Genomic DNA, 133201 nt, shown 5'->3' with positions numbered 1-133201 from the left:
AGGTCACCTGTACAATAGTGACCACTTCTCAATTTTATTAAAAAACCCTCACTTATGGCGAAGGAATATCATAGTCACAATAACAAGGACATGAGATATAGCAAAAATCAAAACTCAAGTACCAACAAATCCCAAAAATAGAAAGCATCTATCATTGCCTAATGAATGGAATGCCAAGTTTATCCATGCGAATGAGCCTCCCAAATTCATTTCAACTCATTTTATCTAATCATTACAATTTTTTCAAATTCCAACACAAAATATATTAAACAATTCAACTTTTTCAAATCTCAAAATAACAATAATATTAAAAATAATATTATAACAATATTTTATTCAACTTTTTAACTTTCATCTTAACTAAACGTAACTTAACTCAGTTCAACATCTAAACGTAGTATTACTGAAATATTTTTGCACGGTGAGAATTTTTTTTCCCCTATCGGTAACCAATCATAGTCATCTGAGAGGTGGTGGTGCACCTAGATGTTGGGCCACATAGCAGCTTCACATGGACGGGTTCACCCCAGTCATTGAGCACCTTGGTGATGCATGTGCCAGAGGGCAGCGACGTCCACCTGAGGTACTGCGGCACCATGTGATGATGCCGCAAACCAAGAGGGGTTGTTACACCTAACTGCAACGGTGCGAGGAGCACCTAGTTGCGGCTAGATCTGCCACGTAAAATGGCGTTGTAGCAAATCGTGAAGAAACTGCCATTCAGGGTGGCTTATGGCTTTCTTATGGGTGCAACGATGACCACAGCACTGAGTGCACCGAATGGGTGCATCGCAACTCATGACATTGAGCACTGTTGCTCATAGAGGAGCACGACTCACCTTAATGGTGCAATGTGAACCACGGGTACAGTGCACCTGCACCGTGGTGACTTGCATTGAGGTGCAACTCACACCTACAACGCTGTGCTGGCGAGGAGGTTGTGTTGCCATGGCGCGGTGTCCACCCGTATGTGCACGATGGCGGAACAAAGATAATGAAGAGCTGCCATGGAAGGTCGCGGCCATCTGCATAGCATTGAGCACCCAATGCTGCCAAGTGGGCACTGCAGCTGCTCAGCGCAGTGCCTTGCCTGCCCAAAGCGATGCTGCGCGACAAGCAGCGCCTCGCAATCTGTTGCGCGACAATCAGTGCTACAAGCATGAAACACCACGATGCAGCATCATGTGGGTTCAACCCACCTGCACACATGCTGAAGACACGGTGCGTTGCACCGTGTTTAGCACAGGGTTGTGCCCACCATGGAGTGCAGCGCACTCTGCTGCAAGCAGAGTGGCACGCTCCTCCACGAAGGAGCTGTCCTTTGCTGTGCGCAGAGCAACGCACACCATGGTGGTGCTGCGAACTCTGCTGTGCACAGAGGAGCATGGCCATTCAATGCCCTTCAACACTCGGTGTAGCGGTGGCTGCCAAGAAGAGGCAGTCTTGACAAGTGACAGCACCACAAGCCTCTACTTGCACCAATGAGCGGCGGAGGAAGGTAGGAGCTCTCTGCAGTGAGGCTTGAAAGTGTGGCGGTGGTAGTTACATGCAAAATTTTTTTTTCTTCCGTTACATTCACAGTAACCGTAGTGAGGAAGAAGATGAAGCACTGTAGTTTATTTGGGTTAAAAGCATACGGGCTTGGGCTTGTTTTAAAATCATTGTTTGGGCTTATACTGATTTAAGCAGATTGTTTTGTAAACATTTTTTTTTTAAAACCTCCGACCCATTTCATTTTTTTTTTAAAAGAGTGCTAGCGAACTGGGTCGTGAGCTCAGTAGGCAGAGATCCACGTAGCAGTTGAGCGCCCAAAAGGGTGCAGCCTACTGGCTGTCCAAGATCAGTGGCACAAGATTTTTTGATAAAAATTTTTATTAGTGGTTTAAATACAAGACCTCACATACAAGAACTAGAAGTTTAATCATTGGACTAGAACTTATTATTAGTGTATTTGTTTATTTTCTTTACTAATTCAGCATTTAATTATGGCATAGAATATTTATTTTTCTGAAATATTTTTGCATATGGCTATTGAATATATGCATGCTATGAGATTATGAATTTTTTTTTATCGCATTTGTTAGACATTTTATTTTGTGTTATAAATTGTCTAGATTTTTTTTTTTTTTGGATATTAATAATAATTTGGATCAAATGTGATTAATTTTTTGTACACGTATTATGTTTACATGTCATATTGTGAGCTTATTTTATCACTTGTATTTCTTAGGCTAATTTTAGAAATTAGTCTATATATTTTCTTTTAGAGTGCAATAAAATGAAGGATTAAGTAGCCTGAGTTTTGATTAGTCCATGCTTATAATTGGCTACAATTAATTTATTCGATTTATGAAGAAATTATTTTTTTACATGTAACTGACTCGGTAGATTACTTATCCTAGTGGAAGTATAGTTGAGATTGATTTGGAATTAATCTCCTATACGATATATATTTGCGCAAAAATTAAGTTAGAAATTAATAATTAAGCATTAAGGTGCAAGAGATGATTAGAAAGCTTAGCAAATTTTTGATATTGCGACGTGTATTAATTATTTTTGTTCTGACTTAGATTAACACGACAAATTTCTTAGATGTGTGTGCAATTATATGAGCATGGTTTAGTAATTTTGAGATAACCATGAAGAAAGCCTAGAAATTATTTATACGACTTAATTGTCACATTAATCTCCTCCATGAGTAGAGTTGGAAACAAATAAAGATTATTATGAGTGTCAAATAATCTTAAACCATCATTACTATGAAATCTCTAAAAGGTCTAGAGTAAAATTGGAAGTGTGCGTAGGACGCATGCACTACAATTTTTATAGAAGTTGATGAGATCAATTGCCAAATAGATCTAAACCACTATTTTGCCTTTGAATTTTGTGAGTAATAACAAAAGTTGCGTGTTGTTTTGTAACACAAAAATTAGTTGCTCCTATATTTGAGGTTGGGCATTATAATCTTGAAGCAACTTAAATTAACTCACAGATAAGCACATACTCTCTAAAACATGATAATATGTCTAGCAAGTAAGTAAGTTAAAATCTGAATGTGCAAGAGTGACGATGATATTCTTGATTGACACATACATTTTAACGGTTTTATTAGTGTACCTCTATGTGGTATTAGTACTGGTAATCTTACTCAAGTTTTATTTCTATCTAACAAGAAAAAATAGGTTCTTGCAGATATATGAATTTTGGAGCACTCATTGAGAGTAATACCAAGCAACTTAGAGGTTTGCATGGTAACTGTAACAAAAAATCAAAATAATTAGGTACGACTTATCTAAGTCTAACCTAAAAATTTTGTTTGTGGTTGTATTAATGCAAGATAAGTTTTAGGTTAAGATCATTTCTGGCAAAGTTTTTTTCTATTCTCTCCTATAGTGGATTGGAGAATATGAAAAATATTGAGTATACAATAAATAAGAATATATCGCTAGTTAGCAGCTAAAACGTCACATACTGAATTTGTTGCACAAAACGATGTTTTTATTAGCGCTTTTAATGCGATATTAGTGAAGTTTATACCTAATTTGATTTAAGACTCATTGAAAATAGTAGTGTTAGTGAGAATTTCTAGAGGTTTTAAAGTTAGATGGTCACTCTTTGACTAAGTGATATTATTTCTCGAGTGAAGAGATGATATACTAAAATGTGCCATGAAGACATATGATGATGAGTGTAAAACTTGAGAAATTGAAGTTTTTATCGCTAGATCTCTCTTCTTGGTTCCTTGGTCATAAGAGTTAAAGAGAAAAAGACAATATGAGCATTTCTATGTGAAAGTTCCTATACATGTACACTAAGGACTTGAATAATAAAAATATTGTTTCATCATATAAATGTGATCCAAAATTTATTTTAGGAAAATATATTTTTCAGTTAAAATATTTTCAAAATCACAATCGTATGAGTTATATGATGAGAACAATTATCTCGCAGTTTATTGACTTGCTGAGTATGGTGTTATAAATAAATTATGGCGCAAAACAGTTGTTACATCACAATTGAGTTGATGTAATATGGGGTTGTTACATCATTACGTTTCACTCTACATTACCTTAATTTTAATATTTTTAAAATTTTTTATAAAAGATCACCAAAAATAGTAGGAGTAATTCAATAACTAGTGTGAGTATACTTTTGAGTGATAGTGTACCACTAGTAATAGTGAATCCAAAAATTCATAAAATATAAGGATCCTCGTAAATAACGTAGTAGTATTATATCAGTATTCTCTCGTCATTTAGAGACTGTAAGAGAATATTTGTAATATGGTTCCGCTAAACGTACTGAATTCACATACTTGGAATCCGAACATAAAATTTTAGATTCACTTCACTTATATGATCCAACATGGAGTTGTTGATCTGATTGACAAAGGAAAAGTGAAGTTAATAGGGGTATACATCCATCTCTTGGCACTAATTGAGTTGCATTTAGATAATCATTGATCGCACATTTATGGAACTTTTCTTGAATGAGTTAAATAACTGGTTCTCATAGGAGAATTAGATGGTTAGTTTTTGTGATGTTTAGGTATGAAGTACTTTGAGCGCATGATTTTTACTAGTACTATTTTGGTACAAAAAAACGAATGAATGCTGCTGGTATTGTTTACATGCGGCCTAAACAAACTATCTATTTAAAGATACCCAATGTACGCAATCCTTTTTTTTATTAACGACTTATTGAATAAAATGGGGTTATTTGACCGCTGTTGACAGGTTTAGAAAAGTGTCATCCTAAGAAATATTACGAACTGGTTGTCTTAGATAATTAATTGTCGTCTAATAAGAGATTTTCCATTTTACGAGGTGATGGACATGGGTTCGTGAAAAGTAGTTAAAACTTCACGTCTTGTGAGATTGTGTATTCGAAAAATAGTTTCTAGGAGCTCTTATTAAAAACCCATAGATAATTAATGAGATAGACAATACCAAATAATCTAGTTTTGCCTGTACTATTTGGTGACAATACCAAATAATCTAGTTTTGCCTGTACTATTTGGTGTTTCCATTATGGTTTACTCATGAGAGTTATAGGTTATGATTTTGTTAGAGGGTAAATATGGCTTACTAGATTAAGCGAGTTTGTGATGCGATTGTCGTTAAAAGTAATGACTAGACTCTTATGATTGACTATGGGGGCAAAGGTCCTAATCGCTTTACCTTTAATGAAAAATAAAGCATGGTTATCTCACATGCTTTTGTTAAATACAAGAAATTTATATGAAACCTTGAAGTCGCAAATTAAGTTTGCTGAATGACATTTGTGGTTATTTTGTAGATTCTTAAAAATCGCAATTGGACTTACTGACTAAAATCTAATGTTTATATTGTGAGTTTGACCTAAATGAGATTTGCGATGAGTCGTCGCTGACTTCATGGTTGTGCAAAAGACTTTTATATGTAAAAGCAGAGTCTCTTGGTATGAGTATGTTTTGAAAAGTTACTACATATTAGAATGCGCATGGAGAGAAATTGTTATTAAACACCACTTGAGAGTTGTGATTTAATAATTTGTAGTTGACCATGTGATTTCTCTGTACCTCATGGTATTACTGGTCGTGCGCATGATACTGATGTGTTCTATGATCATGTGGCGTGATTGGAAACATTTTTTGATAAGTACACACATTCACTATAAATTTAGGAGTTATAGTGAAAAAAACATATCGACTGGCTTAGATCGACTCACTCACACGAGCGATCGCCTTTGGCACTACAAAGGAGTAGAGAGCAAAGATGAGACAAGTGTCATTCAGTACTTATCCAGATAGGGATCAGTTGTAAGACACAAAAGATATGTGGTCTTAGTGAGAGCTAAGATAAGGTTCATCGTATTTAAAAGGACCGTGCATGGTTTCCCACAATCCACACAGTCTATAATTTAGCTAGATGCGAGAACCTCTTTGGCGCTTCAGATAACGAGTAAATCGAGGTACTTGGGTTAGGAGCTGAGATAGCAACTAGATTAAGATTTGTACGGTGAATTGATATTAGATATATGCTCTTTCTTTGGAAAGAGAACTCCACCGTAGCATGTATTTCATGCTACATGTACTTTTGCGACCAACAATAGATGTGAGTGAATGGTTCCCTGCTTTCTCACCGTGTGAGTCCTGTGAGTCATAATTGATAGCCTTAATTTATTTATGCCCTTAGGAGACATTTGACTATAAGGCAATGCTACTCTGCCGCCCAGCATTTACCGCTGGGCTTACCACCCAGTCTGTTTTTTTTTTTTTTTTTTTTTTGCTTTTTTCCTTTCACATTTTTTTAATATATTTTTATTTTTTAAAAAAATAAAAAAAATATACCAATACACTTAAAATCACTTCCTTAATCACTAAGTAAAAAATAATAATAATAAAAAAATAAAAAATGATCAACGGTCAAAACAAGTGGGCAAATCAAGTGGGCAAAGAAGCTTTTCCCTTGATTATATCACGAGGTTGATGTTTATGAATGATGTAGTCTAAAGAGGCATTGCTGGGAAAACGACTGAAATGAAACTAAATGACATGAGTGATAAGGGTAGACTATTTTGTAACACATCGATAATGATGTGTACTCATTGTCGGCAAGTTATGTTACTTATTGGAAGTTGCAATATAGTTATGAGTACATCATGTTTTATGGAGATTGAGCATTACTCTAAGTCATTTAGACTTGAGAGGGATTAGAGATGTTTAGTCTAATGTGACCAAATGAGTCGGGGCATAAAGAGACACTTTTAGGCATGTTGTTACTACTGGTCTACTCTCGAAGAGATTTGGTATAGTGCTACTATTTTTCTTTTACAATTGTGCTCAATGGTCGCACGACCTATTTGTTGGGATATATTTGGAGATTGGTTTTGGAGCTGAAAAAGTGTTTGTTGAAAGTTGGCTCGACGTCGCTTGACATACCGCTCGAGCGAAGCTCAAGTCCGAGAGTCTCACTCAAGTCCCGCTCGACACTTAGCTTGAGTGAGACAGAAACCTTAGTGTTTGCTCGACACTCCGTTCGAGCCAATGTTCATTTGGCTATTCGCTCGAGCGAAGTACGCAGTTTTTGCCAAATTAAGTTTCCAACGCCACTCACTATAAATATATCATATTAAATTTGTGCTGGACGACCTCAAGCATATTTTGAGAGAAAACAACTGTCTTATAAGTGCATATTGTGCCAGAGAGCAAAAACAAAATCCTAGAGAATGTGAGTTGAGATTGAATGATTGTAATCTCCTCTGGTTAATAAGATTTCTGCAGCTCTGTGGACGTAGACAATTTGCCGAACCATGTATATTATGTGTCGTGTTCTTGATTGTGTTGCTTTTACTTTATTTGCTATTGTTGGTGTGTGTGTTTTACATAACATTTCACAACAACTAGTATCAAAAGCCAAGATTAGATCTGAAGGAAAATGATGGCTGGAGATAAAGTGAACACACTGTGGATCGAGAAGTTTGACGGCACTGATTTTGGGTACTTGAAGATGCAAATTGTGGATTATCTCTATGGGAAGGGCTCCACCTTCCACTGTTGGAAAAGAAGCTGGAGAGCATGGTTGATGCTAAGTGGATCCGGTTAGATCGACAGGTTCTAGGTCTTATTCAGCTGACTTTGTCCAGAATAGTGGCACACAATGTCAGTAAAGAGAGAACCACGTGGATTTCATTGCGACTTTGTCAGGTATGTATGAAAAGCTATCAACGAACAATAAGGTGCACTTGATGAAGAAATTGTTCAATTTGAAGATGTTGGAAGGTATGTCTGTAACCTAACACTTGAATGAATTCAATACGATTACAAATTAATTGTCTTCTGTAGAGATTGAGTTTGATGATGAGATCAGAGCATTAATTCTGTTGGCAACATTGTCAAATAGTTGGGAGGCCATGAGGATGGCTGTGAGTAGTTCAGCCAGCAAGGCAAAACTGAATTACGATGACATATGTGACATGGTGCTTGCTGAAGAGGTACATATGAGAGACTTGGGTGAGTCCTCGGATTCTGGATTGGCCCTGATTGTTGACAATAGGGGCAGAGGATATGACATGTCAAACTCCAAGAGCAGAGGGAAGAACAAGATAAGATCTGGGCAGCAAATCACGTGTTAGAGTTGTGGCAAGTAGGGCCACATCAAGAGAAACTGCAAGAATCAAGAAAGTTCTGATGATGATACTGTGAATGTAGTGGCATATGAAATTCATGATGCCTTACTCCTTGCAGTGCACAGTCCGATTGATGATTGAGTGTTGGATTTAGGGTATTCGTTCCATAATACCTCACATAGAGAAATCATGCAGAATTATGTTGCTGGTGATTTTGGTAAGTAAGATGTATACGGCTGATGGAGAGACACTAGATATAGTGGGAGATGTGCACATCACACTTCCAAACAGGAGCGTGTGGACTTTACAACAAGTCAAATATGTTCCAAATATGAAAAAAAACCTGATCTCTATAAGAGAACTTGATGGCAATAGTTTTGCAATAGCATTCTCTGGAAAAACTTAGAAGATTACTAAGGGTGTGTTGGTCTTAGCGCATGGTAAGAGATCTAACTCTTTGTATTTAACATCAGGGTCCAGTGATGTGTAGGGAAATACAAAAGTGTAAAAAGGCTAGCTTGATCACGCGAAACATGTGAGGAAGCCAAATGGAGTCAGCTTTGCCTTTTCTCATGAAAGCCTGGGAAAGTTGGCTAAGGTTGCCATGATCGGTTAGAGACCGAATACTTCTGGTGTAGTGGGAGTTGTGAGTTGTCCTGTAAATGTGCTGACTAAGAGCGACGTATGTGGAAGACTAAAGTCGGGCTTGACTTCACTGCGTCTTCTAGCTTGAAGATGGGAGCTGTGAGCTGCAGAGATGATAAGGCTTGGCTGGAAACAGTGGCTGGCATATAGAGACCAGTCTCCAAGTAGGAGATTATTGAGGTATATGTGGAGACTGGTTTTGGAGCTGAAAAAGTATTTGCTGAAAGTTAGCTCGAGCCAAAATTCGCTCGACGTCGCTCAACATACCGCTCGAACGGGACTCTGCGAAGCTCAAGTCCGAGAGTCCCGCTCGATACTTAGCTCAACTGAGATAGAAACCCTAGTGTTCGCTCGACACTCTACTCGAGCCAATATTCATTTGGCTGTTCGCTCAAGGCATGTTCTACACTATGCTCAAGCATATTTTGAGAGAGAACAACTGTCTTGTAAGTGCATATTGTGTGAGTGAGCAAAAAAAACCTTAGAGAGTGTGAGTTAAGATTGAGTGATTGTAATCTTCTCTAGTTAATAAGATTTCTGAAACTCTGTGGACGTAGGCAATTTATCCAACCACATATATTGTGTGTCGTGTTCTTGATTATGTAGCTTTTACTTTATTTGTCATTATTGGTGTGTGTTTTGCATAACATTTCACAATACTATTTGTCAGTATGAACAAGATTGAGAACATATTGAAAGATGCAGACCTGAGGTCTTGCCCACTATGTGTGAGTGAAAGATGTAAGATAGGGACACCCATAGTGGACACCCTTTCACCTTCTCTTGGAGGTTATGAAATGTTTCTTAAACCACTTCATGAGACTTGATGGCTGGCCCTTAATGGCCAGCCGGAGGTCTCACTTAGAGAGGTTATTTATATAGCCCCTCCCTCTCTTGGATGAATTACTTGCATCAAGAACGATCTCTTTCTTAAATGGTTTTCTCTAGTCACGATATCTAAGTTGTGGAACATGTAAGTATTGCTCCGATATTACCACGTAACACACTCCACCATCGATACGGAAGATCATGGACGAACAACGACGCTAGAGAATCCATGAAACAACAGCACTAGATCTACGATTTACCGACGAGATAATATCGCTTCTTTTACATATTCTGATCTATTATTTCTAACACTTTTGAAAATCCTTAGCATACTAAAGATACTCTGCGTCCTTCAAGCTAGAGACGGTCTGGTTTGTTTTTATAACCATTTCATCTCTTGCACCCCGTTTGGATAGTGAAAGTGTTTTATCTCATCTCATCATTACAACATTTTCAAATTCATACACAATATAATAAACAGTTCAATTTTTTCAAATTCTAAAATATTAATAATATTAAAAAATAATATTATAATAATATATTATTCAACTTTCATTTTAACTCACTATCCAAAAGACACCTTAGGTAGGGTCTGGATAGTGAGATGAGATAAGATGAGATGATTTTAGATGAAAGTTAAAAATTGAATAAAATATTTTTAGAATATATTTTTTTTAAGTTTTGGGATTTGAAAAAGTTGAATTGTTTATTATATTTTATGTGGAAGTTTATGAAAATTGTAAAGATGAAATGAGATAAGATAGATTAAGATGATTTTGGTATCCAAACTGAGCCATCATTACAACTTTTCTAAATTCCTAAACAAAATATAAAAAAAAAAAAAAAAATTCAACTTTTTCAAATTTCAGAATAAAAATAATATTAAAAATTATATTCTAGCAATATTTTATTCAACTTTCATCTCATCTCATATGTATAACCAAACGAGGCCAGCCATTTATTTAAAACGCCAAATTTCTTATTTAAGTGCTAGTCCAAGCATAATTTGTCTCATACCTACCTAATAATAGGGAGTTAAATTATGCTAGTTTATAAATTTTAATTTGATAAAATATAAAATGAATGATAGTTACAGTCGTGAGTGTGCAAGCACCATGCAATTATTTTAAAAAAAATAAATAAATACAAGACCTATATATAAAAAAAATAAATTTAATAATAAACCCTACACTTTTTTAAAATAATTACACAATATTTATATATTCCACATCTCGTGCATGTTGCATTACTCAAAATATATTTGTAGAGAACGAATTAACTTGGATTCTGCAACGTAACTTGCACTAGTTCCTAAGAAATGATCTTCATTCTTCCAGAAAGAAAACGACACGTTGGCCGTTTCTGATGTAACCCACGTGTCAAAATGTTTCTGAGGTGGGTGCATTATCATCATCAACATAAGCACCGTCTCAATGGTGGCTGCTTTGTTCCATGTTTTGCGCGCATTAGGAGTCTTAGGAAGTCATAGTTACAGGCAAAAACGTAATCATGCAGGCTTAATGTCTAAGCCAAGTATGTCTCATTGTCTTCAATCACAAATAATAATAAAAATATATATGACATTCTGCAGTGAAAGAAACAAACCTTGTAATATACGCAGGGCTTGAGAATTAATGGAGCTCCCACTCACCAAAGAAACTCTACTCAACCAATCATATTACAAGTTTGTTTTTATATATGTGAGAGGCCCTGCGGTATCATGGATTCCACTAATTAATACGTGATCTTAGGCTTAATCATCTTCATAAGACATTATCATCCCTAGCATGTCTCATTTTTTTTTTTTTTTATCATCATTTTTTTTATAACAAAAAAAATATATATATCAAAATTTTTAACCCTTTACAGATCCAGGCCGACATGTGGTCATGACAGGTAATTTAACCCTAAATACATATCTTGATTGAATAATATACAAACTACTACTAAACTACATAAAAAGAGGTATATATTATTTAATGCATATATAGTTTTGGGTTATATTAATTTTTTTTTGTCAAAAATGGTAAATTAATAGCTACATTCTTTGTCCAACATAATCTAGTTTTTGTAATTTTGATTGACCTATATATATAGACATATATATATATATATATATGGGATAATTGATATTGTTGCATAGAACCTAAAATTGATGAATTTTACAGTTGCACGTGTTCGAGACCTCGTAATTTGCATTCAAAATTTACTTCAACTTATCTCATCTCATCATTACAATTTTTTCAAATTTTCACACAAAATATAATAAACAATTCAATTTTTTCAAATCTCAAAATAACTTTCACAAATTTCCATACAAAATATAATAAATAATTCAACTTTTATTTTACTATTCACAAACCATCTCAACCTACCTCAACTCATCTCTAAATCCAAACTACTAAGTTTAGGCTTTGTTTGGAAACTTAACCCATCTCAACTCATTATTACAACTTTTTCAAATTCTAATATAAAATATAATAAACAATTCAACTTTTTCAAATTATAAAATAATAATAATATTAAAAAATAATATTCCAACAATATTTTATCATCTCAACTCAACTCAACTCAACTCAACTCAACATCTAAACGCACCCTAAGGTTAAGAAATACTGAGATAACATCCTATTTCCTATATTATGGATAGGTAAAATGTTCTTTATTTTGTCAAACTTCAAATTCATACCATATTACCATGCGAAATAATGTTTGTATTATTTATATTTTTCTCGAATAAAGCCATTCTCTTTAGTTAATTTAAAGAAAACATTTTTATTAGGCCGAACCGAAACTTGCTTATAACAGTAAACATATGTTACGATATATAGTGAATACTTATTATTCTTTTTAATTTAATTTAATTTTTAAAAAATGATGATTTCACGACGTATATAATAAAATTTAGAATATAATACTATTTTTCGTATCAAAATGATTTTTCCGCAATGTTTAAGATCAACAAGCAAGGACAATAGTCTCAACTACCGCAACCAACGACGTTCTACAAAACTATCACCATCTCCTAAAAGCTCAAACAAAAAGCGTTTGGTGGGACATTTTGAGTTCAAAGCATTTGCAACTTTATGATTGTCCTCACTGTTAATGCCACAAACTTCGAATCCTGAAAGATACTTAAGATCTTGTATGACATTTAGCCTGATTTATTTTTAAGACTAAAATTTAAAATTTTAAAAATTTTTTATCTCATTATTATAATTTTTTTAAATTTTTATATAAATTAAAATAAATAATTTAACTTTTTCAATTCTTAAAATAAAAATAATATTAAAAAATATATTCTAATAATATTTTATTCAACTTTTTAACTTTAATTTTAACTCATCTCATCTCTAAAAACAAACGAAAACTTACAATTACATCAAATTTACTTCAATGTTCTTCCTTATTTTTTGGTGTCAAATTTACTTAGTAATTTAGACTAAAACCATATATTTTCATGGCCAAAAAGGTAAATTACTTTGAAATGGTTGAAATTGCTCAGACACCTACTTCCATTGGAACAATAAACCATAAAATGTCAAGCTTTTAGTTGTATTCAATTAATCAACACAATGATCATTGGTTCCTCACTATAAAATACCCATCTTGCTCTGACTTGTCATAACTAATACCATATATATACTCTGTTGGTTGTTCATGATTGTCACATCATTAATACCAAATGAAAGAAGATTAGAATCTCAGTACTCATTTGTCGTTGCCTTGCCCCAAGTGCAAAGAAAACCATCATGTTGAGATATAGAGAAAGGATTTCAACATATAGCTATTTTTTTGTCATTGTTATGCGACACTAAGAAAATGATAATAGAGCAAATGATTCTCGAGTAATGTTTTGTATAAGGTCTAAGTATACAAGTCTCGTACATTTCATTTATAAAAAAAAATAGATTTCACTATATAAAAATGTAAATAAAAAAAAAAAATTTTTTCTTAATAAGGTTTGCATTTTTACAAAAGTTCTACAAGCGATTTGCATGCCAAGTACACAACTCAACTAAAATTCCAATAATTCATTTGACATTTTAGAGCATTGATATTGGTATTTGCATATGTCAATGTAAAGAAATTTGCATAATATGACCCTTAATTTGACTGCTTTGGATCATGCATCTCTACAATCTTATGTAGTTATGAACAGTATTTTAACATCTTTGGAGATGCACTATTCACTCATCAAATGTTATTTTATTAATTTTTTTCTCTCCTCCCGCTCTCTCTTACAACACTTTCCTCTTCTCCCTCTTTCAACAACACAAGAGAACGTTCACCTTCACTTGCATCTTCATTTCATTATTATAATATATTATATTTTCTTTTATCATTTTTTTATATTTTAATATAATATATAAAAAATTATATTTTATTATTATTATATTTTTATTATTAATGCAAAATGTACATAGTGGGTATTAATTGCAAAATATCTATAAAAAATAATTTTAGGAAAAAAAATAATATTTTCTTATTATTTGGCTCATGGATGCATAACTTAATATGAAAGTTTTTCTTGATATGTAAAATCAATATATTCAAAAGATGTGATTTTATATATGCATAGAGAAAAACCAATACTCTTAGGTTCAACAACTTCAATCTTGCAAAGGTTTAACAAAAAAATAGGTAAGTAAATAAATAAAAGATTATCAAAATTCAAAGCAAGTACCATCCTAGCGTGGGTGTTACAATACTCATACATCGTGCCTACTTGTCAGCCTTACAGTAAGTTACATATAGAAAATGGAAATGATACAGCTAAAGATAAATAATAAAATGAAAAGAAAATGAAAATAAGTCAAGCCAGATGGGCCATGCCTATGACCTGTCTCAAAAGAGTAGTGCTAACATGTGGTCGTCTTCAAACTTAGCTTAATCGGCACAAAATTAATTTAGGAAAATGTTCATCTCATCATTTCACTTAACAAATAAAACAAGAAAACCAAAACAACTTTTACAAAAATACAAATAATTCATACAAATATTTTTTCCAAAAATATATTCGAATTAAAAAGAATTTTCATACCAAAATATATTCGTACCACTTTATTAAAATATATAAAAATGTTTTTTTATTTTATTTCCAGAAGTTTTCTTTTTTTAAATATTCTTTCCACACAGAACCGAAAATCCAGCTCTTATTTTCTTGAATTTTGCTATTCATAAGTCTTATACACCATATATTATAATTTTTTTTTAATTTTTTTTATAAATAATTAATTTCATCTCCTCATTATTTATATACTACAAATTTAATAAAAGAAAAAAATTAAAAAAAATAATAAAAAAAATGGTGTAGGATGTGTGAATAGAATTTTTCTTTTCGATTTTCTTACGATTCTTTTTCGGGGGTCTGCTGGCGCACTTAAACCAACGACAACCACTCTCTCGCTCCCACGCACACTCTCAGCTTCAGTGTGAAAGCCCGTGTAATAAAAAGGCACGGGGAGGGAGGGAGGGAGGGGAGAGAGAGAGAGGAGAAGAGAGAGACTCAGATCTGAGCTCCATGCCCTCGATCAAATCATTCGCAGCCTGCTACGCTTTTCGATCTCAAGCTTTGAATTGTACGCTACTCTTTCCCTTTTTGCTCTCTCTACTTCCATCACTGTTTCAGCTCCGTTCCATTGCTGAGAATTAACGTTGCGGGAAAGTAAATGAGAATCTTAACATGTTGACTTCCTGAATTTTTCGTTAATTGGGATCCGGGCAACCGAAATGCTGCTGCTGTGCTAACCGTTTCGCCTGGCTAAGTTCCAGTTTGTCATCCTTCGAAAAGCAAGAGAAAGTAAGTTCAACGCTCGGAAACTTTCATTTTCTTTACTTTTCTCGCACTGTCTCAGCAACCACATGAAGCATTGGTTACCATTCACCACCAGGATATCTTGAAAGTGACTCGTAATTGTTCATGTTTGTGGCTTGGGCTGGCAAATGATATAGAATTTCTTGTTTTGGACATAAAGGCTTTTCGTTGCAGTAAATAGCTCGTAATTTAGCTATCATTCGATTAATTGATGCGAAAGTGGGAGGAATTGGAAAGAAAGTGAAAATTAGTGAGTGTCTGAGTGGTATTCTGCTCCCTGTTTTAAACTTTCATCCTCAACTGAACTGCGCCAAAACTGTTGTCCTCAGCTTATGCCAGTGGAGATTTAAATCTATTGCGTATGGAGTTACGTAACATGCTTTCAACACTCAAACTTGAAGTTCTCGTTTCCTGATTTTTCTTAGCTGCCGACCAAACATGAAATACTTGTGCAAACATTTTTTGATAAGTGAAAGCCTTGTGCAATTATAATTAAACTTCTTTGCAAAAATACTGGATTTTGTGGGTTAAAAACTAATAACCAAAAGTAAAGCTGGACTAATTGTGCAGAAATTTCCCGTATTTTTGTTATGTACAAAAACTGGGAAAAGGAAGATAACTTGGATTTTTGTTGAGCTGTACGTTTTTAGTATTCTCTGACTCTTTGCTATTCCCTTGGCAACTGGATTGTGTGTTTTGTGCTTTGTTTTCTAAAAATTTTGCACGATGGACATGTGAAACAAGAGAAATCTTCTAAAGAATTGTTAATCAACTTTGCAATCGTAATTGGTTTGCAGAAATTCTGAAGTGTAGGTTTGTTAATCAATGGCAAAATCGCGTCAACACTTTTCAAGTCAAGATTCCTCAGTGTCGTCTCCTGTTGGAAGATCGAGGGAGTTGGATGGCCCATCAAGATGGACTGAGTACTTGGGTCCGCAAATGACACCTCCAACAGCCTCTAGGAGCTCCAGGAATGCTGGTCCTGATGGACTGGTCCAAAGTTCAGGAGGGTCTCAAAAGGGTTTGAACATTAAGTGGGTAGTCCAACTTACAGAAGTTGCTGAAGGTCTTTTGGCTAAAATGTATAGGTTGAATCAAATCTTGGACTACCCGGACCCAGTTGGCCATGTATTTACTGAAGCATTTTGGAAAGCTGGTGTGTTCCCTAACTATCCAAAAATTTGCATTTTGCTCTCAAAGAAATTTCCAGAGCATTTTAGCAAATTACAACTTGAGCGTGTAAGAGTTGATTTCCTTTCCCTTTAAATGTTGGGTGTTTCTTATTATTTACGAGTGTGATCCTAGTAATTGTTTCATTTCTTATGTTGCTGCAGGTAGATAAAGTTGCTTTGGATGCTTTGCATGATAGTGCAGAACTTCACTTGCAAAGCTTGGAACCATGGGTTCAGGTATACAGTTGGTACTTATGTCTACTAAATGTTTGTTTATTTTTGCTCCTCCATTATGTGCATGCTCGAGAAGCTTGTGGGACACTATTAGCCCGGCTGGCTTTTCCTCCCAAGTCTCAATATACTTTGTCTGGTGCATGAGATGCCAAGGTAGTCTCTTTGGATTGGGAAATGTGACTGAAATTTTTCTACTTTTTCTTGGATGCATATATTTTTTTTCTTTCAACATTTTCAAAATTAAGCTTGTAGGTGAGTATTCACATGCATGGCTTCACCCCCAAGTCTCAAAACCATTTTTTCCCAGTGTTTAAAAAGACAGTATTTTTTCCCAGTGTTGGTTCACGTTTAAAACTTTCATGGTCAAAACTAGTTTCTATTTGTGGTCAAATTCATATCCAAGAATGTGCCTCCCAAGTGTTCAGTTACTAGCTTGTTGTCAAGATTAGGATTTGCATAGAAAAGAGGGGTAAATATACTTTTTCCTCCCTCTTAATGTTGTTTTATACAGATTACAGAAAACAATACAATTGACCTAGCATTTTTTTACGATAATCCTTTCCTGAAGCTAATATTCTTTCCTTAGCGCTCATCCCCATGCTTTTTTTTTTTTTTTGGATAGGTAAGGAAAGTTTTATTGAGGATAAGTAAAAAGGCATAGCCCAAGTACACATGAAATATACAAACTCCCCCTCATGCTAGAGCATACAATGCATATTATTATGTAAATCCATCTTAATATAAATAAACTCTAACCACCTGTGGGTAGCCCAAGTGGTAAGGGCAATCTTGTGTGCATGAGCCCCCATGTCGCAAGTTCGATTCTCCCTAGGATCAAACTGCGATTTAAGTGGGAGGCCATGGCGGTTGGTTGTTGTGCTCATCCCAAGGTTTTAGGTTCCATGGGTGTAAGGCTGAACTCTATACAAATACTAAATATGTAAACCTATTCTATACGAATTTATCAATGATCAACTATAATCACTACATTGTAAATTACTAAATATGTAAACCTATTCAAAGTGAAATTTCACCACATTGGGAGAAATCTGAGAAAAGAAAACGGAAGAATCAAGAGTCAAGACTGTACCTTAGATAGGGGCTGCGATGTTTTCGGAAAGGGGAGGGGATGCGAGTCGCGACGGAGGGGCTGGGGTCTGCTTTGCCTTTTGCTAGGGTTCTAAGTGAGAACTGAGAGGGAATGTGAGAGAATGGGAGGGAATCGGGAATGGATTTTTTTTTTTTTTTGGGGGTTGAAACGGCGCCGTTTGGATTGAAAAATAACCCTAAATGGCGCCGTTTCAACAGACGGGTTATTCAAACAAAAAAACTGAGACTCCGTTTCATGCAACTCAGTTTTAATTTTGCTTCCCACCGCACCCTAAACGATGCCGTTTAGGTCTAATTTTACACTAAACGGCGCCGTTTTCTTTAAGAGTAAGAGCCATTTTTTTACTTTTTTTTTTTTATAATCTTTTTGGCACATAAATTAATAAAAAAAATTAGTAAAATTAAAGTTAAATAAACTATTTAATGTGGAATGTGGATCATTTAATTAACTCATTAAAAAAAAATTAATTATACTTATATTTATGTTGTTAATTGCTAATGTGTTACTAACTTAGAGTATGTCACATTGTCAATGTATTATGAATCTATGATAGTTAATGCAAAATGAGCTATATTAAACTTTTTACATTTTGTATATGATTAATAAATAATTTTCATTGACCATAGTTCCATTCATGCTTTATATTTACTTATATAACTTTAATTAGATCATACATGTAGATGTTAGTAATTAGTTAATGGTGAATTGGTGAAAGGTTAGTTAATTGATATCACTTATAAAAAAAAAAGGTTAGTTAATTGATATTATACATTAGTTAATTACAATAATATTTATAATTGCTTTATACTCACTTGCAACTTAGGTATTTTACAAAAAAATTATCTAATAACTTTAATTAGATCATAGATGTAGATGTTAGTAATTAGTTAATGGTGAATTGGTGATAGGTTAATTGATATCATACATTAGTTGATTGAAAGGATATTATTTTGTGATTACATATTTAAAATTTTATATTGTTAATTTGTTAATGGTGATAGGTTAGATAAAATTACATAATTAATTATACAATTATTATATAAATAATATATATAAAATATATTTAAAATTTTGTATTCTTCTATTCGGTCGGTCTGGTCTGGTCTGGGGTGGGAAAACCCCACCCCGGGATCAGACTGAAAATCGATATTTTGTAATTCCATGGACCGAGACTGACCGGTCTCAGCCTCGGTCCGGTCGGTTTCTCCAGTCCAGACCAACCACCTTACAGCCCTACATGGGTGAGTCCTAAGTCTACTGTGGGGTGGTTCCCCCATCAAAAAAAAAAAAAAAAAAAAAAAAAAAGAAACTCTAACCAGTTGCAGCCTAGGGATTTTATAAACATATCTACAAAAATGGTGTAGAAATATCTCTACCCAGTATCTTCTCCATAATGAAGTGATGGCAACCTCAATATACTTAGTTCTCTCATTAAACACTGATGGAGACAATCTGAAGGGTAGCTTGATTATGATAAAATAGTGGTATTGGAGTTTAAAGTTGGAAAAGTAATCTACTAGAGAAAATGTTTGTAACCACGTTAACTCACTGGTTGCTCTATAGTCTGCCTATACACTAGTTTGAACTATGACTATCTTTTTCTACTCTTCCATGTAACCACTTTAGCTCCAAAAAACATATAATACCCAACGATGGACCTCTTATTTGATAGAAAGTCTACTCGGTCAGCATTAGTGAAACCTTCCATCCTAAGATGCCCATTCTGTTAATACAGTAGTCCTAGACCTAGAGCTTTCTTAAGATGGTGTATGATTAAAGAGAGCATCTCGATGTGAAACACTTGGAGCTTGCACAAATAACTGTTGCTCACCCTTTTGGGAGTTTGTGGCTCAAGCCAGAGGTATGTTGCTTTATGAAAGTAGGACATATCGGTGATGATTTGGATCCATAAGAATACCAATGATTTGAGCACCTTGCAAACCTGTTTCTTCCAACAATTCAAGTACTAGCTTTCTTCAAATTCATTATGTATTATCTTTTCTTGTGAATACTATTTGAAGCGTCTTTTTTGTGCAACCAACTATGACGCTAAGAGTGGTAGCTCAAGTCGAGGGTGGTAGTCTTTTGCATAGAGGGTATTCGGGTGGAGGTTGGGCTACGAAAACATTGGGTTGGGGAGGTGTGTTTTTTTCTAACTCGGGCTTGATGTATTTTGGGTAGTTTTTCGCGGGCTTTTTGGGGTAGTAAGAGCTCCCTAGTATGGGTTAGGGATTTTCTTGTATACATCCAGTGTACTTGGTTACTCCTATTGATTTATATATAATACTTTTACTTATAAAAAAAAAAAAAAACTATTTGAGCTTTTCTTGACGAGTAACGATTTTTTGTTTTAGTTTATTTTGTTAATAGACTTACTTGGATTGTGCTTTTTTAATGAGATTTTTATTACTCAAAAAAATTGCTAAGAGAGTGGGATGGCTTGTCTAGCTGATGCTTTTTTTTTGGCATTTTCACAAATTGAGGGACAATTTCCTCTTTTTTATTTTATTTTTATTTATATTTCTTCAATTCATCTAATTCCCCTATTACTAAGCATATTTCATCCAGGTCTTTTAGTTTTTGTGGATCTGCATTCCTGTAGTGACATCATTATCCTACTGATGCACATGCTAGGAATGATATATGTATATATCAGGCTTCCACTTCGTAATTTTGATTTAATAAAACTCTTTATAGTGCCAAATAACAAAAGGAGAATTGCCAACATTTTTTAAAATAGTTTCAAAATCATTCACTTTTTTCGGCAACTAGTCTCAGAATAAATCGCTTGTTATATATACCCAGTTAATGGCTTTCTTTTGTGTGTATCAGCTGCTTCTTGACTTGATGACATTTCGGGAACAAGCTCTACGGCTTATATTGGATCTAAGTAGCACGGTTATTACCTTGTTGGTGAGTTTTGAAACTGCTCTTCTTTGCGGTGCATGATACATGTTATGAATGTAAACTAACATCGACACAAAGAAGTGAAGAAAGTCCAAGTTAGGTGTTCCCCTCGTATATTTTCTATGGACTTGGGCTTGGCCTTTTGAGTTTTTTTAATAAAATCCTCTATTACTTATCAAAAAAATAAAAGAAGGAAAAGGAAACTCAATGCCTGTCTTGTGCATCGTATCCGTACAAAAAGTGCTATACATCTTTTATTTGCCATTTGTTTTTTGATCAGTAAACATGAATTTTATTGATGATATAGATAGACATAGCCCAAGTCCCCATGACATTTGTGATAATGGATGCTTGAATTGGTTTCAAAGGACCTATGTATAGGGCTTGCATATGAAAGAATATTGAAATAATAAATCTTTCCTTACTGTTTACACTTTTAGAGTAATTAGTTGTTAACGAAGATATCATGGCTAGGTTTGTTAATTTTGAATGTTATTTTGCAGCCTCATCAGAACTCGCTTATTCTACATGCATTTATGGATCTCTTTTGCTCCTTTGTTCGTGTTAACCTTTTCTCTGAGAAGGTAAGTCGACTTTCCATTTTGTTTGTTCATCTCATTTTTTATCCTTTATGCTTCTCTCATTGTTCTCAAGCTAGGAACTTTTGAGTGCTTTTTTCTTGATTTTATGTGTACACTCAGGTATATGATATAGATGCATGTTTTTTGTTTTTTTCTAATATGATGCTTTTGTAACAGATGCCAAGGAAAATGGTGCTTCAGGTATATAACCTTTTGCATGCGATGTCAAGTAATGACCGAGATTGTGATTTTTACCATCGGTAAGAGACATTTCTAATTCTTTGAGTTATCTTGGTGCTGCTAGATGAGTTGTGTTTTAAATATAATGATTTTGTGGTTAGCTTATAAGTGATGTCTAAATATGGAAATCATCTTACCTGAGTTGCTTGGAGGAAACTATTTATGCCAAAATCACTTATGAAGAGGGTTTCTATGTAATACAAGAGAAGTGGCCTTTTTTTGGCAACCTGTCAAAGCAATGAGTGTGACTACAAAGCATGTGGAAAGGAGGTTGTACAACTTCTGTGTAAATCAATTGTGTTGAGTTTTTGAAGAGGATCCTTTTTTTGTGTTTCGCACATGAACAAGTCACATCCACAATTATAATTCCCTGCATATGGTGTTTACAGCCGGCACTTTTATTTGACAAATAATTGATGTAATTATTGTTGTCATGGGAAAAGTGTTATTGCATCCTATAAACAAGGGGGTGGAGGGTGGGATCACAATTTCCAGCCCATAAGGATGTTTGAACTCTATTTGGCTATCAAAAAGAAAAATTGTTATCTTGGTTTATGGGTATATATTATATGCTTAGATTAACATTTGGTGGTCCTTTGCAGCATGATCCCTCTCCCTCTTTAATTTCTAAATTCTTAATATTTGTAAAAGACAATTTTTGTATGATTTGTAAATACACTCTAGCTCACATGTTACCTCCTCTGCATGTACGAACAAGTCGAAGGGTAAGGTTGTCAGATCAAGATCCACTGGTGCTTGTATCACTTACCAATAAAAGAAAATTGTCTTATGTTTTTTCATTCTGACTTGATGCATCAAACCTTATATCTTTTCTTATCTTGATGACAGTTTGGTTCAATTTATAGACTCTTATGATCCACCATTGAAAGGATTACACGAGGACCTAAATTTTGTGAGCCCGCGTATTGGAGAGGTGATCAATTCCATCCCTCTGTCAAAATGGCAGTAAAATGAAATTTTCTCTTTTACTTTGATAGGATGCTCTGTTTATGACAATTTTGTGCTCACATCTCTCTTGGGATCTTCTTAATATCATTAGTCTCTAATAGTTAGGATTTGTGATAAGTTTTAAAAGCATTTGTCATCTGGATATAGTATCCAAGTTTGTAACTTGGTGTGGCAATATGCTCCTCTTCTACTCTTTTCCCTCAATCCTCCAAAAATGCTTGCCATCAAATTCATAATGAGAAAAAAATTATAAACTAAAATGATGTACAAACAACGGTCATGTATCTCTTTATTGTCGAATCAGAGCCTGTACTTGTCTGAAGATAGATGAAGTAGTGCTTATACCAAGTTCCGCATCCACTTCCTTAAATTTTATTTCTTTCTACCTTATTCCTGTATCTCCAAAAGGGGGAAGAAATTCGCAGGGACGTTTTGTGGATTTGAAGATGACTGGAAATAAAGTATAATTTTTTATTGTTTAGGTAAGGATTTCAATCCAGGAAGTTTGGAGGTTTGATATCACAGGTAGGAGTTTAATAATGGCTTTCTGGGGAAATGAATTTCTAGAAATGAGAATGAGAGAGCAAATTTTGAAAGAGACTGCTGCTATATGTTTGTGCCAGTAGAAATTCTGGGACATGAGTGCAGTGGATGCCCTTATGGCCATGGTAAGTGGAAGCAATAGTCAGAGCGAATTCTGGTTTCTAGGACTGGGCTTCTACATGCTCTTTGATGATCTATCTTTGCGTATTCTCATCTATGATTGAGATAGCTGATCTGTAGCTGTCAGTCAGGAATCTTTGGATATGCCTTCGTTGCCTGCGTTGATCAGTTGATGATTGAGGCTCAGATATCGACATTATTGGGGGCTAGATGAAAATGAAGGGAAGAATTCTTAAATCATGGTGATGGTGGATGTTATCAATGGAGGAGTACTAAGATGGTGGATTTTTCATAATCCTGCATTCCACTGTTCCAAAAACCAGTGTATCGTGGAATCTTGTTGCACTTGATTAGCCTTTTGTGTATGCACAGGCTTGAAACCATGTCCATCTGGTAGATGGAATCTTTGGTTTGACTAACATCTTTACTTTACCCGTCTTTTTTTTTTTTTTTTTCTCTATTTACTTAAAAAAACTGTCTATTTTCCTTTATAAGGTTCATGTTGTGTGAGCGTCTGCTTCCAATGTGAAAATCGATTTCCTTCTCCAGAACTGTGGTTTATTGTTGACTATTTGCACATATCCAGTCTGTTTTTGGTAGACATGGTATTAATTTTTGCAATGCCTTCCCAGAGCAAAATGCATTGCAACACTGCTAGCAATGCCTATAATGTTACAGGAGAAAAATTGATATTATAGAATTATTTTTGTTCCATAGGTACTGTATTAAATAGGATGCCTATATATTTGAGTCCTAGTCAAGTTTGAAATGGAATGCTTGCTCAAATGATCTCAAGGTTATGGTCTTCATGTTTTTAAATGCCTTGCAGAACTTCTAGTTCCTTCTATTTAATTTAACTTAAAAAAAATATTTAGTGGAATTCATTTCAAAAACTACCTTGAAAATTTCAATTTCCTTTTCCAGGTATTAGAAGCTGTGGGTCCTATTATTTTCCTATCAACAGATACAAGGAAGCTAAGAAATGAAGGGTTTTTGAGTCCTTATCATCCTCGTTATCCAGACATACTTACAAATTCTGCTCACCCAATGGTAGATACCGTGACCTTCAATGACTTTGAGATTGGTCAAAATCATTTTATTTGCTTAACCTTGCTCCTATATTCAGAATTGCAATTTCCAGCTTTTTTGTTAGTGTTGCTTACTATTAACTGTCCTGCATTTCTTGTGTCATTCCCGCTTGCAGAGGGCGCAGGATCTAGCAAATGTTACCTCTTACCGGGAGTGGGTGTTATTTGGGTATCTTGTTTGTCCTGATGAACTACTCCGTGTCACTAGCATTGATATTGCTATGGTAAATCCCAGAAATCGCCTATTTCCTATTTGCTACCATTATGCAATAAATCTTCCATTTAAATTTTGCAAGAAAAAGGTATGCAAATATATGATAAGCATCCATTATGGAAATTATATGCACTACATACATAGTGCTAGCAATGCAATTAACTACAATTGTTAGCAATATTTTATAACATCATGCTACTTTGCTACTCATATATTCTTGGGAGGCATATACATTTTTCCAAACCTCTGAGGTGGTGAAAGAAGACTTGGCAAGAATCTCCATGACTTTCATGCTAAGGTCAAACAAAAGATAATAAGAAACCAGAATATATTGAATGACATTATTGGAACTGATATAAGGGACTTTTGACAATGATATCCAATTCAGCCTTTACTTCTTATTGACACATTAATGTTGGCCACAAATTAGCATCACAGTGTTCACATAGCACATATGGGATTTATTTCCCTATAGTTAGCGGCCTTAGTGGGAAGTAAGGTTTCTCGAAGTGATCCAAAGAAGGCTCACAAGACTTCGCTTAAATCATTTTCCTATCCATCTTGATTGTGGTCACAACTTGTGAACTCCACACGGAATAATGGAGTTAAGATTGGATATAATTGGGCTGATCAATTCAGGTCTAGCCAAATATGACATCACTACAAGTGTGTCATATTCATGTTGACCCACAAATTCACTTGATGACAGTTGACCCACTTGGCCCGATTTGTTTTCCCATTCAAAAAAAGACAATTAAAGGTCAAGCATCTTTAATATCTCGGTCGGGTTGGTTGACACAACACAACCCATTGGGGTTGTCAGTCGGATTGGGTTATTTTTGGATCAACCTAAACCCAACCCGAATAATTGAACGGGTCAATCACCTTGACCCGAACCCAATAGGCATGCTTCACGGGTTGACTTGACACAACCTGTTTATTTATCCAAGACCTGTAAAAAAAATGAAATAAAAAAATAAAAATATTCATAAACATTTGATCCTTCCTACTATTGGATAACAAGGCGAAGGTTATACAAGAAAATCTTAAGAAAAGATTTAAAATAAGTGCCATATTTTTCAATCTAAAATTCAAGTTCTAGCAAAAATAGGCTAGGGTCAATCGGGTGGGTCATAGGTTGCCCAAGCGACCTGTGACCTGAACCCAATTATGCCCAACCCTAACCCTAATCCTATTAATATGTATCGAGTTTGCTGGTTGTGTAGAAAATTGATAGCCCTACAACCCATTTAGCTATATAGTTGCATGTCAATTTATAGACCCCTAGGGGTTGGCTCAAGTGGTATGCTCCCTCCAGGTCTAATGTTCGAATTGTCTTGGGTGCAAAGAATTCCTAGGAGCCATCAGACTGAGAGATTTTTCCCTTGAATTACCCGCAGTGCACTTGCGGGAAACTCCTTACCGAGGGCCTGTGCACCCCCGGGATTAGTCGGGACGTCGTTTCTGAACACCCGGTGCCAATAAAAATAAAAAATTAAAGGAAAAAAAAAGTGATGTTACAAAAGGGGAAAGTATTGCAAATTCACACGAGAAAACCGCCAGTCAAGTAACAATTGCAAATCTTAATTGCGCATATTATATATACTCTAATATTTTAGTTTGGAATGATGTTTTTTAGTCAAACATGTTGTGTCGTGTCAGTTCAATCCATTTGGATGGTTAAACGAATCAAATTAGTCTCGTCAACCCATGAAATAAACGTGTTGTGTCCACGCTGACTCATAAATGGCCCGACCCGTTGACAGCCCATCTACTCAGAGAAATAGGGAATCTGTTGATTCTAGACCATTAATGAACCATGTGAAGTTTCCTGCTACCACTGGAAGATCAAGAAAATTCTGCTAAAAAATAAAATCTTAGAAATCCACCATAGCTGGAGATGACTGTGTTGTGCCTGAACTTTCACTCAAAAATTGAGTGACATTAAAGTATTTCCCTGTACGCCAAGGCATCGTCCCACCAGCTGATCAAAACTGCCAGCTCATCCCACAGAAAACTTGTATCCTGATCATAACTAGGGCCATATACTCCTGTAAATGCCCGTATATAGTGACTGACCCCATTTCTGGACAAACCAGCTATTGGGAATTCCCTTGCACAAATATCAAGATTTTCCACCATTCTCTATCCCGCAGAAGCAAAATCCCCCCAAAAGCTCCTTTGGGTGCAGAAAGCACCATTCAACATGTGGGCTTCCCCAAAAACTGTGTGTAGTATTGGTGTTCACCTTTACTAATTCATTCTCGAATACAAATGATACCTTTCCACTCCTTAAATAAATTCGATACCAAAATGGGAAAGTGGCTTTGGCACTATGCCAATGGAGGAGATAGCTGATGAAGGGTGGTAGTATGTGGGGTGGCTGAAGCTCTGATAAGGTGAATAATAGTGATGGAGTTGGGATATGGAAGAAATTTTGACAAAACTGGGGGTTGTTTTCTCTGTACATAAATGTAAAGCTATTAATCTGCGGTTCTACTTATTGCTATTGGCATAAATTTATAGTGGTTTCTCAACACTCTATTTGTTTTAGAGATTATGCGATATTTCATTTTACTTACACCCCCCCCCCCCCCCCCCCCCCCCAAAAAAAAAAAAAAAAGATGATGCAACATTTCTAATTGAATTAGAGTCTGTTTCATTACCCTTTCTTTTTGTTTGATTATTTATTTATATTCTAACTGGATGTGGCTTACTACAGGTTGTACTGAAGGAAAGTTTAGTTCTTACATTATTCAGAGATGAGGTGAGTTCTACCATCGGTTGTTGAAACTGTATTTGAAATTTGGCATTACCTCTTTTATTGCATTGGTTGACTGTCACTGAAAACATTTTTTGATAAGACTGTCATTGAAAACATTAAAATGCAGTATATACTTTTACATGAGGACTATCATTTATATGTTCTGCCACGAATATTGGAATCAAAGAAGATGGCAAAATCAGGACGTTCAAAGCAGAAAGAAGCAGATCTGGAGTACAGTGTTGCAAAGCAGGTTGAGAAAATGATAAGGTATAACCAGATGCCGTTTAATAACATAATTCTGCTATAACAGCCAAATGCTGAAGTTAAAATGGAAATTTGTTATGGAAAATTAAATGTTATGCACGTTCTACTAATTCCAAGTACCATTATTACAGTATATGTTTGATCGGCCGCCCTGCCCCGGGGGGGGGGGGGGGGGGGGGGGGGGGAGAATAAAGAAACAAATTCTCAGAGCTACATTCATAAAAGCCCTCAATATAAAATAGAGTTTTAACCATAATCGATATTTTGAAGCAGGATCATGTTTACAAGTTCCATTGGTGCAAAACTTCTCTTTGTTACTATGAAGTTTGATTTTGGTACAACCTGTGCAAAGTTTTGGTAGATGGGGGACATATTATTTTTAACAATTTTTTTTTTTTTTTCATTTTAGTTTTAATGCCAAATATGAGAAATCCATTTTGTATTGTCACTCCTAAACGTTCTGGACCACCTCAAACTTTAGGATGCATCCTTCTTTAGGACAAATGTATCATATGTTTCAGAGCAGTACCGACAATACCATATCTTTTAATGGAAAACACTAGTTCTATTTGTGCCTTAAGAGTTTTATAGCCTTATCCATGCTTCATAGAAAACACTTGTTCTGTTAGTGCCTTAGAGTATTAGTTACAGTGGTAGCTATCAATTTCAAGAATCCAACAGTATTTTTTAAAAACTTTGTACTTAATTGTGTTCCAAGAATCCAACAGTATTTTTTTTACTAAATCCCTTGATTTTTAATGGTTCCATTAGTATTGAACATGATATAGTAAAGTTGGATGATCATTGCAGTGGAGTGCATGAGCAGGCATTTGTATCTTGTGATGCCATACATCGTGAAAGAAGAATATTACTGAAGCAAGAGATTGGAAGAATGGTGCTTTTCTTTACTGATCAGCCTAGTTTATTAGCTCCAAACATTCAGGTAAACTGTCATCACAGATTACTTCAAGCTATTTGAAATAGACCAGTATGATCTGAATGTGCTGCTTGTATTAGCAGGACAGAATGTGTTGAGGACATGACAATACATGCATTTTACATGCTCATAGCAACACAAAAGTAGGACGCAGTGTTTGAAACATTTTTGTACCCAACTTCTATTTCTATATACCGTCGAATCCCTTTCTTTTTCTTTTGATAATGTATACCCAAAACCATTCTTCTTTTTTCTTTCCAATAACCTCTTTATCTCTAATGAAAGATGAGTGATTTCGAAAATCTTAACTACACACCTGATTGCTATTAACAAATTTGCTAGTGCTCATGTATGGAAGGATCACCACTAACCCTACTCTCAGTTAAAGAGGATTAAGGCCCCGTTTGGATTGCAAAATGCTCTCATCTCATCTCAAACACCACAATTACAAACACTTTTCAATTTCAAATTTTTAAATTTTCAAATTTTTCATCTAATCATCATCTAATCATTACAACTTTCCTAAATTGTCAAACAAAATACAAAAAACAATTCAACCTATTCAAATTTTAAAACAAAAATAATATTAAAAAATTATATTCTAACAATATTTTAACTTTATAATATTTTTATTCAACTTTTTTTCTCTCCTTTTTCAAAACCTTATAAAACATCTTAACTCAAATCAATTCAATACTATTCACAAACCATTTTACTACTATTCACAAATCATCTCATCTCATCTCATTTGACTATCTAAACGAGGCTTAAGTTTCTCACCCCTCAACTAGCTTCTGCAACAGGCAAACACACCTTGGACCATTTCACAAGATGGTATTAGGCTCCCCACAAAAGATCTCATACCTCCCGACAAAAATCTTGTTTTAACTTCTTAAGCTGGTTGGCAACTCCCAGCAGGAGTGAAAAAGGAGACGTATAATAGGTGGACAAATTGGATGACACACTCTTAATCAATGTACTACCATCGTACAACCACTTCCAACTAGCTAATTGATACTCCATTATCTCAATAATACCTTCCTAAATTACCTATCAAAATAATAATAATACCTTCCTAAATATATTTGACTTTGATGGGAGCTCCCAAAGGAAGACCTAGGCGAGTCATGGGTGAGGTAGAAATCCTACAACAAAGGATATTCCCCAAACTGGCTACATTCTTTACATTATCAACCTGGAGCAATTTTGATTTCGTGCTAAGCTAACCTTTAAATTTGGACTGCTTCAAAGCTTAGGGTAAGCATTTTAGGTAACAAAGATGATCATTGTTGCCTATAAATATAATAAGGTGTCACCTACGAAGAAAAGATAAGAGAGATATTAAAGCCTCCATAACAATGAAAGTAGTAAAGAATTAAAGGGTCGCTTGTCATAATTCTCTTCAGTAGTATGTTAATCTTATCAAATAGGTCGTGAGATGACAACATAGAAATTGAGTTGGCTAGGAACTTATAGTGAATGATATTCGTTATTTTTAGGATTTTTGGGTTATACCCAACCTGGGACGAGTTTTAATGACTTTTATGCTGTTTTCCACAGCGCTTAGCTTGTAATTAGGTTCATCTCCTGTATATTTCATGTGTACTCGAGCCTTGCCTAATTACGTGGTTTAATAAATTATTTTTACTTATCAAAAGAAAAAAAGGTGGTGAAGTTGTTGCTTGTTGGCGGAATTATTTTGAAATTCATAGAAATTTAGAAGTTTGAAGGATGACTATCTCGTGCTTAATGCTTAATATGGTGTGTTTAACATAACCTAATGCCTCTCATGTACACGCCCTGTGTACTTGGGCTTTGCGTACTCTTATGAATAAAATACCTTGATTACCGATCTAAAAAAACATAACCCAATGCTAGAACTTTTGAAAATCATGAGAGGACAATGACAAAGTTAAAATACACAATATTCCACTCCCTAAATGTTTGGATGGTTGCTAACAAGCTCTCTAGCTTTCTAGATTTCAAGAATTTTATCTTCTTTTCTTGCTAGTTGGGTATATCCTTTTATTTGGCAAGTAAAAATTTTATTGATAGAACCAGGCAAAGGCCCAAGTACACAGGACGTATACAAGAGGAAACACCTAGTTAGGAAGAATAGGGAGAGAGAGATACAAGAAACTTGTGAACATTAAGGGCTTGTTTGGGGCCTCCAATGAGAGACAAAATTTTCATCTAATCTCATTTCATCTCATCCCATCTTATTTCCAAACATAATTCAAATACAAAATTGTCAAACTAATCATTACAACTTTTTCAAACTAATCATTACAACTTCTTCAAACTTTCAAATAAAAAATAAAAAACAATTCCAAATTCTTCAAATCTTCAAAAAAAAAATATATATATATATTATAAAATTATATTCTTACAATATTTTAACTTTATAATATTTTTTATTCAACCTTTTCTCTCTCCTTTCCCAAAACCCAAAAAATACTTAACTCAAAGTATCTCACTACTATTCACAAATTCTCATCTCATCTCACTCCCCAAACCAGCCCCATTGACCGGTCAAATCTATAGCTAGTTGGGTATATCCTTTTGTAGATTTTCCATGTATTTGGATTGTCCCCACTATGCACCTATAATAAAACTGCATTACTTATAGCAAAAAATTTATCTGATAGGCCAATGATTAGAGGTGAATCGCTTCACATTGTTCTTTGACCAGTGATGGGATGCTTAAGATAAAATGGTTTTGGGGAAGAATAGTGTTCAAAGTAAAGTCGTTAGGGTTTTATCGATAGGATCAGACAGTGGTGGTCATCCTATCAGATTCAGGGTACTCATAGTTTCATGTTTGCAGGTAAACTGAAAGCTCTAAAACAAGACTTAAAACTTTGGAATCGCCAGTCTTTTGGGGACATTGGGGAACAGAAGAAATGCAAGACAAGGGAGATCCAGGAGTTGGAAAGGGTTCAAGAGTCTAGGACCTTAACACAGGAGGAAGTAGCTCAAAAGCTAGTGCTAGTTGCAGATTTCGAGAGGATTGTTCTATTAGAAGAGATCTTGTGGCGGCAAAAGTCGAGAGCGTTATGGTTGAAGGAAGGCGATCATTGTACTAAGTTCTTCCACAGGGTAGCCAATTCCCACAGGAGATCTAATAATATTGAGTTGTTGAAGATTGATGGGGTAGTGTGTAAAGACGAGCAGAGGATTAATGATCACATGGTTTTTTCGAACAGCTACTCACTGAGCAGGAGGGTTGGCGGCCCAAGCCTGATGGGTTATTTTTGACTCTATTGGGTCTATGGATGGCATCCGTTTGGAGAGACCTTTTAAGAAGGACGAGGTTTTTGAAGTAGTGAGGAAAATGGCTAAAGATAAGGCTCTGGGTCTTGATGGTTTTTCAATGGGTTTCTTTCAAACATGCTGGGATGTACTAAAGGATGATCTCATGAAGGTGTTCCGGGAGTTTCATTTGGCTGGACAGTTTGAGAAAAGTCTAAACGCCACTTTCCTAGCATTGATATCCAAAACGGTTGGGGCTTTGGAGATTAGGGAGTTCTGACCCATTAGTCTTGTAAATGGGGTATACAAGATCCTTTCCAAGGTACTTGCGAATCGACTCAGTGAGGTAGTGGGTAAGATAATTTCAATGCCTCAAAATGCTTTTGTCAAGGATAGACAGATTTTAGATGCGGTCCTTATTGCAAATGAATGTCTGGACAGTAGATTGAAAGCTGGAACTACAGGGATTTTATGCAAATTAGACATGGAGAAGGCGTATGACCATGTTAATTGGGATTTTCTACTCGACCTTCTTGGGAGGTGTGGTTTTGGGGAGAAATGGAGAACATGGATCCATTGGTGTATATCTACGGTAAAATTCTCAGTTCTGATAAATGGAAGCCCAACAGGTTTTTTCCACAGCACACGAAGTCTAAGACAAGGCGATCCGTTATCCCCATTACTTTTTGTTATTGTAATGGAAGCCTTGAGCAGAATGACCTCAGCCTTGGTTGCCAATGGGCGTCTGACTGGTTACTCGATTGGATCCCTGGGTGGGGGACTTACTAATATTTCGCATTTATTGTTTGCAGATGACACTCTTATCTTCTGTGAGGCAGACCATAATCAGGTTAGAGTATTGAAGGCCCTTCTACTTTGTTTTGAAGCAGTTTCTGGACTGAGAGTGAACCTGGAAAAATCAGAGATGGTGCCTATTGGAGGAGTTCGGTGCATAAGACAGTTGGCTAATATTTTGGGGTGTAAGATTGCTTCACTCCCGATGACATATCTTGGTCTTCTGTTGGGGGCCGCCTCGAGAGCGGCTTCTTTATGGGAAACAGTGATTGAGAAAGTTGAACGTCGACAAGCAGGCTGGAAGAGAATGTACCTGTCTAAAGGGGGTAGGATTACCCTGATAAAGAGTATGCTTTCTAACCTACCGACATTTTTTATCCTTGTTCCCTATTCCAGTAAGCGTGACGCTTCATATTGAGAAACTTCAACGGGATTTCTTGTGGGGTGGAATAGGTGAGTAGTTTAAATTTCACCTAGTTAGGTGGGAGAAGGTATGCCGTCCTCTCTCTAATGGTGGTTTGGGCATTAGAAGTTTGAAGATTTTTAATCGGGCGTTACTTAGAAAATGGCTATGGAGATACCATAAAGAACCAGAAGCTATATGGAAGTTGGTGATTGAGAGTAAATATGGTGGCTTATGGGGTGGTTGGTGTACCAAGGAAGTGAGAGGGGCACATGGATTGGGTTTGTGGAAACATATAAGAAGAGGATGGGGGGTTTTCTCTCGCCACACAAGATATTGTCTAGGAGATGGGACTAGGATCAAATTCTGGTATGATACTTGGTGTGGTGATTGTGCTCTAAAGGATCTATTTCCTGAGCTCTTCAGGATTGCAAGTGACAAGGATGTCTCAGTGGAGGAAGTCATGGTGTTAGTGGGGGAACAGATCCAATGGAACATCAATTTTAGCCCGGCGGCTCATGATTGGGAAATTGATAGTTTTGCAGCTTTTTTCAGCCTCTTGTATTCTTTCAAACCGAGTAACCAGCGTGCTGATTTTTTGTGGTGGATAGCTACTAGTAAAGGTACGTTCTCGGTTCGTTTGTTTTATAAATCCCTGTCACAAGAGCTTCCAACTCAGTTCCCCTGGAAAAGGATTTGGAGACACAAGGCGCCTCTCAAAGCAGCTTTTTTTGTCTGGACCGCTTCCTTGGGCAAGATCCTCACAACGGATAATTTGAGGAGACGGAGAGTGATCATCGCCGATTGGTGTTGTATGTGTAGGAACGAAGGAGAATCAGTGGATCATCTTCTACTACATTGTGAGGTAGCTCGTGGGATTTGGAATGAGGTATTTAGTAGGCTAGACTTGGCTTGGGTTATGCCTGCGTCAGTAGTGGCAATGCTGGCTAGTTGGACAGACCTGAGAGGTAATCAACAGATCAAGGTTGTATGGAAGATGCTTCCTATTTGTATCATGTGGTGTGTATGGCAGGAGCGCAATGAACGGACGTTCGAGGATAAAGAGAGATCGATGGAGGAACTTAAAGCTTTTTTCTTTAGAAATCTTTGTACTTGGGCCATTGCCGTTAATTTTAATGGCCAAGATTTCCATGATTTCCTTGTATCTATGGCTCCTACGTAGTTAGGACACACTTTTGTACTGAACATGGCTTTTTGCCTATTCTTTTATTTATACAATGTCTAATGTGCTCATCACTTTCTCCTGGAAGAGTATTTAGAGAAATAAGGCTCCCCTTAGAGTTATTTTTTTTAATATGGTCAAAAGCTTTAGGAAAGATTGTTACTTCGAATAATGCAAGGGACAGGTTTATATTGGGTGATGCCTAAGGAAATTGTGGATCTCCTTGCATGTTGGCATGGTTTTGAGGCAAGGAAATGCGCTGCTGTCAGATGGAGAATGATTCCTTTGTGTTTAATGTAGTGTTTATGGCTGGAAAGGAATGAGAGATGTTTTGAAGACAGAGCGTTCTTTTGAAGATCTTCGTTATTTTTCTTTTCTACTTTGAGTTTGTGGGCTAGGATCTTTGTAAGGAATGATGATAATGTACTGAATTTGTTTCTGTCATAGTTTCCTGCTTTCTAGTGTGTAGTAGGTATTTCCTTTGAATACTTCCTATATGCTTAGGTTGTGCCTATTCTTGGTAATAAAATTCTTATTAATTATTAAAAAAAAGTTTTAGTGGTTAGTTGGTGTTTCTTGTGTAAGAAGAGTGGGGAAGCAATGGATCATCTTCTATTTCAATTCAGGGTTGCTAGCATTTTGCAAAACACAATTTTTGACCTATTTGGGATAAATTAGTGTATGCCTTTTTGAGTTTTGGATCACCTAGCATGTTGGAAAGTGCAGTTCAGTAGTCATTAGTGCACATTATTTTGTAAAACGATTGTGTTGTTTAATGGGGACTAAAAGAAATGAGCTTAGTTTGAAGACCGTGAAAAGTTGGTTTTGGACCTCAAGTCATTCTTTCTAAACTCCCTTTATCACCTTATAGTGGGTCTACAATACTGTTGCATTTTTTTTTTCTACTTTTCAAGAATCCTAGATCGTTTCACTTTTATTAGTTAGGTGTATCTCTTTTTTACTTCTTGTATACAATAGTGTTGGTTTGCTCCTTAACTTTGTTCGGGCAATGAGTCTGAGATTTTTAACATTTAATATACTTACAAAGAAAATTGATTTGTTTGTATTATTGTAGAATAGATAACTTGTAATTGATGTTTTCTTCAATGATATGGTATTTTCTACAGATGGTATTTTCAGCATTGGCCTTGGCTCAATCTGAGGTCCTTTGGTATTTCCAACACGTAGGAAATGCATCATCAAAATCTAAAGCTGCAAGAATGGTACCAGTGGACATAGTAAGTCAAGTTTCTCTTCCTTTTATTTGTTAGACCTATTATTAGTTCTTTGTTTTTCAACCACCAAACGTAGTGCTTGACTTTTACTGCTATGACTTTGGTTTCAGGATCCAAGTGATCCAACTATTGGGTTCTTATTAGATGGGATGGAACGCCTATGTTGTTTAGTTCGCAAGTATATTGCAGGTTAGATTTATTCTGGTTTAAATAGGTTTTTTCACAACCATGAATTTATTGTGTATCTTTTTCTCCTCTCCTTCTAGATAGGTCTCTCTTGTATACTTCTTGTGTACTTGGGTTGTGCCTTTTGCGCTTTTAATAAAGATTTCTTACTAACCCGTAGAGGTTGACTCAAGTGGTTAAGGCCTTGGTTTTGGTGGTATACTCCCTCTAGGTTTATGGTTCGAATCCTCTTGGGCGCAAACAATTTCTAGGGGCCATCGGATTGGGGGAACTTCCCCTTGAATTACCCGAGATGCACTTGTGGGAAACTCTTTGCCGAGGGCCTGTGCACCTCCTAAGATTAGTCTAGACTTTGTTCTCGGACACCCGGTGCCAATAAAAATAAATAAAGATTTCTTACTTATAAAAAAAAAAATCTCTCTCTCTCCAGTCTTTTAACTTTGATTATTTAGTATAGTTTGTTGCCTTGGATGTTCTGCTTCCTATTGAAGCTTAAATATTGCAGCTTCCTCACTTTATTGTCAGATTTCAAGAACTTAATGATTATTTCCACATGATAGTCATATGAATAGCTTCTTGGTGGTGACACTTTAGCTCTTTTCTCTCCATACACTTTCTCACTGGTGATGATTTTTGGTGCTTATCTATGAGATTATCATGCGTTTCATGAAGTAGATTCTTGTAGAATCTAAAGTTTTTGAACTGTCTGAAGAAGGTAGCCGATGAATTCGCATAATAGAGAGAAGTTGGAAGGTTACAAAAGCATTGGTCCTAGAGATGTTCATGGTGAAATGGTTCATTAGAGCCCTTGAGGAATGTTCATATGGTGATGAAAATGAGTTCTTTGCAACCTCAAGGGATGGTCATAGAAGCTACATTGCTCAGAGATGTTCCAATGCTCAAGGTCGATATATGGTTAGTGATATGGCAATGGTGGCAGATGGAATTTTGTTTTTATACCGGAAGAAATGGAGGGGAAAGGGTGGAAAAAAATGGTGGTTGCACTGCAAGAAGGTTACAGCAGCTTGGAGAAGGGGAGAAAGGTTGGGTTGTCAAGGTTTCAAAACTCAAACCAGAAAGTGTCGATGAACACTTTGCCTAAGTCCTATGCAGAGGTGGTCCGGTCATCGGGACTTGCTACCAGCAGTCAAGAAATGATAATGAGTGCTAGAGGAGATGCAGTAGCAACGAAACCAAAGGTCGAGGGTAATTCTGGGTATTCAAAAGTAAAGGAGATAGCCGTTGAGGGAGAAGGACAGAGATGTGCGCCGCATGTTCCAGTCTGCAGAAATAACGCTGAAATGGTAAGTAGCTCTCTGACCGAGAGAGGACGTAAGGAGAGGGACGATCTTTCCCTTCTTAAAACAAGATCTGCTACAGTTAAGAATTTTGGTCAGCAACATGATTCAGTGAGTGGATAATACTAGACTGGGCTTGGGCCTGAGCCCGTCATCCTTAGGCTTGGGCAAAGGTGGGCCGAGTAAGAATAGGCTGGGTCAAGAGAGGCGTTTCACTCGGGCCAAGAAAGGCAAAGCTACAGCCCAGCCCAATAATTGGCGTGCTAAACCCCCAAGGCCTACCAAAATGGGCTTTGTGCCTGTTACCAGCAAGGACCTGCCGACGTCGTCCAATCATCGGCCGGCGACCACACAGAACCCATTGCTGGGACCCGACGTCGCCGACGGAGATTGAAGTTGAGATTGGTTATTTCGGATGTACGAGGGGTTGCAAGTCACGGAAAAGAGACAGACCCCACCGCAGGGACCAGGCAACCTAGAGGGTGGGCCTCTGGTCGAACCATCACCAGAGTTGACAGAGATTGAAGCCGAGACTGCTTGTTTCGGATGTATGAGGGGCCTGAGAGTCACGAAAAACAGACATACCCCATCGCCTGGACCAGGGGACCTGGTGGGTGGGCCTTTGGTCAACGATGTACCCAAGTTGATGTCGCCGATGGTGTTAAAAGCCGAAAATGTCCATTTATGTACGAAGGGTTTTGGAATACAGGAAGAGGGCCAGAGTGAGCTAGCAAACTTCTCTGACGCAGTTGAAAGTCCTATACCTACTGTGCTTGCACTGGAGCCTCCAATGGACATTGAGATGCCGATGGGGGACAATTCTGAGGGTGACAACCAAACTGATGCTGGCACATTGGTTATATTCAGAGGTTTTGAATGCATTAATAACGAGGGGGAGTTCCAGTTGGTGGAGATAGTGCGGCGGGGCTTTGTAAACAAATAAGAGGTTGGACCAATCTTCATCAATACACACATTTTGCAATTGGGGATGGTTCCAGAAATAAATTCTGGAATGACCTATGTGTGGAGATTGAATCCTCAAAGAAGCCTACCCAACACTATACGGCATTGCCTGAAGAAAGGAGGCTTCTGTAGCAGAGCTCATGGATCTCTCTGGTGGCTCTCCTTAGTGGAATATCACTTTCCTTAAGAGCTGCCCAAGATCGGGAAATTGACACATTTACAGATTTCTTCAACCTTGTGTATACTTGTAGAGTGATTGGAGGAGCAGATAAGATTATGTGGTCACAATCCAAGAAGGGGAATTTTACTGTACAGTCATACTACAAGTCCCTCATGACACATTCTACAAGAACATTCCCATGGAAGAACATATGGAAGACTAAGGCCCCCCTAAAAGCTTCTTTTTTTGAATGGACAGCTTCACTAGGGAAGATTCTTACCTTAGATAATCTAAGAAAACGCCGATTGATGGTATTGGATTGATGCTATATGTGTAAGAAAAGTGGGGAGTCTGTGGATCTCCTATTATTGCATTGTGATGTAGCCATGAGCTGATATCTTTGCTAGAGTGGGACTTGTTTGGGTAATGCCAATAAGGGTTGTTGACTTTTTGGCCAACTGGCAAGGCATTCGAGGTAATTCTCAAATCGCAGTGATGTGGAAGATGATACCGATTTGCCTATGGTGGTGCATATGGATGGAGAGGAATGGTCGGAGTTTTGAGGATTGTGAACGAACAATAGATGAGATTAGAACTTTTTTTGTTCATACATTATTCCATCCGTCGATTTTAATAGACTTTAATGGCATGAACGTACATGATTTTCTTGTATCTTTAGACAGTCATGCATAGGTGTGGTTCTATATGTCCCATGTACTTGGTTTTGCCTATATTTAATAAAATTCCTATTTACTGATAAAAAAAAAAAAAAAAAAATTGTTTAACAATATTGAAGATTTCAGTATCTAGTTTCCCCTTAAAAATGTTCATTTCTACTCTTTAGTGTTTGGCTAATATGAGCTAAATACCAATATGAAAAATTCTGAAATGCAGCCAAATTATGTCGAACTTACCCTTTTGAGTTAGGAGGGAAGAATTTCTATTGTAGAGATTTTAGACTTTAAGAAGCTTAATATGGAGATGCTACATAACACTATTGCTCTTTCGTGAAGTTTATGGATTCAGTATAAGATCTTAAGCTCTTTGAATGGTTTTGCTATGTTATCAAAGATTATTAATTGCTGATATCCATGCTAGACATCTGTTTCTTTTTTCTCTTTTGGTTTTTGAAGGATTGAAACTAAAAAACCCCAATTACGTACAATGATTCAAAATAAATGAGAAGATATATGAATCAAAACACTAATTTTTAGCATTAAATTTATGAAGTTTCATTGCGTTTAAGTGTGCCTGGGACTTTCACCAACACTTCCTATGAATTATTTGGGGTTCACTTTTGATGTCTTCTTTTAAGTCGCAATCTATTTGGAAGGTGTAACTCAAAGGAAAAAGAAAATTGCCTGGCGGAAGAAGTTACATTTTTAAAGAAGGGGTGGGGTAATAATTACTATCATCCAGAACTTGCCTACATAACATGTATCACATTTTTCCTATGCTTGGGAGTGTAGTCAACAAATTGGAGAAGTTTTCATGAGATTTATTAGGGAGAACGAAAACTCCATTGAGTTAATTAGGGCACTGCTAGCTCCCCTAAATGCGTGGGAGGCTGGGGTTTTAGAAAACTGTGCCTTCAATCATACTAGTTGGGGGAAATGGTTATGGCAGTTTTCTCTGGAGGATGATCATCTATTTTTTCTTGGTATTAAAAATGGGGAAGAATGGCAGTATGGAAAGCGATTAGGGCTGGATGGAAGTCTGTTTTGAATTTGTTCAATTCCGGACTGATTATGGTAGGGTAGTTGGTTTTTAGCATGATGTTTCATGTGCTGATGAGCCATTGAAGTCTGTATTGCCTGATTTTTTCGGATTGTTGCTAATAAAGTTGCTTGTGTGGATGTATCAGGTTGTATAGTGCATTGGAGTGCTATATTTGTGCGATCGATACCCTATAGAAAAAAAATATTTGTGCGTGTAGTAGATGTTTGGGAGTTGAGTCAGTTTACCATCATTGAATTTCTGTATTCAGTTGGGGTTGTGTTGGGGTGGCCGATAAAATGTTTTGGTAGTTTATTCCTAAGATTGTATTATGAGGCTTTAAGAGGCGTTAATAGATCAGATTTTTCTTGGAAGACTATTTGTAGTATGAAGGCAACACTGAAAGTGGCTTTCTTTGTTTTGACTCAATGTTGGCACTATTTCAGGGAGTTCAAGGTCATGTAAAATGGAAGAGAATTTGTTTTTTGAGATAAAATTTTCATTAAAACAAGTTAACTGACACTGCCCAAGTACACATGTAGTATATGAAAGAGAACACCTATTACAAGTTAGGAACTAAATTTTTTTTTATAAGTAATAAGAAAATTTTATTGATAGGTGAATAGGCATAGCCCAAGTACTCAAGAAGTATACAAGAGAAAACACCTAAATACAAGCTAGGAACTAGAATAGGCTAAAAGCGAATCATGAAGATGATCTCCATTCAATACAAGAGCCTTTGCCCAAATACACAAAGTACTAAAGAAAAACTCTCCAAGTTCTCCCATCGAGCGTTCTCTATCTTCAACGCACCGCCCATTTCTTTCCAACCATAAACACCACATCAAATATAAAGGGATCATCCTCCATATGGCAGCAATAGAATGACTCCCCTTAAAACCTTCCCAACTAGCTAAGAGATCCACCACTTGCTTAGGCATCACCCAAATAATACCCTTCCTACCAAAAATCTCATCCCAAAAAGTCTTAGCCACCTCACAATGAAGAAATAAATGGTCAACAGATTCACCATCTTTCTTACACATGAAGTACCAATCCACAACAAATAATCCACGCTTTCTCAAATTAACCGTGGTCAAAATTTTTCCAAGGGACGCCAACCAGCAGAAAAATGCAACCTTACTAGGCACCTTAGACCTCCAAATGCACTTCCAAGTGAATTTATTAACACAATGACAAGTCAACGCCTTATAAAAGGAGCTAACCAAAAAATTAGAATTACCAGCGTGAATCCACAGCAAACCGTCCTTCCTTCCTTGAACAATCCTCATATCATATATAATCTTCCAAAAAAATCAGAAACGACATTCACTTCCCAATCATGCACATCTCTAATAAAATTGATACAAGAAAGACATGAAGACTAGATCCATCGAGTACAATGACAGAAGCCCAAAGACATAAGGTGTGAATAAAGAAATTTCTAAGCTCATCAAAATGGAAGATAATTTTATGGATTAGGGTTATATGTATAAGAGAAATGGTGAGCATGGTAATCATTTGTTGCTTCATTGTTCTGTTGCTATGCTGTAATGGCCCTTCATTTTGTGACATCTGTCATGAAATGGGTGATGGCTATGTCCATGTTTGCTTTGCTTCACTATTAGCAAAAGAAGCTTTATTCATTCACGAACAAAGTATGGGATTTGTTGGCTTCGTGTCTCATGTGGACTATATGGAAGAAAAGAAATAGGTGGGCGGTCGAGGGGAAGGAACTTTCTATAGTAGGATTAAACCCGATGCACTGTCCCTTTTTCAGATGTTGTTAGATGGTAGTCCATTGATTATATTGGATTCCTTAAAGTTTTCATATTTTATATTGTTATTTAGGGAGAGCATTTTTGTATACAGCCCATATACCTAAGTTTACTTCCTCTTAAGTTTTCAATAATAAAATTATACATATTTTTAAAAATGCACGAACATAGTATGATGCAGTGCAATGCAATTGCAACTCATTGGAAAAAGGGCTTAATTGCTTTCATCTGCATCTTTTACTTATATCTGTGCTCAACGTAATGCTGTCTTGTACTTATAAAAAAATGTCTTTCCATGCTGTTTTGTTTCCAAGGAAAGAGACCTCTTATGTAAATCCAGATTTTTTAATTAACTTTTTATACTTTTATGCAGCAATTCGAGGTTATGCATTATCATATCTTTCTACCTGTGCTGGTAGAATTCGTTTCTTGCTGGGCACTCCAGGAATGATTGCTCTTGACATAGATCCAAGCTTGAAAGGACTTTTTCACCAAATTGCTCAGCATCTTGAAAACATACCAAAACCACAGGGTGAAAATATCTCGGCCATCACATGTGATCTATCTGTAAGATACCTGTGCATGCCATGTTTTGTTTTTGTTAGGGTAGATATCAATTATAAAAAGCTTTCCAAGGTTTTTAAAATAAAATTGACTGCAGCCATCCCGTATTTTTATCTGTCGCCTCAACTAAAGTTATAGTTTAGCTGTAACTGTAGGCATCGTGGACTAAAATTTTATATTACGACCTCAATCAAATTTAGCAATTAAAATTATCAAAAGGCTGAGGGACAGTATCTTATAAAAAGTCTCGGAGACACTTTTTTGTAAAATTTTTTTGTGCCTCTTCTTTTTCACTTTCTTTTGAAGGGGGTGTTCTGCCAGATGTTCTTTCTTTTTTAATTTTGTTACTTATATATAATAAGGACATGCTTTTGTGGTGATGGTAGACATTGTTGGTATATGTTCTCTATCATTTACAATGCACTAAACATGTTTAGGAGGGTTATTCATACTTGACAAAAGCCCTGGAGTTTAACGGCTACCCGCAGAATAATTGAGTGTGTTTTCGTGTTCTGTATGGCTGTATACATCCCAAAGCTAGTTATTTTAACTTATTCATAGTTTGTGTTTCATGAAAATGCAAGAGAGGTCATTGATTATGATATACTCTCATGTCACCTATGCATGATCAGTCAACTGGAAGGTGCAAGATAATAGTGGAGGTAGGACATGGAAAATGCAAACGGAGCTTTCAATTCCCTTAAACATATGGATGCCTATATATATTATGAGAAAACAATACAATGATAATATAATCTAGAGAAGATCATCGGGAAATGCAAGAGGATGCATGTTTGCTTATGTTCTCTCTCACCTTCTCAACTATCTCTTCCCTTCTTTCACTTTTCCGGTATACACATGCATGCAAGCATATATTCCTGCTGCTATGTCTTTTGTAATTTGGAGCCTTGAAACTGCCCTATCTTTTTTCTCTTTTCTCTTTTCTCCTTTCTCTTTCCTTTCCTCTCATTCTCTCTCATGATATCAAAATTTGCATAAAAAAATGACTTTGTATTATTATTCATACATGCTTTCAGACAAAAGGGGTTTGGAAGTTTACTTGTGTTCACCATCTCTTATATCCACTATTATGTCTCTTCCCATCCTATGCCCTTCTCTTATTAGTAGGAGGCTTGGAAGATCACAGGATGCCCCCTTCCTCATTCTCTAATCCTTTTTACTTTGATTCCTTATGCACCTTTCTCCTTGCCATCAATGTCACAGAAATGAAAAATATTTAGATCTTTTGGCCTGAATGTTGCTTTTATAGCATGGTTAGTGGATTGCCGCAAAGCCTTCAAATTGCATTAGTTTTCTAATTTTTACTACAGATTTTATAGTGCTAGCTGTTTTTTATTTCAGCATCTACACTACTTGTCTGCATTTTTGGGCATGCTTCTTTTGTAACTATTTTCGATTTAACTTCTGTGAGTGGACTCTTGTGTTTAATATTTGTCCTCGTTTTTTCAGTGTCACAGTCCTCATTTTTGAACTGTCTTCTTTATGGGCAAGTTGAAATTAAATAATTATTTGTGGTTATTAATCAGGATTTTCGAAAGGATTGGTTAACAATATTGATGATAATCACATCTTCTCGATCATCTACAAACATACGACATTTGGAGAAAGCTACAGTCTCCACTGGGAAGGAAGGACTATTATCAGAGGGAAATCTGGCATACAATTGGTCCAGGTGTTCTATCTGTCATCCATTCGTTTTGTACCAGAATTCTATGCTCTATTCTTGCTATAAGTTAAAATAAACAAAATTGATATTGACAGAAAAAACTCTGTGCATTGAGTGTGGAAATAGGCCACCGCAGCATTTGCTGCTAGATAATGCTGTCATTAGTACAGCTAATGGTCATTGGTGTTACTATTTTATTGCATTTAGATGTCCTTGTCCTTGCACATAGATTTTTAATCATGCATGTCACTGTACTTTTTTTGTTGCAGTAACTTTCTTATATTATATTTAAGACTAATGATGTAAATATCGGTGATGTCATTGTCCCACTGCAGTTGGCGGGATGTATAAACCTTTCTCATCCTGAGCCTTCCAATATTCTCCAAGTGATAGCTAAAATGTTTATTCACATACAGTTGTTAGAATAGTTTAGATGCACTATAGCAACAGTAATGCCATTTGTGCATCTCTCTTTTGACACAGATGTGTTGATGAACTGGAATCTCAATTATCTAAGTATGGAAGTCTTAAGAAGCTCTATTTCCACCACCAGCACCTTACAGCAGTATGTACTTTCTTTCTATTCTTAACATGTCTTTGGGGCTCCCCTGCTACTCTGGCCAAAAATGTTTACATTGACAGAATTATCTTCTATTTTCATTTGTTCTGTTAAAGTGCTGTCTAGCTATTGCTGACCTGGATCTTGAGTGTTGTAATAGGTCTTCAGAAACACCATGTTTGGACCAGAAGGACGTCCTCAACATTGCTGTGCATGGCTCGGTGTTGCAAGTAGCTTTCCAGAGTGTGCTTCTCCCATTGTTCCGGAAGAGGTAAAATCTTTCTCCCCTCCCACTCTCATTGTCCTTTGTGTTCATCTTTTTGATTACTTAGAAGCCTAAAATTGCAGATAGGGTCTATTGCACATACATTTACCAATCATAACTTTTATTGCATGCTGGGATACGAAAAAATGAGAAGTGTGTTATTACTGAATCAAACTTTGTCATATAAGGATAACCAAAGTTGCATTCATCTAGGGTTCTTTTACTGTATCTTCCTAAAAGATGATAACGCACATTTGCAGACTTTTCTTTCTGTCAAGGTTCAAGGTTTACAAGCATGCTTTTCATTGTTTCTTTATCTTTAGGAAAAGATAGAATGCAAAGTTTCTGTCTCCCATAATTTTTATCAAATCCTATAGCATGTAAGTGGATTGGAAAGTTTTATTTCACCGTTACAAACAACAGTGTTTTAATATTCTGCTGACAATACTGTCAGAACGATTAGTCTTTGCCTTTTAGCGATGCTTAGATCAAGTTTGTCTACACTTCCACATACTACCACCCATCCATTAAATCCATTATCTGATACTCATGATGGAAATAAACTACAAACAGGTGACTAAAATTGGCCGGGATGCAGTCCTTTATGTTGAATCTCTCATTGAATCAATCATGGGAGGATTGGAGGGATTAATCAACATTCTTGATTCTGAAGGAGGATTCGGCGCTCTTGAGATTCAGGTTGATACTTCTGTCATGTTGCAACATAAAGGAATATTTGAACGTGTTCCTGTTCCATGAAATTGATTTTGAGAAATCTTGCAGCTTCTTTCGGAGCAGGCAGCCTCTTATATCAACCATGCATCTAAACTTCCAATTCCCTCAACTAAATCTCCAAAGTTAGCGGCTGGTTTTCCTTTGCCTGGCCATGAGAGCTATCCTGAAAATAATAGTTCTATAAAAATGTATGTTAATTAATATTTCTATTTGGATTTCTTTCACCTGCTGAGTACACACATTAGCTTGTCTAATTCTTTTGATATGGCAGGTTGGAAGCTGCAATGCAGAGGTTGACCAATTTGTGCTCAGTCTTGAATGATATGGAACCTATATGTGTTCTAAACCATGTGTTTGTCTTGAGGGAGGTGAAGCATTTTATCTTCTTCTTCTCCCTCCTTTTCATTGTCCCTACACTTCTTCACGCTGCCTCTTCATTTGCTTGGATGATATCAATAATGGGCCAAAAGCTTTAATTCTTCAGTTTTAAATTCTTCGATTGCTTGTTATAAAAACATATATGGAAAGTGATGAGTGAGTAGGACATAATTGAAAATCCTTAAAGCACTTGGGATTGCCCCGCTATAAAATAATGTTTGTATATAAAAAAGGCATGCGCTTTCCTCTGGTATTTTACTTGATGAATTCTGTTGTCTTAAATACAAAGTATTTTTGAAGGATCCTCATTTTGGGTCCTGTACTATTTAGAAAAGGCAGCTTTTACTTTTTGCATCAATATCTAGAACCTATTTGTTCTTTCATTTTACAAATACAGTAGCCCCGAATAAAATCACATCAGATCCATGTGGATATAAAAAAGAATAGTTATATTTTATTTGGAAAGGCACCCACATTTGGGACCCATATAAAATCAAAGCAGACACGTAATTCTATTCTAACTTACTGATTGCCAACTGCAGTATATGAGAGAATGCATCCTCGGGAACTTCAGGAGGAGATTGCTTGCAGTACTTAAAACTGATAATGATCTTCAACGACCTTCTGTTTTGGAGTCTCTGATTCGCAGACATATCAGCATTGTTCTTCTCACAGAGCAGCATATTAGCATGGATCTAACCCAGGGAATCCGAGAAGTTTTGCTCACTGAAGCCTTCTCTGGGCCATTTCTTCTCTGCATTTGTTTCACAATCCAACAGAACAACATACTGGGTCGGCCGCTGAAGCTGTATGTAACTGGTACATAGAGAACATAATCAAGGATATATCAGGTGCTGGAATCCTTTTTGCACCTATTCACAAGTGCTTCAAAAGCACGAGGCCTGTAGGTGGATATTTTGCTGACTCAGTTGCTGATCTGAGAGAACTACAGGCGTTTGTTCGGATTTTTGGTGGCTATGGAGTTGACAGACTAGACCGTATGCTGAAAGAACATACAGCTGCTCTTTTAAATTGTATCGAAACATCCTTGCGATCAAACCGTGAGGTGCTGGAGGCAGTTTCCAGCAGCCTGCATTCTGGTGACAGAATAGAAAGAGAGGCATCTATGAAGCAGATTGTTGATGTGGACACAGTGATTGAATTTTGTGTTCAGGCTGGGCTAGCCCTGGCTTTTAATGGACTACTAGCTGAAGCCGCGGGAGCTGTGCTTGAAGAAGGTGCACCCTTGATATATTCATTGCTAGCTGGGGTAGTTAAGCATATACCTAATGAAATACCTGAAAAGAAGGAAATTAGGAGGTTGAGAGGAGTGGCAAACAGCATTGGCATATTCTGTGATCATGATTCCCAGTGGGTGAGATCAATTTTGGAGGAAGTCGGTGGTGCAAATGATAGTTCTTGGAATTTGTTACCATATTTATTTGCTACCTTCATGACATCTACTGTTTGGAACACCACTGCCTTCAACGTGGAAACAGGTGGCTTCAACAACAATATGCATTGCTTGGCAAGGTGGGTATGTGTCCATTTTTCCATAAATTGGAATCAGGCTGACTCTTATCTCAAGCACAAAGATAACAAATACTTGCATGCAAATGAAGTCAACTCATTTTTTTCCTGCCGTAGGTCTGCTCGAACTACTTAATTTTTTTTTTAAAGAAAGCGGACAGTACCCCAAATTACAGAGTTTGAAAAGTGCAAAAAAAATAATGTTTACAACTCCCATTACAGCTCTCTATCTTTGGCGACTACATTTTTTGTAGGTGCATTAGTGCCGTAATGGCAGGAAGTGAGCTTGTTAGATTGGAGCGTGAGCATCACCGGAGACAATCTTTCTCGAATGGACATGTTGGTGAGACAGTAGATCATGAGATACAGAGCCGTTTGTCAGCTGAAGCAAGTATAAAGTCCACGTTGCAACTCTTTGTCAAATTCTCTGCAGGCATCACACTAGATTCTTGGAGCGAAACTAACAGGTATGAGTATGCTTTTATTATAACATGTAGTAATATCACGTGTCTAAATGCCTCTTTACATGAATACGATATGTTTCCAAATGCCCTATATAAGTAGGGCTGACAGAGAAAAAGAAAAAGACACTGCAGGAATAAAATTATCCAGACAGGGTGCTCTCTAATTGTTTGGTTTAACTATTGGGCGTGCATATAGTTCTTGTTAATATGTATATGATCCAGAATGTTGAATGTTCCGCTGCTTTGCACAGATCTCATCTTGTAGCACAGGTTATCTTCCTAGATCAACTCTGTGAGATCTCGCCATACCTTCCAAGAAGTTCTCTGGAACCGCATGTTCCATATGCCATTCTTCGTTCCATATATAGCCAATACTACACAAATAACCCATCCGCGCTGCTGGCACTACTGAGCATATCACCCCGCCATTCACCTGCTGTTTCATTGGCACATGCATCCCCTGTAGTACGGCTGCCCCGCGGTGACTCAACTCCTCAGTATGGTGCTAATGATTCAGGCTACTTTAAAGGATCATCATCACATAGTCAGGAGTACCTTTCCAATACCGATGGTGGAAGCTTAAGGACTGATAACAAGCACCGTAATATTCGCCGTTCTGGGCCGCTGGATTACAGCTCAAACCGTAAATCAAAGTTTGTTGAAGGCTCAACTTCAGGGAGTGTGGGTCCCAGCCCATTACCAAGGTTTGCAGTATCTAGGTCTGGTCCATTAGCGTACAAGTAGAACGATGGCCAACTCCGAAGAGAGGAGGATGATAAATTGTCTGGTTTTGGTCAAGGACGAGAGAGGAGGAAGTTGAATTGTCTGCTTTTGGTCGAGGATTAGTTATTCATACGTGTATATATAGCTACTAAGCTAGTTCATTCAAAATTTTGACAGTGTACACCTAAAATCACTTTCCTTGTAGTGGCCTTATCATGCAAATTGGTTGCGTTCCTTGATGAATATCAGTATTCATTCCTGGGTTGTTCTAGAGTTTCATCTGGCCTGGCAATTCAAGCTTTTGTTGTCAATAGACTCTCTCTCTCTCTCTCTCCCCACACACACACAAAATCATCATGATAAAATTATTGTCAATAGATTCTCTATCTCGTTCACTTTAATTGACAGTCGCGTAATTCTCCTTATTAGTACATTAGAGTTTCGATTTCTGTTTTTGTATATTATAGCTTGAAAATGTTTTCCCATTTAGAGTAAAAAACCGGAGACCAGATGTGGTTAAAAACTCTTAAAAATTACCTGACTGAACCTCTGTAGTATTAGTGATGAGAGTATTATGTATGAATTTATTTATTTAAATTATTAAATTTCAAATTCAAATTAAAGTGTAGTGAACTACTTTTCAAATATATATATATATATATATATATATATATATATCTGCATTTCTATTTTGACTTCTGAGAAGTTTACAAGAAGAAATTATACGTATCATTTCCTTCTGGCTTCTATTTTCACTTGGATGCGTTTATATATTTCTTGGTTACACTTCTACTCATTCCTTGAAGCAAAACGGTTTTCGTTCTTTCCTTTTCTTCTTTTTTCTTTTTTTCTTTTGGGCGTTTCCTAAAATCCAAGAGCTTAACCCGGTGAGTCAGATGCCTTCTTAGGATTTGGATCTCTTAGTAGTTACTGACAGCAAGCTTAGAGAGGAGAAAAAGATCTCTATATCTTTCACACTTCGATACTTTTTAACTCAACACAAAATAAAAAATAAGGATGGCCAATGATTTCACCAAGCACCCAAGTTAGTGGCCTTTTTGGTTGCTTGGTTTGCAGAGTCATTGGTAGTTCTTTCTTTGCTACGTTAGTTTTTACAAAATTTTCAGTACAGCTAAAATTTATTATTCTAAAGATATCATGGATACATAATTGACAGAGGTGTAATGCAGAGCATAATAAATTTGGGCATACATCAGGAGATCAGGAACGTGTAATGCAGAGTACTAGGGTTGCGGAAATGTTTATAATATTAATTTAATTTGCCAGCATACATAGTAAAGACGTATAGTATTCTTTTGCAGCACACGTGTTATGTGTCATCCATGACGATTAGATCAACGACATTCTCCCGAGAAAGGAAGCCACGACCTTACCCTTCATCTTATTACTACAAAGAGATGACATACCATTTTGAAATGTTTATTGGTTTAGAAGATATGTCTGGTGAAATTGGATTGCACAAACTAATGAACTATCAATAGAATATCACGTTGAAAGACAATGGACAAATTCTAAAGACTCAAACTGGGTGTCCTTATCCATCATTTCTTGTACAGCAACTATTGGATGAGTTCCACAAACTACCCAAATAATAGAAGCTTTAAAAATGAATATTTGAAGAAATGCCACCAAATACGGACAAGAGAGCTCAAAACTCATGCCGGGGGTCCTCTCTAAACTTCCGATGGCCACCGTCCCTCATTTGGTTACATTTGAAATTAAAACATTGGGAAGCTTTACTTTTCTCATACAACTAGTACATCTGATAAAATAGCATTTCCTTAAATCATTACCAAAAACAACTTAGAAAACTGATATCTTTCTTAAAATGGGGGGGATACTCGTTGGGTTCAGTCTGCCCACACCAAAGAGTAGTAATACATAAAGATGCAAGATAAATGGGAACGATTGGAAAAGCAAAAAGGAGGCATTAAACTCACCTTTGAAGCAATAAAAGAATCGATGACTGCAGAGATCTTTTATTCTTTGATATGTACAAATGAATCTCAATTTCCAGTACTAGTATAATCTACCGCCAGCCGAGTCTGTCCTTCAATAACCAAGAAAGTATTTACAACAAAGCATGTGCCACAAGCACTTGTATGGCAAGCTCCCCGTAACCCCAAATAAGTTGGGAAGGAAATATGGGTACTGCTATCAGTTTCAGGGATAGAAGATAAATTTATGCATAAACTATTCCTCAATGTTTCCGAGAAAACAGAAGAATCCTCCATGCTTATATCTGATAACAACTGTACCACTTCTCTAGGTATATGTTCTAATACCATCGATTAAAGGCTAAGAAAAATTTGATTATAGCAGCCGAAGTGGGTTCAAGGTGGTGACTACCCCAGACTCGTTTGAACAAAGGCAAGAGCATTCTGGTTCAGTTAATTCCCTCTTAACAAGCCGTTTCTCTCGATTAATCATCAATTTGACTAAGGGTAGCTTCTGTGAGACTTGGTGCCAAATTTCATTCACAGTTCCGTTCCGTTCTTCATATTGGAAGTAATGCTTTACCTGAATAGAATAATTAAAATTAAAATATTTGAATTCTGAAAGCTAAGGTTAATTACATACAATTTTAACAGATGGAAACCAATGAAATGGCTGGGGAAAAAAAGATGCTGTTTCAAAGCACAAAGGCACAAAATACAAAATTTCAATATCAAAGTTGCATTTAGCTGTAATCTTCATCTTATAATATTGCAATAACTATCAAAACTGTAAGAACAAATTTGACAAACCTAGTGTCATAGTTCCAAGTGTGGCAGGTAAACCACCAAATCTTCCTCCTATTTGTCACTTTTCCCCATAGTGTGGCTAATTAATTGCATTGAAAAACTTTAGATGATTTATTGTGGGGCAGTTGGCGGTGAGTTCAAGTTCTATTTAGGACTTGTTTGGGAAGTGAGAGGATCTAATCTCATCTCAAAACTTCTCATAATTTCCTTCCCAAACATCACTCAAACACAAATACTTTTCAATTTCAAATTTTCAGCCTTTTCATCTAATCATTACAATTTTTCCAAACTTCTAAACAAAATACAAAAAACAATACTACTTTTTCAAATTTCAAAACAAAAATTATATTAAAAAATAATATTCTAACAATATTTTAACTTCATAATATTTTTATTCAACTTTTTTCTCTCATTTCCCAAAACCCAATAAAACATCTTAATTCAAACCATTTCACTACTATTCAGAAACTATTTCACTACTATTTACAGAATTATCATTTCATCTCACTTTCCAAACGGCCCTTAGTTAGCTGGTCTAAGATTTGTATCCCTATTTCTTCAAGTGGGTGAGAGAAACCTAATGTTGTTCAATAGAGCTCTTTTGGGTAAGAGGTGATTGAGAATTAATGCGGAATATGAAAAATATGCAAATGGTACTAACCTCTTTCAGCTCTTTCTGAAATTGCAGAAGCCTCTTGGTGGTTACCGCTCTCAGCATTGAAACTAAGAATCCTGGTTTAAGAGCAGACGTGGAATCTACAAATATTCCAATCTTTGTATAGTCTATAACATCTTCAAAAGGCAATTCAATACTATCACTGATTATAACTGGGATACACAAGCTAACTATAGAGTCAAAGAGTCGGCAAGCTGATGGAGTATCACCCGCAGGATTCAAACAGAACTTAGATGTATGCATCCCTTGTGAAGCAGCACGTCGATTCTCTCTGGATTGTGTTCCATGTCTTATTATGACATCTCCTTCTTTTTCAAGTACTTGGAAAAGTAAATCACGAATTTTTCCTCCCTATATACACAAAAGAAGACATAATATCAGAAGATAAGGGAATTAGAAAATCATCCCACTCATGAAATTATTTTTCTAGTAACCAAGCATATGCAAATATCTGCATCAAAGCATATACAAATATCTCTATCGCAATATAATGTGTCCGGTTAATATAGATGGTTATGGCATTAAGCCAATTATCCAGATTTGACCATCAGCAATCAACAACTGTTGCTGCAGAACTCATGGCCCATGCTAAACCGATAGAAAAAGGATCTGTTAATAAAAAGAAGATGCCAGTCGTCAACTGGGAGACTATCAATCATCTAGATAGCCACTTGCCTGTTGACGATGCAACACATCGACCCAGCCGGTACAAAATCAACAATAATCATAACATAAACGCCAAAAAAAAAAAAAAAAAAAAAAAAAAAAAACAACAGAACTAATCTATTGCATTACCTCTTTGCGATACCGTGCCCCCATGAAGAACAACAGCGTCTTCCGATTCCCTACACCCACATCGCCATTAAAGGTATTAATCCGGTGCGAGTACGGTAAGATCACGTCCTTGACCAACGATGCTTGATCCGGTCTCAACCGCCCGAAATCCGAAACTAACAGAATGCTATTCTTAATCCTATCAATCACTTTGTATAAAGCGTTTGGGTCCTGAGCTATGATCACATGATCCCGCCCATTGTTTCTCTTCCAGTACTCCTGCTCCTCCAGCCACTCCAACAAAGCCTCCTGTGTCTCCTCGTCGCTGTACAATACCTGGCCCTGGTCCTGACTCGACCCAGATGCCCGGATCGGGTTCACGATCAGGCTCAAGGACGAGAAGAACGACACGTAGAACAGATCCGCTTCGTCCGGATCCAAAACCCTGACAACGGGCGATCCGATCCTCTCAGAATCGGGTCGCATCAGATCCGAGAACAAGTACCACTCCGCCATATGCTGATGGCCAGGGTACTTGAGCAGTGTCACGTCATCGACGGGTCGACCACCACGGGCGATGGAATGGTGCTCGACGACGCCGTGCGTGAACCTCCTGGGCAGGTCGTAGAGGTAAATTTTCACAGGCGGAGCTGATTCACCTGGAAGTTTCTCCGGATTATCTCGGGAAAGTTCGAGCTCCCGAGAAAATTCATTGATGGCTGCAGCTGAATTTGCGAAGCTGAAGGGGAGTGTAGCCTCAAGCTTGGAGGAGGAAGAAGAGTTAGCAGGACTGAGGAAGGTGCTGATCAAGGCATAGACGACGAGAATGACGAGGATGGTAGCTAGGGTTTGCTTGAGCAGCAAGGATTTCCGCGCCATTGTGAAAACCAGGTTTTGAGTTAGGGTTAGGGTATGGGCTTGGGTTAGAAAGGCAGTGGAAGAGTGAGGAGGTGGGGAAATGGGTTTGGATCTCTTGGCTTTCGACCGTTCGCTCATGGGGATCGAGGGAGGGTACAGCCTTAAAGAGCAAAAGTGGAATTGCCAAGCTTTCTATTTTCTAAAAAGATGGGTTGGAAGACGTTTAGCAATTTGTAAACGTTTAGCAAAAGCATATTGACTATTGAGTAGAGATTTTCTCCGCAAAGCATCATTTAAATCCAAAAATAAAATAGACATATAAAATGAAAACGTAGGGATTAATTAATCCGTTCTTCCTTTATTGAATTTGCTTTCATTGTTGATTGATGATTGATGATTGATGTTGGTACATATAAATAATAGAGATGTTGATTGATGAAAATAGATCAAGACAATGACATTTTTTTTTCTAATTTCGTATATTCATTAATATGGGTACCAATATCATATTTGTGGGGATAATGGTTTTTTTTTTTAAATGTTTCATTAAAATATACAATAAAAATACTCTATTTATTGTACTTTTAAAAATCTGAGTTATTGGTTAAACCATATATCTTGTTTTCTAGCAACTACCGAAAGACACGCATGGTATAAACAAATTCACAGGCTGAAAATCGTTAGGAAGAAAGTGGTGGTCTTGCAAAAATCATCATGCGTGGTTCTCACTTGCCGCTCACATTTGTGCATGGTCCTCACACGCCTCCCCTTCTAGCAACTCTTCTCGACACATGCGCCAGAGCACCACTCGCCACTATCAGACCTTTTAAATCTGACCTTTGTGGATGAAAAGAGACAAGTTTGTTGCCTTTATGGCCCGTCACAAATTTTGAAACCTATTGAAGTTGGCTCAAATTGTAATCCGTCATTTTTCACATTTATCTTATTACTTTCATTTTTAGTTTACTTATTGTTAATTAAAATAAAAATAGAGTTTGTCTCTCGAGCGTTTGTATGTAGAGGTTGAGTCATCTCTTTCTATGAAGGGTGAGTTTGAGTCTCTGTTTAGTCAGAGAGTGTTGTCTCTTAGATGGTTGTTTGTAAAGAGTATCATCAATAGTGAAGACCATACCAGTCACAAAAGAAAATAGTATACCGGTGGAGCTACAAATGCATTATTCTGATTTATGATGTCATATTTGATATGAGGATATCCCAAAATGTATCTAATCATGAATGTAAATTTTTGTTATGGATGAATGATGACAGTTTTTCTTAAAAAAAAAAGAATGTGAGTTATTATATTTTCAAATCGATATGAAGACACCATCCACATCATTTAAATAATAAAATTTTATTTATAAAATTCAAATTTTAAAATTTATTTTCTAAATTAAATTATGATATATAAATATCTCCTTAATTGTATTCTATATACCAGCTTGATAATAAAATTTCTCTAAAAATATTTGAATAATATAGTAGACATGGAGAATTACCATGCATAGTAAAGGTGTACTCTTGAATTGAAGTTATTGCATGGTTAACAATGGCCTCAAACTTAAATTATGATTGTTTAGGCTTACGACGAAATTACGAAACTAGGCTAGACTCCCCAAAGGCCTAAGAAGCACGAGGCAAGGCTAATAAAGACATTTCGAATACAAGATGTAATCTTGTTTTCGTAGGTAAGTATGGGCTGTCGGATGGAATCCGGCCAGCACGCCATTTGGTAATCGCCTCCGTTCGAGCCCAGAAAGTGAAACCTTCCTTCCCTCTTTTCCAAAGCAAAGGTCCTAATCTTCCACACACAAACACCAGCGACTCCAAGTAAGTATATTGCTTTTCGCTTTGACGTAAGCGGTAACCCGATCGTATTCTTGGTTCGCATTTCCTATTCGATATCCTTTCATCTTCATAAAACAAGCATTACGTTACGTTAGGGTTTTTGCGTTTATTTATTTTCTTATTTTTTTTTTTCGCGTGGCATCTATTGGCTGGGCGAGCTATTGATATCTGTAATTTTTTTCCCTCTGTTTTGTTACTGAGAAATCTGTAGTAATTGGATTTGAAAGGAAGAGAACAATAGGAAAGAACATTGCTTTGGAAATGAAGGGATATCCAAAATATGTAATTAGGGAACCAATGAACATGGTTTTTTGGAATACATTTTCAAGTTTAATAGAAGGGTTAGAATTGGGACTATGAGTGTGGCGTTAAGTCTTATCGAGGTCAATATTATTCTGGGAAATTTTGAGGTTTCTACCACTTGGCTTTGGCTTGAAACGCCCATAGTGATTTTATGATTTCATAAATTTTTGAATTAAGCCCAATGAGGCCTAGCTCCTCTTTGTTAGCGAATGGCTCTTGCCCTTTTCTTTGATGGAGAATCTCTCCTTTAAAAGTCTTCTTAGCTAAAAAGTAAGGTTATTTAGGGTCCCTGCATAGCAGATGGCATTGAGGAACTTCTACAATGAGATCAAGGGACTGAAAGTAAAGGAACTGCCCAACCATGTGAAGCCGATGCTCTCCATCAACTATCTGAAGAGTGCAATACAGAGAGGACTGGACAACTATCATGCTAAGTACATCCAAACCAGCTCCATCGATCCACTCTACCATGTCTGTTTTGGTGGGATGATATTCTCCTACCTGGTTGCACTCCCTGAGGAACGACGCCACCTTGAGCACCAGCAGCATGCTAAGGAGCACGGCCATGGAAGTCACTGATGATCTGTCAGTCGGTTATTGCAGGTGTATGCTCAAATGAGTAATTGTGTTTTTCTTTTTAATTATTATCATGGGTGATTCTGATTTTCGATTGATGCGAGTATTTGATTGATGGTTTTGTTTTACTTCTTGATTTGGTTGGTAGGTTTGCTGGCTTTAATGTCCATCTTTTGTGGGTTGTACAAGGTTTCAGTATTAGATGGATGTGTATGTTTGAAGTAATAATTTATTTTTTCTTGTTTCATTGATTTGATCCATGGGTTCTGTTTTCAGCATCATGCTGTTTTAATAGGTCTAGGATGTCTACTTGTTTGATTGATGTTAGTTATTCTAATGGTTCTGAAATCTTATAGATTTTGTTCAGCATTTTGCCTCTATCAGACGATGGTTTTAAAGAGAATTGTGATGTTTGGTTGGTTTGATATAAGATAATGTTGGTGAGATATCATGATATTAGGTGAGTATGTCTTTCAATGTAATCTTTGATTCTTTTTGTTCCTTTAATTGGTGGTTATGAATCTGTAAATGTTGAATTTCGAGGTTTTAGAGAATCTCATTTAGTGTTGTGTATGCCTCTCTTTCTTTTTTCCACGTAAATGCATATCGGATGGACGTGTGTAAGATTGATGACTGAGTAATGTTTTGGCCCAGCACTAAATATAGGTGCTTAATACTCTCTGTTTCTTCGGTTTGCAGGTTCCCATTTGTCGATTGGGTGACAATTGAAATGCGTACTGGTCTTCAGTTTTGAGATCTTGAAAATGTTAAGAGATGCTGTCTTTTTAATTGCTTTTTTCAGCATGAAGTGATACAATAAAATCTTCATAAACACTATGCATTGTACTTTTGTTTTGAGATTGTCGAATGAATTGTTGCCGAGTCCTGTTGAGGAGCGGATGTTGTTTTTGGCTTCTGTCGTTACTGGTGATGTGAGTCTCAATTACCAAAGATGTTAGAAACTTATCAGTTACAGCAACGATAGGTTGCCAAGGTGACTGGTACGGTGCACCTGATGAACGCAAAAAATGAAGTATGACCAATTTGTAGCTATATCATCATTCCAACTTTATAAAGAGTCTGAAATATCTTGGAACTGTATTTACTTGAATTCGGAAGCTCCAAATATGTGCCATGTTCTGGTGTATTTCAATATCGACATTTTCTGAGGTGGTCTTCAAGAATCAAAACCTGCTACTGCTCCAAGGTTTGGATTAGTTATCATCGTGAATTATATGAATTCCGGGAAATTCAAGGGCTATTTCTGTATTATTAATGAGCACGATACGTTTTATCTATTAAACACCAACGAAGAAAATTCATGCTCAGGACTTAGCTAGTTGCTTTACCGTGGAAAAGTGTTATACACAATCCTTTCTTAAAATCATCTTTTCATCATCCTCTTAGTAATGAATAATAGTTATTTATGATGATAAATAATTATCACTTATCATCCAATCATTAGATACTACTGCTACATATAGGGATGGTGGTTAAGAGGATGGTGGACAGTTTTTCTTTACCATGGTGCATTATCAGTAACAATTTAATATGCCGTGTTCAACTGATTCATTCATATTTATACCATAAAATAGACATTTCAATCATTGACAGTAAAATGATGCCTTGCTGTAATCCCCAAAAATCATAGTCACTCTTTTAAACGTTGGTTTTTGATGGAGACTCTATACATATGAAAACCAGCAACCTCGTGTTTTCTGGGTGGGGGGTAGGAGCTCTGGTTCCAACACTCCTCACCTCCCTCCTTCCTCTACTTCATTGGGATGACAACATTATTCGCTCATCGACACATGATCAAGTGATCCCGTATGTCATCCTATCTGCGCATAACGTATGTCATCATAGATGTGGAAGTACTTGAGTAGAAACTCCCGATAATTTCTTTAGATTAGACAGTCTCAATACCCCTTTTTTACTTCGCGGTCAAAACTGTGGCAAAGAACCCACATCAAGAAACATAATGGGCATGTGCAGACCGATTCAATGAAGGTCCTTTTCTTGGCAACTAAGGCAGCCTCTAAGCTAGAAAATTATGTGACCAGAAACACTTATGATTTCACTTCCCCTCATCCCTTTCACCTTCTTTTTCCTTTTTGTTGATTGCCATGTCCTCTCGTGATTGGTTTGGGGTGATAGAGGGGGGGCTTCCCACCCCCTCCATTTGTTGTCGATCGAATTTCCAATTAATTTATCTTGATTACCACAAGACATCACTCTCTTTTTCATTCCAAGTAAGTTGCATCGTACGCTAGCTGCAATAGACTGACTAAAATATATAGGACGTTTAGGCTTTGCGTCCTGTGTCTTGTGTACACAACCAAACCTAAAGGTACCTTGCTAGGACAAAATCTTGAACCTAGGGAGAAAGCACAAATCTTATACCTTACTAGGACGTTTGGAAAAAAACCGACAACACAGAGGTGGTAACTTGTAAATAGAAAAGTAATAAAAAATTAAACAGAATCAACTAATAGCTCTACAGGATCCAAAGGCAAGCAGAATTGTGAAATGCAGAAGGTGACAAATATAAAATAATCAAGAATGTATGAAGATAAACATCATAGTAGAGAAAAGTTAGGTTTATATCAGTGAAAATAGCTTGTCCAGCAGTATAGATCTCACTTCCAGTGTTGGAAAGTTGCACAATAATAATAATAATGAAAGAAAATTGCTGATTCAGACTCGTATACTAATAATCCAGTAGCATATAAGCACCTGTCACACTACTTGGTAATTCTCCGTGATCAATTGCGTTCTCTGAGCATACTTGGGAGGGGCTCCACCCTTCAGAGGTATGATATTCAGAACCTGCACAAGGAATTTACATTGACCATTTTATACAGGGCATTAAAAAGAGATGGACACATGCCAACATCAACCGAAAAAAAAGGAAGAAGAGGAAAGAAACAAAAAAAAAAAGGAATATATTAACAGATATTGAGTGGAGACTAATGGCTCAACTTTTCCTCAATGGCATCTAGAGGTCCAAACTTATCAATACAAATAACACTTCAAACTAAAAGAAAAAGGAATGAAAAAAGCATTAGATTATGAAATATCAAAATATAAAAAGACAGAACAAGAAAAAGGCTATGATTGCAACTGATGGATAGGATCCGTTTCAAACTGAACAACTGCCGCCATCTCAATCATAAACCATTAGTACCATTTCTCAACGATACCGCAAAAGATAAAGCTCTTTACAAAAAAAAAAAAAAACTAGAACATATAAATAAAATTGAAAACTCAATCAATTGCAGTTAACAGGGGAATATTGAGTGCAGCAGAAGCAAAAGTATGTCACAATAAGAATCTTCACCGGAAGCATAGTATATAACAACTTAAATAAGAAGGAAAACCAAACCTTTAGATCACTGAAAGTATTAGTAGCTGAGAATTGCACTGAAATAGGGAAAAAAACAGATGAATCTGCCGCAGGAACAACAAACTCCATCGATCCACTGTGAAAGATTCCATAATGAGATGGAACCAACCAATAAGTACTTGTATTTAAGATATAAATAGAATGGGAAAATCTGCAAAGAAAAAAGCTTTCCAAGATTTGCAAACCTGCGGTTCGAGTGATCAATAAGAAGTATGGACCATTCCAGTATGGAATTCCTCGAGTCATACCTGCAAGTCAAAAGCGGTGAATACTTCTGGGTAACTGAAAGCAGTGAATACATGGATGCTTTATTATAAGAAACCAAATTACGAACTACTTAATGAAAGCAATGGTAAGAAAGTACAAAGGAAAAACTAGGAAAAACATTTAAACTTAAAACTTCAGCCACGTCAATCCAGTCTCTGCTACCTTTATTATAAATAAAACACCTTATAAAAGCTACGAGTATCTCATGGCATCGTAACTTGTGACAAAACACCTGGTATTAGAGGATATTAAAACCTTGAGTCAAGAAATCCATAATCTATAAGCAAGTTATGGTACCCATAAATTACTATTCATAGAATGGAAATTAAAATGGCAGAGAAAACATGGAATTTCTCACCTCCATTCCCCATCAATCTGCCTGACATTTGGTGCATCTCGAAGAGCTGGAAGAGGTACCGAGATCACAACACTTCGCAGATCAAACATTGATGAAGCTTCATATTCAATGCTGACATACGTATCATTTCCAGAAACAGAGGGCCAGCAGTTTACTACACATACGATGACTCGTTAATTATAGCACACGACAAAAATAATATAACAAGAAGACAAGAAGGGTAAGATTTGAACCCACTGGTCAATGGCACAATCGACTCATCTGTACTTTGCATTCTCCACTTCAGAAGACCAACGCCTGCTGCATCACCAGTCTGACCAGTGGGAAAAGGCCTATTTGGGTCCTTAAGACCAAGAATATTTTCATTGGAAAACAGTTCTTTGTTCATATTAGGGTGCGTTTTGAAAAGGATGCCTGGATTTCCACCGGTTTCAATCTGAAAAATAAGGTATGATACATCATAAGTTGCATGCTCACAATAATGAGCCAGAAACAAATTGTTAAGTCACACATTGCAGCAAAAATAACAATACAAATGAAACATCAGGAAAGAAAATGCAACTATAGAAGTGCCATGTCAAGGACAACACTTAGAATACAAATCAAAATACACACGAAGTAAACTAAGAAGTGCCATGTCATTTCCACTTTTAGTAAACTAAGCCACAGTTCACTTCATTTCATTATAGACCATAAGACACTGATGCAGGCTGGATTTCACCAAGAGAGTATGGAAGTGGCATTTGGGTGAAGGTGTAAAAGACTAAATGGGTGATCTTGGGGGGGGGGGGGGGGGGGGGGGGGGGGGGGGGGGGGGGAGGATAGACATAGCCCATGTACACAGGGAGTATACAAAAGAAAAACGCTTAAATACATTCTAAAGGCACTACATTAAAGGTAAGAAATCATGCACATTGTTTCCATTAAGGACAATAGCTGAAAACCATAGGAGTAAAGTGTGTAGAAAAAAATTTTGAAGCTTCGCCATTGTTCTCTCTCTATCTTCAAAACACCTCACGTTCCTCTCCATCCAAATACACCACATAATGCATAAAGGTATCATCTTCCAAACTGCTGCCACCTGGGGACAGCCTTGAATACCCTTCCAGCAGGCAAGCATATCAGCCACCTTTGACAGCATAACCCAAGCAACATTCACTCTACTAAATATCCCATCCCACAGCTCTCTTGTCTCTTGTCACTCTACTAAAGGGTTGGATAGTTTGAAGTCGATCACAGCGTTCTAACTTCACTTCTTTTTCTTGTTGCTTGAGTAGAAGTCCTTGGAAGTAGAATTGTGCATTTATGTGGGTTAAATTGTGTCCAATAAAGAGTTGGGGCGTTATTGCCAGTAGGTAACTTTGAGTTTAAGTTTGTGTTGGAGTTTTATTTTATTGGGGTTTTGTGTGGTTAACTGTAGATAGTTCAGTTTCAATCGTCATTTATTGCTTTAAATCAGGTCAGTCATAAAGAATAGCATGTGGTATCAAGTTTTATTATGATTTTGTCATTAGAATTAACTTTGTTTTGGAGTTTTTTCTTTGTAGCCTACTAGGCAAGCTAAGAATAGTTTGTCGATGACGGTTACTATTTTTCTATGAAAATTATGGAAATATTCTTGTAATCCCAAGATTTAGGCCCCATTTGGATGGTGAAAGTGTTTCATTTCATCTCATCTCATCATTACAACTTTTTTAAATTTCCACACAAAATATAATAAAGAATTTAACTTTTTCAATTTCTAAAATAATAATAATATTAAAAAATAATATTCTAACAATATTTTATTCAACTTTCAACTTTTATCTCGACTCATCTCATCTCAACTCACTATTCAAACGGCACCTTGTATTTTGTGCAGAAAAATAGTTTGATTGTGGTGTAGCAGATTCAGCTTCCCACCACACCACGCTGCATGACACACCCACAAACACACAGAGTACCTGAACTTGGATGTGCCCATCGTCTTGGTTAAGAATTTGAAGTAACAATGTTCCCTGAAGATCAAAATTACTGACTCCGCCATCTCGTTTCAGCATCACATTGAGTTTCTCCTCAACAGTCAAAGTGATGGGATCAGTTAACGGTAAAGCAGCTGATCTGGACTGGCCTGCTTTTGGCTGCACATCCTCAAGAATAACTTCTCCTTCTGCTTTCAAAGATTCCAAGAACTGGTTTGTCTTTTGAGATTTACCAAGCTGCATACCAAGACCTTTAGGAGGAGCAGCGGCTGATGAAGGTGGACGACCTACAGATTGAGATAGAGATTAATCAGCAATACATAAAGAGTAATGAGGAATGATATGTATCAACCACTATTTATTCCCACATCCCACACCTATAGCTTTTTCATAGGGTGTGGGGTGGTGAATAGTGGCTGATGAGAATAATTTTTCAAGAGTGATAATATGCTCTAGAAAAGGAAAATAAAAAAGAAAACATGGATAGGTAGACCTATGGTTACAACGATGCAGCAAACAGAAACCTCAAAGTAGAGCAGTGCAAATGTTCATAATGGGTTATGATACTTGTTTCTAGAGGTTAGCACACAGCCCTACACATTAGTGAATAATCGTGTACAAGAACCACTTATTTACAGCATACTCACAGATGATACACAAACTTAAAGTATTTAACACATATCAACATCATCTACAACTCCACATTGGTGCATCCTTGTATAATTGATGCAGATAAATAGACACAAACCTTTAGACTTGCTAGAAAAGGATTCAATATCAGTGCTCAATCCAAAACCAGAACTACTTCCAAAACCACTGCCGCCACCATCAGAAATGCTCATGTCGCTAAAGCTACTCTCGATTCTTCCAGATCCCATAGACTGTAGCGACATAAACCCTCCTTTATCAACTCGTCCCTTCTCAATCTGCAGAATATGTGACAAGAATCTTAGTAGGGATGGCTAACCACAGGAAAATAAAGGAAGACAAAAAATTAGGACAGTAGCCATTGCAAGGCCTTGAAACTTGCCTTGCTTTTGTCAATCTCACTAGCTTTGCGCTTCATGACATCTTTGGTTTCATTGATCTTGCTCTGCAATACCATCTTGTGCAACTTCTCTTCATGACTCTCCATCTCACAGTACTGCTTAACCTGTGCAACCGTAACATTTTCCTTGTGTCCAAGAGAGATGACTTCATCAAAAGCAAAAATCAACTCAAAAGCTGTCTTGCATATACCCTCTTCATCTAGAGAATAAGCATATTCTGGTACCTAGAATATTTAAGGAATAAGCTCAATGCATCTGTTTTAACATTTTTTGCATCAATATTTTTTAAGCACTTCTTATATCGAAAAGGAATCTGCATACCTCAGGAACTTCTGAAATTGTTTTTTCTATAAGCAATAGAAGAATTTACTGAATTGTAAATATATTTTTTTGACCACCGCGGAAGTGCTAGTGTTGCACCCCCCAACTCTTTCTCAAATTGTGACAAAGACGAAGACTACACAATGCTCAATATAAAAGGTTCAAATTTTGAAGATATGGGCCGTCTAGTGGCCATCAATGCAACCATTGGGGAACATCAAATTATACTGAAGAAATTCAAAGTTCCTAAACTGAAAATAAAACAACAAAAAAATATGCATAAAAGGATCAAGAGAAGTGGATCCAGACCCATGCAAGTAATGTTACAAACCAGGCAACTACTTTCCTAAATATCTTTTTGATAAGAACTACTTTCCTAAATATCAAGGATAGTTAGAAACCAAAAATCACAAACTTAAGTTAAGAACATGAATATATAATATAAATAAACCATCAGGAAAAGGATACAAGCTTAGAGAGCAGCCTCAAAGTCTCCAAATCTTCAAGGATGTTGCTTTGCTTGTTTGTCACAAGTAGCAAGTACAGAGCTTCAACTGGCTGGTAAACATAGCGCACATTTTCTGTCTCAACATACGTATGTTGTTTTCCAGTGCCTACCAACTTGGGAAAAGCCGCAAGAAGACCCTCAATTCTAATACGAGTCATATCCACAAACTGCCTAGAAACCAGCACTGCACAAAAAGGGGTAGAAAGATAAACAAACAAATAGCTCAAGGTAGTCAATCGCAAATCCTGCTCTAAACATAATCCATCAATGACTGACATAATTAAAATAAGCAAGACGTCCTTTCCATCAATGGGGGAGAAAAGTTGAGAGAAAGAGAACATTTTTAATAGAAAGGTACATATATCGAGTATGAAAGTGGGTCATATACTCAGATAAAAATGTCAACACACCAAATTAAAGAGTAAAAACAGAAGGACTTGAGGCTGTATGGTATCAAGTGAGAGCCAGAAAAAAACAGTATGTTGGAAATACAAATCAATCAAAACCCAGCAACACCCACAGGCAGATTCTTTGAGGAAAGCATAAGCACTACCAATACCCATTATAGACTGAAGGTGATGTCATATACCATACACGTCAAAGTCAATCATATCTCTTGTTGACAACCGGCGGGCATCACAATGATGTAGTAAAATGACATGATATGTATCCCCATAAAGATTTAAAAAAAAAAACTAAAGTAAATAATTTATATAGCATTAGAAAGAGAAGCACGATAATGAACTAACAAAACAATAAAAAATTTCTAGAGAGGTGATGGTATTTGCAGTAATAACATCTAGGTGGGAAACCCTGATGCTGATCATGGGGTTGTAAGATCAGTGGTTATGGCTCTAATTGGGGGAGGGGGGGGGGGGGGGGGGGGGGGGGCACTTGGGGGTTGCTATGGTGCAAAGTGATGGTGTTGGAAATTTGGTAACAAAGTGGTGGCAGGAAAAAAGGAGTAAAACTTGGAAAACAATTAAATAGGTATGGGAAAAAAGAAGCTATGCATATGTATGCAAGCAGGTAGCCACCTCTGTATTTTTCAACATCCATAATAAAGTAGTTGTAATACGGTCAAATGAAAAAGAAAAACCACAATCAAGTTTATGAGATGCATCACAGCAACATTAAGGTAAACGATGGTGGGGGTACACCTGGGGAACAACTCTTAAAAGGAAAATTGTAGATAGATAACTCAACTCAAAGAAAAGCATGAATGACATTAAAAAAACTCACCTTTCCCCGTCTTGCTTATAATGGATGCAGCGAGTACAACCTATATCACATACAAAATGTGATTTAGAAGCACTACCATGCAAAAATAGTAATGACGACGATGATGATAACAATGATAATAAAATCCCACAATATTCCCACAGCATTCCCACTATAATAGTGGCTATAATACTTAAAAAGGTAAACAATATACAGTATTCCTACTCAGATATATATTATAATTATCGAAAGTGAAAATAATAAAGTAATATATACAAAAACACGTGCTAAAGATGGAGAAACCAACCTTGGTCCAGTACAGAACAAAAAGTTTTACAGAATGCTTTTAAGGCGACAAAATAGATAGAACCGGGAGCCTCTTGTATCATAGCATGTTTTAGTTGAATAAAAAACATTCAAGTATCCATTACATTTGATCTCAAATTTTTTATTACTTTTTTTTTTTCAAATCCAAATCACAAAATTTTCTATGTGTTTAACTTACAAAATTATCAGCCAATCATGATAACTAAAAATCTAAAATACATATTTACTGACAACACAAGTCTGAAAGTATGATATAGTTGAATAAAATATAATATATTCATAAGTTCTAAACATTCAAGAAACAGCTAGTTTAATGCAACTTGGTCTGCAGCAATGCAATATTTTGTTAAAGAGATAAAAGTTCTAACCAATCCTTGATTCTTTTTTTTATTATTATTTCTAATTAGATGTTTCTCTTGTATTCATCACGTGTAATTGGGCTATGCCTTTGTTTCTATTAATGAAACTTTTTATGACTAATTCCAAACCTTGCAATCCCAATAATTAAATAAAAAATAATATAAAAAAAACACACAATCCCATTAGGAACACAATGCAAAGATGGAGAGATGAGTAAAAGACAGACAAAATTAGGATAAAAAAATTTACCATCTTGGTTGTGGAGAAATGAGAACCAACAAGCACCAGCTGAATCCTATCAAATAAAAAATTGGTTAACCTTACAAATAAGAAGCACAGCCAACTGTAAGACCGAAATAAAATGACCGATAATAGGAAACACAAGATCCTGGAGTCCTCACCCTTGTTCTCAGACGCACACACATACAACATATTTAGAACTCAACCATAGGCATTATCATTACATCAAAGCTGAACTTCGTTGCACAGAATTGGGTCCTTTGAATTGAATATTCCAACTACACTGTCTAATGGATTATAAATCATTGAATTTGTAACAAATGACAATTCCATAGGTCCAAAAATTATCAGAACAAAAAAAATGGGTATTCCAAATCAGATCAGCGTCGCAATCTACAGAAAACTGCAGCCTTACACCACACACTAGTCACTATAGCTCTATTTGTTAATATGAAATATGTTCTCAGCGTCCAAGGAAAAAAAAAAACAGATAATAGAATCTTCGACGTCTGATAACTGTATCCTGGAACTATATTCCGTGGAAACAGAGTATGACAGACTGAACTAGAAGGCAAAAGCTTTAAGAAATTTTATCCGGAAACTATTCTCCTAGGAAACAGAGTATAACAGACTAAATTAGAACGCAAAAGCTTCAAACAAAATCCTATTTTTGAGATCTACATATAGTAACCTCAGATCTGCACATTCAGAACAATGTATGCGAGTCTAGAACAATCCGAAAAAGCCTAATTCAAGCTCTCGGCCAATTGGTTTCCGAGAAAATGCAGGGAAACTAAATAAAAAACAGAAGAAGAAAACCTTCTAACCGCAGATCTAATGCGACTAAAGCTCACTCAACAGGGCACAAATCAAGCTATTGACCTTAGTGACTTTGTGATTACAAGGAACGGAAGGTAACACGTGCCGTTGCGAGATCTGAGATTTATCCTCTTTAAGATTCTTCCATCTTTTTTTGGGGAACCAAACGGAGAAGGGAATGCACAGAAAGAGAGAGAGGAGATATCGCTGAGGAAAGGAAATGCACGAATTGAGAGAGAACTTCAAAGTGGGGGACGAAGGTTGTGATGTGAGGAGAAACTTACCTCGATCGAGCTCTTCGTCCAAAATCTGAGGCAAGAGAGAAGAGAGGGAAGAAGTTAAAAAAAAAAAAAAAAAAAAGAATATGGGAACTGAAGTTTGGTGATTGATAGCCCGATCGGTTTAAGGCTCGCACGGTGACTCACTGAGCCGTTCGTAACATAGCCCCGCTTTGTAAGACCTTGGCGGCAAATAACTCGTCGTTGAAGTCGAAACGAAGTGCCGTTCGATGCGAAATGGGATTGCTCTTTTTCAAGTCAACGAAGTGCCGTTCGATGCGAAACGAAGTGCCGTTCGATGCGAAATGTGATACGTGCATTGCACACTCGAGAGAGGGGTGTTTTAGATTGTTTTGTTCTGTTGCGTTCCTTTTTTAGTGTTATTTTTCAAAGAAATGCTAATGTTTACATGGCGCCACAACATGGATTTATGACCGTGTGATAGATATGCCAACAATTTTCCGAGGAACAAAAAAAAAAAAGGGATTGTTTTTTAAGATTGTTTTGTTCTGTTGCGTTCCTTTTTTAGTGTTATTTTTCAAGAAATGCTAATGTTTACATGGCGCCACATGGATTTATGACCGTGTGATAGATATGCCAACAATTTTCCGAGGAACATGTAAATCTTTGATCTCTTTCACTGAATCCCCACAGTTCCGTCTAGACAACCAACTTGCCATGGCCTTCTCTCAATGTTTGTAGCCTTTTGTCTTTGCTTATCCACCACAACCCTCGAGCATTACAGATACAGAAACAATGATGCCTCTAATCATATCCCTTTTAGCAGAAGATAATACTGGTGTTTTCTTGCTAAGAAAAGAGTTAAAATCATATATTAAAATAATAATAATAATAATAATAAATTCGCTTGGTTTTGAAGAGTGAGTAGAGCTTAACCATGCGCAGTAAGAGCTAAATTTCATAGCCCAATTTTTTGTTTGATTGGTGAAAAGGGGCAGGAAAATGGGGGATCTTATTTCTTCCAACTAAACAAAGCATATGTTTTTCTGGCAAAATAGCCTAAAAGAACCAATAATCATGCAAAAAACTCCACGAGGTTCTCACAAGCTAAGTTTTTTCATCGGGTGGCCAACTCGCATAGGAGGAACAACGCCATAGATATGTTGATGGTCGATAGAGCGGTTTCTTCCAACCAAATTGAGATCACAGGTCACATTATCTCGTTCACAAACAGTTAACCGCAATTTGGGTACAGAGCTTTCCTCATTTAGTGAAATAAAAAATATACTCAAATTCTACAGTTCTCAAGCATCAACTCTAGTCAAATAATATCTATAAAGAATCCCTTCAATATGTTGTTCTTCCATTCCGTGGGCTATAATACAAATTCTCCTCAAACGTGGAAGGGGAGCCACTACTTCCTGCCTTCCCTTTCACCTTTTAACAGTTATTTTTCACCCCTACAAAACCTGAAGATTCTCAAATTCTTAGATAAATGCTTCCTCCTTATAAACAAAATGAATGCTGAAGGTAAAGGCTTGTATGCAGGTAAAGGAAATGTGATGGAGACTAGCAAGCATTAAGGCGACCTTCAGAATTAGTAGCATACCTCATAGTGTTGGCCCAGCAGTAATACATCCCTTGGACAATAACCAAATCTGGATTTGAGTACACCAGACATAAAATGTTCTCATTCGGGATGTTGGAATTCAAGATCTAATTTCCTTTTTAAATGTGTTCTGTCAACACTGCATAAGAAGCACAAAGAAAGGATCAATCATAATGACTACCATTTAGGTACAAGTTTGCTAAACATACCAAGCCCTGACGCATTCTACATGTTTCAACTTCATTGAGGTAGGCGATTCTAAATTTCACTTGTTTATTTAGCACTCAAAAAATAATAATTAAACCAAAAACATTCTGCATGTGCCAGCTTAGCATCAAGTAAAAGATGGAATCAAATAAAGATATTGTATTATACCAATAAGCAACCACCCCAAGACACTTAGATGCTTGTACAGAATCTGGCTCAGCTAATTTTTTTGTCTGAATTGAAGTCACTGAAGCTGAACCCACTTTATAGATAATCTGAAAATTATATGAGGATGTAGCATATTGGAAAAGTTTTTTTTGGGAAATTAAGATCATAGTGTAGATTTGCTATGTAGTTAAAAGTATGTCATTTCTAGTTCAAGGTAGAATGTTTAGCAACGAGAATCATGACTGAATTTTTTACGGAACTATACATCATTCACTTGAAAATATTAATCTCTCGCCAAATCAAATAGAAGCAAATAATCTAGCATTGGTTTCTAGAAATATCTTTCGAAGTACCACAAAATCCACCACCCAGCCCCATTAGGGTGCATGAACAAATCAGGATCCTTCTATCCCAAAGTGATTTTGCTCTTGTTTTGGGTAAGTATTATTTTTTGGTTTCTTCAGTTACCCTTGGAGAAATTTTTTTGATGTTTTATAAATTCAAAAAATGGTGAGAATATATTTGGTTTCTTCAGTTAACCTTGGAGGGAAGATTTTGATGTTCTATAAAAACACATTATGAGAAGAGAAGTGATACTACAACCACAAAGAGATCCCATAAAAGTAAACCCACAAACTGACATAACTTCATATGATACGTTAGATTTACTTTACAATAAAAGTAGTTTTACAAATCTAGCGTACCACATCAAGTAACATCAGTTAACCTTGCGTATATGAATGAATGCTCCCTTTTTGTTATGTGTACTATATGAATGTTCCCTCACAAAGTCGAAATCCCTCAAATGGACCTGAAATGGATCAAAGCAGCATAAAACAAAAGGGACTTTGCATTGGAGATTATGCAATTGGTGAGGGTGCATATATCAGGTTTTGGCGGGATGTGTGGTGTGGAGATTATGCATTGGAGAGGGTTTTTCCGCCCTTATATCGTATTGCAGTTAACGGGAAGTTTCAGTGGCGGATGTGCGTGTATACTCTCATGGTGTGCAGCAATGGAATGTTCTTTTTATTAGGGATTTCCATGATTGGGAATTACCTATAGTTTCAGAATTTTTCAGTTTATTATACTCGATGGAGACTCCTATGGCTCAGCAAGATAGTTTGAAGTGGCGGTTTAATAACCACAAGATATGTACAGTGAAGGCGTATTATAGCATTTTAACAACACAACTTGGTAGTATTCAGTTTCCTTGGAAGAGTATCTGGAGGTCCCGTGTGCCTTCGAAAGTGGCTTTTTTTGTATGGTGTGCTGCTCTTGGGAAGATATTGACCACAGAAAATTTGAGAAAGAGAGGTTGTGTAGTGACGGACTGGTGTTACATGTGCAAAAAGAATGGAGAATCTGTGGACCATCTATTATTATACTGTGAATTAACAAAGGTATTGTGGGATGAAATCTTTCTAAGAGTTGATGTTGCTTGGGTTATGCCTATGAGGGTGGTGGATTTGTTGGGTTGTTGGCCAAACATGCAAGGCAGTCATCAAGTGGTAGCAGTATGGAAGATGATTCCGTTGTGTATTATGTGGTGTATTATGTGGTGTATTTGGACGGAAAGGAATGCACGATGTTTTGAAGATAAGGAACGTTCAAGGACCGAGTTGATGAATTTTTTTTCTCCATACTCTTATGTGTTGGTTTTCCACTATTGTATTACACGGGGAAAATCAGGAATTCTTGTCTTTATTTTACCGTCTTTAGAATGTAACTAGGAGTTCTTATGTATACTTCTTGTATACAAGGACTATGTCTGTTTCATTCATATATATAATATCTTTCTTTTACTGATAAAAAAAACAAAAAAAAACAAAAGGGACTTTGCCTTTGGTAATCCCTAAAACCTTTTCAAAAACTTCAATATTTTGACTGCTGCTTAGATCTAGAAACCTGTGAATCAAGCTCAGATATGTGCTCCATAATGAATAACCATGTTGAGTTACAGTTTAAATTTAGCTTTTATACAGTCTCCAAAAGGAAAATTTTTATTTCAAGAATATTGCTTCGAGTTTTAAAGTCAATCTTCTAGTAGAATTATCCATCACTGAACTTTAAGTAACTTACTGAGGTTTAAAACCATGATGAAATAGCATAGGATGTCTTTACCTGTTAATCGTCGGCCTATTTGGAGGTTTTGCTCCAAAAATAGAAAAATCTATCGACATTGGGACTGGTTCATTCCTGCTTGTATTGTCACCAGCTGCCTGTCTCATCTCACCAATATGGTCATCATTCTTATCAACTTGGTAGGCATTTCCTTCAAAACCCTCACGTTCTGGCATCACTCTCCTGGACTTTCTAGGAGGCGATAAGACAGTTGGACCATCATGTGAGTTAAAGTCTGAAACCCTAGATTCACGCTTAGGTGCAGGTCTAGGGAGTTTATCTGGATCTGTAGCCAGTGGTGCAGATGAAAAGTATCTGTATCAGCAAACATAGATGAGAGAAAAGAACCAGATGTAAACAATATATTTACTAATTGAATGGTTATCATAGCCACACACCGGTGCTCGAGTGCCTGCTGCACTGATATTCTAGCTTTGGGATCATAAGTAAACATCTTCGACAACAGATCTAAAGTATCTTCACTAGCCATTGGGAACAGTGACCGTTGAGGGGGTGCAGGAACATGTTGATACTCCACATAATCGGGGAGGTATAGCATATCAGGCCACTGAGAAGGTTTTGGAGTCCCAAATGCAGCAAAAATCTTTCCCAATTGATCGATGTCACTTGAACCCTATAGAAAAACATGCAGGCATGACTACTTCAATTATAGTCGGCTCATGTGGGAAATAGAAAGAAGCAGATAGGATTGAGTCATGCAAGATAAAGTACATGTTAACAGTAAAAGAGTGCTAGATAAGTCAAGGAAATCAGCAAACTCAACTAGCATTAATCCTAACTGATTGTAGAGGACAGGTGTTGTATGTGCAAAAAAAGGGGTGAGATTGTGGGTCATCTCCTACTGCATTGTGAGGTTGCTAGAGCATTATGGGAAGATGTATTCAGAAGGTTAGAGCTAGCCTGGGTTATGCCTGCTACAGTGGTTGAGCTTTTGGCCTGTTGGACAAATCTAGGCGGGATTCCACAAATCACAACTGTGTGAAAGATGGTTCCTATTTGTCTTCTTTGGTGCCTATGGCAGGAATGTAATGACCGGATGTTTGAAGACAAGGAGCGTTCATTAGAAGAGCGTAGATCACTTTTTGCTAGAACTTTATTTCTATGGGCCAAAGCTGTGGATTTCAATGGCCTTGATTTTCATGATTTTCTTGTTTCCATGTCTTCTTACTAAATAGGTGCTACCTCTTGTATACCCCCTAGTGTACTTGGGCTATGTCTATTCATATTAATACAATCGTTTACTTATAAAAAAATTAATCCTAACCGATTGTGGAGAAGGCTTCATGAATTCTTTATCAGTCAATGTGGTTGGCTACATGTATTCATACCATCCTGTCTAACCTAGTACACTCCGTCCCTTCATGTTTATCATATCACGTTAATTGTGGCCAAGTTATCAGCAAATTTGCAGATTAAAAACAGGAACAATGAACAACATGATATAAGGATAAAGTTCACAGCTTATGAAAAAGATTTTCCACTGATTTGGTAAAGTGATGGGCATGTTTGGTTACAATATGTTTTCAGAAATTTTCAAGATTTTTCATAAAAAGTTTCCAATTTCAATCCAAACATCTTTAAATCTAAAAAAAAAAAAAAATTGATTTCTCCAAGAACATTTTCACCCAATCATTTGCCTGGATTTCCATAAAAAAATAAAGAACACAAAAACCAAAACAATCCTAAAAAATTATATTCAAATAACTTTTCTCTGCCTGCCCACTTTTACAAACCACAATACAAATCATATTCAAAAGAACTTTTAACCAAATTTTGCGATCAACTTTCACAAAGCCAAATAAAAGAAAACACGTCTCAAAACCTTTCTAAAATGTTTTCAAACATTCTCAAAATCTTCCTTACCCAAATATACCCTTATATTTCAGACACCGAGGAAGACTAAAAAGTAATAGCTAAACATCATCTATTTCTAAAAAGAAATCCCAATTCACATAAAACAGTTTCTTCAATATGAACATCAGCTCAAAACAGCCTAACGATACACAAACGCAAAACTCAATAAAAATATCCATTTTTATAAGCACATAAATCACCACTCACAAATGATAACATAATTACCAAAAGGATAATATAATTTACGGAATAGCATTTTACACGTCATTAAATCCAAGAAAAAATAGCCGCAACTGCAAGCCTGAATAAGAAAACTAACTATTAAAAACATCACGTGGTCATCAGAAAAAAAGATATACAATGAAGCCAGTCAGAAATCAGCACAATAGAAACAGAAATAAAATATAAGAAACTAAGCACCATGGACAGCAGCAAATTTTTTTTTTTTTATAGGTAATCAAAGATATTATATTCATAGAAATAGGCAAAGCCCAGATACACAGGAAGTATATATGAAGATCGCCTAGCTAGAGGTTACAATAGAAAGAAGAAGATCATGGACACTAAGTCCGTTACAAACTATAGGCCCCGCCCATAAGAACGCAGCAAAAAATACAAACAGCATAGCTAGTAAAGTAAAAAATTCAAAACAAAAATCAAATTTCTAAAAATCAAAACCACAACTCACAAGAACCAGTAACCATAACAATTTCAATTCACCTGCAGAAAAGGACGACGCAGGAGAAGTTCAGCAAAAATACAAGCTGCAGCCCAAACATCCACCCCCGAACCGTATTGCTTGGTACCAAACAACAGCTCAGGTGCTCTATACCATCGAGCAAAGACCTGCCATTAGAGCACGAGTCTGTATTTGAATTATATTTCACATTACGTGTAAATCACAAAAATATCCTTTTTTGATAGGTACAAGAAATTATAAAACGTAAAAATATCCAGGGACAGAGGATGTATTTAATAGATATAACTATCTAGAAGGCAAAAAAGATACAAAAAAATCATGAAAATTAAGCCCATTATAGTCTATATCCTAAAACATCTTTAGCACTGTCATCAGATATTCCAAAATAGAGTTGACAAGATGATTGCAATCAAATGTAGCTAATATCTCAATTAGAGTACTACTTCTCAATGCAGATAGAAAGATAAATATAAAAGCCAACCAGAGGGCCTCCTACCTCTCAAACAATCAGCTCCTTCCTTCTTGCAAGCTTGCATAAACCAGTGACAATAACAGTAACAGTATTTACAACAGCAGCAGCAATTATACAATAAAGCAACCATCAACACATCATCAATAACGAAACAATAAGGAGAAAAAGTTGTAAATGAAAGTAAAAGTAATTCCTGCTTGTTACTCTCTTTCTACAAAACTTAATCATGATCGAATGCCAATTTTTTTCTGTCAAATAACCATATAAAAACTTGTATGAAATCCCTCATGACCAAACAAAGTACCAACTCAAAAAGGTTTAATTTCCTCTTAGCAGCCTTAGTGACACAATTTATGTTAAACGAAAAAGGGCAGTTATTGATAACATGTAAAGTTCATGATCTACATCATAAATAAAACTCAACTTCACAAACTCAATTCCTTAAGAACCACCACCAAATAAGATTTCTTTCAACAAAAGCAGTACCTACAGAGTTATCAACAGATTCATCCCCAAAGATCTTGAACTCCAAATACTAGAACTCTCCTCAATTAAATGAACCACCATGCAATTATACAAGGAGAAGCAAACCTGGTGAGTAAACTTGCGATCTGGGCTGCCAAATATTCGTGCTAAACCAAAATCTGCAAGTTTGAGCTGTCCATTTAATCCGATTAATAAGTTGTTTGGCTTCATATCCCTGTCAATCACAAGTACCAGACATGTGAGACAAATCCTGCCGAGCAGTTAACAACCTTTCAAATTAGCTAACTGTCACAAAAACTACCTATGTAAAACCCATTTCTTGTGGCAATATGCAAGTCCTTTAAGTGTCATCTGAAGGTATGATTTTATGTCAGCCGGTGAAAGAAATATATTTCGGTCACGAATAACAGCTTCAAGGTCTGTCTCCATGAACTCGAACACAAGGTGCAAGTTACCCTTATGGGGGAACGCATCAATTAACTCAATTATATTCGGATCTTTAAGCTCTTTAAGGAGCTTGATTTCTCTAAGTGCCGTAAAATTCACCCCTTCCTTTTGCCTCCCAAGCCGGATTTTCTTAATTGCGACTTTCTGTCCTGTCTGCACACAAAAGGTTATAGTTTCAAACGAATCATCGCTATTATTCACCATGAATTCAATTGAAAATCAGTAAAAAAGAATCGCAGTAAAATTTACTCAATTCCACACTCACATTCCATAAAAAAAGGTCCATCCAACTGAAATTCTTCTATATAGACAATTCTCAAGCTCTCATTTTCCCCAACCCAAAAGGAAACTGTTAAAAGAAAAAAGCACCTACAAGAAGAAAGAATTACCTTGGTATCGATGGCTTTGTACACAACTCCATAGGTACCTTCGCCAAGGACTTCTCGCTTCAGATATCTATCGGCTACTTTCTTGGACAGATCGAGCTGTGTCATTTTTTGGTTCGGATTTTTATCTTTTTTTGTGCATGTAATTTATTTAACTCTCATATTAAATTTATTTGGTATGATGGGTGATGTTTGGGCTAAAATCGGAGAACTTTCGCGGCGGTTCCTCATTTGCTCAAGAAAATCCGAGAATGTTAGGGCTCGAACATCGGGCAAGGGGTCGGGTTAAAAAAAGCAATTGGAAGCCAGAGAGAGTAGAGAGAGTGAAGTATAAAGGAAACGTATATATATTAGAAGAATAATGATATACACAACATATTATACAACATGTTATACAATAATATTATAAAATAAGAGTATTTTTATAAAATAATGTTATTTTTATAAGATGTTTTACAAAAATGTATCTCATTTAAAACATAGTTATGTAAAGTGTTGTAAAAAATATTGTGTGTAAATTATTTTCCATATTAAAAAAATTCTAAACCCAAGCATAGACTCATGTCTGTCCGCAAACGACATCTTACGTGGAGGCGAACACACCGTTTTGAAGTAAACAAAACGGTGCGTTTAAAAACTAGCTGAAATTGTATAAAGTTTCTTCAAACAGTGCATTTTATATTTGTGTTTCTTGGTTTCTCTTCCCCTGCTTGATCTTTCTCCCCTGCCCTCTCTCTGTGTGACTCCCGTTCCCAACCCTAACCCTAATGCAATAGAGCTATGTGACGCCATCCTAAATACTAATTCGCAATTCAGATTAAGTTGTGCGACGCGTAACTACTAATTCGGAAGAAAGAGTTCCCCTACCTTTTTTTTTTTCCTTTTGTATTGTTGTCTTTTCATAGATGCTTGTTCGATAAGATGCTTGTCTTTTCATAGATACTTGTTAACCTTTCTTCCTCTCTTACTAGCCACATTAAATGAACTATTTTTCTTGTTTTGGCAGTATATGGAGTTAATTGTACTTGTAATTATCTTGTTAAATTGGCCTGAGACAATGGGATATGTCTTCTGCAAGTTGGGTCATGTTGGAAGTCAATTCAAGGTCCTCCACAAGAAAAAAAACAAATATGTTTGTTCAGTTGATGTTTAATTGAAGAAATCTGAACCAAATGGCGAGAGATCTAACGCTAAGGAAGAAAACAAAATGGTGTTTGCCGCCGGGTTTTCTCCTTCCAAGCTTGAATGAACAAAGATACTTCCCACTCGTTGATTTTTCCCCCTTCTTTTTTGTTTTTAATATTATAATTGTTGACATGATATTTTGCCACGTCAATGGGGTTCGCGGGCAGGCACAAACTTGTGCCTGTCTGTAGCCCTACTCTATATATTTTCAATTTTGCAATTTATAGGGGTAGTTTAGTAATATAGTTTTGCTACAGACAACTGACCTGCGAAACCATGGGGAAATCGGCATGCTACGTCAGCCAAAAAAAAAAAAGGAGAAGAAGAAGAAGATGATGATGATAACATAGACGAAACGAGAAGGGAGAAGAATTCAGATTTCAGAAGCCAAAAAAAACTAAAAGAAAAGGAAAATCGTAGATCTCTGCATAGTTAATGTGGATTCCAAAACTAGGCAGCCTTAAGCTTTTCCATTATATAGACTCAAATCTTGAGAGTAAAGTATACCATTTGGAGAAAGAACACACTAAAGAGAGAGGGAAAAAGGAGCTTGAATCCTAAATCATTTGCCCCGAAGCTTGAACTCGTAAAGATGAAGGCTTTCCTCCCTCTCTGTGTAACCAATTGAGCTCTACCTTTCCTCTCTCTCAAGAATTTCTTCTTCGTCTTGTCTACTGTGAAGACTGGTCCTTGACTCCCTGGGGTGCGCTTGTGTGATTGGCTTATTTTTGTTTTGGTGGGTGGTTTTGGGTTTTTTCCCAATTATTTTATCTAGGTTTTGGTTAGGGATGTAAATTCAAACCGGAAAACCGGTCCGGTTTTACCGGTTTTGAATTGGTCCGGTCCGGGACCGGTTCTTAGAATGTGAAAACTGGCCAACTCCAATCCGGTTCCGGTTTTATGATTTTTCGGACCGGACCGGTTGATAAAAAATATATATATATATATATAAAATAATATGTGTATTATTGTATATATAAGTTTTATACAAAATATTATATATATATTACTATATAGAAGTTTTATATATTATGTATAATTATAAATTTTTATGTGAAAATTTTATATATAATATATATAATTATATATATTCATATATGAAATAATTTGTTATTATAATTTATAAATTATTACATAAAATGTTAATACTAAATCACTAAAAGTTTATAACTAATACTAATATTAAATATATAGTTTATAACTAATACTAATATATAACTTATAACTATACCAATAGTCTAATATTAATATTATTATATAGTCTAATATATTAATAAAAGTATAAAACAGATTTTTTTAAACCAGTTTTTTTTTTTTATAAACAAATTTTTAATGACAAATTATGAAACTTACATTTTAAAAAAATCTGAAAATCGTACCGGACCGGACCGGTAAAACCGGAAGTACCGGTTTAGGAGAGTAACCGGTGCGTAATTGGTTTTGAAAAATACAAAATCGATACATACCGGTTCAGTCTTAGATTTTGTCCAAAACCGGACCGAACCGAACCGGTTACACTCCTAGTTTTGGTTGATTTTAGATTTGGGAGTTCGATTCTGAGTTCTATTTCTTTGTGGCTCTGTTTTGATTTATAATTAATTTTCAGTTGTGGAGCTTGGTTGGGTTTTCTTCTAATTTGTAGACATGGGCTTTGGTCTATTTTAATTTTGAATTTCGATTTCAAGTTTTTTCATCTTTGATTTTAATGGATTTTTATCAATTTGGCATTTTCCCTCTGTCGATTCTAATCTTTGGTTATTGTTCTAACCCATTGAAATCCCACTAGTCCGAACTAGATGCCAAGAAGGCCATATTGACAAGCTAATAAATTTAAAACAAGGAAAATGAAAAGAACAAACCATAGAGGGAAAAACAAAAGAATATGAAGAGAAAAGTATAAGAATAAGAGGGAGGGAAAAGTTGGTTAAAGTCTATTTGCAACCGGCCACGTGGGACGCGGTTTCCCTGCCGGTTGCAAATAGACTTTTTCTTAGTAATATAGAACTATATGGGCTTAAGTAAGGTTGGACTTGGACTTGGACTCGCAATGCCCAGACGTAAATCTTAGCCCCTAGGTTCATACTAGGCCCATCCCGGTTTTACACATTCAAATTTCAAAAGATGGAACTTCCAAACACCAAAGACATGACTACAAGAAAACTATTTATTTGTGATTATATTTCTTGTGAAAATGATTATTTCTTATTAAAATTAATATTTTTTTATCACAAATAGTCATTCTCATTACAAATAATCTATTATAAATGACTATTTATTTCGAACTAGAAGGTTAAAGGTAGACATGCTAGCAATTGCATCTTGAAAAGTTTCCAATCACATTGCCTTGCTTTACAAAGAGACATGCCATTTTATATGAATGATGTGATCACAATTGTGGTCATATTGCAAGGCAGAATGGGAAAAGATGGTTGCGGAAGAAATAGCTAGCTGGCTTTTTTAAATTAAGTTGAGTAGAGTAGGCGCGCGCCATAGGTGCACGGGTGAAATTTGAGTGGCTTTTTAATCTCTTTTTAAAAATATATATACTATTTGTTCATCCATTCCGGTTATTTGGATGAGAAGATTTTTCTATCCAAACATCCACGAAGCAGGTGAATTGGGCGAGTTGCAAGGAACCGTTGCCCAGTCCTAGTTGAAGTTGAAGTTGAAGTTGAAGTTGATCGAAGTAGGTTTCTAATTAAGATATTAGATAGCCTGTACTTATGGAGTACTCTGAATAAAATCAAAATTCAATACTCATTGATATTGATTTTCTCTAATATTATTCATTTGCTTAGTAGCTATATATGTCACTAATTATCAACGAGTTATATGGGCTCGTTTGGATAATGAGATAAGATAAGATGAGATGAATAAAATATTGTTATAATATTATTTTTTAATATTATTATTATTTTAAGATTTGAAAATTTTGAGTTATTTATTATATTTTGTATAAGAATTTAGAAAAATTATAATTATGAGATGAGATGAGATGTGTTGAAAGTGTTTCTGTATCCAAACGAGACTATGTTAAAATAAAAAAAGCAAACACACACAGTACTTAAACATCAAACAAGATTATATATATATATGAAAAATGCTAAATATACTTAAGAAAAATTTACAAAGAACTTATTTCTTCCACGTGTCCGTTATTGATACGTTGAAAATCATAAAATTTTAAATTTGAATTTAAAAAGAAAATTAACAAAATGAGTCTTGCAAGTAAAACTGTAAGTATATATAATACTACTCTCTATATATATATTGTTTAATTATTAGCTATATATATATATATTTATATATGATCTTGGTATGCCAACTTTGACAAGCTAGCTAGGAAAGAAAGTCTTGATCCCCCGTGTGTTCTTCCTATATAAAACCAGCTGAAGTCGCGGTCTTGATCTTCAAGTTATCATCAATTAATATTACATTAGCAAACTGCATAAATAAAATTAATTAGAAGACGTGCGTATATAAATTAAAAATGTTAATTAATAATCAGGACTTACCCTAGCTAGCTGACTCAATAACTCATAAGTACTAGTACTCAATTGCCAATAATATCATGATGATCATGGAAATATTAATTATTATGACAATGATAATAAATATTTTATAATTAGTACCATATTTGGGTCGTTGCTAGAGACTGAAATTATCTTAATTCAAGGTTGGGTTGATCAGCTTGGTCGTCTGGCTGCTGCTGGCCAAGACGATGTGGGAAATTTAAAAGTAGTGGATCGGGCCACAAGGTTCTACTAGACGTTGGATGGTGATCTTCTTCTTCCACCTCAGAGAATGGGAATATTAATTGTTCCATTACTTCATGTCTATGTTCTTATCGATCATGATGATGATGATCAGTGCTACTATTTGGTACTGCCATAGCCGTAATTTGCTGCTGATACTTCAGTAGTACTACTGCTGCCTGATTCTCTTGAAAATTGATCTAAACATATATGGTGCATGCTGCACATTAATGATAAATTTTATCTCACGCGAATTTTTATTATATTTATATAATTAATTAGGATAAAATATTAAATTATTCATAACTTATCCACATAAATTATCAATTAATTAAATAATTTGATAGTTTTATCATAAAGTTTAATCTAAAACAGAATAGATATCTAATTATAATAATAATATACCTTTTAGAATTATGTATTAAGTAAATAATTTGATAAATTATATCATGAAGAATAATTGAATCTACTATAATTAAAAATTTAGCCCACAAGCAATTTTTATATCATTAGATTCAGTTTTTAAGCATGATTTACATTGGTAAAACATTAAATTTTATTTAGGCCTCAATTTTAACATAAACATGTTATCTATAATTGTATGAAGTTGTACAACCTGTAAATTTTTCTGATATTCGTTATGATATCCTCGAACTTAAAGGAGATAACTATAAGGTTTGGAATGAAAGAATTCTCTTTCATTTAGGGCAGATGGACATAAACTATGCTATTAGGAAAGACGAACCACCAGCACTCACTGATACCAGCATTGCAATGGACATCGCGCTTTATGAATGATGGGAGCGATCAATCGCCTCAGCGTGATATTCATTAAAACTAAAATTTCTGTTGGTATTTGTGGTTATATTGATCAGCATGAAAAGGTCTGAGACTTGCTGAAAGCCATTAATGATCAATTTGTCACTTCAGACAAGGCACTAACAAGTACCCTAATCATGAAGTTCTCATCCCTAAGCCTCACCAGTGTAAAAGGTGTGCGCGAGCACATCATGCAAATAAGGGACAAGGTGGCTCAATTGAAAAAACTGGTTGAAGTGTTGAAGTCATTCCTAGTACACTACATCCTGAACACCCTTCTGCACCAATACGGACCCTTTAAAATCTCATACAACACACATAAGGATAAATAATCAATTAATGAACTCATGACCATGTGTGTTAAAAAAAAAAAAGAGACTGGTGATGGAACTGGGAGAAAGTGCAATTCTAGTAACGAGTGGAAAGGGAAAATCTCAAGCCAATAAGAAATGGAAAGGTAAAATACCTCCCCAAGCTAATATCAAGAAAGATTCTAAGTGTTTCTTTTGTAAAAAAAAGGATACATGAAGAATGAATGCGCCAAATTTCAGAAATGGCTCGTAGACAAATGTAATCCAACTTCGTTTGTTTTTTATGAATCTAATATGTTTAATGTCAATATTAGCACATGGTTGATTGATTTTGGATCAACAATCCACATTTCGAATTCATTGCAAGGTTTACAAAACAAGAAGAAGCGAGTGGGAAGTGAGCAAAGCTTCTTATCAGGAAATAAGATAGGCTCGCATGTAGAAACTATAGGAACATGCTATTTAACTTTAAGTAGTGGTTTTGTTTTAGAGTTAGAAAAGACCTTTTATGTTACAAGCTTTTATAGAAACTTGATTTCAGTTTCAAAGCTTGTACCTTTTGAATATTCTTTTAATTTTTCAGAAACATCTTTTAGTTTATTTTATAAATCTGATTGTGTTGGGAATGATACTTTGTTTGATAGTTTTTACTACCTTAATTTATAAAACAATGCCACTTATGATTCAATACATGTTCACACTGGCACTAAAATATGTGTTATTATTGAGGATTCCTCTAAATGATGGCACCGAAGATTAGGTCATATCTCCATAGAAAGAATTAAAAGATTAGTAAATGAATGGGTACTTAATACTTTAGATTTTATTGATTTTGAGACTTGTGTGGACTACATAAAAGGGAAAGCAGACCAACAAGTCAAATAAATGTGCCAATAGGTGTTCAGACATATTAGAGATCATACATACTAATATATGTAGTCCAAACATAGACTCACATGGTCAGAGATACTTCATCTCTTTTATAGATGATTACTCACGATATATGTATCTCTACATGCTTCATAACAAGAACGAAGCATTAGATGTCTTTAAAATCTTTAAGGCTGAAGTAGAGAAACAATGCGACAAGCAAATTAAAATCGTGAGTTTAAATAGAAGTGGAGAATGTTATGGTAGATACACAGGGGATGGACAAGCAACGGGGCCATTTGTAAAATTTCTTCAAGAGCATGAGATTATCGCCCAATACACCATGCCTGGTTCACCAGACTAAAATGGTGTAGCAGAAAGAAGAAATTGAATATTATTGGACATGGTGCGAAGTATGTTTAGCAGCTCCAATCTTCCTAAATCCTTGAGGGCTGCAGTACTTAAGACGACAGTGTATATATTAAACTGAGTTCCAACAAAGATTGTTCCTAAAACACCATTTAAATTATGGAAATGTTGAAAACTGAGTTTGCGGCATATGCGCATTTAGGGATACCCGTCTGAAGTGAAAATTTATAATCCACAAGAGAAAAAGCTGGACCTAATGATCATTAATGGGTATTTCATTGGATATGCTGAAAGGTCTAAAGGTTACAGATTTTATTGTCCATCTACAACCCTAGGATTGTGAAATCAAGAAATGTAAAATTTCTTAAAAATGACTTGAATAGTGGGAGCAATCAAACCAAGAATATAATTTCTGAGAATGATCATTCAGAATCTCAACCTTCTATCTCAAGTGATAGATTGGTTATTGTTCACAACACCCTTCAAGTACAAACTGGTGTTGAACAACCAATCGTTGAAGTTAAACAAGCTGCTGACGACATTCCAGCAAATCAGGTAGTTGAAGAGTTGCCAAGAACTTTTGAACAATGAGTTAAATCACATACTTCTCAAGAAGATGATGGTATAACATTAAGAATATCTATTAGATCAAAGAGATCAAGAATTCTTGATGATTATATTGCGTATCTGCAAGAATCCAACTACAACATAGGAGCTGAAAATGATCCTAAGTCCTTTTCACAAGCAATGAGTTGCAAAGAATTAGAATTATAGTACAATGTCATGTAAGAATATATGAATTCTATGAAGAGTAACGGAGTCTGAGATCTTGTTGAATTACCTAATGGTGTAAAAGTCATTAGATGTAAATAGGTCTTTAAGACAAAGAAATACTTATTAGACAACATTGAGAAATATAAGCCAAGATTCGTTGCTAAAGGATTCACTTAGAAATAAAGAATGGATTACATAGAGACTTTCTCTCCTGTATCTAAGAAAGATTCCTTGGCGTTATTTTGGCATTAATAGCTCATTTTGACTTGGAGTTGCAACAAATAGATGTGAAAACGATATTTCTCAATAGAAATCTAGATGATGAGGTTTACATAAAATAACCTAAATGATTCTCCTTTAGTAATGGTGAGCAATTGGTTTGCAAGCTCAAGAAATTTATATACGGTTTAAAACAAGCATCCCGCCAATAGTATTTGAAATTTTATAATGTAATTTCTTCATTCAGTTTTGTAGAAAATATTATGGATCAACGTATATATCAGAAGGTCAGTGGGAGTAAAATTTATTTTCTTGTTCTATATGTGGATGACATTTTGCTAGCAATCTATGATAAGGGTTTGCTTTATGAGGTGAAACAATTCATCTCTAAATATTTCGATATGAAAGATATGGGTGAGACATATTATGTCATTAGCATAAGATCTATAGAAACAAATTTCGATGCATCTTGAGTCTATATCAGGAAACCTATATTAATAAAATTTTAAAGAGATTTCGGATGAAAGATTGTTTATCAAGTGTAATTCTCATTGTAAAGGGTGATAGGTTCAATGTGAACTAATGTATGAAGAACGACTTTGAAAGAGAACAAATGAAGAACATTCTATATGCTTTTGCTGTCGGAAGCCTAATGTATGTTCAAGTCTGCACAAGACCTGACATTGCATTTATTGTGAAAATGTTGGGACGATATCAGAGTAATCCAGGTTTGGACCACTAGAGAGCTGTAAAGAAAGTAATGAGGTACTTTCAAGGAACCAAAGACTACGTGCTTATGTATAGACGGACGGACAATCTGGAAGTAATTGGTTACTCAGATTCTGACTTTACTGGTTGTGTTGATTCGTGCAAATCAACATCAAGATACATTTTTATGATAGCCAATGGAGCTGTATCATGGAGGAGTGCCAAGCAGACCTTAACTGCCACTTCAACTATGGAAGCCGAGTTTGTATCTTGTTTTGAGGCTACTTCACATGGTATATGATTTAAGAGTTTCATTTTTTGACTTAAAATTATGGATTCTATCTCTAGGCCATTGAGAATGTATTGCAACAATTCAACTGCTATTTTTATGGATAAGAATAACAAAAATTGGAGTCGAAGTAAACACATCAACATTAAGTATTTAGCCATAAAGGAACATGTTAAAGAAAAGAAAGTGGTCATTGAGCACGTCAGCACTGAGTTGATGATCGCTAATCCTTTGACTAAGGGCATGCCACCGTTGAAACTCAATGATCATGTAGTGAATATGAGACTTGGTTTCATTACGTAATTCTTCATTGTATGGACAATGTTATTTTAATGAAATTCTTAGTTATTGTGATTTTTTCTCATATTTATGTGCACATTAATTTAATTTTGAGAAAATTCATCTATATTGGACCAAGAATAAATATAGGGTTTATTCATTAAGAAATTGTTGCCACATAAATGATAATATTTAAGAAATAAATACATAGCAATACATGGAAGGTAATACTCATCATTAGAGGAATTATCGCCATGATTCATGTATTTATTACTTAATACAGATTATTGATGGGTTTAAAATGAGACATTAGATTAGAAGTGTAAACCAAGTGAGAGTTAGCTCTCTGGTCGTGGCCATGGACTGTTTCTAATGGAGAACCGTCCGCAGGAACGAGTCTTAAGCTCCTGTTTTTCTTAGGAGTTCTTGAAGTGGTCCACAACTTCCCTCCGAATCTCCACTATGTTCATAGAATAGTTGGAACGTTCCCCATGATCAATTGAAGTTGTCGAAAACTGACAAGTAGCCAATGAAAGCTTGATAGAAGATTGGTTATAAATACTCTGGTTTGGTCCCCAAATTCAATTACTTAATCTCATTTAGTCTTACACCATCTAAATAGAATTAATAGAGTTTTGAAAGTGCCAAAATAGAGAGAAACGGTGAGAGAGTGTGAGTAAACATCATTGGCTGGAGGTACGTTTTCCTAGACATTTAAGTTTTCGATTCTTTTAAGTGTTTAATTCCGCATTAAGAATCAGTATTAAGCTTTCACTACATCCATGCGTAGTAAGTATCAATTTGAAAAATTATTTCATGAATGATTTTTCTCTCATCCCACTTTCATTATACACTATTTAAAATGTGGCATCTTTTCACCCTTAATTGATGACTAAACCAGAGCCACCAAATTGAAAAAAATTAGAAAGAATAATGAAAACACGCACAACACTCGGCTGTAATTAGGATAACTAGCTAGACCAGATCAACCATTTATATATAGAAATTAAGAACAAATTAGAAATTAAATATCATGGGGTTCGTCATCATTTTACCCTTTTTCCATTTCTAGCAATTTATGATTACTAGTATACGTACCCAGTTTTAAGACTTCTGCTAGTTTTATCTGTATATTGTCGAATATTTCAGGCGTACTGGATAGTCGTCCAGCTCGAAGCATTCATGAACATACAGTACTGACTGCAAGCTAGTGTGTGAGTCAGTGAGAGAGGGTTTGAAACTATGAAGGGAATAGGCCGGCTTGCAGTAATCTGCTTATTTATAGAAGCATATTTCACAACCTTCTAACACTCTATATATTTTTTTTAATTTTTATTATTTTTTTCTTTTATCAAATATTTATTATATGAATAATGAATAAAAAATTTGAAATAATTTAAAAATAATAAACTCAAAAAAAATATTAAAAAATTTAAAATTTTTAAAAAAATATGATATATAAAATATAAAATGTGGTGAAGGTTGTATAGTAAAATTCTTTATAAAATTAGCTTTAAAAGTTGACTTATATCACTAGCTAATCATATCAATGTACAAGCTGGTAATTTTATTAATTCTTTTTGAACGTGCACGCAGTACCAAGCAATATTAAGGCTTGTGTGATATATAAATTCTTCTTAATTCATCTCAATTTATCATTATAATTTTTTTAAATTTTAATATAAAATATAATAAATTAATTTTTTCAAATTCTAAAATAATAATAATATTAAAAAATAATATTCTAATAATATTTTATAATCTCAATTCAACTCAGTTTAACATCTAAATACAGCTTAATTTTCTTTCTGATCAAAATATATATATTCATTTACTTTTTTTAAAAAAAATGAAAATATCCATTTATTTGATAGTACAACTGCCTAAAACTAAAAATTAGTCAGTTTTCTAGAAATTCAAATGTAGAATTTAACAAGTGAGTGCGTTTAGTACTCTAATTATTTTTAACTGTTATGAAAATTGAAAACTTGATTATAGAATAATCAATTAAGTTGATATATATATATAATTAATTTCTCTATTTTGAAGTAAATTAACCATAAATATGAAGAAAATTATTGAGCTAAAATAATTATCTGTTTATAATTTATTTGGTTAAATTGGCTTAAAATAATCTATTTTCTTTTGTTTAAACAAACAACAAAAGTCCGTGCGAATACGTACGTCGTACATAAATAAGAATGATCGGAAAAGTAAATTCACGTAAAAGATACATGACCTCCACATTATCGATATGATAATAATTAAGAACATTCGAATTCGAATTCGAATTTGAGATTTTTTCAATTTGATATTATTTTTCATACTTGATTTAATATTCTTTAGCCACACCAGCTAATGGATCGAATATATTTTAACTATCTTTATAAATCAATCACATAAATATAAATGCACTAAAAAATATAAATCACAGTAAAACAAATTCAAAAAGAAAAAATTTATTCGTCATTTTCATACACTATACTTTTTTTTTCATATGAATAATGAGTAGAAAAATTCAATAAATTTAAAAAAAATAAAAAAAATAAAAAAATGTGATAATATAGTATATGAACACAGTATTGTTACATACAATCGGCGTGTGCAACTGCAGCGTAACCGGCTGATGTCATCTGACAGAAAATTAAAAATAGAAAAATAAAAAGAGAAGCTATCGATTGAAACTCGGAGTTTGATATTTTGCATTTCACATTTGAAAAGCTAGTAAGAAAACTGAGAAGAAGTAGAAGAAAGCTGAAGGAATTTTTTGCATTTGAGAAGCCATTGCATTTTGCACTAAAAAGAAAAGCAGAAGAAACATAATATTAGTGGAAAGGAAGAAGAAAAATTTTTTGTTGGGCATTTCAAAAAGAAACTTTACAACCTGGTTCCGTGAGGGCTTTTCGACGAAAAGGGAGAAGCCATTTGAGAAGAAAAACGCCCAAATCCAATTCCATGGAAAGGAAGAAGATAAACCTACTCGCGCTCTGCTTTCTTCTCTATACTTCTAGTAGCCAAGAGCACAACAACTAGCTTGGCTTCTGCATAATCTGTGATCTAGAACATATGTGCAATTACCTATTTTTTAGTTGCAAAAACCCAAGGGCGAAGGCTGTGAAAAATAATGCTTTTTTAATGTCTAAATGAAGCGACCAAACGTTTGTTAAAGAGAGATGATTGCATTATGGTCAGAGCTGGAATTCCAACAAATCAGGAATTCCAACAAGCTCGATACACCACTTCGACAAATTCTTTTGCAATAGCTTCAATGGAACCAGCTCTAAATCTATGAATTTTAGATGCAATTACATCAATGGGGACTTAGGGTTAGGAAGAAGGGATGAACGGAAGAAAGAAGAAAGTTTACACCAAAAAAAAAAAAAAACTTAGAATTTGCTTACAAAAAGCTTACGGAAAGGAAGTTAAAGAAAAAACTTAGAAAAAAACTTACGGAAGGAAGAAACTTAGAATTTGCTTACGAGAAGGAAGCTTAAGGAAAAAAACTTCGAAAAATTTTGGAAGAAAGCTTACGGAAGGAAGAACAAAGCAAATTTACTTTCATCTCCTTGCTGTGTAGAAAATTGAGAACGAAACACACCGTTTTATTTATCTGATGTGGCGATTACTATCCGGTTGTACTGGCAGGTTGTATTCAGCATTTTTTATATGAAAATTATGAGCAGCAAAACTCAAAGGCATTGCAAGAATTCAGGCTTAGTTTGTTTTCAGGAAACATCTCATCTTATCTCATTTCATCTCATTTCATTATTATAACTTTTTCAAATCCTCACACAAAATAAAATAAATAATTTAATTTTTTCAAATCTCAAAATAAAAATAATATTAAAAAATATATTCTAATAATATTTTATTCAATTTTTTAACTTTAATCTCATCTCATCTCATCTCATTTCTGAAAACAAATGAGCCCTCAGACAACAAAGCAAGTTAGCCCAACACCCCGCATCGCACTCGTGCCCACATTAAACAGCAGCCCCAAACCAGCAATAAATGTCTCAGATTCTCTTATAAGAGCATCTTCGTTAGATTAGTTAAATTTATTTTTAAATTTTAAATAATATTACATGAATTTATATTTGTCTAGTCTATTTAAATTCAATCTCCATATTAGATTATCAATTTATTCTCTATAAAGAATAAAATATTATTAATTTAATAATTTATCTATTTAATTTATTTTTATCACATTTCGTAATTAATATTAAAAAAGTATTATTAAATATTAATAATAATTATATTCTAATTATATTGTAAATGTTAAATGTTAATTATATTATAACTAATTTAATTTATTTGCTTAGAGTGAGAAAATAGTATTTTAATGTTTATTGAATAAATTATGGTTAGCTATATTTGATGAAGTACAGTAGTTGAAATTCAAATTATTTTTGACACAGATTATCTAAATTTTAATCATCCTTCAACTTTAGTCAATGCAATAAGAATACTCTAAGAACATTCTCATCCATTCCCTATAATATTTCTTAGAATTTGGTTAGAAATCACACTTTTTATAATTTTTTTTTTAAATTTTACTTATCTTTAAAAAAATATCCTACATTCTATTAAAATAGAATAATTTAGGATGTGTACAGTTATTCTCTAAATTATATCTTAAAATCAAAACTTAATTTAGAAAACCGTACGTAGATGATTAGTTTAGAGGGAATGGGATGAGAATGCTATTCGCTTTTCATTCTTTTTTTCCTATAATTTGTTGAAGGATTAGTTTTAGGGATGCGGATGGGATGCTATAGAGAAGACGTGACCTCCTCGTCACTCATTCAACAGTACCAGCATTTGTTTCTCCCTCCTCTCGCCTCTTGAAATTTCTTCTAGCAACACCTTTCTCCCTGCCCTCCATTTTTGTCTCTGATCCATTCTAAGACCCATTACCTGGTTTCCACCAAACTATGGATCTAGCCCCAGAAGAGCTCCAATTCCTAAAACTCCCAGATATCCTCAGAGAAGCAGTCGCCATCCCCAAACATTGCCCAAATACCTTCTACCTCATCACCCTGACCGTTATCTTCCCTCTCTCATTTGCCAGCCTAGCTCAGCCTCTCTTCGCCGACTCACTCTTAGCTCACCTCCAGACTTACCCAAAAGCCGACCCGTCCCAGACCAGCCATGAAACGATCCTCCTCCTTCTCTTCCAGTTCTTCTACCTCAGCTTCCTTTCTGCCTTCTCCCTTGTCTCCACCGCCGCCGTTGTCTACACTGTCGCCACCCTCTATTCCTCGAAGCCCGTCTCCTTCTCCTCCACAATGTCTGCCATTCCCAAGGTCTTCAAGCGCTTATTCGTAACATTTTTCTGTGTTTCTCTTTTGTTGCTGGCCTACAATTTTGTGCTCTTTACTTTCTTGGTGATAATAGCCACTGCTACCAGTGGCAACCTTTTGCTTTTTCTTTCTGCGGTGGCCGTCCTCTTGCTCTTTCTTGTTGTTGATGTCTATATCAGCGCCTTGTGGCAACTGGCCAGCGTGGTGTCGGTGCTGGAACCGGTACACGGTTTCGCCGCAGTGAAGAAGAGCCGTGAATTGCTGAAGGGGAAGACTCGTTACGCCTTTACGCTCGTTTTCCTAATTTTGGCAACGTGCTTCGTTATTGGGGTCGTGTTTGGCTTGGTGGTGGTGAACGGAGGGAATAATTATGGGGTTTATGTGAGGATTGTGGTGGGTGGGTTCTTGGTGTGTGTTGTGGTGATTGTGAATTTGGTGGGGTTGTTGGTACAGAGCGTGTTTTACTATGTTTGCAAGAGTTATCATCATCAGGGGATTGATAAGAACGTTTTGCATGATCATCTTGGGGAGTATCTCTGAAGAGCAGCATTCAAATGGAGAATTTGGAAATCTGAGATGGGGGCGAGCAACCTGAAAAAGATGAATTCGCGTGTGAGTTCATGAGCACTAAATTATATGTAACTTTATAAATTTTATATTTGCGGTTATAGGAATGGATATTAAAGTAAAGAGAAATGATAGTTCTAGCCATACTTGCATAAACGTCGTACAATTATTTTGAAAAAAATGAATAAATATGGAATCTATATAAAAATAATAAAACAATAAAACTTATTCTTTTTCAAAACGATTGCACAATATTTATGCACTCTACGATTACATGTAGTCTTTTGATTAGAAATCACATTTTTTATAATTTTTTTTAAAAATTTTATTTATCTTTAAAAAATCTACTACATTTAATAGAATAATTTAAGATGTGTACAGTTACTCTCTAAATTATATCTTAAAATCAAAACTTAATTTAGAAAACCGTACGTAGATGATTAGTTTACATGGGATGAGAATGTTGTTCGCTTTTCATTTTTTTTCCTATAATTTGACTAGGGATTAGTTTTAGGGATGCGGATGGGATGCTCTAAAGAAGATGTGACCTCCTCGTCACTGATTCAACAGTACCAGCATTCTTTCCCCCCTCCCCTCGCCTCTTGAAATTTCTTCTGGCAACACCTCTATCCCTCCATTTTTTGTCTCTGTTCCATTCTCAGACCTTAAGAGCACTCTCAATTATTTTTGTATTATACAAAAAATATAAATAATTTAAAGAATTCTTTTAAAAAGAAGCTCCATCCGAATATATAAAATAAATTATAAAATACAATTAGCTACAGTACTCCACTACATGTAATAGATACTGTTCATCCTGTAAAATTTTTTTTATTGTTGATATTTCATTTACTCCCTATTTTTATTTACTTTGATTTTTATCATGTAAGCAAATTTTTTTTATTGTTTATCATTTAAAACACATATATTTCATTTTCTTCTAAAAAATATCTTGAAATTATTTTTAAACTAATTTTTTCATATTTGATTTTATTTTTAATTTTTATTGACTTATATATTTTTGTTTTACTTGTATAAGACTGAATTATTTTACATTGTATATAAAAATAAATTGCAAATATAAAAAAATATATGGATATTGTAAATTTATTGATAGAAATGAAATATTTAAAAAGAATATTTAAATGATATAGAGAAAAAATAAATAAATTGATGAATGATATATTGTAAAAGTTAATATGTAAAATAGAAAAAATAAATTTTGATAATATATTTTAAAAGATAAATAAACAATCCATTGGAGTGCTCTTAGCATGTATCCACCAAACTATGGATCTAGCCCCAGAAGAGCTCCAATTCCTAAAACTCTCAGATATCCTCAGAGAAGCGGTCGCCATCCCAAAACATTGCCCAAAGACCTTCTACCTCATCACCCTGACCCTTATCTTCCCTCTCTCCTTTGCCAACCTAGCTGACTCTCTCTTCACCCACTCACTCTTAGCTCACCTCAAGACCTACCCACAAGCTGACCCGTCCCAGACCAGCCATGCATCGACCATCTTCCTACTCTTACCGTTCTTCTACGTCATCTTCATCTGTGCCTTCACCCTTGTCTCCACCGCCGCCGTTGTCTTCACTGTTGCCTCCCTCTATTCCTCGAAGCCCGTCTCCTTCTCCTCCACAATGTCTGCCATTCCCAAGGTCTTCAAGCCCTTGTTCGTAACATTTTCCTGTCTTGCTCATTTGATGTTTGCTACAATTTTGTGCTCCTTACTTTCTTGGGGATAATAGCGACTGATGCCCGTGGCTGCCTTTTGCTGTTTCTCTCTTTGGTGGCCATCATCGTGCTCTTTCTTGTTGCTGATTTCTATTTCAGCGCCTTGTGGCAAGTGGCCAGCGTGGTTTCGGTGCTGGAACCGGTACACGGTTTAGCCGCAGTGAAGAAGAGCCGCGAATTGCTGGAGGGGAAGACCCGTCATGCCTTCGCGCTCCTTTTCCTATATTTGGCGACCTGCTTGGTTATTGACGTCGTGTTTGACTCGGTGGTGGTGCACGGAGGGAACAATTATGGGGTTTTTGTGAGGATTGTGGTGGGTGGGTTCTTGGTGCGTGTTGTCGTGGTTGTGAATTTGGTGGGGTTGTTGGTACAGAGCGTGTTTTACTATGTTTGCAAGAGCTATCATCATCAGGGGATTGATAAGAACGCTTTGCATGATCATCTCGGGGAGTATCTCTGAAGAGCAGCATTCAGATGGAGAATTTGGAAATCTGAGATGGGGTTGAGCAACCTGACAGAGATGAATTCGCGTGTGAGTTTATGAGCACGAAATTATATGAACTTTATAAATTTTATATTTGTGGTCACACGAATGGGTATTAAAGTAAATAGAAATGATAGTTATCTATGTAAAAGTATCGTGTAATTATTTTGAATAAAATAAATAAATATGAAATTTATATAAAAAAAATTTAATAGTAATTCTCACTCTTTTTATAAATGATTATATAATATTTATACACTCCACAATTACATGTAACCTTTTGATACGGTGCAAATTTACTGTCAAAATATATAGTACCTTTGTTGTTTGATACCAACTTCCAACAACTAGCTATTTGAGTGAGTCTTAAAACGTTTGGATGTTGAGATGAGATGAGATGAGATGAGATGATTTTAGATGAGTTGAATAAATTATTATTAAATATTATTTTTTAATATTATTATTATTATTTTAGGAGTTGAAAAAATTGAATTATTTATTATATTTTATGAGAAAATTTAAAAAATTTGTAATGATGAAATAAGATAGGTTCTCTATCGAAACAAGTTGTTTTGGATTGATCAGTTTTGGATCATTTCCGGGACCGGCGGGAGAGCTTTAGGTGCGGTTTGGAAACTGTGATGGACTTTGGAAACTCTAATACGATGCATATCTTTGTGTTCTATATATACGTTCTCTAAATAAGGTATTTTTCTGTGATCAAAGGGGGGGAAGGGTCTGATCCTTGTGGTGAGACGAGTTCACTTTCCTGCCGCATATATCATAAATATAGTTTTCTCTCTTTTCTTACCTACTATTCTGGTTCTAAAATAGTTTTTGATGTTTATTACTTCAATGGTTCTTATCTTCTTTACATGGATTCCACTTTATTGTTGCTGTGATGTTTGCCTGGTGAAGTTCAAAGCTAAATCTGCTAACACAAAGATCTGTTCATTGGATTTTCTCTCTTTATATTGTTTGAGACACTCTTGGAGATATGTTGTGATCAATTATCATTGATCAGGGAGAGTAATTTAGGCTATACATTGTGATGGATTTGGAAATTTGTTGTTATTGTTGTTTTAGACTCCACGATTATCTACAGACTACAATAGTTTTTGATTGGAAAATTGAATTGCATCCATTGACACATATGGCAGAACAAAATAATACTTCATGTTATAAACGAGAGAATTACATTCATGTCTTGAGCTTTTTTTTAGTTTTTTACATCCACAAAGGAATTACACAAAATAACCTACAAACTAACATGGTCTTATCTGATATGTTAGATCTAATTTATAATAAAAATAACTTTACAATCTAACGAATCACATCAAGCCCTATCAATTTGTGAAATTGTTTTGATGTAATCACTCTGTGACTTAAGTATTTACTTTTTTTTATAAGTACTTTTGAGTTGAGTTTTGATACAAGCATGGGAATTTATTGTGAAATCTCGGGCTGACGCCGAAGCTTTTGACACTGTTTATTACTGTTCACATCTCCGTTTGCTGAAATGATAACTACATAAGCTGTTACAGCTTGCTCTTAGGGATCCCAACTGGTGCAGCTCTAGACCTCCTTTCCACTGCCCGAGAGTACTGTTTCACTGCTTCTTTGGGCAGTTTGCGGGAATGGCTCAGCCAGTCTCCTCCATCAACCACTAGGGTTGTTCCATTAATGTATTTTCCTAAAAGCACAAGACCATAATACTCGCAGTGAATGGCAACATCAGGGAAAAAAACAAAAGAAAATGAAAGAAAAATGAGAGGAATTTTCGTCCTAGCTTTGTCCAAAATCTCAACATTTTCCGTAGTTTATGGAAGCATCAACTGTTTTCTGGAATGGAGTCTTTACGTACAATTATCTTTATCGCAATTGAATGTGTCCATGATGTCATTTTTGAAAATATCAAGTACTATCGTTTGCATACATATATATATATAGAGAGAGAGAGAGAAATCCGAAATCTAAGAAAACAGAATGGAGTAGTTTCTAGATTTCAAGAAAAAACAGCATGGCATCTATATGCATTACCAATAACAGTCAGATTTGAATTCAGAAAATACACATATAAATTGCAGATAAGGCACGTCTAAAACCGTTCGTAGTCTTTTGGCAACGTTTCAATAGCACGGAATGCTACATTTATAAAGGAATTACATAAAAAAATCTTACAAACTGATGTGGCTTCATCTGATCCATTAGATCTACTTATAATAAAAGTAACTTTACAATCTGATGAATCACATCAAACTATGTCAGTTTGTGAGATTACTTTTGTGCAATTACTTTGTGATTAGAGTATTTTCCTATCTAAATTCTTACCTAGGATAATAACAGGATTCAATTCATGGACATCTGGAACGCTTTGCATCACGTGATTCAATTCTTGACATCCCTTACAGTTTGACGTAAGAATGATTTAAATAAAACATTTATAAATACCCGAAAATCTTTAGCCCAGCATACATGCAGTTCTAGCTCAAGAACGTAAAAACGTGTTTTTGCAGATTGGAAAAGTTCAATATCTCAACACCAAGGAGGGTGCTAAAAACAATAGTTGGGTATTTTCTAGATCAGATATTGGAATCGGAAAGTTACGTGGTCTTTTGTGCACTGATTGTTGGGAACTTCCTTATTTACGCGTGTAATTTCATTGTTTATTTTTGGTGTAAATGGTAGTTCCTCCACCTTAGTAGGATATTGCAATAAAATTGTCCTCCTTTTAAAAAAAAATATATCAGTAAATAACTAGTAGCCACATAGAAGTGGAAAATACATTGCAGAAAGAGTAAGAACAACACCGATGTATAAATCATCAATATCACTAATCTGTATATTCTGTTCCTGGTTTCTGCTCCGAGCAATTGAGACTAGTAAACAATCCATCCTCATTGGAACTAGACCTTTCAAACACTTCACAGAATTCTTGAAGCCTGGGGTAAGGATTTCAAAAAGGAGGTAACAACCTCTATCTATGGATGAACGTAGAGTTCCAACTGGGTTTATCTAGACATTTCATACCTCCATAAGAAGTTACAAAGAGATCCATCACAATCAACATACCTATACCCAAGAGATAATATCGCTACCCAATTCCACAAGCAAATCTCTTTACACGTACTAGGTGATAATGGCAGAGAAAATGTCTTTATTTTTTATTTTTTAAATGTGGAAACCTGGTAAACTTGCTAAATCAGCTCAAGGAACAATCTTTAGAAACCTTTACATTTAATATTGGGTTTAAAAATATAGATTCAAGAGTTAATAAATTTATTGGTACTTAATGCATGGAATACACTAGGATCGTATAACTGTTTGAGAGGACTCTGTATTCTGCTCTTCATTCAACATTGTCAATCAAGTTATCAACTCCATTAAAGACCTGGGTGGGAGAGATGGCAATACCCAAGGCTCTGTGGTGGACTGGATCGTGTGAGTATATTGCATAGGTATGCCTTATTCCTACATTGTAGCTATATAAGTGATTGCAAGGAGTCTCGACAGTGACTAGTCTTTTGATGCATAGTATGGACATGGTTAGCACTACTCTTGGTCGTGGCAATAAAGAGTTATATGGGTAAGTGCTAATCCAATATTGGGTGTTTATTTAGAACTGTAATGTATAAATGATTACAAGGAAGCCCTAATACTGGCTGGTCCTTTTGTTGTATTGGGCAAACATTGCTAAGGCTTCACAAATGGTATTAGATTCAATCTAATAACCCGGTATGACACAAGGGCACTGGAACATAATATGGATCCAGATGAAGATGTTAGCAATTTTGAGAGGAAGAGATTGTGATACATGAAAGCGGTATGATTAGATTGAGCAGATTGTGAAGCAGTTATTTAGGGATATGCTATAAATTATAATCAGGTATGTAGTCCAATCTCAATTCTAGTTGAAGGTATACGTGTTAATTGAACTACTATTACAATAGAAAGAACTAGCTCATCAGTAAGACTCTTATGATCCTTAAGATTGTTTTAGACGGTTGCACCAGCTTTTCAGTCCGGAAGTTTTATAAATAGGATATAATTCCATAACCTTCTATGCGAACATGACACTACTTTACTTTTAAAAAGAAGAGTATACATGTACATCAACATATACATAATCACACATCAAATAGAGGGAAAAAGGAAGAAAAATAGAGAGAGAGAGAGAGAGAGAGGATGGCATTATTTAGTAAGTTAGATTACTAACCCGCATCGGATGCAAGATAAAGAGCAGCCATAGCAATATCCCATTTCTCTCCCAGTTTCAATAAAAGTACGTTCTCACTTTTTTTGCTTCTTATTTCCTCAGGTGCAAGTTTACTAAAGCCAGGAGTGTCTTTGATGGGTCCTGGTGCAATCCCATTGACTCTGATGTTGTAATCTGTCCCCCATTCTAATGCCAAACTTCTTGTAATGCTATCAACAGCTGCCTGATAAAAAGAAAAGGATGTTAAGTCATTGGATACAATTCATAAGTAAAATTATTAACAAACTCGCAAACCTCAATGTACAAACCTTAGCGGCAGATACATGGATTTGATACCAAGTAGCTGTATAATGCAATGTTGCACTTATGTTTATGATTGTTCCACCAACAAAATGGTCTTTCCCTGGTCCCCCTTTCTTGAGGTACTTAAGTGCTTCGTGGCACATTGTAAAAGTACCAACAGAATCTATGTCAATTACTGCAGAAAACAATAAAACAAAGAAACGTTCACCATAACTCTAAGACCATTCAATGAGCTGAGAATCCTGTGAGGATATTACAAAATTATTGTAGAGGGGCTTCATTTGATATAAAAAATAGGTTGCAATTATCGACTCAATTTACAAGAAGGATCATCAAATGGTGTTTTTCCACCATGTTCAGACAGAAGTTGGTATGAAAATCCATTTGTGTGGAATTTGATATAAATCAGTTTTACAGATGTCATATATCAATTCTTGGACTTATTTCTCAAAAGAAGTTCTACAGTTGTCCCTGTTTTTGAATGACTGCATGGTTTCTATAATAGTAGGTTACAATAGTTTTCATTGTCTGTTACGAAGTTCACAACCTGCTTTATAATAGTGGCAACTTAAATCAATTTAAGCAACTTAGCTTAACTTCTAGGATATTAACAAGGGTCCAACATGTTCTTATATAAGGTAAAACCTGTTCGAAAGCCATTAGGGGATAGATCTTCTGCCGGTACAAGGAAATTGCCAGCTGCAGCATTCACAAGAATGTCAAGCTTGCCAAAATGCTTGATAGTTGATTCCAGAACTCTAATTGCATCTTCTCTTTGGCGAACATCTCCCTCAAGTCCAATAGCCTGTAACGAAAATGATAAACTTGTTTCAGCTCTGTAGTCATGAAACCATAAATCACCATCCAACTAAATGGAAGCATACTAGTAACACTGTAATATATTTTAAGCAGAAATCAGGTGTAAAATTTCTACAGGCTAGAGAACAAAAAGAATATTGTCTCCAAAGCCCGAGCTATTAAGTTGAGAGGAACAATTATTACGTGGACATATTATGCTCCATACCAACTCATGTAGGACTCTTCTGGCACTCCTTTTATGTGTAGGCCTAACAGAAACTGAAGAAATCCCATCAAGATAGATGAGCCCAACCAACCTGAGGCTGGTGTCCAAGAACATACCAAAACCAGGCAATGAAACCATTATGAGCATCCAGTACTAAAGCTGAAAACTGCTATATTGAGAGCCAAAGGGTATGCATGTAACCATTGGTGGGACTTTTCTAACACCACCTCTCACGACTAAAATTGAGAATGTATGACGAGCACGTAATTGACACGCACAAACACTTGAAACCTTTTTTTTTTTATGAGTCAAACACCTGAAATCTTCTTTCGTGTGCAAACTCGCCATTGAGACATTAACTGTGAACCAAACAATATATAGGCGCCTTGCGAATGCAAAACAGAGAAAACCACCAAAGCAGGATCATAGGATTCGAACCAGGCCCCAATACCATATTAAAGTTACTCAACAGAGAAATTTAAGCAATCACAAAGTGGGCGAACAACGCATGTTAAGGACGCATTAAAACGTACTTGCATTTGATCCTTTACGTTTGCAATGAAAGATACAAGACAAACTCAGTTGACTTGAGCAAAATCCCATTACAGACTAGTGAGATTAAAGAATATAATGCAGAAGTAAGAGAAAATATACAGGAATTCCATGAGATTGAAGGGAGGCAACGGCATTTTCAAGGACGTGCCGGCGGCGGCCCATGATGGCAATAGAGGCTCCGTGTATGCCCAGCTGATACGATATCTCGTACCCAATTCCCGATCCTCCTCCTGTCAACAGCGCCACCTTCCCCTTCAATACGTCAGCCTTGAATGGGGACTCCATTGCCATGCGTTCTTGTGGACGTGGGTGCCTGTTGAGAAAAAAAGCTCGTTTCTTTGTGATCGAGTTGACTTGGGAAATGGCAAAGACGAAATAAAAACATATCTACAGGCAATCGTATCTTGAGATCTTGGGGTCCACTCCAGTCTCCAGGGATTTAGGATCGAACCAGTAACATTTTTTCTTGGTATTTTTTTTTTCTACAACATCGTGGAAGTGGAAACTGATTGAAGCAATTGTTGAGGTCCCCGCCAATATCTACCGTCCTGTTTTTAATTATACTATTAATTACCGTTTATAACAGCAGGTTGAAAAAGGCCAATGGAAACGGCTTTACATGGGCCACCTCCGGAAGAGCTTTTCAAAGATGGTCCGGCCACCCATTTTTTTAAAGGAATGGGTTAAGAATTCTTATTCATTCTTATATTTAGGTCGTATTTAGATATTGAACTGAATTGAATTGAATTAAGTTGAAATGATAAATTATTATTTTTTAATATTATTATTATTTTAAAATTTAAAAAAATTAAATTATTTATTATATTTTGTGTTAAAATTTAAAAAAATTGTAATAATAAATTGAGTTTGATTTGATTTTCAAACGTACCTATTCTTTTCTTTTAAACCTATATTTTGACAACACAATTGTTGTCAAATTACTTTATTACTATTTATATACAGCTCATTATTATTCACAAATAATCTAAAATACATTGAACATCTAAACGGAGCTTTATACTGTTTTGTGCTTACTATGATAATTATTTCATTCCATGTAAAATCTTTTACTAATTTGTTACTTTGAACGTTTGAGAAAACCCTTACATTCACCATAGCTATAAGACAAAATGAAGTTTTTTTTTTTTTTTTGAGAAAAGCATATTGCATTTATTAATAACAGATATTATAAACTTGACCTAAAACATACATTACAAGCCAACTACAACATTAATAACTCTTCAGTACACAACTGTCACTGACATGGTCTAGTCTAAGTTACAAAGCTCTACAGACCTAAAGTTTAAGAGACAGCACAACTCTATCCAAGAAAGAGTTAACCAAACCACATACTTCGTCTAAGACAGAATAAATGACACACTCTATGGACAAAAGTCTTAGAGACTGTTTTTTTTTCCTAAAATAAAAGACATTACAGAAATTAAAACTACATGAAAAAATAATGTATTATATCTTGAAAAAATATATATCCGCATTTTCAACATTGGAGGAAAATAAATTACAAAAACAGCGACTGTGATAGCGCGTGAGTGTCACACGCCACCCTAAAGATATGGCAGTCGGTCAGGTCTGAAGTAACCGGTGATCCTGAACTCAGAAAAGTCGCACACGGCGTCAAAAGGGCATCCTTAGTAGTGGCGTGTGGGTTTCACGTGCATCCTTTGGACTACGCGTGTGGCTTACGCGCTATTTCGTTCAGCAAAATTCTTGGCCCGTCTGAAGGATCGGCTCCTTGGAAAGCTTGTGGAGGTGCGTGGTAATCGTTGGATCTCGGAGAGCAATAGATCAGCCTTCCTCCATAATTAGCCTTGAAAAAACACAAAAAAAAAATGAAAAAGAAAATGAGAAAACTAGAGAGGAGAAGACAAATGAAGTTAGGTCCTCCCTTTGGCATCGACAGAGAGATATACCGAACAGACTGGCTATTTCATCTTCCAACTACACTGGACTAAAATTAAATCAAAGCCCATATTCTATACACTGCCCTATAAGAGTGGGCTTATGGGCTTGCAACCGAGGTGACTTAAAATCTGTCTAAATTTATCTTGCTCAACTACAATACATGACTGTTTTTCAACTATTTTTTTTTTTTTTTTGGTAAGAAAATGCTAAACGTAATTAAAAGAAAAACTTATAAAAAATTTACTTGTCCACTTATCAGTTATTTATATGATAAAAAGTATACAATTTAAAATTCAAAATTTAGATTTCAAAAGAAAACTAACAAAATGAGTATTATAAGTAAAAGTAAATACATGTAGTACTACTCTTTTGTTAATTTTAGAGCTCGTTTGGATATATAAATCATCTCATCTTATCTTATCTTATCATTACAATTTTTTCAAATTTTCACGTAAAATATAATAAACAATTCAACTTTTTAAAATCTCAAAATAATAATAATAATAAATAATATTTTATTCAACTCATCTAAAATCATCTCTTCTCACTATCCAAACCAGCCCTTAATTTGATAAGGATTGATTTCATAAATCTTTTTCAGCCAATCAACATCGGCCTCGTTTATCAGGTAATAAATTAGAACAAATGTTCAAACTCAAATTTTCCTTTAGATGCTGATGCTGATGCTTATGAAGAAAAGGAGGTACGTAGGACCCAAAGGCCGAAACAAGAAGTCCAAACTCATTGCCAACTGCAAATTAAATAGGACAAACATTTAAATAAGCATATGGACCATCCATTATTCTATTCTATAATAATCTCGTGAAAATTACACACCTAGATAGCTCCACACAGCATCTATATACGGTTTACTTGTACCACACTCCAAGGCAACTTAACTATCTAAAATGCGATAAATCCTGCAAACCCTTTTTTTCTACCCCTTGAATACGACTATGAAAATGATTTCCTATGTCTTTGGAATTTGTTTTCCTACTTTGAAAACTAACACCTAAGTTGAAACTAGCGATTATTTAGATATTATTAGAATATTATTTTTTTAATATTATTATTATTTTATAATTTAAAAAAATTAAATTATTTATTATATTTTATGTAGAAATTTGATAAAATTATAATGATGAGATGAGATGAGATGAGATGAAATAAAACACTTTTACTATCCAAACGGAGCTTGATGGATCCTTTAAATATGTAAAATATTTCATAATTCTGTGAATAATAATGAAATGATTTTATTTAAAGTGTCGAATGAAAAAAAGAAAAAAAAAAGCAAAATGTCAATGCCGAATGACTTCATAAAAGTGTTTAATTTTCTGTTGTTCCTCACGAGTTGGATTGAATTAAACCTAAAGCCTAAAGCTAATATTTTGTATGAAATGTATGTAATCGGCCTTATCAAATTCATATTTGTGCCTCGATTGGATCATAGATCATGCTTTCATGTATTGGAAAAAAAAAATAATAACAGCTACATATATTTAAAAAAAAAAAAAAAGATACAACGTGTGAATCTTATAATAATATTTAATGTTGTCTATCAAAATTTTTGAATATTTTAAATTGGGAAATGCTCCCGATTAGTTTTCCGATAGCTTTTTTCTTTTTAAGTTTATTTTTTTGACTTAGTGATTAAGAAAATATTGTTTAATAATACTGTGAATTTTTTTCTTTTTTAAAAAAATTTAAAAGTGTTAAAAAAATAATGTGAAAAAAAAACAAAGATTACTAAAAACAAAATAAAAAAACAATCGGAAAAACTTAATAGGAGCCTAAAAGGCGCTCCCTATCATTTTCCTTTTAAATTAGAGTGATAATATATGTATTTACAATTTTACTTATAATTTTACATACAAAATTTATTTTATTAATTTTATTTTTAAATTAAATTATTAAATTTTAAATTTCATATTTTTCATCATTTGATCAATAATTAATTACACATCAGCACGTATCATTATGTAAATAAAAATTTTAAATACAAATATAATTTCCTATTTTAAATCTATGTATGCATTTTTTATCGTGTTTTTATTAGACAAACAATGAATAATCTTTGTGCTGCATAAAGATAAATATAGATCATTCTAAAATCTCGAGGCAAAGAGATCAAACTTCGTGATCTAGATCAGATTTTCTTCTGATGTGTATTATATATATTTTAGTGGAAACTGACTCAGATTAAAAGTGACACCAGGACCAGCAGCAACCCATGTGTTTTCTAGGAAGCACATAAACATAATATGCTTACGGCATATTCGAGAGACTCTTCATTGGAACAGGTGTTATACGTTGGTCAGCATTAATCCATTGACAAAGTTTGGTCCAACTCCAAACCACTACGGGCGATAGAAAATGGTGTTTTTCTAGCTTCTTCCCTTCTATATATCGATCCAAATCATATTTAAAAGATAAATTAATCGCCATTTAATTAGACTCGTTTAGACAGTAAGATGAGATGAAATGAATTGAAATGATTTGTAAATAGTAATGAGATTATTAGATAAAATGAGATGAGATGATGTTATCATCTCAGTATCCAAACGGGACTATTAATTCCAACCTTCTTCAATAACATTTCATTTAAAAACTTAGCAATAACTTCATACAATTGTTGTTTATGAAATACTTATTGTTGCTTTAATAATTTTCAAGTAGATTTTATGAAATACAACTTTCCTCTTGTATAAAATTCTATAAGTGAGAGTTATCAATAACTTTTGAATACCGTCATATTTAAAAAAAAAAAAAATTCTTACAATTGCAAACGTCATCAAATATATAATTAATATAATATGTATTACAAATTATTTTTATATCTTAATTTTTATGACATTTTTATATAATATATAATATTTAAACTTCTTATATATGTGTTAAATAACGAATGTAATAAATAAATAAATGCTATCTTTTGGTATAACTACGACAAAGTTGGAGGGAGTGGGACAAAATGCTCAGCTTAATTTCTGAGTCAGATAGCTAGCAATTTCTGAGTCAGCTTATTCGCTTACGTACATGTTTTTCCTACCGATTTCATTGGATATTATATTTACGAAAACACTATTATGCTCATTTATTTTGACATCTCTATTTCGCTAGTCATTTTTTTTTAACTTAATAATTAAAGAAGTGTTTTTAAATATATTAATGTATTTTTTTATTTTTTAGATATATTTAAATATGTTAAAAAAATATGAAAAAAAAAACTTTTACAATGGACATACCACCTAGCAATCAAGTTGGAGCGGCGTAGTAGCCGCACCCTTATATTTATAAGGCTGCGTGAATCATGAGGTATGTATATACGCACGTGACTAGCTTGTGATCGATATTTTTTACACGTTTAATTTGTTGTTCTTTTTCTTTGATTTTTGGTGGTAGCGATTAAGGAAAACCCAAGAAGTGTCATTTCAGAGTTTTCTTTTCTTTGATTCTTGTAAACTAAGTGGTTACAAGATGTTAGATTAATCAATGGGTGAGAGCCCCCAAGAGTCATCCCAAATCAAACAAAAACGGCACAAGAAAAATAAAAAAGATGGATATATATGGAGCAAAAAATTTGACTCTCATGCACCCAATTTCCACAAATTAAGGAGTACGGTTTTAGCATAATTTGATAAATAGACTATAATAATGGATTGTTGATACTACATTTTGCTGGTCTGGATTGACTGAATGAGAGTTTCACGACTACTTCATCTCGATCCTTGGTTAGAGAAAACGAGAATATAGAAAAATAGCAACAGAAAGATGGGTTGATTTGCCGACGAACGATTGTCACTAACTGTACTGAAGGCGCGTATAGCTCACGCGCCACTCTTGGAAAGAAGGTAAAGGTTGATTTAAGAGATCCAAAACCACTGGTCCCAATGGTGCCACCCGTGGCGGCTTCAAACTCCCTGTGGCGAGACGACAGCATCAGAGTTTAGTGCAAATAATACAAACAAATTTTAGGGTAAAATATACACTCTCATGCTATGACGCACGTTAGCATGAAGAGCCCAGATTTCTTAATACTATATATAATTAACACAGAAACAAATTAATTGTTAGTTTTTTTAAAAAATTTCCAGGCTCTATCTTATCAGTTAAAAAAAAAATCATTGAATCGTCTGGATTCTAATTTGTACGATTCGTTTGAGAAAATTAGAACGTCTAGTATTTTAAAAATATTTTTTTGGCACCAGTACGAGGATATTCCTAAATAAATGGTTTGGTTGTAAAAGATTAACGTACGTAATTCACCAATGCAATTCCTTCTCATGCGGGAATTAAGGATCAATACATGCATGCAAGAGAGGCTCGATTGATCGGACTTATCACTTATGCATGTACGTCGCATTACTTCTAATTAATTCCCTAACTATTGCTTGTGCCAGATTATAACATTAATCATGTATGCATGCACGAGAAGAGAACCATGATCGATCGACATGCACGTACGTACAACCTGCACATGGTAGATCTAGACCACCTTCTTCTCGATCTGGATCAGCTTTTTCTTAGTACTGATCTCCAATATTTTGGTTGACTACGCTATAACATAAGTGGTTTTTGTGGGACAAAAATTTTTGTTTCGAAAATTTTTGTTCGATCAAATTGGCATAAAAAAACGTTCAAACACAAAATTTGATGGTCAAAAGTAAAATATATTTGAACGTATTGAGTAAAACATTCTATTGGACTATGATACGATAGAATGATTTTCTATGAGATGATGTACGAACATTGATTTTATGTTCGATATTATCGTTCGAACGGTTCCAAGTGTTGTTCAAATGTTTTGTATCAATATTCGATGGTTTTACTAATTTTTTTCGAACAATTTTAGGTCTTTCGAATGGTAACTATTTTATCTTACCCAATAATGAAAAACCAAATAAACATATATAATATTTAAAAAAAAAAATACATTGTAAATTGTTCAGTACCCATAAAAGTAGTCTCATAAGTACAAACTAAATAAATAAAACGATAATACTAGCATTTTTCATACAAAAATAGATTCTAGAATTTGTACGTATAATGTAAATTAGTTGCTTGGAGGTCTGAACTGTTGCATAAGCATCTACATTTAGAGTTGTTTCTCTCCTGAACTCATCTTGTTGTTATTTTTGTTGTTTCATGCGCATCTCCATATTTGCTTATTTCGCCAATTGATCCTTTAATTCATGCTGCCTTTTACTCAAATTCATTGATCTTAGAATTCGCTTCCTCTAACACTCTAAAGGTGTTGGAGGCATACCCGGAAGATGAGGAAGAGTTAGAAGGATTTACACAGTGACTCAAACTCCTCAAATATCCTGAACATGTACCCAAAACTTATGTAAAAATTTTAGCATCACTTGTTGATAAATTTTGATCTGACGCAGATTCAATACGTAGAGCAACTATTTTTTCCTACACACAAGAGAAATAATTAATTTGCCACAAATATTCAAATATGTTTAATTAAAACAATTAATAATGCTTAAATAATTTTCACGGGCATCGCGATAAGTCTACTCTTCATTACGATTAGTATGTAATGCAGCATATAATTTTTTCATATCACAATTGGTATCTGACTATTGCTGCAAGAGGTATATTTGTTGAGATATAAAGTTATTACAATATATCCAAATAACAAACTATATACAATAAAAAAATATATAAAATAGTATTATCAATTTCTTAGAGAGGAGATAGAAATATCTTGAACCTGCATGATAATAAATATTCAACTTCAATCTATTTGTTTTATTTATAGAACTTCGCTCCTGCATCGAAGTTGTAAATATTAGAAAGCAAAAATTATAAAATAGGATACGTAAAACAATTTATTTAATTTACCTTATATGATGGATCCTCAAATATGTCATAAATTTTTTTCCAATTGGAAGGTCAGACATCCTGAAAAGGATATTGGCGTGCCTCTTCCTTATTCTCAAATTTATTATAATGCTCATGACACATCGTCTTATATTTACAGAATGCATTATACATAAGTTCATCGACAGTCTTACGCTCCTCTCGCTGACCAAAATCTAGTTCGAAGTCATTCTTGAAAAAATATATACACAAACAAATTATCATTTACATATTCTATATTTTACTTACATATTAAATAATATTACAAATAATTATTTAAACATTACCAAACAACGCTTCTTGATAAACTCTTTCACATATCGGAGGACTTTCTGCAATCAAATGTGTGGAACTCATTTTCCCACAAATCTTTCAATTATGCAACCAATGGCTATAAATGTACATCTATATCATTTTTCGGTGATCTCGGACTTGGAATAAGCAAACTCATCATGAAACATTGATCATTCATATACTTCTACGTTGGTAGATTATACAACATAAGTACAATTGGCAAAGTAATATGACCAGTATTCATGTTCCTAAATGGATTAAATCCATATGTTTCAACCCAAGTCGTACATTATGAGGTTCTTCAGCAAATTATGAATATTTCATGTCAAATTCCTTCCAAAACTGAGAATCAACAAAATGTGACAAGATACCATCATTCCTGACTCTGGATGATGAGTGTCATGTTATGTTTATGGCCATTGCACGTGATATAAATAACCATTGTAATCTAGATATCAATGAAAAGTGGCGTACGAACTTTTGCAACACATTCTACTTCTCATATGTCAATCTTGAATCATGACAAATAGGGAACTCGTTCAATTGTTCATTCTCTCACGAAAATATAACACAATTCTTACATGCATTTATTACATTGTAAACAAACCCGAGTCATCGTTTCAATTGTTTTGCTTCATAGAAGTTGCGAGGTAAAATATTATCTGGTGGGAGTGCCTATTTAAACAGCTTGAGTAACATATTGACAACCTTAATTGATAATCGGCACATGAATTTTATGTGAAGTAGTTTAATTGTAAATGACAATCCATATCACATTCATGCATAAACATTATCGCACCAATGTCACTCAGTATTTGCTCCATATCCTCATCGTATTCATTACCAACAACATTTGGCTGTACATCTTTATCAATGTCCTGACCCAATCAGTATAACCCTAGTCAATAACTTTGACAAACATATGCTCTCTCTCCAAATCTATCTTATGATAACACAATTCTTGTATTGTCAGCATGGACATGTAATATGTCTGTCACTATCAATTGTACATGATGTGAACTTCAAGAATTTCTTAACACTTTCAGCATATACATTGTAATCTTCACCCAAGCGATCTCTAACTCGCATCCAACTCTTATCCATGCCTAATACCTTATTATAAACAGCAATGTGGGCATCAACAAGCAAGCATGTATCAAACATATTGTTCAATTTTTTTCCTTTCACTAGGTAGTTAGTCTTATCCCATTTGGGATTATAGGATCATAGTAGTCAACTTATCAACTATTATTTGTCACGTCCAACAAAATTTCGACAGCATCTCCTCATAGTTCCCCATGTGTACCGACGAATAACATGTCGATGCACCATCATAAAAAATGCATATCCAGAGAACAACAAGGGATGACTTTACCAAAATCATAATGTCAGACGTGAATAGATACAGTTAGATAGTTTGCGAGAATGAACTTATAATCTCAAACTGTTCACTTTGGACAATTCAAGAATTATCAATTAACCGTTCAATGAGATTGATAACTCTCGAACGGGTTTAAGATTTATTTCAATACAACATACAAGACACGAGAGTAATACACAAAAACAATTCAGGATACAAGAATATATCAAACAACAGATAATTATATAATTCAGTTTTTTTTTTGCTATATGATTTAATTGTGTTATATGATTTTCTTAAATCTAATTAGTTGTGTTATATGATTTTCTTAAATCTAATCAATTATGCTATATGATTTTCTTAAATCTAATCAATTTTTCTATATGTGTAACGACTCAGCCCAATAATTCTAAGGTTGGAATACTGATAATTTTTATTGAGTCTAAATTATATTTAATGAGTCCTATTGGATAAGCCCATGAGCAATAAATTATTGAGATTGATTAGGAGTCTTATTTAGGCTTAATAATTAGGTTAAATCTCATTTATTATTTATTGAACGAGTTAGACTCTTTTTAAAATTTAAAGATGGGCCATGAGAAATTTATTTCAATTTGAAATCATCACTGATTAAAGTTCCTTACGTAGTCTCAGTATCTGCCAATCCTACATTGAATAAACTACTAGATCATATTTTAAACTGAAAATCTCTTCTTAGATGATCACAACTGAGTGTTCAGTAGATTAGTGTCACTATATGTATTAACTGAGTTCAACCCAAACTCATCGGTACCATCTCTCAAATCTTTCTATAAATATCTTCCTTCCGTGTGTTCTTTGGAAAACATTATGAGCCTTCATAAGTGTAGCGACCGAACCCAAGATACCCAGTCCAACACCATGATCGATTTTGTGTTAAAAATTTTAGAAAACAACACTATAAGGTAAATAGCTTGATCATAAATTAGGATTAGCATGCATTAGCTAATTATACATATTATTATTAAAGTCATTTCTTTGAAAGCCAGTGTTTATGTACCATGCGTGTCATAATATTTGAAAGCACATCATTCATCATGTTTTATTCTGCATATTATAGTTATGTATGTATTATACATTTCATGCATCTCATGTTGCATAAGACATGTAAATTTTCTTAAGTTTCAAGTGTAAGATTAATATTAGATCGATTTAATTAGATGTTCATTTAAATGCATGGTATCAATGCAATTTCAAGGTAGATGTGCAAGCCACATACTCAAGCTTGGTCCACCATAGTATGCAAGAATACTCTCAGCGGCTCCCCCTGCGATTGCGGGATGTAGGGCCAGTGCACAACCTCGCACACAAGATTAAGTGTGTTGGCCAATCAGATTTGTCAGATAAATCAGATCAGTCAGTTAATTCAGATAAATTAATCATGCATAGCATAAGCATCAATATGATCATTCATATTTTAATTCTCAGCATAAAATATTTTATGAAAATCTTATGTTAAGTATATTTGCGTTATTGTGAGTTTCTTAATGAGTCATCGACTCATTTTAATTTGTTTTTATGTATTTAAATCACCCCAAGTCAGAATATTTATGAAGGTAAAGTAACAGGACGAGACTTAGTTCAATGAGGTGTGACATTGGCCTAGATCATGTACATGGATTTTAAGTTATGATTTTTACAGTGCAGATTTTGTGAAATTTTAGTAAATGGTTATGCGCACTCTCATTTATGATTTTATTATTTTAATACAAAACGAATTGATTTATTATAAAATATCTTTGTATTTAGTGCTTCATTTAGAAAAAGAAACAAATATATTTTTTAAGTCAAGTTCAGTAGTAGCATTTCGGCTCCCCCAGATCTCTAAAAATAATTTTATTAATAACTGTAGGGAGCGGGGTGTTACAATATGATTTTCTTCAATCTAATCAATTGTGCTATATGATTTTCTTAAATCTAATTGGGTTATTTAGGTGTAGTAAATAATATTATTCTTGAGAATATTTTAAATTTTATGTCATTAGACATTTAGCATATTTTTGTATATGTCTATTTTATATTAAGTATTTTGTTAAGTATTTTAATTAGAATTACTCTTGTTATGCTAACTATTTTTGTCCAAGTATTTTTTATTAGTATATTTATTCACTTGAATGCATATTTTAAATTTTAAATTTTAAATTTTAAATTATAGTTTATTATCATGTTGTTCTATTGTGTTATTTAAACTTCTATTGTCTATTATGTTTTTAAGTATTAATTATATTATCATTATGTTTATTATTATGATGTTCTGTTGTATGATAATTTAAAATATATTTTTGGAATTTTAATTAGTAACTTAATTAGAATACTCTATGTAATCTATAATAGAAATTCACGTTCAAATGGTAACAGATACTATTCGAACAGTTGCAACCCAATTTTTAGACTTGAACACAAAACAACATCGACAAATACACTCTTCAAAATACAATGATTATTCAAAAACACAATCTCACAAATTATTGACAATACAGACGAACAAACATAGATATAGATTATAATGTGTAGAAATTAAAGATTTTACTTTCAATGTAATTCCAAACAATCCAATGAACATCAAAATACCTACACCACATTTAGGGGATACAATAAAATTAGTAAAAATCTAAAATTTACAATAAAGAAGATGATTTAAAGGTGCATAGATATTTACCAAAGATCGTCTCTTGGAAAAATTCATGTGCAGTCGTTTCTCAAACTCTCTCTTACTCAATCTCTAAACCCAAAAGTGATTATCTATCTCTGAATTTTTGAAGAAAAAATTTGCTCAAATACCTCAGCTCTCTCTGCAAATTGACAAAGAAGTCTCAAATGAAGAGTGTGCGGCGTTATGAGTAATCTGCGGTATTTAACCTAGATATAGCATTTTTGAACCTATTACGGTGACAGAATGTCGTTGTAACAAGTTCCTTAAATTGAAACGTCGCAGTTCCAATTGAAAAAAACGCTTATTACGACGAAAAAAGTCGTCACTTGTGCGACCCTTTAAATCTATACCGTTCAAACCCCTTACATTTACGTTCGAACATGAATTTTTTTCGCTGACAAAATTTTCATGATACTACTTAAACAGGAGCAAAGTATCATTCGAACTTTAATACGATACTCAAGGATCGGTGGGAGAAATTCTCACCACCATTTCAGAAGGCACCAAACATCCTAACCACTATTTGAACGTGACTTGCCACTAGGAAAAAAAAAATTCAAATGTTACTATCGTTGGTACGTCATAATATATATTATATACTACACTATATTTTATGAATATATATTATAAATACATATATACTATAGTATAGATATTATAATATATATACTATCATATATTATCATACTATATAGTAAAGTATATGATACTATAATTGTATGATAGTATAATACTATAATAGTATTACTATAATATAGCATCATATATATAGTATTAGTATGGTATAGTATATATAGTGGTATATTATAGGAAAAAGTCTAAAGCCAGGCACGAGTCAGGCCTGTCCGCGGACGACATCCGACGTGGAGAGAAACACACCGTTTTATTTACTTCAAAACGATGTGTTTCTAGACTTTTGAAATGTAGCGTTTCGGTTTCTCTCCACTCTCTATATGCGAATTGATCCAGTGGTTCCCAATCCTGATTTCTCTCTCTGTTGGAATCGATCTGTGGTTTCTCTCCTCCAAGGTATGCGATGTTATTCTACTTTTGTGATTTTCAAAAATTTCTATTCCTTGATTATTTTCTATGGCCTATTAGTGAGGTATTAAAGTTAGCGTATATAAACTATTACGTCCACAGCACACACTCTTCGACTCATATTAGAACCAATCCAAAAAAATGAAGAAACCCCATTCATCAGTGGAAGAAAGTGTACAAATTTTTCTTTTTTAGGCATTTTTATTCACAAGAGAATGACTTGTGATCATTAAAATTTTCTGGGTAGTTGGTTAGTTTTTGTAGGATTTTTTGTACCTATAATTAGAACCAATCAGAAGAACCCTCATTCATCAGTGGAAGAAAGTACAGAAATTTTTCTTTTTCATGCATTATTATTCACAAGAGAATGACTTGTGATCATTAAAATTTTCTGGGTAGCTGATTAGTTTTTAAAGGATTTTTTGTACCTGTAATTAGAACCAATCCAAAGAAAAATGAAACACATGTTCGATGCATAAACCCACATTTTTCACTACAGGCATTTGTGATTTTCACTACAGCATCTGTAATTTTTCACTAAGCCTCTTACCAAGTTTCTCCACGAAATGTGGGTAGGTGGGTTGCTACAAGTGATCAACGACGGAGCCACAACACCAAGGAAGAAAACTGACAACTGAAATCTAAGAGAGAGGAAAAAATTTGAAGCTGAGAGTGAAACTTTCTATAGCACTACGTCGAGGAAGCCACTGAAATTGCCAGCGATCGCATTCATTTCCTAGATTGAAGCAAGATGGACACTGCCGCTTGAATGGATGCAAAATTTCTTCCTGCTTTTAGATCTTTTCTTCCTCTACAACGTCCTCCTTATTTCTTTTTTTTTCTTTTATTAATATAATATAATTACTGACATGGCATTTGCCACGACAGTGTCGTTCGCGGGCAGGCACAAATTTGTGCCTATCTGTAGAACTACTCATATTATAGTATTAGTATTAGTTTATATATTCTAATACTACCATATAGTTATAGTAATTTATATAGTTATTAACTTATTTATATATAGTATTATAGTATTAGTATTAGTATAGTACAATATAGTATTAGACTATAGTATAGTACATTGTAGTATAGTATATAATAGTATATTATGTAGTAGTATACTAATATTATAGTATACTACTATACTATAATATTAGTAGTAGAGTCGTGCTAGCACGACTAATTCTATCGATAAGACATAAATTTTTTTATTTTTTATTTTATTTTTTTATACATTTTTTTATATCTTTAAACAAAAGAAGGGTATCGGTAGACATCATCAGCACCCAAGTCTCAATGGGTTTTTATGGACAATGCTAGGATGCACACCTAATGTGCACCCCAAAACTAGTGCAAATGACGTTTTTATTTTTCTTTAAGTATTGTTTAAACATCCTTAACCATTAAGAAAAAAAGAAAAATATATATATAAATTCACTAATAGTCATTTTCTTAACCTTTAAGAAAAAATAAAAAAAATATATAAGTGGGCACATTTGGTGGGCATATTTGGGAGTCATACTATCAGTTTTCAAGTTTTTTTGCTAGTAGTATTTTAGTGCATACGAGGTACCCTTCGAATGGTAAATATTGGTGTTCGAACAATACCTCATATGAAACATCGGTCGAACGTTTCATTTTAACGTTCGAACGGTATAACACATATGAACAACGTCTGAACTTCCCGAACGATCACATTCTCTCTCTCTAAACTCTCCACATATGCCATCGAACGCTCCTCCTGCCTTTGAACCGTTGTGTCAGCGCCATTTTCAAATACCACTTCTAGTCAAGAGGTACACAACTTAATAATGTTTAATACTTAATAGGTTTATTCCGTGTTATTTTCATTGATTTTTTTTTTATAGAAAATATAAGAATATATACACCATAAGTGGCCAGAAAACACAAGGCCGGGATGCCTCTATGCACATTCTGGCCACGTGTATTATTTGTGGAAGAATGAAAGGAATCGATGATTCATTTAGTTTCAATAGCCACCGAGTTGACTCAATCATTATTGAGCTCGATCCAAAAATCTTTCGAACAGGTGTGATTCATGTCTTAAATGGTTGAGTGATCGATCGAAAGCGTTCGAATACATATGTTTGACTTTCGAACGATTTTATGCTATCAATAACGTTTGAACGATTGTGTAACCGTTCGAAATTTCTTGTACAGTTCGAACGCTTAATTATTTAAGCGAATGGTATTACACAAGATAGTTTTAAATTATATTAGTTAGTGTATAATTTTGTAAGGTTTATGTATGATATTTTATAACTAATTTTCTTAATTTTATTTTTTAAATTTCATGTTGACAATATCTTATAGGGGACGAAAACGTGGCAAACCAGAACAATCCTCCAGTGAAGCAATTCGAGAGAGGATTATTTTGTTGGAACGTCAGGTGAAGATCTCTGACTATCAGGATCTCCTTTGGGAGGGTCGTTCCTTGCCAACTATCTTCCTCGAACGTGATTGGACACCAATCCTCGATCAGAAGGACGAAGCATGGGACCTTTTCCTATATCGATATCGTCTCAGAGTTTTATAAAGATCTCGGTCATTTTAGTTGAGATGACGATGATGCATATATTTTTTCGATCTGCGAAGCCTCAGTTATAGTTTCAGCTGACAAACTCGCCGATTTCATTGTATCCTACGATTGCGCACAACGTATTCGAACTTGGTGCCCAGGGAGTCTTCAGCTACAGGTGATGGGGAGATGGCTGAGGAGAGGGCTTTAATAGAGATGTACTCGATGGTCTCTCTGATAATGATGTGAGGTAGTTGGTTGTTGATCCATATGCTCCTCCCTATGATGGGAAGAAGAGTATCAAACATGCAGATCTGTCTGGTTTCTTCAAAATCATGAACTTGATCATCGCCAATAACATTGATCATTGACAGCACAAGACAAAAGTTGGCATGGATCAAGTGAAGTTTATGACACGCATCGCTCGTGGGGTGCCTATAGACCTAGTGGGTTATATATTCACTAGGATTTGATTAGAGGCCTAGTACATTTTGACAGATATACTACTATTTGAAATCCTAATCACACGATATCTGCTACATGGGTCCTATCAAATATTGTAAAGTGTGTCCGGGAGCCGATTGGACCGATCAACTCCTCCACCCTGTTACAAAGCACAAGTCACTCAAGACTTCATCTTCGTGGTCCTATTCCAAAGCCAATCGATACTCAGGGAGATGCACACCCGAGATATCATGGAGTATCGATTGGTTAGACATCCATACAGGTTGAGATATCACACGCATCTACTCGTGAGAAGATGGCAGATATAGTGTATGCAGAGATCCGTGAACAGACATAAATTGTGATTGATGCAGTGCGTATGGAGATCCATAGTATTAGTGCCATCTCTGACTTACATACAGAAATTGATGCATTTCTACGACTTAGGTCACGATCAGTATTCGGCTGATATAACTAGCGACACGCCTAGCTGCAGTCGAGGATATGTGTAGAGAGTTGGGATCATACTAGTCTATATGTTTTATTTGTATAGACAATATTTTGTGTTTTGTAAGATTAGTTTAATTATAAATCGTCTGTCTTTTCTAAATTAATTATTGATTTCTATTATATATATTATTTAATTGCTAATTTTTTATATAAATTAAATATTTTTCCATAATTAAGTAAGGTATTGTGCTGCCATAAAAATTTTAAAACTTCTGTCACTATTCGAACAAAATATATACTGTTCGAACGTTTCTCCAATCCCACTAGATATTTCTACAATAAATCTCCGTTCAAAATCTTTATTTTACGTTCGAACATTGATTAACCTATTCGTTCAAACGGTATAATAATTTATTCGAACAGTAAGTCAATGTCCCACTAAATTTAGTGAATTAACCTGCCAATTTTTCATTTGATCATATATAATATTTGTTTGAACATTGATTAATCTTGACACTCGAACGTTATTGTATGTTGCGACTTCCGTCATTTTTTAAGGATGAAATTTCGTCCCTACATCTCATTTTTTAGAACAATTTTCATTTCGTCCCAAACAAAAGCCATCTCAAAAATGAATTTTTGTTGTGGTGCTACTAGCAACAATCTTCAATCAAAATATGTTGTAGTCTCAGCGCATCCTACATGCATGGTTTCTGCTCTCTGCATCCACGACTTTGCCGCTGCACGTTCTTTTGTTTTTGTTTTTTTTTTTTTTTTGGCTCATGTAAGAAACACGCATTTGTCTTGGGCATGTGGCTCAAATTATTGCAAAACCATTAGATGTATGGCAAATCTAGCAATTTGGTTGTATTTTCCATTGTTGATATTTATCTAAATCAATCTATTATTTTTCAATTCATCATGAGCCATACCTATTTTTTTGTGTTAACCTAACTGGCTTTTAACGGAGGAATACTTCCATAAATTTAGCGTTTATTAGTTACAAAAACCAAAACCAAAATCTTAAAAAAAGAAACTAATTACATATATAGTTTTAATGCCTAGAACTGGGTAGACCTGACTAATTATCCAAATGAAATTTTTTTAGAAGTACTAAAAACGTATGAATAAAGAAACTTCATTCCAGCTGACCTTTTGTTGAAAGAACACGTCTCCGGGTGGGAGCTTGATTTGGATAGTGAGAATATTTGATAAGTATTGAGTTACTTATGAATAGTAGTAAAAAAGTAATAATAAAATATTAAATAGTAGTAAAAAGTAGGTGAAAAGTAATGAATAGTATAAAAGTAAGTAAAAAGTAATAATAAAGTAAAGAATATTAGTGAGAGTACTTGAGATACTCTCACTTGCCAAACACACCTGCCACACCTTTTCAAATATATTATATATATATTTATTTTATTAGTTTTATATTTATATTACAAATTCTGGATAATTAATATTTATTTATATTTATTTTACTAGAGACACGCCTAGCTGCAGTCGAGGATGTGTGTAGAAAGTTGAGATCATTCTAGTCTATATCTTTTATTTGTATCGACAATATTTTATGTTTTGTAAAGTTAATTTAATTATGAATCCTCTTTGTCTTTTCTAAATGAATTATTGATTTCTATTATATGTATTATTTAATTGCTAATTTTTTATATAAATTAAATATCCATAATTAAGTAAGGCATTGTGTTGCCATAAAAATTGTAAAACTTCTATCACCATTCGAATGAAATATATACCGTTCGAACGTTTCTCCAGTCCCTCTAGATATTTCTACAATAAATCTCTGTTCAAACTCTTTATTTTACGTTCGAACATTGATTAACCTATTCGTTCAAATGGTATAATAATATGTTCGAACGGTAAGTCAATGTCCCGCTAAATTTAGTGACTTAACTGGCAATTTTCCATTTGATCATATATAATATCTGTTCGAACATTGATTAATCTTGACGTTCAAACATTATTGTATGTTGTTCAAACGGTAAGTCAATGTCCCGCTCAATTTTGTTACTTAGCGCGACAAATTCTCGTTTGACCACATAATATCCGTTTGAATGTTTATTTTATTTTGTTCGAACGCTTTTTGTCAATTTTTGAACAGTTATTTTATTATGTACAAAAACTTTCATCCCTACATATATCTTTTGAACATGTTCGAATGGTAAATGACTTTTGACATTTTTTAAGTACGAAATTTAAATTTCATCCCTATATCTCATTTTTTTGGACAATTTTCATTTCGTCCCAAAAAAAACCATCTCAAAACCGAATTTTTGTTGTGGTGCTACTAGCAACAATCTTCAATCAAAATATGTTGTAGTCTCAACGCCGTCCTACGTGCATGGTTTCTGCTCTCTGCATCCACGACTTTGCCGTTGCACGTTCTTTTGTTTTTGTTTTTTTGGTTCATGCAAGAAACCCGCATTTGTCATGGGCACGTGGCCCAAATTATTGCAAAACCGTTAGATGTATGGCAAATCTAGCAATTTGGTTGTATTTTCCATTCTTGATATTTATCTAAATCAATCTATTATTTTTCAATACATCGTGAGCCATACCTAGTTTTTTGTGTTAACCCAATTGGCTTTTAACGGAGGAATACTTCTATAAATTTAGCGTTTAGGAGTTACAAAAGCCAAAACCAAAATAAACTAATTACATATATAGTTTTAATGCCTAGAACTGGGTAGACCTGACTACTTATCCAAATCAAATTTTTCTGGAAGTACTGAAAACATATGAATAAAGAAACTTCATTCCAGTTGACCTTTTGTTGAAAGAACACGTCTCTTTGTGTGAGCTTGATTTGGATAGTGATAATATTTGATAAATGTTGAGAATGCTTGTGAATAGTAGTAAAAAAGTAATGAAAAAGTAATAATAAAATATTAAATAGTAGTAAAAAGTATGTGAAAAGTAATGAATAGTAGAAAAGTAAGTAAAAAGTAATAATAAAGTAAAGAATATTAGTGAGAGTACTTGAGATACTCTCACTTGCCAAACACACCTGCCACATCCTTTCAAATATATTATATATATTTATTTACTTTATTAGTTTTATATTTATATTAAAAATTCTGGATAATTAAAAATAAAGATAATATTTATTTAAAAACCAACAGTTACATTCATTGATGGAAGGAAGCAATATTTAGAAAACAGTAAATAAGGGTCTTGGTCTATCTATATATAAAGGTCTGTAATTCTCCATCAATCACATTGATTAATAAAAAAAAAAAAAAGATAGGTTGAAAATCCCTACCCAATACTTTCCATATAAAAATTTATGAGGATTCACAAATAAAAAACAATCAGTTCCTGCGAATACTTGATCAACGATGGCCAAAAGTTAGTTTTCTAACGATTCTTTATTATCAAGTTTTCTCCCAAATCTTACATTTGCTTCATAATTAATTTGCTAGCCCAGCCGGAAGACAATTTGCTTCTCCATGGACGTGCTGGTCAAGTTCCAACTGCATATATAGACTCGATCCCATGCAGCCGTAAAAATGTGTTCCCATAGCTAGATTAAAGTATTGGCAATTAGGAGTCTAGCTAGGATTAATACTATGTTAAGAGATAAAAATAAATAATAAAAGATATCTTTTCTAATTAACTTAAACTTTTAGAATAAATGATGATTTCGTATATTATCAAACATAATCCTGATTAATTCAAATTCTGACTCTATAATATTGTACCCCATTTAATTAAGTATTCCACGTGTTTAGACCATTTAAATTCATTGAAAAAATCTAACCGGCTTACACATAAAAAAAAAAAAATATTAAAATATAAAAATAAATAATAAAATATAGGTCTTCCATCAACTTAAATTTTTTATTCTTACCAAACCAATTCCCCACATCCGCGCAACTTCCGATCGAGCCATCATTATCCTTAATTACATAGATGCTCCATATCCAATTAAGTCTAAATATTTCAGTTTGTCAAGAGGGGTGAAAGATTCCAACAGTACTTCTTTTAGCAACAGTCTTGTTGGGTTAATTAATCAACAGATCTAACTTTCTCACTCTGCATGCATATATATACTTTATTCATCGATGCATGATAAATTCTGCATTGTGTGTGGATATATGTATATATATCAATATGGTACTTCAGAATCAAACCCATGCATGCAGTACTGACATGATCTCCACTTAGCCATAACTACTCCCAATTAATAATATATAATAAAAGGATAATTATATTCTATAAGTCAATTCCAGTTCCCTATATATATATATATATATAATTAATGTCTTATTTGTGTTATTTTTTTAAATATTATTAATAATCTAGTATTTACATTAATTAATTGCCTGTCAATCGAGAAAACAAATCCATGCATGTGAGCCATCCATCAATCGTGGTTCCACATGATTGGTCCTTGTTTTGCATATATACGTGGATTCCAACTGCCAAAATAGCCTATATTTTTGAGAACGAAGGGACATGAACACATGATGATGATTTGTAACGATGGACGTTAAATATTGGGAATCCAATATATCTGCCTTATGCTTAAAAGCATCTATAATGTGAACAGTAATAAATAATATTTTATTATTATTTCTCTATGAGTAGAGAATGTGTTTGTGCATGTGAATGACAGTGTGCAATTAAGAGGAAAGGGAGGTTCGTGGTGTTGGGTCTACGAGAAGTAGTCGCCGGTGTGAGGTGGTGGAGGTGCTGTGGTCTGGGCGACCGCGTACGGTGGTGCAACTGGATAGAAATGGGTGAAACTCATTTCCGTTGAGTTACCACAGGGGAGAGAAAGGGCTGTGCGTAAGGGAAATCGGTGGTGGCTGGATTAGTAGCCGGTGTAAGGGGGACTCGCCGGTGGTGGCGGTAAGGCTGGGTGGCCGCATACGACGGCGCAACTAGAGAGAAATGGGAAAAACCCATTTCGGTTGGGTTCCCACAAGAGAGAGAGAGTGCTGGGTGTGGGGAAGATCGGTGATGGCTGAATTGGTGGCCGACGTGAAGGGGACTCGCTAGTGGTGGCGGTGAGGCTTGCCGGCGCACAGTGGCACATGACTGGGCTGAAGAAGGATGGGGCGTGGTAGAGAATCGGGCCAGAGGAGAGAAAGAGAAAGTGAGGAAAAAAATCACTATAATATTTATCACTATTATATATAAATAAAAAATACAATCACTATAATATTTATCACTATTATATTTAAAAATAAAATAAAATCATTAAAATATTTATCACTATTATGTAAAAAGTAGATTTTTTAAAGTGGATCTCAAATATACCAAATTTTTTTAAAGATATTGTGCAGATTTTACACACTTTAAAATTATATAAATAATTTCTCTTGTTAAAATTTATATATAAATAATTTCTCTTATTAAAACATTGATTTAAACTAATTTAAAATTAAAATATAAATAACATATCATACATAAACTATCAAATTTAATTTATAAAATACTAATCTTTCATCATTAAATAAATGATGAAATTTTATTAAATATTTTTAAGAAATTAATCTCAACCCTTCATTTTAAGTCTTTAGATTTGATATAATAATAGAAATTTAAACACTGATTTAAACTAATTTAAAATTTAAATAATTAATATATAAATAGCATACCATACATAAACTATCAAATTTAATTTATAAAATACTAATATTTCATCATTAAATAAATGATGAAATTTTATTAAATATTTTTAAGAAATTAAAACCATATAAATAATTTGAGTTTTAACATAATTTAAGTATGATAATATCCTTAATTAACTAAATAAATAGCATATCATAAATAAACTATCAAATTTAATTTATAAAATACTAATTTTCCATCATTAAATAAATGATGAAATTTTACTAAATATTTTTAAGAAATTAAAACCATATAAACAATTAGAGTTTTAACATAATTTAAATATAATAATATTATTAATTAACTAAATTATGCAAACGTCCGTGAGGAATGAGAGAGAGTGAGAAAGGAAAAGTGGGAAAAATGTTGATTTTTGTGTTTTAAATCTCAACCCTTCATCTTGAATCTTCATATTTAATCTAATGGCAGAAATTTAAATATTGATTTAAACTAACATGAAATAAATAATTAAAATATAAATATTATATCATACACTTAAAATTAACTTTAATTTATAAAATACTAATTTTTGATCATTAAATAAAAGATAAAGTTTTACTGAATATTTTTAAGAGAATAATATTATATCATATACTTAAAATCAACTTTAATTTATAAAATACTAATTTTTCATCATTAAATAAATGATGAAATTTTATTGAATATTTTTAAGAGAAAAAAACTATCTAATTAATTTGAATTATTATATAATTTAAATTTTATAATAAATAATGAACATGAATAAATAATAATTTTACTCTTATGCATTAGACTATTTTAATATTTGAAGTCAATTTTTTTTTTTTTTCAATTTGACAGTTGTGGCAAACGTGCTTTACTACTGCTAGTATATATGTATATATGTGTGTGTGCATATATATATATATATGGGTCAGTGAACGATCTTGTTGGGATTATAATTGCAGGAAAGAAGCATTAATAGGTCCTGGCCATCATGCATGAGGACCACCACCCTGTCTCTCCACCGGCCAATACTTGGCCTTGAAATTCCTCGCCGTTCATAGTCATAGAATTAATTAAGTAGTACTATCACCATCATATGTAACTTTTTTTTTTTTGTTTTCTAATCCACCATCATATATACCTCTATATATATATAATATTGAATAGTACTGGTTGAAAGCATTTACACTACACATCATCTATATGTCAGAATTTAATTTGTAATATTTAAATTTTAAAATTAATTTTCTAAATCAAATTATATCATATAGATAATGTAATATTGTAGTGTAGAAGTTTTCAAATATAATTATTCATATTATATCAAGTTGACGTCTAAGTAGATATACTAAGGTTAGGTTTGAATATTGAGTTTGATTAATGAGATGAATTAAGATGAAAGTTGAATAAAATATTATTAGAATATTATTTTTTAATATAATTATTGTTTTGAGATTTGAAAATTTTGAAATGTTTATTATATTTTTTATATGAATTTATGAAAGTTATATTAATGATGAGATCAGATAAACTGAGTGAGCTCTCAATCCAAATCAAGAAATCTCATCCTACCTCCCAAAAACAAGTGGAGTGGTTAAGCTCTGAAATTATAGAATAATTATACTTCTCATCCCTATACACTATACACTTTACTTATTTTAATTTATTTTAATTTTTTTTATAATAAATATGCAGTATATGGATGATAAGTAAAATAATTCAATTAGTTTAACAAAAATAAAAAATAATTTTAAAATATATAAAACGTTTGATGTAAGATGATAAGTAGCTTTCATCAAAATTATATTTCGTGTGCCAGCTCGATCGTGAGATATAAAAGGGGCAGATCAGAGATGATCACATGGGCATGGTCCCCTTATCAAGTCCTCTGATTAATCATGATGGATATGCCAACTGCATGGAGATCTAGACTAGTCTTACATCATACTCAAACTCAAACTCAAAAAAAAAAAAAAAAAAACTCACATGATCAATGTAAGATATTAATTTCGCTGCCAAAAAATTGTACATAAATCATCATCAGATCGAAGATCGTAGACCAAAATATACTAGAAAAATTCAATTTATTATTCTCACATTATGTACTATACATAATTTTTTTTATTTTTTTATCTTACCAAACGTATGATATATGAATGATGAGTAAAGTAAATCAACTAGTTTAAGGAAGAAAAAACCAAAAATATAAAAAGAAGTATGATGTGTGAAGATGATGAGTAGCAAAACTTTATATATATTATTCATTTACCACTACAGATTAACCCATGCATGCCAATTGATCTTTTTAAATGCCAATTACCTGCAGCTTACAAAAACGAAAAAAAAAAATGTTAGGGGTTTTTTTAATCAATAACGATGTATTCATAGATTTCTACACCACACACTAACTATCCAGTAAATAACATAATTTGATTTAAAAAATAAAATTTAATATTTTAATATTATAAATCAAATTATATATGTCATCTAGATAGTATTTAATGTAGAGGCTTATGAATAGCATTGTTTTTCTTTAATTTTTCAATTTTATTTTTATTTATTTATTTATTGATTCGTAATTTGATGATCATTAATGCATGTTAATTAACATCTTGATCGTTTACCTAACACGTACCTACGTCAGAGGAGATTAATTGACATATGTATGATATGTGCATGCATATGCGTATAATATATATATATATATATATATATATATATATATATATACATACCTCGTCCATGCATGCTTATGGGAATTCCCATAATGTATATGTAATCGGATTCGATTCATGAGTTTATGGGCAAAGAATTCAGTAGCTAGCTAGCTTTGGAAGGAGATCAGATCATGAATGATGCTTGTACGCATGGTTTTCTTTATTTAGAGAAAAATATGCATGATTCCTACGTTAGTACGACTATATTAATTGGTTCGCGATATATAATAAAACCATACCGAGAAACGTTACAAGGAAGCATTATACTACACATATTTACTTAATTAATATATAATCTATCATTTTTGTAATTTTATTTAAGCGCACACATATTCAAATATTAAGATAAAATAACAAATTACATATTAATTAAATTGAGTCAAATGTGTGTGGTGTAAGGCTTCATGAGGCCTATTGCAGTTTTCAAACCAAAAAATATGGCCTTTCAAGTTTCCAATGGATTAAACTTTGAGTAATATTACATATAGTCTCCGAACGGAGACTGCAATATAAATCTAGGTAATTTTATCTTTAAAATTTTTTAAAATTACAAAAATATCATTCTTAAAATGATTTTTTTCTCATTTAATAAAAAACTTACACATACAATTCCTAAGTGGGATTGTAAATAAAATTTCTCTTAAACTTTTCATAATTCCTTTTAAGAAGTATTTGCGGCAGAATATTGTGATTCATGGTTACTATTTTTTGACAATTTTTTTTTTTACTTTAAATATTTTTTATAATTTAAATATAGATCAATTACATAATATGTAGATTTTTTTTTTGGGTAGAAATATGTAGATTTTATTATATATATTTACAAATGAGGTACTCCACAAATAATATTTAATTATATAGGATTCACATTCTATATCTATTATCGTCTTGAATGTAAAAGGTATTTCTAAGCAAAAGATTGTAGCGATTTCCCATCCACTGCTAGAAAATTTTACATTTATGGCCAACTATTTACTGTAAAATTGATTATTTACACCATGGCATGAAAAAACAGTACTTGTAAATGATAATTTTCTTAATAAATAATTGGCCATTAATTATATTGATCGGATGCTTAAATCACTTTTAGAGGATACAAAAGAAGTGATTGTCATAATTAATTATGTGGAATCTTTCCTTTTTCCTTTTTTCTTTTTTAAAGTAGCCGAGGATTGAGACATATTTAATGAATGAGTTAAGCTATGTTTCGTAAAGACTATTTTATTATTGTTTACTATTATTGTTTATAAAACATTTATTATTATTTTTATTTATTTATTATTATTTATAGATCATTTGAGATCACCACAAGACCCAAATCTAACCTTAGTAAAATTCGAACTAGAGAAAAAAGAAAATAAGGAGTGGTTTGGATTCAAAGATGAGTTGAAATTAATTTAAATGATTTGTGAATGGTAGAATAAAAGTTGAATTAATTATTATATTTTGTGTGAAAATTTAGAAAATTATTTTGAGATTTAAAAAAGTTGAATTGTTTATTAAATTTTATGTGAAAATTTAAAAAAATTGTAATAATGAGATAAAATAAAATAAAGAAAAATGTTAGATCTCTCGCTGGGGTCTATCAAAGTGTATTTATATGTATTTTTTAAAGTTTTTTCTATATAAATTTTGTTAACAATTTTAAATATTTTAAAAAAATAAAAAAAAATATTATTATTAAAAAATATTTTCTTAATCACGAAGTAAAATAAAAAATCATTTTACTTCGTGATTAAGAAAGTATTTTTTAATATTTTTTTTTTACTTTCTGATTAAGGAAGTGTTTTTTTAATAATATTCTAAATTTATTTTATTTTTTTTAAAGATTTTAAAATATTAAAAAATCTAGATAAAAATAACTTAAAAAGAACACATGTAAAATAATCTTACATCCCAATGGAAGCTCTCAGCGGGAGCCCCAATAGGAGCTGCAGCATTATCTTAAATTAAGATGAGTTTTAAATTTAAACTAGACTTGTCTCATTTATTTTTAAAAAATATTTTATTTTATCTCACCTCATCATTATAATTTTTTTAAATTTTTATATAAAATAAAATAAATAATTTAATTTTTTTAAATTTTAAAATAAAAATAATATTAAAAAATATATTTTAATAATATTTTATTTTATTTTTTAATTTTAATATTAATTTATCTCATCCCATTCCTGAAAACCTTCAAAGAAAAGCGACCAAGAGCTGGAATCATTGGATGAGAAAAAGGACGCTGCGTCTAGTCATGTCCCTAGTCATTTCTAATCGGTAGTAAGACTTTTCGCGGTTCCTTTGAATCCTTTCACCGTTTGATTAGAAACTTCAGCCAATTCTGGTCGCTGAGTTCTGAAATTTTTTTAGAATAGTTTTCAGTAAGAAAATTTTTAAATATATATTTTTTCAAAAATATATTTGTTATACAGATTTGTGAAAGTTGATGCAGATATTTCGGGTCGGATCAAACAAAGAATAAAAACTACGTAAAAAAATAGGAAAGGAAAGAAAAATGTGATTGAAATAAAATATAATAAAAAAATTTTAAATTTTTAAATAAAATATAATAAAAAATTTAATTTTTTAAAATTTTTAAATAAACATAATATTTTAATAATATTTTATTTAAATTTTTATTTTTATTTCATCTAAACTCATTATTCAAACCGATTTGATCCTTTGTATGAGTGGATTTTATCTAGACGGCGTGGACCTAACCATCTTGGTAAAAGTGTAGTAAAGTCAAGCTTTTTTTTAAGCAATGGACAAGAAGATGGTGACGCAGTTAGAACAATAAAAAAAAGAACAAAAATACTAGTTAATGTAGACCCCAGATCATCCTGTCTTTGTCCTATTCCACAAATTATATATGAATCTAAGTGGTCAAGACAACTTTTTTTTATTTTCAAAAGGATTTGCCGTCTGTGTTTAGTTGTAAGATTTAGTTAAATTTAATCTAATTTTAAACTGAATCTAACATATAAATAATTAATTTTTAAATTATTAAATTAATCTCAACTCAAAATCTTCTTATACTTGATATTCATAATTTTTTTTAATTTAACACATTTTTTTTACGTGAGACTCATAATATTTTTTTAATTTTTTATAAAAAATATTAAATTTATCTTAAAATTTAAATACATTTAAAATTCAGTTTAAATGGACTCACATAACTTATTCCACTATTTAACTCACTATTATTTATAAATAACTGAATTCAATTGAGCCCGACTCAACGTTTAAACGCACCCTTTGGCCCTTGTCACAACATGATAACCGTTGGAAAAAAAAAAATCATTCCTTCCTTCAATAATGTACCAAAAGTCTTTCCTGCATTGATATGTAGGCTGGTTATCTAACTATATACAGTTGCCTGAAAACAAAGATTGACCAAAACCATACGATTACTAATTGTCAAAGTGATCTCTCGATATATTATCCTCTGAACCTTAGAAGGAAAATGATAATTTAACACTCGTTAGTTACATTAAAAACGCCCTAAGCCTCGTTATTTTTATATATGAGACGAGATGAAACGAATTGAGATAAAAATTAAAAGTTAATAAAATATTATTAGAAAAAATATTTTTTTAATATTGTTAAAAGTTGAATTATTTATTTTATTTTATATAAAAAATTGAGAAAATTATAACAATTAGATGAGATAAGATGAGATGAAAATGATTGTGAAAACAAACGATATTGAAGGCTAACATTCTAATTTATTTTAATTATTTTTCTTTCAAGTAATTAAATATTTGGAAAGTTCAATATAGGTTTTGTTTAGATCTTCAACTACTCTCAACTTATATCAATAACTTTTTCAACTTCCAACACAAAATATAATAAACAATTCAACTTTTTCAAATTCTAAAATAATAATAATATTAAAAAATAATATTCTAACAATATTTTATCATCTCAACTCAACTCAACTCAATTTACTTCAATATCCAAACATACTTTTAAGCTTAAGCTCACTTTTCTTTTTGTTCGTTCTCTAGTCTAAAAGTCAAACAGTTTTGTTCTTATGAAGAAATATTACGATCATCACATAATGAATCAATGATCAATCAAAGTACTTCTTGTATTCTTTTCCACTAATTTGTGTTTTTCTTGAAATATAAATAAATGCAAGGATTCTTGCCAATGTAAGTACATTTATGCATCTTTTAAAAATTAATGCCTATTCTGAAATAAAATGAAAATTACATTATTTTGAGACTCTTTTGAAAAAATATATATAAACCTTAGCATTTGTTTTTTTATCAGCAGAGATCGGTCAGTGTCACAAACGTGTCCCCCGAGAATGACAAGCAAAACCAACTACTTCCACGCACGGACGCTCCCTCTCTCTTGAAGAGATTTTTACTTTCATGCTTATTTCCTTGAACTCTTTCAGAGAAACTCTGTTTCCTTGGTGTATAGAGCCAAAAGAAGCCTGCACAAGAAGACTCCCTGTTCCCATCTGTTCCGTCCTGTCCTGTTACAGAGCCTTCGTCTTTGCTCCAGAAACCGACTCGGGATAGGTCGTCTCTGGGTTTTGGTACTGGGTACGTGAGATTTCTTGTGGGTTTTGTGATCCTGTGGCTGGGGCTGAATCTCTCCTCAAGCTGACCCCACTTCGGATTTCAGTGACAGAGTAATTCTTTGTCTTTTTCCCTTTATGTTCTTTGCATTTGAGGTGTGCTTGAGTTGTTCAATCCTCAGTTGGATTCCTGGTTTTTATTGGGTTTTCCGTAAGTGACTTGCCACAAAAAAATATTCTTTTTAACATCAAGATTAGTCTTTTGGTCATTTTTCAGCTTGACTTGGTAGTCTTACTTACAGCTTGAATATTTGGTTCTTTTCTTCACCTTCAGTTTGGTGTTAGTTTCCATCGATCAATCTGGGTAGTTAGAAATGATTTTAATTCCTTATAATTGAATTTGAATTCTCTTTTGTTGGTTCAGAACGACAGAGTTTTAGATTGGGTTATTAGTCTAATTTAAGTTTTGGTTGTTTTTCAGATTTTTATTGGTGGGAAAAGTTATAGTTGGATTGTACTAGACTTCAAGTGAAGATCAAAGTTGAGATTTTGGGTTTCGTTCACTTCGTGTTATTTCAGATTGGTTTAGTTTGCGGGTTCTGAGTCTGTTTTCCGGTTTCGGAGTGAGAGACCGAGAAAAGTGGTATCAGATAGGGTAGGTGCTGAGAGCTGCAGAATCGTTTGAACTGAGTTTCAAATGGCTTCAAGAGTGGAGGTTGATGAAGACAGTGATAACAACAAAGGCAGTATGTGGGTGTTGGATCAGAAGCTTGATCAACCTATGGATGAGGAGGCTGGAAGGCTTAGAAATATGTACAGAGAAAAAGTACGCGCAACTTTCCTTTCAAGATTCTCTCTCGCATATTAGTATGCTATATTAATTTTATAGGACATCAATCACTACTTGGTAATGCTCACAGGAAAATCACTACTTGTTAATGGCATTATACCTCTCTGTGTTGAGCTGTTTTAAAAGCCAAGTTATAAATCAAACTAAGATTTCCAATATGATAGTTCTTGAATTTATTGTGTCTTTCATGCTCTGGTCATTTTGATCTTTATGTCTTAAGAAGCAAGAAATGAATCCGCGGAATAGGTGTGTAGATGATGTTGCTGCTTGTAACCTTACACCATTATTGACTGTTTTTGTGCTAAGCTCATTAATTGAAGTAATTGTATGGGATGTGTACATGCCAGCCTATACAAGTGTATGCATGCTATTGAATTTAGGCTATCATCAGTAGTAACTCTCATTGTTTTATGCTATATGATTGAAGTAGTTGGATGATATGAAATCTGTGCATGCCAAACCTATACCAGGTATTATCTGGAGTAAATTGATGGATACAGAGAATATTTTAGTTGTTGTTATTCCATATTCATTTTCTTTTGCTGATAAATTTTTTGATTCCTACAGAAATTCTCTGCGGTATTGCTTTTACGGCTTGCATTTCAAAGTCTTGGAGTGGTTTATGGAGACTTGGGCACTTCTCCCTTGTATGTTTTTAAAAATACATTTCCGCACAAAGAAATTGAAGATCCCGAGGACGTGATTGGAGCCCTTTCCTTAATTATATACTCCCTTACTCTTATTCCACTCCTCAAGTATGTTTTCATTGTTTGTAGAGCAAATGACAATGGTCAAGGTAGCCTGATCTCAACATATTTACTCTCCTCATTGAATATTTGTATTTAAGCATTTGTAACTTGTATCAAGGAAATGCTTAGTACAACGTTCTATCATATACTGGGCTCATTTTGTGTTTAACCCAATGATGGAAGCAATACCATAAAAACCATATGAATGCTGTTATACTTCCATCTCATTTGTTTTGGAATTGACCTTTTGATGAAAAAAAAGTAAGAACAGAGATGTAAATGCCAGATTGTCTTCTTTTTTCTTCTCTTTTCTTGTAATTCTTTTTTTTTTTTTTGGGGGGGGGGGGGGGGGGGCATGGAAATTTTTTCCTACTCCAACTGATGTAGTAGATTCATATTCTTGGTTATCACTTGTTTCCTTTGGGATAATTGGTGGCAAGTTTTATATAGCCAGTCCATGTCAATGAAAGTTCAACCACCTATTACTTATCTTAACAAGAACTCTATGGTTAAGATGTTTTGTTAAACATGCACAATGTATGCTGGCATATATACAACTTACAAGAACTGTAAAATGGGAGGTATTGAATTCTTACTGATTAAAAAAAAGGAGGCATTGAATTCTTATTTCATTCATGATTTAAGAATCGAACTTAGTCTCTTACAACCACTTTTGGAAAATGAAAAAAATCTGTTGTCGGGTTTCGACAATGTTCCTGTTTACTTGGGCTACGCCTTTTTCTCTATGGATATTAGATTTTTACTAAAAGGGGTTTATGTAATGTAATGAGTTTATAGACTGAATGTCAGGCTAAAAAGGGTTTAAGTAAGTCCTTATCTGTTGAGGGGAAAAAAGATTGTAATATAGATACTGGAGAGAATATGAACTTTATTAAATAGGGTGCTACACCTATGGTGTTGCCGTATCCATGACTTTATTAATTATTTTTTATTGTTTTTATTGTTCTTGCAATCTTTACACTTAGCTGAAGTGACTGTAGTATGCCTCCTTATGCATATTCCTTTCTCCAAAACTTGTCAAAACATCAGACCACTTCCTGTCTTGTGAGGCTATATAAGCAAACTGATCTGATTTGGTGCAAGGTGTTTAACACTTACATCCTATTTTGTTTGGAAAACATTAGACAGGAATATCTTTTACTTTCTATTCAATTATTTTAACTACATGCCAGTTGTATGCTACAATACAGTATTGTCTTCATTGTTTAAATTGACATGGTATATTTCTCAATTTTAGGCCAATGAGAAACCATCAAGTTCCCTAAACTTTTTCTCTTTGTGGTGAAGGTGGAACATTTGCTCTTTATTCATTGCTTTGTCGACATGCAAAAATAAAAACTATACCTAACCAACACCGAACTGATGAGGAGCTAACAACGTATAGTCGTTCTAGTTTTCATGAACAATCATTTGCTGCAAAAACTAAGAGGTGGTTGGAGAAATATGCATGTAGGAAAAATGCACTTCTTATTCTTGTCCTTGTTGGCACTTGCATGGTGATTGGGGATGGGATTCTGACTCCAGCTATATCAGGTATACCTTTCTCCATGCTGGATTATCTATGTATTTTTTTTTTCTTTGCGCTTTCCATCTTTTTGTGAGTAGTCTGCCTGAAAATCCTGTTTTTTTTCCTCTTTGAAATATAAGTACTGCGTGCATGTTATTATAAGCTACCATTACAAATTGCTGTTCCAGGTAAGACTTTAGATGGCAAACAAGCAGATAAGATAAACCAAAATAAATCAACACACAAAGGAAAGGCAATGTTTACATGATTCAACACATTGGCCCACATCCACAAGTAGAGACAATCTTGGAGAAATTTCATTGATTAATTGATTAAGTATAAAGATGATAAGAGATGCTCAAAACCCTAGCTCCCAGTACACCAATGCCTACTCCATTAGTTTCATTACAAAAAAGTAGCAACTGAAATGTGATGAATGAAAAGGGATCACGGTTTTGAAAATTGCTGAAATTGGAGAGAGAGCATGTGATATCTCGCTTATGACTTAACAGTGAGAATAAATAACTTGTTCTTGTTATTTCGTGTGAGTATCACACGATATGTTCATTAGGCATAAACGTCTATATTCGTCCAATGTTGGGTTAATTACTTGCAGCTGATTAATATGCTATTTTGTGCACGATGTAGTAAGTGGGGCCACTAATGGACCCCAAGATCCCTGTTAATCCATCTGTACTACTGTGGTAAGGAATCAATGCAAATTGGGAAGATATTAAAGCATAAGACATGCATCATTTTTGTGATTTTTTTTTAATTGTACTTGAAATGATGCTAGAGCTGGAAAGCCCGACACATTTGATTGGTCCTCTTTAAATTGGAAGAGAGATCTGACAGCCCTAATCTGAAATTCACTTTGAGGAGCCTTTTCCATGTGTTTTAGCTTTTATATGTAAATTCTCCAAAAGTGGGGTGTCCAAATTAAATTCTATAACTTTTTGTATAGAGAAGGAAAACCCTTAACAACTGCTTTCAGTTTCAATATTTTGACTACTAGCATTTCAGATTTCACTTGCTTATCTACTGCGAGACACATCTGATAGATTTTATCATGGCGAGT

At 34.3% G+C, this 133201-nt stretch overlaps 8 protein-coding genes and 1 pseudogene across 15 annotated transcripts in view; 5 read left to right on the top strand and 4 right to left on the bottom strand.

Moving 5' to 3' along the window:
• The first annotated feature begins 14962 nt into the window (after positions 1–14962).
• On the top strand, positions 14963–48732 carry LOC121267486 (protein NAP1). Its single transcript, XM_041171375.1, is given in 25 exon segments — positions 14963–15385; positions 16198–16639; positions 16735–16809; positions 20750–20830; positions 21328–21408; positions 21583–21665; positions 22495–22579; positions 24202–24327; positions 24482–24589; positions 27302–27346; positions 27471–27613; positions 28421–28553; positions 35308–35418; positions 35526–35604; positions 41890–42083; positions 43628–43773; positions 44251–44332; positions 44487–44597; positions 45165–45290; positions 45375–45514; positions 45598–45694; positions 46247–46448; positions 46451–47237; positions 47489–47701; positions 47950–48732. Coding segments are annotated over 24 exon segments (4155 nt in total). The 5' UTR covers positions 14963–15385; positions 16198–16225; the 3' UTR covers positions 48443–48732.
• A 1666-nt stretch (positions 48733–50398) lies between these two features.
• On the bottom strand, positions 50399–53818 carry LOC121267889 (probable arabinosyltransferase ARAD1). The gene is made up of 3 exons (XM_041171994.1): positions 52658–53818; positions 51848–52213; positions 50399–50962 (listed from the first exon to the last, which is right to left on the bottom strand). Exons 1-3 carry the CDS (start codon positions 53630–53632, stop codon positions 50756–50758), a joined length of 1548 nt encoding a protein of 515 aa, XP_041027928.1. The 5' UTR covers positions 53633–53818; the 3' UTR covers positions 50399–50755.
• A 1357-nt stretch (positions 53819–55175) lies between these two features.
• On the top strand, positions 55176–57322 carry LOC121268312. Of its 3 annotated transcripts, none has more exons than XM_041172527.1 (3): positions 55176–55324; positions 55946–56248; positions 56921–57322. In XM_041172527.1, the coding sequence occupies exon 2, from the start codon at positions 55946–55948 to the stop codon at positions 56222–56224; it is 279 nt and encodes a 92-aa protein (XP_041028461.1). In that variant the 5' UTR covers positions 55176–55324; the 3' UTR covers positions 56225–56248; positions 56921–57322. The 3 variants fall into 3 exon arrangements, with proteins under 3 accessions (XP_041028461.1, XP_041028460.1, XP_041028462.1); XM_041172526.1 differs by having other exon boundaries at positions 55930–56248; XM_041172528.1 differs by having other exon boundaries at positions 55179–55324; positions 55943–56248.
• Positions 57323–58806: 1484 nt separating this feature from the next.
• LOC121267367 (coatomer subunit delta-like) lies at positions 58807–67562 on the bottom strand. Of its 4 annotated transcripts, none has more exons than XM_041171233.1 (12): positions 67343–67562; positions 66249–66294; positions 65334–65373; positions 64052–64275; positions 63244–63486; positions 62962–63139; positions 62196–62500; positions 60490–60688; positions 60253–60406; positions 59813–59875; positions 59607–59703; positions 58807–59050 (listed from the first exon to the last, which is right to left on the bottom strand). In XM_041171233.1, the coding sequence occupies exons 2-12, from the start codon at positions 66249–66251 to the stop codon at positions 58961–58963; spliced, it is 1596 nt and encodes a 531-aa protein (XP_041027167.1). In that variant the 5' UTR covers positions 66252–66294; positions 67343–67562; the 3' UTR covers positions 58807–58960. The 4 variants fall into 4 exon arrangements, with proteins under 4 accessions (XP_041027167.1, XP_041027169.1, XP_041027170.1 ...); XM_041171235.1 differs by having other exon boundaries at positions 66249–66287; XM_041171236.1 differs by lacking the exon at positions 67343–67562 and adding an exon at positions 67122–67336 and having other exon boundaries at positions 66249–66287.
• Positions 67563–68460: 898 nt separating this feature from the next.
• Positions 68461–76106, bottom strand: LOC121267368 (cyclin-dependent kinase D-3-like). 3 transcript variants are annotated; one of them, XM_041171238.1, is made up of 8 exons: positions 75775–76106; positions 75240–75538; positions 75044–75152; positions 74001–74126; positions 71804–72039; positions 71406–71720; positions 68907–69045; positions 68461–68766 (listed from the first exon to the last, which is right to left on the bottom strand). In XM_041171238.1, exons 1-7 carry the CDS (start codon positions 75877–75879, stop codon positions 68988–68990), a joined length of 1248 nt encoding a protein of 415 aa, XP_041027172.1. In that variant the 5' UTR covers positions 75880–76106; the 3' UTR covers positions 68461–68766; positions 68907–68987. The 3 variants fall into 3 exon arrangements, with proteins under 3 accessions (XP_041027172.1, XP_041027173.1, XP_041027174.1); XM_041171239.1 differs by having other exon boundaries at positions 68461–68757; XM_041171240.1 differs by lacking the exons at positions 68461–68766; positions 68907–69045 and adding an exon at positions 70040–70092.
• A 13962-nt stretch (positions 76107–90068) lies between these two features.
• On the top strand, positions 90069–91323 carry LOC121266778. The gene has a single exon (XM_041170590.1). It carries the CDS (start codon positions 90284–90286, stop codon positions 91190–91192), a length of 909 nt encoding a protein of 302 aa, XP_041026524.1. The 5' UTR covers positions 90069–90283; the 3' UTR covers positions 91193–91323.
• Positions 91324–92494: 1171 nt separating this feature from the next.
• LOC121268587 lies at positions 92495–95355 on the top strand (annotated as a pseudogene).
• LOC121268588 (peroxisomal 2,4-dienoyl-CoA reductase [(3E)-enoyl-CoA-producing]-like) lies at positions 94821–99983 on the bottom strand. The gene is made up of 5 exons (XM_041172911.1): positions 99639–99983; positions 98606–98765; positions 97966–98135; positions 97658–97880; positions 94821–95134 (listed from the first exon to the last, which is right to left on the bottom strand). Exons 1-5 carry the CDS (start codon positions 99828–99830, stop codon positions 94980–94982), a joined length of 900 nt encoding a protein of 299 aa, XP_041028845.1. The 5' UTR covers positions 99831–99983; the 3' UTR covers positions 94821–94979.
• Positions 99984–128733: 28750 nt separating this feature from the next.
• LOC121267740 (potassium transporter 11) overlaps positions 128734–133201 on the top strand; it is a 10352-nt gene continuing 5884 nt past the window's right edge. Inside the window, 4 exon segments of the mRNA XM_041171766.1 lie at positions 128734–129110; positions 129478–129822; positions 130414–130642; positions 131904–132149. Coding sequence (XP_041027700.1) covers positions 129694–129822; positions 130414–130642; positions 131904–132149 — 604 coding nt within the window. The 5' untranslated portion in view covers positions 128734–129110; positions 129478–129693.

This window comes from Juglans microcarpa x Juglans regia, chromosome 5S (genome assembly GCF_004785595.1).
Source record: "Juglans microcarpa x Juglans regia isolate MS1-56 chromosome 5S, Jm3101_v1.0, whole genome shotgun sequence".
NCBI classification, from domain to species: domain Eukaryota; kingdom Viridiplantae; phylum Streptophyta; class Magnoliopsida; order Fagales; family Juglandaceae; genus Juglans; species Juglans microcarpa x Juglans regia.
This window is presented reverse-complemented; position numbering and strand designations above follow the sequence as displayed.

Bases quoted from the DNA above. Each gene is read 5' to 3' on its own strand.
- LOC121267889 (XM_041171994.1), bottom strand. From the start codon at position 53,632: ATGAGCGAACGGTCGAAAGCCAAGAGATCCAAACCCATTTCCCCACCT. The intron at 52,214-52,657 runs GTAATGCAATAG...TTGTGTATATAG, and splicing joins GGGCACGGTATCGCAAAGAG to GGAGGAAAAATTCGTGATTT. The intron at 50,963-51,847 runs GTTAGTACCATT...TATTCTATTCAG, and splicing joins TTCAGAAAGAGCTGAAAGAG to GTAAAGCATTACTTCCAATA.
- LOC121268312 (XM_041172527.1), top strand. From the start codon at position 55,946: ATGGCATTGAGGAACTTCTACAATGAGATCAAGGGACTGAAAGTAAAG.
- LOC121267367 (XM_041171233.1), bottom strand. The intron at 62,501-62,961 runs GTTTGTGTCTAT...CTCAATCTGTAG, and splicing joins CTTTTCTAGCAAGTCTAAAG to GTCGTCCACCTTCATCAGCC. The intron at 59,876-60,252 runs GTGAGAAATTCC...TTTGACTTGCAG, and splicing joins CAGATTGATGGGGAATGGAG to GTATGACTCGAGGAATTCCA.
- LOC121267368 (XM_041171238.1), bottom strand. From the start codon at position 75,879: ATGACACAGCTCGATCTGTCCAAGAAAGTAGCCGATAGATATCTGAAG. The intron at 75,539-75,774 runs GTAATTCTTTCT...TTTTGTGTGCAG, and splicing joins ACAAAGCCATCGATACCAAG to ACAGGACAGAAAGTCGCAAT. The intron at 75,153-75,239 runs GTAGTTTTTGTG...TGTGATTGACAG, and splicing joins AAGAAATGGGTTTTACATAG to GGATATGAAGCCAAACAACT.
- LOC121266778 (XM_041170590.1), top strand. From the start codon at position 90,284: ATGGATCTAGCCCCAGAAGAGCTCCAATTCCTAAAACTCCCAGATATC.
- LOC121268588 (XM_041172911.1), bottom strand. From the start codon at position 99,830: ATGGCAATGGAGTCCCCATTCAAGGCTGACGTATTGAAGGGGAAGGTG. The intron at 98,766-99,638 runs GTATATTTTCTC...TTTTCGTTACAG, and splicing joins TTCAATCTCATGGAATTCCT to GCTATTGGACTTGAGGGAGA. The intron at 95,135-97,657 runs GTTAGTAATCTA...TTGTGCTTTTAG, and splicing joins TTATCTTGCATCCGATGCGG to GAAAATACATTAATGGAACA.